At 37.8% G+C, this 144,179-nt stretch overlaps 1 protein-coding gene across 1 annotated transcript; it reads left to right on the top strand.

Moving 5' to 3' along the window:
• The first annotated feature begins 29,001 nt into the window (after nt 1–29,001).
• Nucleotides 29,002–93,913, top strand: LOC108280014 (xylosyl- and glucuronyltransferase LARGE1). The gene is made up of 15 exons (XM_053688182.1): nt 29,002–30,392; nt 56,045–56,237; nt 68,441–68,715; nt 69,897–69,979; nt 75,862–75,985; nt 76,428–76,599; nt 80,423–80,527; nt 81,021–81,133; nt 81,653–81,778; nt 82,556–82,711; nt 82,916–83,079; nt 85,526–85,804; nt 86,162–86,308; nt 91,580–91,775; nt 92,760–93,913. Exons 2-15 carry the CDS (start codon nt 56,132–56,134, stop codon nt 92,955–92,957), a joined length of 2,244 nt encoding a protein of 747 aa, XP_053544157.1. The 5' UTR covers nt 29,002–30,392; nt 56,045–56,131; the 3' UTR covers nt 92,958–93,913.
• The last annotated feature ends 50,266 nt before the right edge of the window (nt 93,914–144,179 follow it).

The following is a 144,179-nucleotide window of genomic DNA, read 5'->3' as shown; positions in this document are numbered from 1 at the left end:
ATGCCCTCTTCAGTAATAACACATTCCCTTTTCTGTGATCATTGAATGCTGAGTCACCCATTGCTTAAATAAGATGCTTTCTCCTTTGAGGCCTTTCCCAAAAGCTCTTAGTAAGTCTGCAGTTTTATATTCTAGAGAGAAAATATTTCTTTCTCTTTCACCTTTAATGAACCACTTTTAGCAGTCCTCTAGTCCTCACCAAAGACAATTTCTTAAAACAAATTTAATTAACAATTTTATTAACAGGTCTTCCATATACATTGCCCTCCAGTAATATTGGCACCCTTGGTAAATATGAGCAAAGAAGGCTATGAAAATGTAACTTTATTGTTTAACCATTTCATCTGTTGTTAAAATTTTTTTGCAAAAATACTCTGCTCTCATGGATATCAAACAATTGCAGGCACAACATAGGTTTACAAAAAAACAACAACAACAAGCTTTTTAAATATAGGTGTGCAACAATAATTGGTACCCTTTTAGTCAATACTTTGTGCTACCTCCCTTTGCCAAGATAACAGCTCTGAGTCTACAATGCCTGATGAGGTTGGAGAATACATGGCAAGGGACCTGAGACCATTCCTCCATACAGAATCTCTCCAGATCCTTCAAATTTCGAGGTCCACGCTGGTGGACTCTCCTCTTCAGGTTTTCTACGGATATCAAGTCAGGGGACTGGGTTGGCAGGACCTTGATTTTGTGGTCAGTAAACCATTTTTGTGTTGACTTTGATGTATATTTTGAATCATTTACTACATTTTCATGGACATCAGTAATCTAATTATTGACCTTATTCTGAATAAGACAACATTGTGATTAAGGTGTTTACATGAACTGCTTTTAGAATATTCCTTTCATGTTCCCATTTTACATGTTACAGAACATAGATTGATTAACGGCACACGTCATTATGTCACTGCACCACGCCGTCTGACGTTTCCTCCAGAATTTCACGTATCAGCATACAGTTCGTCTTTATGGTACCATATACAGTTTTGTGTGTTTCGTTTTTAATTTTACAAAAACTTCAAGTGCAGTTACATTTATGGCATTTGGCAGACGCCCTTATCCAGAGCGACTTACATTTATCTCATTTATACAAATGAGCAATGGAGGTTTAAGGGCCTTGTCCAAGGGCCCAACAGTGGTAGCTTGACAGTGCTGGGACATGAACTCCTTAGTTTCTGAACAGTAACCCAGAGCCTTTAGCCACCGAGCCACCACTGCCCAGTTAATTATCTGTCATACTATACGGGCAAACAGAAGACTATTTGAAGCCATGGGCGAAATACCTCTATTTCAGCTACGATATAGTAGGTAAGTATGCTGTTTCGGACGTAGCCATGCTCTTTTTTTTTGCAGTCAAATGGTTGAGCAGTGCCGTGTCTGTACATGTCCTGTCGTAAAATGCTGTGAAAACTCCCACACGACGTTAATAGCGTGATTAAGGTGTGTACATGTCTGTACTGCACTTCTATAATGCGACTAAAATAGGAATACTCCTCATGTCTTAATTCGATTTGTGTTTATTTTGAGTATAACTTTAGCCAGATTAAGGTAATCAGAAATCGCTGTTTACATGGTAGTTTCTTAATCAGAGTATTGTCTTAATCAGGTTAATATCAAATTATTGTTGTCCGTGTAAACATACTGATTGTCCTGCTAGCAGATCCAACCATGGCCCATTTTAAGCTTTCTGGCAGAGGCATTCAGGTTTTCATTTAATATCTGTTGATATTTGACAGTCCATGATGCCATGTATCCTAAAAAATGTCCAGGTCCTCTGGCAGAGGAACAGCCCCAGAACATTAAAGAGCCACCACTATATTTAACCGTGGGCATGAGGTACTTTTCCATATGGCGTCCTCTATGTGTGAGCCAGAACCACCTCTGGTGTTTATTGCTAAAAAGCTCTGTTTTGATTTCATCTGACCATAGAACTTGACCCCATTTGACGTTCCAGCCGGTCCAGATGCTTAGGTTTGTTTTTGGATGAGAGTAGAGGCTTTTTTCTTGAAACCATTCCAAACAACTTGTGGTGATGTAGGAGATTCCGGACCCAGAGATGCAACCAGCTTCTGCAATTTTCCATCTGTGATCCTTGGAGATTTTTTGGCCACTCTTCACAATACAGACACCCATCCAATTCCATATTGATTTATAACATTTCCAGTTGACTGGAACTTCTTAATTATTGCCCTCTTGGTGGAAATGGGCATTTCAATACTTGTGCTATTTTCTTATAGCTACTTCACATTTCTTGAAGCTCAACAACCTTTTGCTGCACATCACAGCAATATTTCTTGGTCTTACCCACTATTATGAATGACTAAGGGAATTTGGCCTAACTGTTACCTCATATTTATACCCCTGTGAAACAGGAAGTCATGGTTGAACAATTTCCTGTTCCTACTCATGCAGGTGTACTACAAATATTTTTAATAATAATAATTTATTAGATTTATATAGTGCTTTTCTAGGCAAGCAAAGCACTTTACATTGTATGGGGGAAATCTTTTCAACCACCACCAGTATGTAGCATCCACCTGGATGATGCGATGGCAGCCATAGTGCACCAGAACGCTCGCCACACACCAGCTATTGGTGGAAAGGAAAAGAGAGTGATGTAGCCAATTCACAGAATTATATTTTTAATGGGAATATACTTTAAATATATTTTTCTCATATGAATTCATATGGGTGCCAAAATTGTTGCACACCTATTTTTAAGAAAGATATATTTTTTGGTAAACCTGTGTTGTGTTTGCAATTGTTTGATATCCATGAGAGCAGAGTAAAGATCAAAAGGTTAAACAATAAAGACAATTTTTCAGTCTTCTTTGCTCATATTTAATAAGGGTGCCAATATTAGTGGCAGTCCTGTATACATTTTAAATATTTTCCTGTCATTCTAAATTTGAGTTAATGGAAAACCATGAAGGAAATAAAGAATAAAGAAACATTTATCAAACAGGGTCCTTTTATACTGAAATCCTCAATAAAAAAAGAAGACACAAGTGAATGAAAATGGAAATGAAACACCAGTTAAACTAAAGAGAAAATACATTAGGTGAACCTTAAAGTAAATGTTCTGATTTAAGTATTAAGATTTAATTATCATCCATGAGTAGCAGTAGTGAATTCTGATGGTAGAAAGGGTAGAATAATGTAGTAAAAAGCCCTTTAGGAAAGTTTTGTTTTAATTAGTGAGGTATTACAGCTATCAGACTGATAATAAATAATTTTCTAATGTTATGTGCTGTTACTCTAATTACCTTATTGGATTGGTTAATGCAAGATAAACTGAAAAAATGATTTCACTGAATTAAACACTTCATTCAAGTTGTTTGCAGTGTTTGTACAGACATAGTACATCTCTCATACACAATTTTTCTTCAGTGCAATACATTCACCATCACTGAGTCCAAACCCAAGTTTAGGATTGACCTTGGTACCCTGGAGCTGTGAGGCAACAACATTACATGCTGCAGAATTTGATTTGATTTTGATTTGATTGATTTTCTAGCATTTAATTGATAAATTCTTAAGTACAGGAGTACAAAATTGGAAACATATACCCTAAGCAGAAATCTGCCTTTGCTTATAAGTGGTATAAAATATATAAAATATATTATATATAAAATATTTGAATGTCTTGCATACCCATGATTTTATAGCAGTTAATTGTTGCTGCCAAAAACCTGACCCAATAAATGTGAAGTTTAATGATGACGATTAATAAATGTAACATTTGTTTAATTTCTAATTAAAATTTCAAGTGACTGAGGTGTAATTTTATAACTGATTATTTAGGCCTATTGCTCCTGCTGTGAGTCATTTGTAATAAAAATATAGCATATTGTAAATAGTGTAATTATAAATATTTATATATTTATAGCACATCAATGTAAAAAAAAAATCTGTTTACATTATAGTTATATGTCATTTACACAGATTACTGATTACTTTAACTGATACAATTAAATTATATTATACTATATCATATTATATAAAAATTATTTGCTAAATGCAGGCTTGACATCTGAAGTCTTAGTCACACAACAAAGATTGTTTATATAATCCTACCAGTAATCTAATTTCTCTGCAGTGATTCAGAAGACAACAAGTGATTTGATTGAAATGGACACTGTTCTTTGTAAAGGCGACCCACCCAGAGATGTTAACATAAGATTCAGGTCCAGGTTTAACCCCTGTTAACATAAGATAAGTTCATTTAGTGCCACAATTCACGGCTAACTAAATTGACAATTGTTTATCATGAATATTTATCATGCATTTTATATTCGAAAGCTGGAAAGCTAGTGCATTTAGAGATGGACCCAAGCACACATCGCATATTTACAATTTCTTTGAGCACATATTTTAATTTATGCTTTCCACTTGTATTGTAATTGTCTATAATCAAATTGGCTTTGTTGATTCCCAACAACATATATCTTTACTTGAATAGCCGTTTTATTAGAATAGAATAGTGCTACACCTGGCCAGATGGAATGAAGGTGGAGTGGCAGGACAGTCTTGGGTTGGGGTTAAAGTTTTAAAGACACTCAGCCTTTGAGACACTTCGAGACACTTTGAGCTCTTTAAATGTCAGTGGTCTGCTTATGTCCTAAACAAGACACTTTGCATATAGGGTAATGTAGCTGGGGTAAGCCAGCTGCAGCAGGAGAGAAACGTTAGTTTGGGTTTTCAAAGTATATTAAATTAGACTTACAAGAAGAGATGACTTTCATCAGATTTCTGTTAATATTTGAGGAATGCATAAGAGAACCAAACAGGACTGATAAATTCCTTCTGCAGGTTTATTTTTTATTAAGTAATTTGGTGATACATTAGGAGAGAAAAGGACACAAGTAGGGATTGGGTTTTAAATACACTGGTCTACAACATTAGACATACAAGAAGATATTTGACTTATTAATATGTGACACAGTACCTAAGCTTTACCTGGAAACACTTTACCTTAAGAGTGGGCAATAAAAAACAAAAAACAAACAAACAAAAAAAAACAGCATTAAAAAAAAAAACAATCAGTAGAGAAACAAAAATATTTATCAAGAGAATTACATTTGAATTATGTTTATATATATATATATATATATATATATATATATATATATACACACACATGGTATTGGTGCTCACACATATAAGGAAAAATGCTACGCTCAACTCAAAAATAAAAACTTATTTTTATGGTTATTATGTGCTATTGTTAGCGGCACTGTGTGGGATATTTTACAAATAGAAAGGTGCTCCATCATTTACATAGCTTTGCAATTTATTTGATAGCTTTGGTCTTCGAAAACATATCCATGATAATCATTTAAATAATAGACCCTAGTTCATATGCACATTTGGAAAATAGATTTTTTAATTGTCTAGTGTTTCTGTGTTAACAACCAGTCTCATAAAATGAAGAAATAAAAAAATCACATTTACATTGATGCTTCCAGCCAATACAGCTCAACAGCTCAAAATGGTTCAGATCTGCTGATTGAATTTGCCAAGCTATCACAGACAGTATTCTAGCTGACTGCATCTTCTCTAAATAGGTTTTGCATAATTTGGAGCAATGCTTTGGGTCATTGTCCTGTTGTAGGATGACAACAGGGTATGGCATGGCATTGAAAAATAAAATAATAACCTTCCTTGAATCATTTCCTCTGTACACATTTCCAACTTTACCAACACCAAAGCACCCCAGGACCATCACATTTCCTCTACCATAGCTTTACAAATGGCAGGCATTCCTCAAGCATCTTTTCATTTGTTCTGTGCCTTACAAATGTGTGTGTATACACCCACATACAGATGCAGCAATCAGTGCAAAAGAAGCCCCGACCAAGGATTGAGTGAATAAACGAACATACTTTTCAGAAGGTGGATATTTCTGTATTATGAATTCTTTATTGTAATAATTTGGATTACTGAATTTTTGATTTCCATGAGCTGTAAGCCGTAATCATTAAGATTAAAACAAAAAAAAATTCTTGATTCAAAAGATCCACTTTTTGAATTAAATTATGGAAAAAAATAACTTTTCCCTGATTTTTTACATATAAAGAAATCCAAACATTAAATTCCATAATTGAAGTTATGTGTAATAAAGAGGAATGACACAGGAAAAAAGTATTGAACACACTAACTGAAATGTATTTAATTAGTGTAGAAGCCTTTGTTTATAATGACAGCTTCAAGATGCTTCCTGTATGAACAAATTTATCGGCCGCAGTATTTAGGTGTGATTTTGGTCCATTCTTCTAAACATATTGTCTTTAAATCTTGTTCAATTGGATTGAAGTCAGGTGATTGACTGGGCCATTCTAACACCTTGTTTTTTTTTCTCTGACACCAATTGAGAGTTTCCTTTGCTGTGTGCTTTGGATTGTTGTCCTGCTGGAAGGTTCACCCACATCTCATTTTCATCATCCTGGTGGATGGCAGCAGATTCTTCTCAAGGATCTTCTGGTAAAGGGTTAGTGTTAGGGTTAGTTTTAGGCTAACCGTAACCCATTCATTGTTCCTTCAATTATACGACGTCTGCCAGTACTATACAATGAAAAACAGCCCCAAACCATGATGCTTCCACCTTCAAACTTCACTGTTGGTATAATGTTTTAAGGGTGATGTGCAGTGCCATTTCTTCTCCAAACATGGTGTGTAGTACAACGACTACACTCTCCCAGTATTTAATAGGCTTGTTCAAATTAGTTGTAGCAAACTTTAAATGAGCTTCGAAATGCCTTTTCTTTAGTAATGGAGTCTTGCAGGTGAGTGTGAGCAGTGGAGGTGACTATCGGACCTGCTGCCTCCAAGTGTTTCTGGAACTCTTTCCGAGTGGTCCTTGGCTCTTGGGCTACTCTTCTGACTATTCTTCTGACTCCCTGGTCAGAAATCTTGTGAGGAGCTCCTATGCATGGCTGGTTGATGATGGAGTGATGCTGCTTCCACTTGTGCAAAATTCAGAACTTTTGAAATACATCTGTATCCGATTCCACCAATATGTTTCGCAGCAATAAGGGTGCGCAGGTCTTGGGAGAGCTCTATGCTTTTACCCATCATGAGATTTCTTATGTGACACCTTGGTAATGAAAAGCCTTTTTATAGACTATCAATTTACTAACCCAGCTAATATTAATTTGCATAGATAGGAGGTATAATTACTTACAGATTTCAGCTGGTTCCTTACCTTACCTTGGGGAACTGCTTCTTCTTAGTGTGTTCAATTCTTCTTTCCTGTGATGTTCCACTTTATTACACATAACTTGACTTATGGACTATAATATTGTGAATCTTTATATTTCCAGATATCTTGAGTTAATACTGATGTCTGGTGAAAATTTCATGTGAATAGCCTCATTGGAAATATAATTACTGAAAAATATGTTGACGAGTTCAATACTTGATTCCCCCACTGCACGTTTTATATATATATATATATATATATATGTATATATATATATATATATATATATATATATATATATATATATATATATATATATATATATATATATATATATATATATCACTCTAAAGTAAATGCTTATGTTTATTTGTTGTTTTGTTGTTTTTTTTTGCAGCCACTTCAGATAATCAGACACATTTGACTGCCTAAAAGACCTGGGCAGTGATTCAGATTTTTAAATCGTGCCCTGAGGATAAGATGAAACAGCTGTCTCATAGACCTGCTGCATCTGAGACTGTAGGACCGTTCCAATGTTCAAGTGTGGGGTTTAATGGAGGGCTGATTATATGGCCAAAGCCCAGACCTCAGCTATTTGTCTGCAATGTCTAAGGGAGAACTTATTTGGTGTAACATAGGCTAAAACCTTGCATGGGACCAAACCTCAGAGACATGATCTTGAAAAAGCCTACTGTAAATAAAGCAAATTAGAAACTAATTAAAAATAGATCTAATGGAAAATAATTTGAGATAATTAATTGACAATAATCAATAACACTGTAATGAACTAGGTAGGCTAATAGTTTGGGAAAATACACTATATTGCCAAATGTATGTGTAGACCTGACCATCACACCCATGTAGTATGTGCTTTTTGAACATCTCACTCTAAAGTTGGTCTACTCTTTGCAGCTATAACATCCTCCACTCTTCTGCACTGAAAAAAATAAAGGAGTAAAAATGACTCAAGAAAAGTATGGTAACAATTTCCACAAAAAAAATCTTAAATTTAACAAAGCATGTTAAAATAAGGTTTACATGGCACCAAGGCCTATTCTCCTAAAAAATGTAAGTAAATTTAACTAGCAATGTTCTTGTTTTATAAGTACACTTTACTCAAATTTGAGTTAATAAACGCACAAATAACCAAATACACGTATACCTAGACTGAGAAACATAAAAAGAGTGAACCAAGAAAACTTTACTGAAATACTTAATCTTTCAAAACATATCATAATACAATAGCCTTAAAGCTGACACCAAGCAAGAAATAGTGAAAACAGCCCATCCATAATCAAAAGTTAAATCTGTTTAAAGTTCTGTGAACACATACAGTATGCATTATGCAAGAACCACTCCCCCACTTTACTATGCAATCGGTTCAAGTAAACATTATTTCTTTTTTTACTAGTTTTGTGAGCAATTGCAAAATAATATTAAATTTATCCTGGGGCTTTCCAGCAGATTTTTCCAATGTGGCTGTGGGATTTTCTGCACATTCAGCCACAAGAGCATTAGTGAGGTTGGGCACTGACGTCGGACAAGAAGCCATGGTGCCCAGTCAGCATTCCAATTCACCCCAAAGGTATTCAGTAGAGTTGAAGTCAGGGCCCTCTGCAGGCCACTCAAGTTCTTCCATGTCAACCTTGGAAAACCTTGGAATTTTTTTTTTTGGAGCTTGATTTGTACATGGAGCGTTATCATGCTGCAATAGGTTTGGGCTGTAGGATCCTTAATTCCAGTAAAGGGAAATCTTAAAGCTATACAGAATAAAAGACCTCCTAGACAATTGTGTGCTTTCAGTATTATGGGAACAGTTTGGGGTAGGCCCACATATGGGTGTGATGGTCAGATGTCCACATACCTTTGGCCATATAGTGTAGCACCCCATTGGTGTGTTAATGCAGAAAAAAGTCCCTTTAAATTTCATATGATATCATATGACATTTCATATGCCTTTTCATATGCCTTTGCCTCTATTTCTAAGTCTTAAATCTTTTAAATTGAGATACATTGGTGTGTACTGGATGATCTCTAAGGATTTCCTGTTTAAATATGTGTGTGATGAAACTGAGTATGTCCATTAAGTGCCCTTCTGAAACAACTAATACGATGGACTTGAAAAAATATCTCAATTTCACAGTGATTGGAAATCTTTTAGGTCCAAGGGTATAATCATAAAATGAATGGAGGTAATTTTTCACACTGATTGACTTTGAGGCAAGGAAAGTTAAAGAAAATACATCACTAGCCGTGTGTATCCATATTTTACATTTTAATTACATTAAAATTAATTATACCTAATACCTTATGGAAGAAAGCCAGAGATTTTCAGGTATCTTAGATATTTAAGTTGAAACTGTATGCCAGAAAAAAGAAAAACAGTCCTGTTATTAAAAGGAATCCTGCTATTGAGTTTGAATTTAAACATGTAATACATTACTGTATTGTTAAATCATCCTGTCAATCATCATGATAGATAAATAAATAGATGAAAATTTACACACAAATAACACCATTGTAATGCAATGGAACAGGGCCATAAATTTGAGGTAAGTCTTGTATTAGCTAGCTTCTGAACTTTGAAACCAAGTGCTAAATAAATATCTCTGCTCTTAACCCCAACTTATGTCTTACAATCTAGTTCATCATCCATTAATATTTCTGCTTAAATGATTGTCTGGTATATTGAAATACATTATGTCTAAGCAGCATAATTGAAGACCAGAGGGCAACATTAAAGAAGCAGGGCTGAATCGAGACTAACTGAAGAATTTGAATAGAACTGAATGTTGTTTCTGGTTTGTTTTGGACATGTCTTACACACAATATACTGACAGGAATATTCTGGTCCTCCGACAATTGCACAAAGTGCGTCAGTGGTGTTTATAAGCATAAGCTGTTGTATGTATTATGTGATGTACTCTGCCTCTTTCGAATGCTTTAGAAATGTTTCTCTCCTGACCTGTATTCATCATGCTTCTCAGAATTACTCATAATAATTATGGTGTTCTTATGACTAAACTTACTCCCAGCTCAGAGCAGGACCTCGGAGTTACTTTATAGTGTAGGATTGGATATACAGCACATACTGTAACTGTGTATAATATATCCTTATGATTTTTTTTTATTATGTTGATATTAATATTACACACTTTACTGCTTAATTCTCTACTGACTCATTAAGTGACTGAAGAATACACATTTAATGTAGTAATAAAGACAAAATTATCATTCCGATTAATGAACAAGTTGTGTGTGTGTGTGTGTGTGTGTGTGTGTGTGTGTGTGTGTGTGTGTGTGTGTGTGTGAGATCTTTCAGTTCACATGCTAACTGATTTTTACAGATTGATACCAAATCTGTCCCCATATCTAACAGATACAATAACTATAACTGACTACAAGCTCTACATCAAACTATGTCCTGCAATGAGACCAGTAACATGAATGATAATAGTCTCTAAATGGTCACTAAATCTGTATATTATTATTTACGCAGTGCAAACTATTTCTCCACTTTTGAAAGTTGCATGCTCTGTATCTCTCTAGATTCACGCCTAACTAAAATGACACCTTTTGACCTTTTCATGGAGTTATGTTCACTCATGTTTAAGAAATCTTGTTAAATTGCTTTTATTCATATTTATAAGACTAGAACCAGTCAAAATGATATTGGTCTCAGAATGCTTGAGCACATACCGACTTCCTACTCTTACAATCTTCAAGATTCACAAGTTAATAATGAATCTTATTCCAGGAACCCATGTTTAGCCTTAGAAAAAGCATTCCTAAAGTAACAGTGTTGAGCTTGTACTCAGAACCCAGATCTGTCATATCCTATTTTAGCAGCTGACTGCAATGCATAGAGGGTGCACTTTGCAGCCACCTATTGCCTCTTTCTGAGATTCTGCTTCACAAAGTAAGATTGGCTGTAAAATTCCCTGAACAAACAGTAACTGTGATCAGTGCAAAAAAAAAATGAAGCCGCTCCTAATGGAGTCTTCATTAAACACCTAATGGAACAACTAATGTCTAAAGGCACAATATACTGCTTTGATTTGAATATGTGAATCTCATTATAGCTAAGAGCAGACAAATAGCCAAACTACTGAACCATAATGCATACATGAAGAGCAACTAAAGCTTTTTGGTGTTTATTTGTGCACTGTTAATAGAACCCCATTCCACTCTTCATATATCCCTTTGTAGCCATTACTGATTATGTACACCACTAATGGTTGCCATGTTGAATGCACTTCCTGTTATGTTAGAAAGCAAATGAAGGACGTTAGTGACTTAGAGTTCTTTGTTAGCTATTTTCTTTTTCTTTCTTTACTGAGGAAGGCCATACTGCAGCATTGTAAGACTTTCAAGCATCTTTTATGTAATGCTTTACCCTCTAAATTGTTCATGTCAGGCTTCTCTGCCTCAAATACCACTAGGTTACATAAGCCTTAACCTTGAGGCTCAGATTTCCATTTGTGATTTTAGATTATTTCAGACAAGACTGAACTTTTAAACTTCTAACCTTTTAAACTCTAATCCTTATTAGCGCTCTAGTCTTCATTTATTACATCTTACTGCTCCATCCAAGTGACACAATAAGATCTACTGAAGTTAAATTCAGGATAAGGATGGTGAATTATACTGCACGGTTTGGTGTATATACTAGACACATGTTATAATGAAAATCGTCAGTATTTGGCATGGCAACCATTTGCTTGTAAAAACTGCTTCATTAGCTTGAAACATTACAGTTCATACTGTTTTATAAGAGCACTGGTTTGTTTTTCTAGGCATCTTGGTGAATCTGCCACAGTCCTTCTGGGGACCTGCTTCTGTTTTTGCAGATAATCTCTTAGAGCAAAGATTCATTTTTGTCTGAATTTATTGCGTAATATGTTACTTACTTTACTGACATATACTTGTTCTTCTGTAAAAATAAAAAAGTTCCTAAATTTAAACAACAAAGGGTGTGTAAGACTTTTGCACAGTACTTTATATTACAGCTATATTCCAGTTTTCTTAAACTGGGAAATATGTTCTGACTGATTCTGTCCATAAGATGTCAAATTAATGACCTTACGAAGATTGTACTTAGACTCTGGGCAGTGGGTTTGATTACTTCTGTTAACTCCAGTGACCTCCACTGCTCCACAAGATGCCCTGGGCTTGATGCCTGTCTCAGGGGTCAATAGGTGCATTTCTTTTTAGGCCAGGCATTTAACATCTGACATTTTTGGGCAAAGTATTTATCAGTTTTGTCAGTTCTTGAGTAATAGCAGCTCTACTTTGGAGGGGAAATTTATAGGCTGCCATACCTGTACTGCTATCCCTGCCCAAACAAAGATAGATATCTCCTCAGGGCAATATCAAACATATTATTTTTAGTGAAAGGGGGAAAAAAAGTTACTGACTTTGCTGATAAAACTGGATTCCGGCAAAGGCACTGGAACTGAAAACTGCTATATTGACTCCAAACTATTGTAAGACCCAGCTGTATGAAAAACACATGCTAGATGAATTTATGATATCACGTTCGCCTCACACCTCCAGGGTCGGGGGTTTGATTCCCACCATGTGCGTGCGGAGTTTGCATGTTCTCCCTGTGCTGCAGGGGTTTCCTCCTCGAGTCCAAAGACATGCATGGTAGGATGATTGGCATATCTAAAGTGTATGAATGAGTGTGTGAATTTGTATGTGATTGTGCCCTGCGATGGATTGGCACCCTGGGTGTACCCCGCCTTGTGCCCGATGCTCACTGGGATAGGCTCCAGGTTTCCCCGTGACCCTGAAAAGGAAAAAGTTTGATCTTCATCCCTGATTTAGAAGATGGATGGATGGATGGATGGATGGATGGATGGATGGATGGATGTAGGTCTTATAGAAAGCAAATATGTTCTATCTTTGTCTACCCTCTTGGTGTGATGACACCTCTGTGATTTCAACTTTTTTTTGGTAGAAATCATAGTCATCAAATATTTTTCCATAATATTTACATCAACCATTTACACCCCTTATTTAAGTGTCTCATGCCATGCCTAAATAAATAAACTTAATCTGAAATTTCCACACATTTGAATGAAGTCTATAATGCACAATAAGCAGAGATTAAATAGGATTATGAAAACAGCAACAGATTTGACCACAAAAACTATCATTACTTGATGGAAATATGAATATTTATGTAGTATAATGTGGCAACAATGGTTTTACACTATTTTATTGAGAAAGGGATTTCATTTGTAAGTACATCAAAAGGAAGATGTACAGATGTACTTTTATTATTTATATGGCACTAATTATTTATGGAATAATGTACACCAAAATATTGCTTAAACTTCAAAAAATATCAATCTTATTTAGAGATTTAGAAACGTTGTCTCACTACCTTGAAATTGCTTTATATTTACAGTTAAAATAGAACTGTCACATAGACTTTATACGTCCATCGCCTTGTGTTGTGAATATTCATTTCATCATTATGTTTATTTAGCTGGTTATTTAGCTGGTACATTTTAAAAAACACATTTCCTTGCTATCAGTGTTGAGATTTCCATATAATAACACATCATATTACTGTTCACACATTATTTGCACTCATAAAAATAGGACTTCCCACTTCCTAAACCCCAGTTTAACTTGACACTATTGATGATTGAGACCACTGTTACTCTACCATAGTGTTATGGCTACATTATAATCCAGTAATACCATAAAAAGGTATTAATTTTACTTTTAATTGAGCTGGATATTTTACTCTTTGCTTTGTTTACTACTTTTCTTCAAAGTGTGTCACTCACTTACCCTTGCTATTCATAACCACTTACTTACTTTTTACTTCACATCTACAAAGTTTTGCATAATAGTTCTAATCCACATTGCATTTGCAGATTCCTGATCAATTGTTGAAGTAAACCTACATGCTAATAATACATTTGAATTTTATGATCACTTGAATTTCTTTCAGAAACAACAGTACTGATTGAGAGTACGTATACAGTATACTGGATATAGAATGCTTAATATTCCAAAACCCTGCCCCAGTAACGCCACCAATACCAATACTAATTCCACCAGTGCCCACAGTTTAATGTGTTGTGTCTTGCTATCACAGACAGGAACCACCAACACAAGGCTCTACTATTATTTATTATAGCATTGTGCAGATTAGACTCCTGCAAAGTCAGTTTTTCATTTCTCTTGAGCAAGCCAGTTCTGTGGAGGCTCATACAATGTATTGAGGCGTATTACAGTGTGTCAGGATCAGTTTCCACTAGTGTAATAAGAATGGAAACTACATTTTCTTTATGCCCTAACAGAGTGTCAGTGCAGGAAGAAAGTTAATTCAGCATACAGCAGGTAAAAGCAGCTATGTTTCAGGAATCGGTTATTTTTAAATGCATATCTAAATGTTTGTTTTGATATTGCTGATATGACTGATTGTGTGTAGGTTCATCTTTTTTTTTCATGATTAAACTATGATGAAAACATATGTTTTGTTTTTTGTGAGATGACTCAGATACTACTTCTCTAGTATCTTGTGTTTCTGGTTGACTAGAAGTTAAATGCTAGTTTCCTTGAATATGCAGCTTATATTTTGTGGGTTATCACAGAGTTAGATTTAGAAAGGTACATTTACAGAACATCTACAGTTTTCTAAATACTATTTGTATGTTGCCATGTTGGAATTCAGTTATAAATGCAAAGTAATTGTCTAAGTAATAAATATAATATAGCATATCACAGTTAATATTAATTAACAGAGCATATACTCTTAGAAACTTCAGAACCCTTGGGCTTTCTTCGGTTGTCCCTCTAGAGGAAACCTTAAAGGATCTCTGTACAACCCTACAGCAGAGTGTTTCCTTATGAGAGGAGGTTGAGTTTGAGTTCTCAATGTATGATAAAAGCACTAGTCAATGTCTATTTTTATTAGTCTGCATATGCAGCCTGTTTAACATTATCATTAGCATGGTAATTGTCTGAGCATACATAAAACCATCCCATTAGCAATGGTTCATGGAGTCAGGACTGATTCTAGAGATAAATAGATGGTATAAAATAGACAAAGAATATCTAAAAGGCAGATTATCATACTCCAGGCAGATTATTGTGTGATGGCTGAAGCACTTTTCCCTACCATCTCTTTAATATTAAGGACAATAAGTTTCTTCTTAAGGAGCGAAAATGTCCACTTGATGCATGACATTACTTCACTGCAAGGGCTTAATTCAGAGTGCAGTGAATCAATAAATCAGTGAACAGTGGAATGGAATGCATCTAAACTGAATCCAAGATCTCTATATAAGCTACATTACAATCAGCCATCCATTGATTATTTTGTCTTAATTATTTGATTATGTCTTCTGTATTAGTGTGTCAGTGGGAAAACGCTAAATATACCCTCACAAGCACTTTATTAGGAACGCCTGTACACCTACTTTTTCATGCAATTATCTAATCAGCCAATCATGCGGTGTCACGTAATGAGGGTTTAGATGGAAGCAAGTACAGGTCTGGCAGTTTAATAAAATAACAAATCCAAAAGTACAGGCAAGAGTCGAAGTACATAAACAGGCAAGGGTCATGGGATCATGCAAACAATCTAGAACAGGCAAGGCAGAGAATCAAGGTCGAGGGAATAAACAAAGTTAAAACCAGTACACCAACACGAGATCAATGCTTGGTAAGGACAGAGATAAGATCTACTGAGTGTAAACTTATACACACAGCAATGGCTGTGTGTGTAAGCATCTCTTAAGTAGTGTGGTGTGATTGTCAATGTGAATGGGAACAGGTGTCTTAAATGAGAACTCCAGAGAAGGTGAAGGTGTGTAGCTTTGAGTTGTAGTTGTCGGCCATGTTTGTAGTTTGCGTTGATTTCTGGGAAATGGAGTCACTAGTGACATGACATGTGGCAGCAGTGGCACGCATAAAATCATGCAGATATGGGCCAGCAGGTTCGGGTTATGTTCAGGTCAACCATCAGAATGTGAGGGGGAAGGTCTACAACTGTAGAAGAACACGTCGGGTTCGACTTCTGTCATCCAAGAACAGAAAACTGAGGCGGCAGTGCACACAGGTTCACCAAAACTGGACAGTTGAAGACTGGAAAAATGTAGCCTAGTCTTATTAATCTCGATTTCTGCTGAAGCACACCAATGGTAGAGTCAGAATTTGGTGCTAACAGCATGAATCCAAGGACCCAACCTGCCTTGTGTCAACAGTCCACAGTCCAGGCTGGTGGAGGTGGTGTAATGGTGTGAGGAATGTTTTCTTGGCACACTTTTGGCCAGTTAATTCCAGCATAATAATGCATCATGTCACAAAGCAAAAGTCATCTCAAACTGGTTTCATGAACATGCCAGTGAGTTCAGTGCTCTTCAGTGGTCTTCCCAGTCACCAGATCTGAATAGAAAAAAACACCTTTGGGAGGAGGTATAATGGGAGATTCACAGAATGAACATGCACCTGAAAAATCTGCAGGAATTGCCTGATGCTATCATGTCAACATGGACCAGAATCTCAAAAGGAATGTTTCCAACATCTCGTGGAATCCATGCCACAAAGAATTTAAGCTGTTGAGAGCAAAGGGAGACCCTGCCCAGTATTAGTATAGTGTTCCTAATAAAGTGCTCAGTGAGTATATATGTCCAAACAGTATTCTCCCTCCATAATTTAATGTTACAGAGATCATTTGTGTCATTTAAGAAAATAGCAGAACACTTTTCACATGAAAACATTGTTAAGGCTGTCATTTGCAGAAACAGAAGCAAAATATAGCTGCAAGGGGCAGCTTACTACAACCCCAAGTCCAAAAAAGTTGGGACGCTGCGTAAAATGTTAATAAAAACAGAACGCGATGATTTGCAAATCTCATAAACACATATGTTATTAACAGTAGAACATAGAAAACATATCAAATGTTTAAACTGAGTAAATGTACCATTTTAAGAAAAAAATTAAGTAATTTTGAATTTGATGGCTGCAACACATTTCAAAAAAGTTGGGAGGGGGCAACAAATCATAGGGGTGCATTAGTTCTTTTGTTTGAGGTTGATAGTAAATTCAATTCAATTCAATTCAATTTGATTTGTATAGCGCTTTTTACAGTAGACATTGTCTCAAAGCAGCTTTACAGAAATATCAACATGGTATACAGATATTAAAGGTGCGAATTTATGCCAACTGAGCAAGCCACTGAGTGGTGACGGTGGCGAGGAAAAACTCCCTAAGATGTTTTAAGAGGAAGAAACCTTGAGAGGAACCAGACTCAGAAGGGAACCCATCCTCATCTGGGTAACAACAGATAGTGTGAAAAAGTTCATTATGGATTTATATGAAGTCTGTTTGGCCGTAGAAGCAGCCCTAGTCCCTGCAATCTGGAATTGGAGTAGATGAGCGCTCCATCCAGAGGTAGGACATCCAAAATGGATCAGGCAGGTCCGGAGAGCAGAAAGGATCAGGATCTCTATTATCTCCATAAAATTGTGTGTGGCTTGGCAGAAGGAGAGAGAGAAAAGATTCTCTATAAATGCACCACAGGTGCTATTGTAAGTAATTATAGTAAAAAGCAAATTATGAAACTAAAATGACAGAGGTTTAGCAAAAGTAAGCAAGCAGTGTATGCATGTTTCATTCAGATCTTGTACAGTACTCTAGTTTCTGACTCAGTACTACAGGGAACTTGAAACAAAGACAGACAAGCTGCTTATACTAGACAAAACAATCCAATTATTGTGCTTAATGGTTTGAATTTGAGGTTGAATTTTGCAAAATGTTGACATTGTCTATGGCATCATCTTTACAATATGTTAACAATTACTTTATTATTCTATATTGTCTTTTGAATGCCTTCAAAATGGCTTTGTCGATTAAAAAAATAATAAATCAATAAAGCCTAATGATTTTAAAACTCATATCACCTGAATGCCGTGCAAAAATAAAAAAAAAAAGCCAGAAATATTTTGGTTTACTGCAGACCATTGGTGTACAGTTTTACCTCTGGGCAAAATTTGGATTCAATTTGCAGCACTGCTGACATTTTGCATCAGTGCTGAGTATCTCTTCTCATTCTCAGGATATTCAAATCTCTTTGTTTCACTGAACCTATGGCAACCTAAAAACATTCTAACCAATACCTGTTTATCATAAGTTATCTACAAAAAACCCAACAGCAGAAAAAACAAAACAACAGTGTCAATAAAACGCATTGAAATGTTTGTACTTTAAAAGTTTGTACTTTATCTCTTGATCTTACTTAATCTGACCCAAAAATTTCACCAAAAACTTGCAAATTGTAAAAACAAATTGTAAAACAAACAAACAAACAAACAAACAAACAAACAAACAAACAAACAAGCAAACAAACAAAACCCCACTGCAACCAGTGGTTTCAAGAATCAGTGTTTAAAATTCAAAATTTAAGTTAATATTGATCCAACAAAGGGATATTGCATACATTAAGGGTGTGTTATGTTACAGTATGCAAAGGCACCTAGTGCGGTTTAGCAGGAAAATGGCTTGGGAATGTATAGAGTTGGGGGCATTTTCAACTGCCAGATCTGGATTTCTTATTGAGGGTAAAAGTGTAGGGCTTCTGTGTTTTTTCTGTCTGATAACATTTGTTGTGAAGCCACCTCATCAAGCAATAAATGATTTAATACAGAAAAAAATGTTATGGTCTTTTAACAGATTTTCTGTTACTTTAAGGCTCTCTCACTGCTTTTGCTTCTTCTTCCATATTGTACACTCTTAATAAGTGTTCATTATAGGTTCTTTGGGTAGATAAGTATTCTTACTTCCTCAAGGTGTACTACATAGAACCCTGTCTGAAAGGGACACACTCTGTTGTATTACTATTACTATACATATAATATTTAATGGACAAACCAAATGTTCTTGTAAGTTACATAGATTTAATAATTTTTTCTAAGATAATAAATGCAGCAAATGCCATGTTTTTCCTTTATAAGTGTATTACTGAGACATTCTATGATCATTTCTTTCCTCCTCTGTAACCACTTTATACTGGTCAGAGTCACAGTGGATCCAGGTCCTATCCCAGAAACATTGGGCATGAGAGGAATACACTCTGGATTGCAGAATTATGCAAACACATTTATACACTCAGTCACACCTTGGGCATATCAGCAACCACCTAGTAACATTTTTTAAGATGGAAACCCAAGAACATGGAGGAAACCCACATGGACACTGGGATAACATGTGAAACTACACTCAGCAACCTAAGCTTAGAGGACCCAGGAGCTGTGACGTGTCAACCCTACCCACTGCACCACCATGCCTCTCTGAAACATATGAAATTGACTCATATCTCCATTTTGCCAAAACTGTGTTACATTCGTTTAATCAATGTCAATTTTAAATTTTAAAAAATGGAAAAAGAAATTTTTATTTTATTTTCCAAATACTGAGAAGCATGAATTCTAAGCTTTTTCTCATTTTCTACTTCCCATTTTTCATTCTTAACAAAATGGGACATGCTTTTGAAAGTAATTTCTTCCACACATGAAGGTCACTAGCACAGGGAGATATGAGGAATAGCTAAAGGAATAGCTAAATAATGGAAAAATGGCATCATCATAGCCATATATGGATGACCTTATATAATCATTGTCAATAATGTTCGATGAGGAATGAGATACACCTATATATCTGGATCAAATCACTGTAGAGAAATGCTCAACCGTGAGCCTCTACAAGCTTTGTGAAGACCACAACATGAGAAAGAAAGTACAAGTGGATAACAACCTGCTAGAAATGGCAGTAGCCAGGTCGATAAATGAGGTAAATTGGTTGAGCCCACAATATCATTGTGTTTAATGTAATCTAAGTTAGACAATACTTTTTATTTACAACTAAATTACCAATTAAACACAACAACATTGTGGGCTTAACAAATTTACCTAATTTATCAACCTGGCCACTGCCATTTGTAATTGATTGTCCTCCACTTGTCTTTCCTTCTGGATGAACTGTAAAAATATACAGCTAAAATTCAATATACAAGCCAATATATTAAAAGATCTTATTCAGATAAGATAAAATAGAAAAATGCTGTTTTTAAATAAATTTTTATCCAAGGGAGGGGGCACGATGGCTTAGTGGTTAGCATGTTTGCCACGCACCTCTGGGGTTGTGTGAATGTGTGTGTGATTGTGCCATGTGATGGGTTGGCACCCGGTCCAGGGTGTCCCCCACCTTGTGCCCTGAGTACCCTGTGATAGGCTCCTAGTTCCCCATGACCCTGTGTAGGAAAACCAATACAAAAAATGGATGGATGGATATCCAAGGCGATAAATGGGTAAATTCAGGAAACAAGTCATTTTTGCTTGCCACTTATTGATTTCAAAACGGATATGGAAAGAATATCCCTATACATCCTTATACATCTTCTTAATTGTGAAACTGACATGTTCTTTCAGCTGCTTCACTGGGACCTGGTTACTGTGTTGTCTATTATTGGAAGCCTAATAGTATTTCTATGGCTTATTAGGTTTTCCTGTTCACATAATTTCTCTCTTCATACAAAGTACTCTTGGAAATGCTTGAATGTTCATTTACAGAATAATCTTTATAATTGATCACCCATTTAATAGCGAATGACATGTTAAATCAAGTGATTAATTAAATCAATTTGGTAGCCTATTGTAGCGGGCAAGTGATGATAAAACTGACCTCCCAAATGATTCCTACTTAAACTTACACAAGTTACACACTACTTCACTCTCACCTTTATTCTTTTAATGTAAGACCGTTTTCATCTTTCTTTTTGTCTCCACAGAAAAAGCTACATTAACCTTTAGCAAGTGTCACACCTCATAACATGAACTCTGACTGCTCACTTCATTTTAAAGGCACCAGTCATTATCTCTTGCTATTAGTTTGCATGTGCAGCTTCTATAACATGTACAGTAGCATGATGAAAAACTACGTGTGCACATTTGACGCCATTATTGCCGCTGTAGCCTCCCACACATGTTTTTCCTATTGAGGGCTGAATTGAACAACATGTTCTATTGTGCTGGTGAATGCTGGAGTGTCCAATGCGTTGGCCCCCTGTGTAATTATGAACCAGTGCCTATCAGCTTGAGTTTAATTTGTTATGCTAAACAGAGGTGCTCCATTTTCACAGCCATAAACAATAACCTGATTCTTCATTCTGTCACAGGGAACTGAGGAGAGCCCAGAAAGACCATCTGCTCTCACAAAACCAGCTACTGTGATGAATTTTTCAGCCATATGAACCAGCATGGATCTGAAAACTAAACAGTTTTTTGTAACAAAATAAAGTATGTGCTTTGGGGTAAATGATACTGTATAACAGTCAGCATAAACATACAGTATATGGCAAGAATATGTGGTATTGACTGTCAGTGTAAGAGTATGGAGAGTTTCTCGGTCAGAGAAAGCAACTTGCTATTTTTTTTAACAGTAACATACTGCCGGCAAAGTTACTGTAATGAGTCCATTATAGTAATCTTACTGCAATTGCTTAAATAATTTACAGATTAACATAAGTAGTCCTTCTGGTATGTTACTATAGATATGCATATTTACACTATATCTGTCATGAATTCTTCTGGTATATTACAGTCAGTGTGTAATTGTGTTGACAGTTTCCCAAAAAGTAGCATTAATATAACAAATACAACTGGAAACCAATTAAAACTGCAATTCAGTTAACTCTTACATCAAGTTTATATTTCATATTTAGATTTACTTCCATATTAAGATATAAAAGCATCTCAATACGAATTATACAATACAATACAATACCACTTCATACATTTCCATTCACTACAGATCTGGTATGTTTCAGTTCAGCAGCAGTAGTATGATTCAATTAATGTCTGATCAAATAATATTCAGTTTAGTTAATCTGAACATGCACTGATGTATCTTAGTTTTGACTCTGTAAGGAACAGCAATTTTGAAATATTTCTTTACTGTCTTTATATTTTTAATAAAAAATTTTTTTCATACAGCATGTAGACATGTGGGGTATAGCAAGGGTTTTGGTGCTGCCTGTGTATTTTAAGGCAGTTGTGCAAGTTTTGCACATAACAGAAATTTTGTGAAGACTTCCTGCTGAGTCTTTGTCAAATCCCAAGTAATTCCAAAGTTTTGATTTAATACTATCTCTCCACCTCCCCCCCCCCCCCAACCCCCCCTCACTCTGCCTGGCTCCCAATGTTCAATGGCAGTATTGGTTTATAAACATTTTCTATGCTTTATGACCTTTTTGATTTGAACCAGATCCAGACTTGTAAAACGATTTTCTGATTTGTTTTTACACCCATACAGCTTAGCCTTATTTATTAGATAAACGATCCATGTTTATTCAGTTGCCAGTGGTAAAAGTAAAGTAAGGCTATACTTTACTGTGGCAAAGAATGATCGCTTTAAAGCGATATTTTACCAAAAATAGTTAACCAGCATAATCAAGACTATTGATAATGATAAGTATATGATACCTGTAAGCACAGCAAATGAATTTCTATAGTTTAACCCTTAAAAAAGCTCAGCCCCTGATAAGAATATATGATGTGCAAACAATGAGGAAATAGAGACAATTCTGAATGCAAAAGGACACAAGCATTAGACATCAATTAATCAATTAATGCTCCCCAAAGTGGGGGGCGTGGTGGCTTAGTGGTTAGCATGTTTGCCTCGCACCTCCAGGGTTGGCGATTCAAATATCACCTCCTCCCTGTATACGCAGAGTTGCATGTTCTTTCCGTGGTTTGTGGGTTTTTTCCAAAAACATAAGTTGTGTGTGTGATTGTGGCCTGCAATGGGTTGACACCCCTTCCAGGGTATCCCCCTCTTTGTGCCTTGACTTCCCTGGGATAGGCTCCAGGCTCCCTATGACCCTGTGTAGGATAAGTGGTATGGAAAATATATGGATGGATGAATGTTCCCCAAAGTAAAAAAACAAATCACAAGGATAATTTCTCTGTAACTGGCAAACAACACTGACTCTCCATATGGAATGAAAATGTTCATGGATGTTGTTTTACTAAAGATAGCAAGCTTCAGACATTTTGCTAGCTCCCAATTAGAATGCAAAAAGGTGTGCCCTTGATTGTATTACACTAGTGACAAGGAAAAGTACAGTTTATTTCTCAGAGTATATTAATTAGTATAGTATACTAACTAGTATATTGGCTATTGATCTATTGTCTCTTGTGCCCTTGAAGACTGCTCCAGGTTGCTTCTGTTTGCCTGTGGTTTGTGGCTCTGAAGTTCTCAAGGTGCAGTGGAGCATATGAATTAGCCAAAGGTAGTTGGCATATGTTTGGTGGTTGAGCTCCCTTAATCTCCTCTGTGGAGACAGTCTTTGGCATTATTAAGACCTGCTGATATTCACCGCATGTTCTCTTTAGCGATTTTGTCTGCCTTCCTATTGAAAGTCAATTCATTGTAGTTGGCAAAGTATAAGATGTTGTCTCATTTGCTTGCAATGATTTCTTCTTAGCACAGGGCATCTTTTTTCTATGTGAGCCTCATTAACAAATAGATAGAGTGAAGCAGGAGAGAACGCCATTCAGATCCTCAACCTGGAGCGAGCTGTCAGGCTGGTCTCTGGGGAGGAACTCACACAGATGTGCTCTCTGTTCTGTCCTGTTGTTTCACACAGAGCAATTATTTATACGTTATAGGATGTGACAGGCAAAACAAATCATGCAACTACTCCAGGTACTCAGAGTAGCATGAAAACACAACCATGGATAAACGATGACTGTGGAAAAACATGCTCCGGGCAAATACTAAGTGTCATTATTATGTTATTCTCCATTGAGACTATCATGCTTTTACACTTTTTACAAAATGCTCCTTGATTGACTTTATTAATTAAAATTGCTTAGGGAACATCTATGATTATTATATTTGCTGTCAAAATAGTTATTGAGGTTAGCAGTGATGTGATAGATACTTCTGGGGTTTTTTCTCCCACTTTTACTTCCTGTCATTGATTACTGTGATACCTATTCAAACAGTGACATAGTGGAACTTTGACATGAAACCCAGACAGATCCTAAAACATAATAAACTTAAGAGCATAATGCTCCTGAGTAGTAGCGGCTCATGTCCATAGATATTGGTGGGGCAGGATGGCAAAAATAATGACATAGCCTCAAACAAAATTAAGTCAAGGAGCAATCAGCTAAGCTATTGACTTATGCTATAGAGTCACTCCATAATAGGCAGCTGAGAATCTACAACACTGTCATTCACCATCCAGTCTAGCAAGAAACAGGTAAATAACTTTCTTTCCCCAAGGATAACTAGTGACATCAGGAAGCTGATATTGCATTTGATAGTACAGCCATGGACTAACCATATCAAGTGTTAGCTCAGGAATGGGATTTCATGTCCCAGTTGAATCTCTTCTCATGTCTTCTCAAGCCTAGTCTATTCCTTCTGACTGTACCAGCCAAAAATGTCTACTGAGAGGCTTCCCAGTGTTTCTCAATTCTATTACTGATTTCTAATTATAGCCTATGAGTAAAGGGGGTTTTGCCGATAGTAAGAAAATTATTTTATGCTCGTTCACAATAGCAACAGATTCTATTTCAAGAACTTTTACTTGACCTTTTAACCTTTTCACTGTGACCATCGGGGAGTGCGTTTTATGTAATACTACTGTTGAATTCTCAAATATGAAGGTGTGGATTAATTTTCTATAACAGCATGTCCTTCTTCTAATATTACCATTTCTGTATTAACAGTTCATTTACAGGAACTTGTATGGTGGACACTTTGCATAATCCAAGCATAATAATAAACAGATTTATGGAAGAGTCTCCAGTGTCAGTGTTTTGTAACAGTTAGGTTTTCTGTCATGGGAGGGTCCTCAGGACACCGGAGTAATATGACAAGCTGCATTTTTGTCTGATTACCTTCAAGAGAGAGAGAGAGAGAGAGAGAGAGAGAGAGAGAGAGAAAATAGAGGCTGGTGAGAGAAGAAAAGTTAATACCTGCTATAACATAATTGATAACATGAACTAACTTATAAACAGTTAAAATGTGAGAAGTTCTTTTTTTAACACTAATTAATGTTCTTTAATAAATCAAAAAATTATATTGAAATAATCACTGTGGTTTAAGAGGAATAAAATACTTAAGGATGTGCTGTTATTGGAAAATAATCTACATCGAGGAGGTAACTCTGCTTTGTTCACACCACATCAGTGTGGCTTATTTTCCTATGTTTTTCAATAGCAAGGAAGTGAAAGTGAGTGTGACGTTAGTGACCTATTTTAGTAATTCTTTCAAATAATTTTTTTTATGCCAATACAAGTGGTCACTCATGGCAATATAGCCAGTGACAATATATACAAATGCACATTATTATCAGTCAGCAAGAAGAAATTGTGACACTGAGGATAGCATGCCAGTGCTTTATGGTGTTTACTAGTGACAACTGTGATGCATAGAACCCATAAAATGCAATAACTGACAAAACACTCATACTGATTATGATGTCTAGGTGCAAATACCACAGCACCTAGGAACCACAAGGACTATGTACTATATAGAAGCAGTAATTAAATGTCTAACAAGTCACAGAATTACATTAAGAGGTGGGAGACTGAAGCAGAGTAGTCACGACAAGCAAGAAAGACTATGTCCCTGCTGTTATGTCTACATTAATTTGACTACATTCAAGTACATTTCTTTATGTTTGCTCTGTCTCACAGCATCATAAATGATAACCTTCTCTCACGTGTGCACAACAGCAATGTGGTGCTTAAATGTAAATAATTTTCAATAACTGAATTAGTATGTGAACTCAAAGTCAGCAAATATTCTCTAGATTGAATTTCAGATTACATTTCATTGTGTGTGATTATGCCTAATGACGCACATTAAGTACCTACTTGAATATTTTCCCCCAAATGGTACCAATCATTTTAAAAACTGATTGCACTTGCTACTTGAATGTGGCATTATTTTTTCTGTAACTCAGAATCTATTTTGGGACCAAAAAGAAAATGTAGAAACACAGTAGCAGTTCATCACTGCCCTTGAATACTATATTAAGAAGTTCATAGAGGCAATATTTGCCCCATTAATAGTCATATTATATAATATACTGTACACTGATGTGTTCATTCCAACTTATACCAAATATTTCCACTGTATCAAATACCGTATATCAATTTTGTTCACTACAACAACAACAACAACAACAACAACAACAACAACAACGACCTCCAAACTCCAAAAAGTAGCACTGTTTTATTTTGAAGGAACAAATTATTGTGGTGAGTGAAAGGCCTGGTGCTGGTAGCTCTGCTGTTGGTGCTCTGTGTAGTGGTGACCTTACCCACAACCTCCCCACACCTTCATTAACCTCCATTACTGTTGGCTTCTGTCAGGACTGCAACCCTGTGGCTAAGCACACTCATGAGAACTCTGATCAATGTGTTCTACAGCAAAACTTACCATATCTTACACTCGCAAAACAGATTAAAATTAACACATGATGTGTTAATTTTAACACACTTGCATGTCTAGTTAAGGACAACACATTTTGTGTTGCTTTAAACACAATCGCACTCTAAAAAACACTTGGTTAAAAACAATTCTTGGTTATTTTTAGCCCAATGGCTGGGTAAATATAGGACAAAACACATTTTGGAGTAAACTAACACATCAAGTTGGGTTGTTAATTTTAACCCAGCAAATGGGTTGCTTTACAAAACTCAAGGTTAATTTTATTTAATAAATTTCATAATATTTTCAGGGTTATTTTTAAAATGTCAAATATACCACATTATGAACAAATATGTCAACATGGTATCTCCTTTATTTATACACAAGAAGGTGTATAAAAAATGTATTGCTAGAGCTGCTAAAGTAGTGTTTATATATAGACTTTGAAGTAAATGACTCAAATAAATTTAAAACCTCCACCTCAGGTGAATTCAAATAGTCTGAGCTCAGTTGATTTGACACAAGGAGCTGGGCTGAGGAGTTGGTGGGGGGGTGCATTGATTCAGCTGTCAGTGAAAATGACCTATTCACTAACCTATACAACTACCCCAAAACTTAGCAAGACTGAGAAAATAACCCAATTAAGTGACCCAAAAGGCTCCTAAAAAAGTAATGGGTATGTCTGACATTACTGCGAACTGTATGCTAAAGTAATGTTATCAACTCAGGTGAGTATCTATATTAGCATCACTCATCCCTACTGTGATTGGTGACAGCATCTAGCTAGCTAACCCTCAGAGCATCAGATAAGATACAGACCGAGAGAATTATAGAATAAACTCAGTCCATATTTCTCAGCCAACATTAACACATGACATAGCATAACGCCAACACTGAGGAAGTAGTACATGATATTCACTTTTGAAGCCGTCACGATCGGTAAAGTTAATTATCACTTGCTGAGTTAATGTTTTCCAATGAATACATTTTCAGGAGTTCCCTGCCTGAATATCACAAACTTGGCCAGGCATTTTCAGAAGCATTAACACTAAATAGTGATGAACGCTAACTTACCTGTGGTCATTTTGTTTCCTCGTCTCAGGACTCCTATCATAGAGATTTTGATCCTAGCAAAGAGAACCACCAGCAAATTGTAAATAAACCTCCCCTTGTCTAACATGACATTATTACGCAAGCGGATGACCGCTGCACTTTGCCAAACAAATGGAGGGCAAGTTTAGAGCAAAGGCAAATTCTGAGAAGGATTCAGGATGTGCAAAGTTCAGAGGTTATAGGAGTAACTATGTTATAGAGCTGTTGTAATGGAGTCTTTTCTAAAAGTTCCATACTTGCTTGATTGTAATACAGAATCATTTGTGTGCCACTGGGATTTGGATTTGAATCTTGTAAATGAGAAATTGTATGCCTAATTTTTAAATTATATATCAAGTCAAATAATAAAAAAAACTGATTATATTTCAATGCAATTCAGTTAAATTTTTAAATATTTTTAAAAAATCCAATTGAAAAAATCTGATTGACTGAAATGGCATCAACTGAGTCTTGTTTGTATCTCTGTTTCAAGCACTTTTAATGTAACTTGAAAGTTTAAATATGTTGTGCCATGAACAGATTTATTTATTTATTTATTTTACTTATTACATCTAACAATTATAAATAAATGAATTCTTAATTCAATAAGTTTAATTTAGTTTTAAAGTGTAATGTTGCTGCCTTACAGCTCCAGGGTCTCCAGTTTGATCCTGAGCTCAGATTACTGTCGTAAATTCTCCCTGTCATGCGAGTTCCCTCCACGTCTCTCCCATCTCTCAAAAATATGCCAGTAGTTGGATTGGTGACTCTAAATTACGGCTAGATGTGATTTTGTGTGCATGGTACCCTGCCTGCAATGAACTGTGTCATATTCAGGGCATATTCCCGCCTCGCTCCCAGTGCTCCTGGGATAGGCTATGGATCCACACGACCCTGACCAGAAGATACTGACGATGAATGCATGAATGAATGGATGTTTTAAAGGCTTACATACAAATTCAAGTTACTGAATTCCAAATCAATTTCATTTAAGGCACCTTTAACTTGATATGCAATTTCAAAATAAATAAACCACAAACATTCAGGTTTACAAAAATTTGAAACCGATTGCTAGTAAGAGAAATATAATTGAATAGGTTCACGTGTTGGGTGTGAGTGTGTAGGGGTTTGTGACTGCAGTCCGATCCGAACGGCTGTACCGTGTTTTACTGAGCGCGCAGTGGCGCGGTGAGGATTGGATCCTCCATGCTTTACATTGCCGGGAGGATACTGGGAGGATGAAGGCGTTGTTGTGTTCAGGCAAACAGCACATGCAGCCGGCGATTTCTGCCGGTCAGACCAAGACTCTGATGATGATCTATGAATAATCAGAAATCAGAAATATCGCACTTGACTCATTTCTGGCGCTGTGGACGAATCAGGATTGGACCTCAGTCTTTAAAATGAACACACACACACACACACACACACACACACGCACACGCTTTCTGTGTTGGGACTGTGAATGACAAGCGGAACGAGAGCGGAATTTCAATGATCGCGTTTCTTGCTTTAATGCGGAATTTGTGCAACTTTGCCGGCGGTGTGTGTTGATCTGTTAGCGTGTGTTTGAGAAAGACGCTCAGCGGTATGGAAAGCAGTATGGCACGGATTAGCTTTATTTAACGCCGCTGGTCATTGAAACAGTGTGTCCTGATGATCTAATGTGTAAAGGGAATAAAACTGTTAGGTTTAGGTTTGTTTATGTAGGCTAATCGAGTTCGTTATCCCGATAAACACGTCAGGAATGTCCGCCAGTGTGTGATACATGACTGAAGGGAAGTTAGCACAACTCTGTCATGTCTTTATTATTATTAGTAGTAGTATTATTATTAATATTATTATTATTTTGACTGTCCAGGATGGCGGATGTAGCTGATGTCTACTAAGACGTGCGTGGTTTTGAACGCGTCCTCTGAACTTGCTCGGATTTCGCCTCTTGTCGATGATCATTTCAAGCTGTAAATCGCTGTGGAAATCGATCAGGGTGGGACGAGATGATGTGGTAGTTTGAGACCTTTTTCCAAGGGTCAAGAGCGAGTCATAAAATCGGATCCGATTTCTTTACAATCCGGTTTAAATGTGAAGTCTGAGCCGATTCGGGGTCTCTATAGTGCCAGAGAGCTATCGGCTAAGTGTGAACACGGCCACATTTCTTCCCGATTACAGACCAAAGGACTTTTAAAATCTCGACAAGAAACATTTAACGACCCTGTGTCTTTTAAAGTGCACACACTTTGCGGGGCATCGCACACAGCATACAGGCAACACGCACAAGACCTGGATCGCACTTTCACACGGTGTAAAGGGTGACAAAGGCTCCCCTACGATCTTGGACATTTATCTGGGACTTGAGAACCATGCTGCTGGAATTTGGTGTGTGTTCAGCCCTATGAGAGGGGTTTTGTTTCCTAGACCTGTACCGTCGACGGAAACCCTGACGCGCCGCCTGTCCGCGCGCTGAACCGGAGCCTAAGTGGAGCTGTCCACCACCACGGGTCCTGACGCAGAGAGCTTCACCCGTTACTAACAACACACACACACACACACACACACACACACACACACAGTCCAACGGTTTGCCGAGACTGCCAAACGGAGTGCGCCAGCTCACAAGGTAAACAGAGATTTTCTATAGTCTATTGCTAAACAAGCAAGGCTTTACGCACACACACACACACACACACACACACACACACACACACACACACACACACACACATGTATACACAGTATATGCAGAGGATTGAGGCAATTTTATTAACACATTTCATACACAAGGCAATTCAAGATGCTTTATAAATAAAAGTGAACAAATAAATGGACACAAATTAAACAATGATAATATAATTGAGAAATAGAGTACTAAGGCAAAGCAAAGTTTAAAAGCACAGTAATAAATATAATACTGTTTAAGAAAGTAAAAAAAAAAAAGATAAACTGTGAGCTAGTTGAAACAAGAAAGTTTTTTGGTCTTGATTTAAAAATGTTGAATATTGGGGCATTTCTGAAGCTCTGTGACAGATCTGGATCCATCTAAGAGCAGCGTAAAAGATCAAAGCTGTTTCTTCAGTAATTTCAGTCTGCAGTATTGGACTATTATACCATATGATATTCTTTGCACTTATTTAAGCACAGATATGTGTACAGAACAACATACAATTATCCAGATATAGTGGATATTTATTTTTGTATGTAGACAAATTTTTTATTAATTTCTTTATTTTGTTTTATTTATTTATTTATTTATTTTGCTTAAATGCAATATATACATCTATATTATACATTATACATCTATCAAAAACAACATTTATGTCATTAAAATATCTATTGGGTTTAACAATAAACTAATGGATATCTTTAATTGGCAATACATTTTTACATAGTAATAAGTAGTGAAAAGTAATGGATAGGATTCGAAATCAATTAAAGTATATTAAAGTATATTATAATCTTACAATCATTTTTCAAACAGTATATACAGAACAGTCAACAATATACATGCTGTTAGGAAAGCAGTAGCATTCTGAGTGAAATACATTAAAAAGTTTTGAAATTGGTGATTAGGTTTATGTTTCTGTCTGCACTTTTCATGGATGACCTCTACTGAGGTAAGTTCCTTTCACTTTTTCTCTCACATGAACTTCTTTCTGTTGGTGTTTACGTTACATTTTTTTTACTGTTCTTTATATGGATCCGATCCATTACTACTTCTTTTTTATTTATTTTTTTTTATATATTTATTTTTTATTTATTGTTATGTCAGAATTTATTCTTAAAAACTCAATATAAGATTATTTTGTTCCTGAAGGAAATGTATATCATGTATCAATACATTTTGGCAAATAATATTCTTGTGCCGATATGCAAAAATATGTTAGCAATATATTTGCATGAATGCATTCATGAATATACACATGCCTGTATTTAAATATATTTGAAGTATATTATATGGAATAATGAGCCTAATTGCAAAAGTAGGCACACAACATTTTGAAAGTCTTCAAATAAATATGTGTGTGTGTGTGTGTGTGTGTGTGTGTGTGTGTGTGTGTGTGTGTGTGTGCATTCTGTGCTTGACAGTATACAAATATTTTCAAAAATAAAATTCTCACTGTTGTTATATACAGCTGAGTTCAAAAGTGGTAGGTCTGTCACTTTTAATCACTCTCCAACACTTAAAGAAACTGTAGCTCATTTCATCTATAATGGGAAAAAAGAAACTAAACAAAATTAGCCATAAGAAGATGGTCCAGTATGTTTCCAAAATGTTTTATGTATGATGTCTAATTATGTGCCACAGTGAAGGTCACATTTTGGCTTTTGAAATAATTGTTGAACGAGTCATATTTGAGGGAATCCAAACTGATGGTTTGTGTAAAATCTGTTGCATGTGAATGCTTTAAAACAGTCATAGACGTATGGCTTGCTATTCCTTTCATGTTCAAGATCAAAATTACCAGAACGAGGTCAGGCTCTTTGCATGGATAATTAGAGTGTTTAAGTAGACCGTTAAGATGAGCCAGTGCCTGTGTGCATGGTCAGACTGACATCCAAATGTCTAAACTTCCTTCTCTCTGCTCTTTACTCCCTCTCTCTGAAAATAAAAATAGGGAAGCATTATGCTCCCTAAAGACTCTATTTGTAGCTGAGGAATTTAATGAATGTTCTACTTCCATGACCTTATTTCCTTCCTCTGGTTTTCATGAGTGCCCTGAGCTATTTCCCATGACCTTTGATTGAGTAATAGGCTTCTTTTTGGTCATTAAGATTAATTTTTCTGGTGTTCTCACCTCACATCTCAAGGGGCTCCTGCTTGATTGTTTGCTGTCTCACATGTTCTAACCATGCTGTGTAGGTTTACTTCAGGTTCTCAGGTTTCAGCCCATTTTCCAAAAACTTGGGTTAGCTACTCTAAATTGCCCCTAGATGTGAATGAGAGAGAGACAGACAGAGGGAGAGAGAGAGAGAGAGAGAGAGAGAGAGAGAGTATGTGTGTGTGTGTGTGTGTGTGTGTGTGTGTGTGTGTGTGTGTGTGCATGGTGGTCTGTGATGGATTGACATCCCATCAAGGAATAGTGCTGCGAAAAAGTATTAAGAAATCCTGATGTCTTCTGCTTCTGTGTATATTTCATACTAAACAGTTTTAGATCTTCAAATAAATACAACATAAAACAAAGGCAACCTGAGTAAACACACAATACAGGTTTTTCCCATCCATCCACCCATTTTCTCTACCGCTTATCCTACAGGGTCGCAGGGAACCTGGTGGCTATCGCAGGGAGCATGGGGCACAAGGTGGGGTACACCCTGGATGGGGTGCCAATCACATACACATTCAAACACCCATTCATACACTACAGACACTTTGGACATGCCAAGCAGCATCAGTTTTTGTTTTTTTTTCTTTCATTTTTTTATTTTATTGAAACAAAAAGAAATTATTCAACACCAATCACAAATGTGAAAAACTAATTGCCCCCTTAAACTTAAAATTTGGTTCTGCCACCTTTAGCAGCGAAAACTGCTACCAAACGCTGCCGATAACTAGAGATGAGTCTTTCATTTACTTCTAGGACTAGGATTTACTCCTATGCTTTGGATCATTGTCTTGCTGCATAATCCAGTTGCGCTTGAGTTTCAATTTATGGACTGCAGACCGGACATTCTCCTTTAGGATTTTCTGATAGAGAGCAGAATTCATGTTTCCCAGGCCCTGAAGCAGCAAAGCATCCCCACACCATCACACCTCCACCACCATGCTTGACTGCAGGTATGATGTTCTTTTTGTGGAATTCTGTGTTTGGTTTGCGCCAGATGTAACGGGACCCCTGTCTTCCAAACAGTTCCACTTTCAACTCATCAGTCCACAGAACATTCTCCCAAAAGGTTTGAGGATCATAAAGGTGTGTTTTGGCTAAATTCAGACGAGCCTTAATGTTCTTCTGGGTTAGCAGTGGTTTTTGCCTCACTACTCTTCCATGGATGCCATTTTTTGCCCAGTGTCTTTCTGATAGTGGAGTCATGAACAGTGACCTTTATTGATGCAAGAGAGGCCTGTAGGTCCTTTGATGTTGCTCTTGGCTCTTTTGTGACCTGCTGGATGAGTCGTTGCTGTGGTCTTAGAGGAATTTGGATGTGATTTTTTTCTGGATGTGATTGATCTTGGAGGAATTTTAGAAGGTTGGCCACTAATGGGATGGTTCACTACTGTGCTGAGTTTTTCCATTTGGAGATAATGGCTCTCACTGTGGTCCTTTCGAGTCCCAGAGCCTTTGAAATAGCTTTGTAACTCTTCCCAGACTGATGTATTTCAATCATCTTCCTCCTCGTCATTTCTGGAATTTCTTTCAATTTTGACATAGTGTGTTACTTGGGTAAAACCTTTAACCTTAAACCTAAACCTTAAACCTTTGAAAAAGTTCTATTTAAGTGTTGATTTGATTGAGCAATGTTTATAGTAATCGGGCCTGGTTGTGTCTAGTCCAGCTGAACCCCATTATGGATGCAGTTTCAAAGATTTAGGGAATTAGTAACTGCGGGGGCAATTACATTTTCACACAGGACAGATTGTATTGGATAAGTTTTCTGCTTCAATAAATTACATTGTCATTTAAAAACTGTATTTTGTGTTTATTCGGGTTGCCTTTGTTTTATCTTAGATTTAGTTTTAATGTCTGAGATATGAGATATACAGCACACAAAACAGAAGAAATCAGGATGGGGCAAATACTTTTTCACAGCACTAAAGTATTCCCGCTTGTGCCTAGTTTATTGGGATGAGCTCCTTGACCCTGACCAGTAAGAAGCTGTTACTGAAGATGCCATTATGATTATTTATATAATTAATAATTATAAAATAATAAAGATAAATTGTGCAAGAGACTTTTGGGGAAACAGAAACAGATTAGATGTGAAATCATCTGTTCTAAGCTACTGAGTTTAGTTGTAATTTATTCAGATGAAGCAGCTGATAAAGTTGTTTTGTGTGGCTATGCAGGTTCATACCTCTTTCTCCTGATGGTATTTTGTATGTGCTGCATTTGAGTTTTTGCCTTAGTGTTGCATTTACACAGTGCTGACTCCACTGCACAAGAATAGACTCTCACATTCTTACTCTCAGACACATGGGCAAGCATTCAAATACTTCTGTCCCAGTTTTTTCTTCAGATGCACTGCATGATTGCCTGCTGTTTTACACTGTTATGCAGGCCTTGACTCCCCAAATGTGTGTTTTGGTTTCCCCATGCCTCATACCACAGTGACTCACAGAGTTGTTAACCTGTGAGCAGCAGGCAGTGAGTAGTGCTTTGTGTCTTGGCAGTGTGGTAAATAATCTCCCAACACCCAACTCCCAAAGATTTTAACTGTAACCCAAGAATGTGGTTTTCTTTATCCTAGTTTAACATGCACTAGGTCATTAACACTGACACTTGTTCACTTTCAGATACCATACAGAGTCTACACACCCTGTTAAAATTGGATTTTTTGTGATAATCCCTAACCCCATAAATCATGACAGATCTTGGGGGTTAAAATCCTTCCCTGTGTACCGTTGTGCAACGTTGAGTTCCCGTTGAACGCAAACCTGTAATTTGAACAAGGATGTGTAGGCATTTTATATCCAATGTATATACAGTATTCTGTATGATTTCTTCCTTACTAGCCTTTATTCCCCCCAGGTTTGTTCACTTCCATCTCTCCATCTCATTTATTCTGTGTGTTTACTTGTATTCAGTGCTGTGGAAAAGACCTTGAAGTCAGCATAGAGAAGAAGATATAAGCAATAAGTAAAGCAATTGTAGGTAAATAAATTCAGTGCAGGCGCAGTAGGCGCACACATTTTAATCTAGCTGTGACCCCACATGAGTCACTCAGAGAACTGAGGAGTCAAGGTACACACACTGCATGACTCAGTCTCAGCAGAACACTTACTTTCTTTGTGGCTTTTTCATAATGAATCTTTTCACAATTTGCATCACACAAGCTATTTCAGACAACGTGTCTTTCAAGTGTATCTTTGTACAATAATCTCCTCAGTATAGGAATTGAATACACTGAAAACTACATTCTTATCTCGATAATATGGACTTACATATGGATAAAATAAGACTTACATAACCTCCTCCTGCCATAAATGCAACAAGGTCTAGGCCTTCATGATAAGTTATAACAGAAAACAAATTCAATTCATGCTATTTTTTTCAAGTGATTGTGTTAAATTATGGGGGCATGGTGGCTTTGTGGTTTGCAGTTTGCCTCTCAACTCTAGGGGTGGGGGTTCAAATCCCACCTCTGCCCTGTGTATGCAGAGTTTGCATGTTCTCCCCAGGCTTCAGGGGTTTCCTCCCCCAGTCCAAAGACATGCACTGTAGACTTGCTGGCATTCCAAATTGTCTGCAGTGTGTGAATGTGTGTGTGCAATTGTGCCCTGTGATGGGTTGGCACCCTGTCCAGGGTGTCCCCACCTTGTGCTCCGAGTTCCCTGGGATAGGCTCCAGGCTCGATGTGACCCTGTGTCAGATAAGCATTATGGAAAATGGATGGATGGGTGTTAAATTAATTGTAATATAATAACAGTTTTTGATGTCATCAATTAATTAAATACTATTGACTGTACAGTTTTGAGAGCTTAATCCATTTCAGTTATCTGGATAACATTGGATATCAGTTTTTAGATTTCAGTTCATTAAATCACAATATTGTGATTGTGATAATCACAATAATTCCTGCATTTTCACATTTTAACTGGGTAACAATACCCCACCTTCCCAAACACAGATCGATCTCTCTATCTATCTATCTATCTATCTATCTATCTAATACATTATAATCCGATTAGGGTCCTTTTTTTCTGATATAAAGATTTATACATTCATAGGATTATAGGCTTATAACGTCCAATGTAAAAAAAAAGAGGCTGTTTTCTCTTGATTTAAATGCAGTACAACTATTATGTGCTGATCCTAATAAAGCATGATTGAAAATAATTGTGACTACAATATTGAGAAAAAACATAATTGTGTGAATCAAATGAATGAAAACTGTAACAAAACCACAAAGGCAGAATGAAGAATTGGTTCTGTTATTTTCCCCCTCTAGTTTGTCAAATGAGTCAGATATGTCTGATGTCATGTTGCCAGTGGGGCATTCAGTGTCACAAATGTAATTTCTCCATGCATGTGACCTTTAAACAAATCATAGTTCAGAGTACCTGGATGGTAGCAACAACTGTGAGTTCAGGCTTTGCCCATTTTCTCTTTCATTTGTAGGGGAAGAAAGAAGGATTCTATTTCTGTTGGGAATTTTCCTCTACTGTATAGTCACGATAGCACAAAGATACACATTTGTCTGAAGCCTGGAAAGCGAATCACTGCAAGCAACTCAGTATGTTTGGAGACTACTCGCTCACATTATGGCAAAATAGGTTAGTACTATGTGAGGTGAGCATGTGTGGGTTAGAACTGACCACTAATATATTACTGCTGTAAGCAGGGCTAGAGGAACATTTTCATCCTTTGTATCAAATTAGAGTCATTTTCACACAGGGAAACTTCAGCAATTTCTTCCAGAAATTTCTTTGATTGTGAATGGGTCTGTATTTACTGACAAGGCTTCTGCAATTTGTTCGAGCTGAAGCTGAATGATCTTGCATAGGTTAACTCCTCAGACCTTGGCATGTGTTCACACTGTCTCTGTGTAAATCCTCTCTGCGTCACTGGTCTTATAAAAATCTTTTGAAGAAGGATTTTATCACTTGTTTTTCAAGCTGATATCTAACTGAGCACAGATAGATACCTTCTTCAAATCAGGATATTTAGCTGTTCAGATGTTTCTCCTTTTCTCTCAAACTGATCTGTGTAATTCCTTTTGTCTTCTTACATGCTTTACTCAACTAGCTACCTTTCTTTGCATTTTTGTTCTTTTTCTACCATGACTAACTTACTGTTCTCACTCTGGTGGTCACATGGGTCATTGGTAAGCAGTTATTTATTGCTACAAGGACTGCTGCACTATTACATACCATATAAATACTGCAACATATCAAAGACTCTTATACACCATAATCTAATTTATTTAGTTCAGCAAAAAGTGTGGACTCATATTTCAGCCTGCATGTATAAGTGTACATTAGAAATATAGATGATCTAAAACGAGATGGGTCATTCACTGGTTGTAGGCTGCAGATATTTAATGTGCTAATTTTTCTTTTATTAAGGAGTCAAGTAGACTTATGTGTCATTTCCAAGTGAATGATTTGCATAAGTGGAATGAGTTTTAATGTGGCATTTGATAGCCTATAAATCATAATGGGCTCTGCTGTTGCTGTGGCTCAATGCACTGTAATATGACTACAAATTGATTAGTTTGTTCCATTACCACACTTGGTTTCCTTTTATCACTCAGGTACATATATGAGGAAATATACTTTGTAATCCCTGTACAGGAACTCAAAGTGAAAATCAAATTTTCATGCCGTGTAATTCAGTGAAATTCAAGAACCTTCTGAAGTAAATTTTAAACATTTCCCCAGCACTATCAAAAGGAATCCAACATACTAGAAATCTAAATTTTAGCCCATTGTAGATCACATTTTGTCATCAAAATTTCTCACTTGAAGCAACTATATAATGTATGTTTCTGAATGTGTTGAAATGCCATGAGGTAGTTAGCTAATTCATATTATTTTATTTCAATGCTCCAAATTGCTATATGTCACTCTGGACTCTTTTCTTGTAGAACCTCCTGAGATCTAGAGTCTGCTAACTGCTAACCTTATACAGTAGCTAACGCTATCAAGATAATGGTTTTGGCTGGACACATAATGCAAACTTAACAAGATGCAAAATTAGGAGACATATATATATATATATATATATATATATATATATATATATATATATATATATATATATATATATATATATATGAAATATATATATATATACACAGTGAGGGGAAAAAAGTATTTGATCCCCTGCTGATTTTGTACGTTTGCCCACTGACAAAGAAATGATCAGTCTATAATTTTAATGGTAGATTTATTTGAACAGTGAGTGACAGAATAACAACAAGAAAATCCAGAAAAACGTTATAAAGAAAAAATGTTATAAATTGATTTGCATTTTAATGAGGGAAATAAGTATTTGACCCCCTCTCAATCAGAAAGATTTCTGGCTCCCAGGTGACCTATACAGGTAACGAGCTGAGATTAGGAGCACACTCTTAAAGGGAGTGCTCCTAATCTCAGTTTGTTACCTGTATAAAAGACACCTGTCCACAGAAGCAATAAATCAATCAGATTCCAAACTCTCCACCATGGCCAAGACCAAAGAGCTCTCCAAGGATGTCAGGGACAAGATTGTAGACCTACACAAGTCTGGAATGGGCTACAAGACCATTGCCAAGCAGCTTGGTGAGAAGGTGACAACAGTTGGTGCGATTATTCGCAAATGGAAGAAACACAAAAGAACTGTCAATCTCCCTTGGCCTGGGGCTCCATGCAAGATCTCACCTTGTGGAGTTGCAATGATCATGAGAACAGTGAGGAATCAGCCCAGAACTGCACGGGAGGATCTTGTCAATGATCTCAAGGCAGCTGGGACCATAGTCACCAAGAAAACAATTGGTAACACACTATGCCGTGAAGGACTGAAATCCTGCAGCGTGCGCAAGGTCCGCTGCTCAAGAAAGCACATATACATGCCCGTCTGAAGTCTGCCAATGAACATCTGAATGATTCAGAGGCCAACTGGGTGAAAGTGTTGTGGTCAGATGAGACCAAAATGGAGCTCTTTAGCATCAACTCAACTCGCCGTGTTTGGAGGAGGAGGAATGCTGCCTATGACTCCAAGAACACCATCCCCACCGTCAAACATGGAGGTGGAAACATTATGCTTTGGCGGTGTTTTTCTGCTAAGGGGACAGGACAACTTCACCGCATCAAAGGGACGATGGACGGGGCCATGTACCGTCAAATCTTGGGTGAGAACCTCCTTCGCTCAGCCAGGGCATTGAAAATGGGTCGTGGATGGGTATTCCAGCATGACAATGACCCAAAACACACAGCCAAGGCAACAAAGGAGTGGCTCAAGAAGAAGCACATTAAGGTCCTGGAGTGGCCTAGCCAGTCTCCAGACCTTAATCCCATAGAAAATCTGTGGAGGGAGATGAAGGTTCGAGTTGCCAAACGTCAGCCTCGAAACCTTAATCGCTTGGAGAAGATCTGCAAAGAGGAGTGGGACAAAATCCCTCCTGAGATGTGTGCAAACCTTGTGGCCAACTACAAGAAACGTCTGACCTCTGTGATTGCCAACAAGGTTTTGCCTTATTTAAGTACTAAGTCATGTTTTGCAGTGGGGTCAAATACTTATTTCCCTCATTAAAATGCAAATCAATTTATAACATTTTTGACATGCGTTTTTCTGCATTTTCTTGTTGTTATTCTGTCTCTCACTGTTCAAATAAATCTACCATTAAAATTATAGACTGATCATTTCTTTGTCAGTGGGCAAACGTACAAAATCAGCAGGGGATCAAATACTTTTTTCCCTCACTGTATATATATATATATATTAGTGCCATTCTCACAGTCAGGTCAGTTTACAATTACAAAAAAACAACACAGAAAAAAAACATAAACATAAAGTCCTCAAAAAGCTGCCGGGATGTAATTTTATTGGTAAAGCTGCTCATAGTCCCACTGAAGGCCTAAACAGGTTTATCCCACACACTTTGAATGCCGTGTCATGGATCCACAAAGTGATCACAGACACATCGCCCCACAGAGCACTGAGCAGTGCAGAAACCACTCAAAATGATCACATAAACTCTCCACCATTGACGGGAGCAACAGGCACACTGTAGTCTATAGCAAATTGGTGGGCACAATCACACATGGTGGATCAAGGTTTGGGGAAACCCACCGCTCTAGATTGGCTCTGGAGCTCTGCCACAACTGGTAACCAGCAGATAAAGGGACAAAAACCGCAAAGCAAACATCAAACATACAAATGCAGAAAAAAAGAATGAAAAGAAAAAGCTCTGGCAAGAAGCGGCAGCCAAGTAGCTGGGTGTTCTGCTTTTTGGCTTGCATCACTGCAAAATATAATATTACTGGAAGAAACCATTGCTAAAATAAACAGAGCTAGTATCAGTACTACACGATCATGGCAGGATCTTTATGAAAAGATTAAAATAATTACTTACAACAAATGAGTAATTTGTGTAAATATGATGTCCTCTTAATTGTTTGTATGAATATGATCTGCCAGCGCCCCCCCTTCAGTTATTACCATACTGTCTCTTAGCATTTGTCTGTACACATGCTTTATGTTGAGAAAAGAAAACTGCAATGAAAATTATAATCACAAAAAAAGAAGCGGCAGTGAAAACATGCACAGCATTCTCTCAACCGCTTAATGGGTTTATTTTGTACTCACCAGGCTAGACAAGCCTCGTGTGTGTGTGTGCATGTGCATATGCGCGTATGTGTGTATGTGTGTGTGTGTGGGTGTGCATATATGTGTGTGTGTGTGGGTGATGTATTTGTTGTCACACTGTATGCTATGAGGGTGTTGCTAAGGCTTTGTAGACCTTGTTTATCAGTAGAGTGACTCTAGCTCTTTATGACTAACGGCTAATATTTGCTTATAGGAGGGTTCTATGGAGATTACAAATTTGACATACGTATCACTGCTCTAGCCTTGCTGTGACAGCACACTGGCTCAGGATCTATGATAAAGGAGCAGGATTTTCCCAATTTGTTATGGATATATATATATATAGCCCTCCGGCGGCTGTCGTAAATGGAGGGCGCAGCCCGCTAACCATGGCTTCGGAAGCGGCCGGGCAGGTTCCATCTCCGGCTCCGGTGTTGCACGATCGGGTGATCTCCGGCGAGTCCTCCAGGTGCTGGGACGGGGTTGGTTGGCGGGCCGGGGCCCAGGGGCACCAAAGGGCATGTCGGGGAGCCGCTGTTCCCCTTGGCCGAGCTCAAGGGTGGCCGTGGTTCGCTCAAGGGCGGTTAGGAGCTCCTGGGGCGTTGTCGGTGCTTGCGCCCCTACGGCCTGGTGCTCTGTGCGGGGTAATGCCCTCAGGAAACGGTCTGTGGCCACTTTTTCCGCCACCTCCGCGGCGGTATGCCGGTCCGGCCGGAGCCACCTTTTGGTTATCCGAACGAGGGTGTTCAGCTGTCCGCGTGGTCGGGCCCCCGGTCGATAAGCCCAGTGATGGAACTCTGTTGCTGCCTGGTAGGGGGTTCGCCCACACCATGCCAGGACTCCCTCCTTCATCGCCGCGTAGTCGGCAGCCTCCTCCGGCTCGAGGGCATAGTAGGCCATGCGTGCATCTCCCGTGAGCAGTGGGCCGAGGGCGCGAGGCCAGTCGTCCCGGTCCCATCCCTCTTGGCGGGCAATACCCTCAAAGGCCTCGAAGTATGCCTCGAGATCTTCTTCGGGGGCGAGGGGGGGAAGCAGGCGGCGGATCTCGCGTCCCGGGTTGGGGAGGGGTATGGAGGCAGCGGGAGTCTCGGTCCTCAGGTCAATCAGCGTCTGTGTTGCAACCTGAAGGCTTTTGGCGAGCTGCTGTGTCACTGCTTGCTGCTGTATGCTAGTCTCCAGCAGGTGTTTCAGTGCGGGGTCCATGGTTTTATTTATTTACTTTCTCTCTCTCGTGTTTTTTTTTTTCCCCCTCTCGTGTTTTTTTTTTTTTTTTTTTGGCTGTTGTTGTTGTTGGCGAGTCTCTGCTCTATGCCTGCATCCTCCACCAGTGTAAGGGAATTAGCCCGGGGAAGGGCATAGCACAGACCCACAAGAGAGGTTTTAGTCAATACGGGGGTTTTATTTGTCTGTGTGGGAGCTGTCTGTAGTGAGGAGGCGAGTTTGTGTGAGTGTGAGGGGTTTTGTGGGAGTGTGGCTGGCGTTGTGACGTTCTCGAGGGAGTGTCGGGGTTCCCAAGAAGTGTGTGTGGGTTTCCCGTGCCGTCATCCACCGTCGAACGCGATCTCACCATCCGGCGGTCTCGTCCGCACTCGAACCTTAGGGGAGAGAAGGAGAGAGAGAAAGAGATTAGCGAGAGGATACCGTCGTGCTAAAGGTTGGAATGCCTCTATGCTGCTGAAGAGCGCGCACGTAGTCTGTCTCTTAGCTGTTCTCCTCGCAGGGGCGGAAGAGCGTCCTTTTATACTCTTCCGCCATCACCTGAGTGGTGGAATTTTCCCGCCGTATTCCCCAATCGCCGGCCAGTGTAGCGTCGACGGTCCCGCCCCACCATGACGGTACTTCCGGCTGATGGTGTGTTTGGCACGAGGCTGTCTGCTTCGTGCCTGCGCGGCAGTCGGGGAAGGAGCGACTTTTCTTATCATGCACGCCGGCTGTCGGTCCGTCGCAACAGTACCCCCCCCAGGTCCGAGCCTACTGCCGCTCGGTGGCGGACCCAGGGTGTGTCTCACCGCTAGAGCCCGTCTACATTACCATGTTGGGCCCCCGACCGGTGTTGGAACTGGTATGAGAAGTCCTGCAAGGCGAGGAACCAGCGGGTTACCCTGGCGTTCGTGTCTTTGGCCTTGGCCATCTACTGTAGGGGGGCGTGGTCCGTTACGAGGACGAACTGCTGGCCAGCCAGATAGAACGGCAGCTCCTCGATGGCCCATTTTATTGCCAGGGCCTCTCGCTTGATGGCTGCGTATTTCCTCTCAGCGGGGGACAACTTCCGGCTGATATAGAGGACCGGGTGTTCTTCTCCGTCGAAGGTTTGTGAGAGAACTGCGCCAAGCCTGGTCTTGGATGCATCGGTGTGTACTGTGAATGGGAGGGGAAAGTCCGGGTTGCGCAGTACCGGCGCGCTGGTGAGGGCACATTTCAGGGCTTGGAAGGCCCTCTCCACTTCGGCTGACCACTTAACCCGGTCTGGCTGGCCCTTCTTTGTGAGATCTGAGAGGGGGGATGCTACAGCAGAGAAATTAGGCACGAACCTCCGGTAGTACGCCGCCAACCCCAAGAAGGCACGTACCTGTTTCTTTGACATGGGTCGAGGGTAGCCCTTTACGGCATCGATTTTCTTTGTTTGTGGCTTCAGCATCCCCCGGCCAATGCGATATCCCAGGTATTGGGCCTCAGTCAGCCCTAGATGGCATTTCTTGGGGTTGGCTGTCAGGGCGGCCTCCCGGAGCGCCTTCAGGACCTCCCCTAGATGAAACAGGTGGTCTGCCCACGTGGCGGCTGTCTGCTTCGTGCCTGCGAGGCAGTCGGGGAAGGAGCGATTTTCTTATCATGCGCGCCGGCTGTTGGTCCGTCGCGACAATATATATATATATATATATATTGTTTTAACAATCGGAACTTGATTAAAGTTTTGATAAATTCAGACATTATTATTTGATAATCAGTCTGTCTCATTTACAGCCTTCTCCATAACAGGGGTAGCTGAGATCCACCAGAATTTGTTCTCTCTGTGCTTTTAATCTGTTGTCTGAAGCAGAAGCAGGGGAAATGCAGACTGTTCAACAGATGGCTGAAGGATTTTAAATTGATTTGAATTTGGATGGTGGTTTTTAATCCATTATTTGTTCTGTTTATATGGATTATGTGGTTCATGTTTATATTTTTAATAGCTACAGTTCTTACAATTCTGTTTGTAGAATCCTCAATGCAACTCAGTGCTACAATTTTTTTGTTTGTTTGTTTTATGAAGGAGAAGGAAGTAGATGCTAGAGAGGGGAGTAGAAAGAGGCAGATGGATTATTTTTCCTCTTCATGCTTATGATATTTACTGTATAATATAACTACTCTAGGGCAGTTTTCACACCTTTTTAATTTGCGCTGTACCAGAGTTTAGTATATTGTTACATTTTTTATTAAGTTGAGATGTTTCACATTGCATAAATATTCAAGGCCACTAAATTGTTATTGATGGACAATTGATGGACACTTCATATCGGTTGCATTGAGGGTTGTTTTTGCTGTCAGGCTGGTGCATTTTTAATAGAGAAAAAACAGAATACTATAGTTAATTTCCAAATAATTACTGTATGTACCAATATTGCTAATAATTCTATTTGCACATGTAAAACTATTTTAGAGCTATTTCTAAAATGCCAAAAGGAAAATATTAGGGCATTAACATTTCTACACGCAATTATGGAGCGATTCTATGAAACCAGTTTATTATCAATTTAAGGAATTTAAAGGATAACAAATGCATGTGGTTTGATACATGTGGTCTAGAAATAAATTATTTTCTGCAGAAGTGTTATTTATTTTAACATTAACACAAAGAGTCATGTACAGTTTTATGGATCATTGTCTGTGGTCGTACTAATGAAAATTGTGTAAATAGTACTGGAGGCCTGGATTTGTAAGTGGCAGCTTCCACAACACATTATATGTTAGACCTGAAAAGATTAATGTTGAAAATGAAATGTAATTTTACTATAGTGCTAAACGCGTACTCCCTTTAACATGCTTTTGGGGCAGAGACACGACTCTCTTGCTCTTGTTCCTTCTGTTTACATTTTACCCTCATGCAGATAGACACCTGTGATTGTTAAATCAATTTGCTTCCATTCTGTTGCCCATTAAAAGGAAAAACTTCATTAAAGGGTTGCAATCTTGCAGTCTAATTTAATGGACTATCATAATGACAGCCCCATTGTTATATGCTACAATATGATGATTGTGTGTTCCAATGAATAATTTTGTAATCCAATAATGGGATTATATCACCATGTGTTACACAAACATACAGGTTCGTCAAAAAAGAAAACAGCTAGAAACTCACTCATTAATTCCCTAGCCATCTGGATGCATGAATTTTAATGCAGAGGAGACTTGCAAATATTTTATTACAGATGCCACATTGGAAAATGAATGCCATCCAAAAAAAGGCTATAGTGACTTTTTTGGAAAGTGTTTAAATTGCTTACTGTGGTCGCAATATTATAAAAGCATGTTTTTGCATGAACTACATTTTCACATAAGTGATGTGAACACAATTAGAGATTTCACAAAGTGGGGAAGACATGACCCCAGTGTCCCCAATGTAGATGATGTTTATATAGTTAAACCCTGTTTTGGTTTCATTTTCCTCATTCTCATTGAGTTTGTGGTGTTGCCTTGTTGTCTATAAATAGACTTGCCTGTCAGTTTATAATATGTAGATGTTTTTCATCAATTTATCATGTGCATGTTGCTAATGTTGCTCTTAAATATATATATTTTTTGCCTCATCCTGATTTCTTCTGTTTTTGTGTGTATATCGTATACTAAATAGTTTTAAACTTCAAACAAAATACAACATAAAACAAAGGGTATATATGAGTATACACACATTAAAATGTAAAATACATCTAAAAATACTGTTTGTATTTATTTATTCATTTATTTATTATTGAAGCAAAAAAAAGTTATCCACATATCACCAATGTGAAAAACTAATTGCCCCCTTAAACTTAAAATCTGGTTATGCCACCTTTAGCAGCAATAACTGCAACCAAACACTTCTGATAACTGGAGATCAATCTTTCACTTACTTCTAGGACTAGCTTACTCCTATGCTTTGGATCATTGTCTTGCTGCGTAATCCAGTTTTGCTTGAGTTTCAACTTACAGACTGAAGACCGGACATTCTTTTTTTTTAGGATTTTCTGGTAGAGAGCAGAATTCATGTTTCCCTCAATTATATCATGTTTCCCAGGCCCTGAGGCAGCAAAGCATCTCCACAACATCACACTTCCACCACCATGCTTCACTGCAGGTATGATGTTCTTTTTGTGGAATTCTGTGTTTGGTTTACACCAGATGGAACGGGACTCCTGTCTACAAAACAGTTCTACTTTCAACTCATCAGTTCACAGAACATTCTCCCAAAAGGTTTGAGGATCACCAGGAGGTGTTCTGGCAAAATTCAGGTGGAGTCAGTGACCTTTATTGATGCAAGAGAGGCCTGTAGTTCCTTTGATGTTGTCCTTGGCTCGTTTGTGACTTGCTGGATGATTACCCTTGGAGGAATTTGGATGTGATTTTTCTTGGATGTGATTGCTCTTGGAGGAATTGTGGAAGGTCGGCCACTTCTGGGAAGGTTCACTACTATGCTGGGTTCTTTCCAAATAATGGCCTTTGAAATAGCTTTGTAACCCTTCCCAGACTGATGTATTTCAACCACCTTCTTCCACATCATTTCTGGAATTTCTTTCAACTTTTACATAGCGTGTTACTGAGTAAGACCTTTTATCCAACTTCACGCTGTTGAAAAAGTTCTATTTAAGTGTTGATTTGATTGAACAGGGTTTGCAGTAATCGGGTCTGGATGTGTCTAGTCCAGCTGAACCCCATTATGAATGCAGTTTCATAGATTTAGGGAATTAGTAACTACAAGGGCAAATACATTTTCACACAGGCCCAGTTGGTACTAGATAACTTTTATGCTTCAATAAATAACATTATCATTTAAAAACTGTATTTTGTGTTTATTCAGGTTGCCTTTGTTTTATCTTAGATTTATTTTTTTTTAAATTTCTGAAACAATTTAGTATGAAATATACAGTATTCCCACTTGTTCCTAGTTTATTGGGATGAGCTCCTTGACCCTGACCAGGAAGAAGCTGTTACTGAAGATGTCATTATAATTATTTATATAATTAATAATTATATAAATAATAAAGACAGATACTTTTTCACACTACTGTATATGAATTTAATTAAAATCATACACTAGGGAGAAATAATGGAGTGTTGTTGAATTTGGGTATATAAACGCATGCTGGTCAGAAGGGATAACTTTTGCCATTTCAGTCAACTGTTTGCCATATAACAGTCTTAGTATTGTACAACTTAATACACAATGGCTTACATTTGTATTCATCACCTGAAGATATTTTATACTGACACAGACCATTTTTTTGTGAAGTCCTATTTTAATTTCCTACATTTTATTGTTTTTGGTGGATAAGTACCCTAATGTCATTTATGCCAAAAGGATGGTAGTTAAAAACATCCTATAGCATGTTAATGAAAACCTAAGTAAGAAAATGTATGGAAAATGAAGCACTTTACATCTCTAATCAATATGTTTTCTCTGCATGAGCCAGGCTCCATTTTCCCCCAGCTTAGCATCAGGGTGCTCTTCTCCACATAATTGGCTCCACTTGATGAAGAGAGAGATGAAGATGAGGAGTGGGGTGATTCATAGAATAGGGGCCAGAGAGAGAGAGACATCGAGAAAGAGAGCCAGGGTGAGATTGAGGGAGAGGAATCACCCTCAGTTGCTGGAGAAGATCTTGAGAGGAGGCTCTTCATCTCTGAGATTATCTTTCTGGCCACCTGACAGAAATGCACTCTGAAGCCAGGAAAACCACACAGTCTTTCCTTCCATCTACTGTGAAAGAGATTAATAGACTTCTCCAATTACCTTAGACAGTGGAAGTGTTGTATTGGAGTAAATGTGACAGGCTTAATATGCTGGTTAGGACACAACAGCACAGCATGACCTACTTATACATTCTGTGCTGTTTCCATGTGGCCTTGTTTTAGGAGTTAATTAAACAAAAGGGAGAACCATTCAGTACTCTTAAGAAAGAGATCAGGCTTATAAAGTGACTTGCAAAACACATTGAATTTACTGGATTGCTAATAAGGGTCATGATGTTTTTTCTACTAGACTAGAATCCTTGATCATTAGAATGATTTTTCAGTGGTTTCAAGACTGTATAGATCCTGGTCTTTTTTTTTTTACAGGCAGGGATGGACATTAATTCTTATACACTGTATGTATTTCACATGGTTGTTGGCATACTATGACATCATACTATACTAACACAGTAACATCATGTAAACTGCAGTGTTGGGGTGGATACTTTGCAATTGCATCTTTTCGAACTACAAAATACTACAGCTAAAGTACTTGATAAATTATCTACCTACACTAAGAAAAAGTAGTTAACTACATTGAAGCTACATTGTTGTTATTTTCACTGCAGCTACAGGGTATGCTGTTTGGTTTTCTATTTGCAAACCACTCTTAGTAACAGGCAATTAACCTTACTTAACTGTAAAAACAAAAAAGAAAACAGTTAGCAGTTTTGCTAATTTACTGCTTCAATGTATTAATTTAGCATAAAATTCCCACTGTCTAATGCAATCACTCCTGATCATCCTCTAAATTAGCTAGGTAAACAACAACAATAACCAAAAGCAGAACAAGCCACCCACCTTTATGTGTGTCCTTAAATTGATAATGAAAGTTTTGGATGCCAATGGTATTGTCATTTCCAATTTGCATATGTTACAAACATGTATCTGTGGCCACGTTAAACTTTCATGCATATAAATGTTGAAAATATAACCAGGGGTGGTGGTGTGGTCTGGGCCTGGATATTCAGCTCCCCTAGGAAAATGATGCATCTCATAAAGCCTCTCCCTTCCAGATGTACAGTGCTGTGAAAAATTATTTGATTTCTTCTGTTTTTATGTACTGTATATCTCATACCATATAGTTTTAGATCGTCAAACGAAATACAGCATAAAACAAAGACAACCCGAGTAAACACACAATACAGTTTTTATTTACTTTTATTTATTTAATTGAAGCAAAAAAAATAATAAAAGTATTCCAACACCTGTCACCCATGGGAAAAACTAATTGCCCCCTGAAATTTTAAATCTGGTTGTACCACCTTCAGCAGCAATAAATGCAACCAAACGCAGTTTGGATTCACAGCACTGTGGTGGAATTTTGGCCCACTCTTCTTTGCAGAATTGCTTTAGTTCAGCCACACTGGAGGGTTTTCAAACATGAACTGCCCGTTTAAGGTCCTGCCACATCATCTCAATTGGTTCAAGTCAGGATTTTTACTAGGCCACTCCAAAACTTTTATTTGAGCTATTTATTTTTAACTTTTTTTGAGCCATTCCTACGCGTTTGAGTTTCAACTTACAGAATGAAAACTGGACATTCTCTTTTAAGATTTTCTGGTAGAATGCAGAATTCATGAATTCCTTCAATTATTGCAAGGTGCCCAGACCCTGAAGCAGCAAAGAATCCCCACACCATCACACCACACCAGCCTCACCGTGCTCACCGTGGTCCTTTGGCATCACAAAACTTTTGTAATAGCTTTGTAACCCTTCCCAGATTGATGTATTTCAATCACGTTCTTCCTCATCATTTCTGGAATTTCTTTCAAAAGGTTGGCCACTTTTGGGAAGATTTACTACTGTTCACTAAGGTACACTACTAAGACCATTTTAACTAACTTCATGCAGTTGAAAAAGTTATATTTAAGTGTTGAACTCCTGATTTCGTCTAGTCCAGCTGAAACTCATTATGAATGCAGTTTCATAGATTGTTTGGGGAATTAGTAACTATGGGGGGAAAATACATTTTCACACAGGCCCAGTTGGTATTGGATAACTTTTTTGCTTCAATAAAAAATAGTATCATTTAAAAATTGTATTTTGTGCTTGAGGGGCACACAGTGGTGTAGTGGTTAGCATGTTTGCCTCACACCTCCAGGGTTGGGGGTTCAATTCCCACTGTAGCCCTGTATGTGTGGAGTTTGCATGTTCTCCCCATGCTGTGGGGGTTTCTTCTGGGTACTCCAGTTTTCTCCCCCAGTCCAAAGACATGCATGGTAGGCTGATTGGCATGTCCAAAGTGTCTGTAGTGTGTGAACTTGTGCCTGATGCTCCTTGGGATAGGCTCCAGGTTTCCCCGTGGCCCTGAAAAGGATAAAGCAGTATAGAAAATGGATGGATGGATTTTGTGTTTGGTCAGATTGCCTTTTTTATCTTAGTAGGTAGTGCCACTGGCACGGTTTGCTTTACAAGGCAGGAAGTCACTAGCATAGGGGCTCTAATACTGTACATTACTGTGACCACAGCAACATCTTCACATGGTACCCCTGTTCTCACAGAGTTTGCTATGTCTAGCCACAATCAAGTGCTTGACGGTACAACTGGTCAAAGGGCAGACTGGGTTCTCTAACCTTGGTTGGCCGTCAGTCTAGGAGAAGGACAACACTGACTCTAAACTCAGTCAGATGGAGCTTGTTAACCTTGTCATGCAGCCCATCTAGTAGAAGGCAAACTATGATTTCAAACTGCCTGGAGAGGTCACTCCAGCAATGTTGCATGACACCAGCACAACACAGTAAGTGGCAGATATTGATACTGATACTGGCAGGTAGAGATTATTGCATCTCACTGGAAAGCTACCCCCACCTCAAGCTGGGCAGCCCCCAGCCAATATGATGCTGTACTCCCACGATATGCCTTCTCCACTAGGTGTGTGGAGTTTATATATCACAGGCTGATACTTTACAGCAGCCAAACCAAAGAAAAGAAAGAAGACTTCAGCTCTTTGCATTGCAAGCTGGAACATTAGGACCATGATTCCTGGGCTCACTGACAACATTGAACAGGTTTACAGTACTCACAAGACACAGTGGTTCTACATATTCTATATTCTATACATACTTCATATTCTTGTGGGAAGGCCCCTGTTGCAATGTCATTCTACCTGAAATCCTGAAAGGTGGGGAAAATGCACTACTTCCACACATCCACCAGCTCCTCTGCCTCTGCTAGGAGAAATACTATGTCCTACAAGACATGAAATAAAACCAATATAGTCAGTATAGCAGAAATAATGACTGCTACAACTACCATGGCATTTTCCATCTCAGCATAGTGTGAAAGGTCTTTGCACGAGTCACCCTGAGTTGGCTCCCATGTCTATTCAGAGATGCAGAGTGTTTTTAGTGCTGGTCAATCCACTGTGGACATGATCTTATCACTATACCAGTTACAGAAGTAGTCCTGGGAGCAAAGGAAACCACTCTACACTGTATTCATTGACCTGACAATGGCATTTGACCTGGTCAGTAGAAGTGGACTCTTCAAGCTTCTACAGAAGATTGTCTGTCTAGTGAGTAGCACAGTGAATCATCCGCAGCATTCACCACCATCAATTGTCACACTCTGAACAGACAGAACAGCTATAATCTCTGCTGTCACAGGAGGATCTTCCAGTTACCAGGGCAGTGCTCAGTACCCAAAAGTCCTACAGCATGCACTCATCCCCAGGATGTTCACCATTCTCAGCCAGAGTGAGCTCAGGTGACAAGGCCATGTCAGGAACATATACCTTAGTTAGGTCCCAAAAGCCTGGTTTTACAGTGAGCCTGCCAAGGGTGCAAGACCAATTGGCAGATCACACCTCTGTTTTAAAGATGTCTGCAAGAAAAGCATGAAGCTTGCAACATTGCCATAAACTCCTGGGAAAGTGTGGCTGATGACAGGAATGCCTGGAGTCTGGCTGGATAGAAAGCAGCCCAAGCAGCTGAGAACACCCAGAATGACATGTAGGCCACTAAGAGGACCACACAGAAGGAGAGGGCAGCCTCATCACAAACTCACTCATCATTCATCTGCAACAACTGCAATAAAGACTGTCACTCTGAAGTTGGTCTCATCAGCCACTCTAGGAAGTGTTTTAAACCATTGTTTTATCCAGTGTTTGACAGCATCTTCTCCCTAGATGGATGGACAGCACCGCCATAGCCATGAATGTTTTATAGTCGTGTTTTCATCACTAGTAGAATGCATCATTTGTAGCTGCCTCACAGTGCTGTTATTCATGGACATGCAAGTGGCACCCACACTAATGCACCTTCAGCAGTAATTAGAAGTATTGAACTCAGTACCCAATGGACAACAGTTTTCACAATACAATTTGTTTTATTTGAAAATAATGTTGAGCTGGTTATGTAAAAACAGAAAAGGTAGCAGTGTAGCATGAAAAAAGTGACACACAGTACTTACTGAAAATGTAGCTTGTTACTGGAAAAGCTCCATTATTTTGAAAATGGTTCTTCCAAACTTAGCTTCTACTACTTAGCTTCCAAACACCTGACTGACTCAGCAATGTGTCAACTACCTCTATGATATAAAACTTTAGTAGTAATATATCTTTAATATATCTTTAAAATATTTCAAATGATCTGAAATGTTTTTATTACTCATCACTACCAAGCTAGTGAACTGAATGCTAAATAGCCGTGAAAATGGCAATGAACTTGTAGTCATGTTATGTCCTCTCTAAAACACAAGAGAGAACATAACAACAGGTTATTATTGTATAATAATAATACTTTAGGAACCAAAGTATAATTTATTGATTCCTTTGTAATTTAATGCAAAACACCAATGTGGCTTCTGAAGGATAGGCTATAAAGCATTAGCATTAGTTCTCCAGAGTGCTACCTTTAATCAGGTGAATTGGCACTACTGACTTCATGCCTCTAATACCAAATTGTTTTTATTTTTCATATCAAAATACAGTATCCTTTAATTGAGTTTTGCCAGTCCCTGTATGTAGACTAAGAGCTATGCTACTTTTATACGCTGCTCATGATGCTCTGGGCTCTGACTGCACTTCTTAATTTATCTCCCTACATTCCCTGAGCACCTGTTTCTGGGTCAGCCTAGTTTCTGCCATCAATCTCATCATTTACTCTAAAATTAATAGCTATGTCATTCACTTTTATAGCCCTCCACTATCTTTCCAATGCACCTTGGTCAGCTGAATTACTTCTTCCAGATAAAAATGATACAGGTGATATGGCTGATGATTCTCTAGGAGACTCTGAATAAATGCCTGAACCTTAGGAACACAGCAGCAGCACCCATATACTTGTTTGTCATTTTGTCAGGTCACAGTAGTTTGCCTGGGGCTGAGGGTAAATGTGGGTCCCTTCACTTGGAGGTTAAAGGATGAAAACAATAGCTGTCTGCCAGGCAGTTTGGGTTGTCTCAGATTACTTCAGGTACCTTTTGCAGGGTTACAAACCTATTCAGCAATACTGTGGTAATAAGCTGTGAAGATACAGTATCTACTTGTTTCAATGGGTGTTTTCTATGCAGAAGCAATAATCCTATCCCTAACCCTAACCCATTTTAAAAACTTTACTTACATGTCTGCCAGGCAAATGGATTTTGCTGTTTTATCTTAGGGGAAAGGCATTTTGTAATCGCTTGAATGAATTGTACACTTTGATTTTAGTGCACTTGCCTCTCTTAGCTCAGAGGTATTAGTGGTGATGGCCTGAAAACTCTTCTATTATATGAGTCAGGGATTTCATTCTTCATTCTTGAATCAAGGAGTGCATTCTTTGTTCATAGTCTGTATGTGTTCTGCTGAGTGTGTGTTTACTCTTGGTACAACTGGCTTCAGACATTGATATACTTTTTATGCAATGTGTCTTGTTCTCACAGAAGGGGCTAAGGTCTAGGGTGAGATTGAGAACAATTAAAATATAAAGGTTGAGGCATGGAAGGATTGTATGAAATGGTGGAGGTTAAAAGTGTGGTAGGAGATTGCAAGAATGGCTGAATACAAAAACTGAAGAAGAAAAAAAAAGACAGAAGCTGAAAATAGACCAAAAAGAAACTAATAACAGGTAAACTTATCACTGATGAAAACACTAAGCACACTAAAGCCCTATTTGGATGGGATTGGTTTTATATGGGGAGATGGGGTAATGTAATAATTTCCAGAGCTTCTCTGTGATTTTAATCCTGTGCTTTTTTTGTGTGATTTTTCTGGACTTTTTCCAGACTGCACATGTTCCCGTGCTGTCTTTTACCTTTTATAAAACAGCCTGTAAAAATAACACCAGGTTAAACGTGTCCCATGCAAATTAATTTCTGGGTAAAAGATGATGAAGTACAGAAAAAAGGTCAATAAAGTCCCATTATCCTTGTATTTATACTTGCTAACATTTATGATAAGCTGTTTAGTTTACTAATGTCATGTCAGGTATAGTGTATTTAAAAGTACACGTCATTAGATATTTAGGAACAGATAAAGTAAATTATGCATACCCAACACAGCATCCAGTGCCTTGAAGTGCAGACACTGCACACAGTCTGAGCCACTTCTTCTGTTGCGTTTAATGTACTCTATATTTTCTTTTTAAGTAGTAGATTCTTTTTTGACATTTAGTCCAGTCAGCAAACTATACTTTGACAGACGTACATTTATCGTAAATTTTCCGAAATATCTCCCAATCTGAACGATTACGTGCCATTTGTTCAAACAGTGTTTGATAACGTTGCTCTCACCAAACTGAAATTAAACATAAAGTTTCCAGTTGTGGCTTTTCTTTTGTTTCGTCAGTGCCATGTTGTATTATCAAACACTGAGGTTCAGCACCATGTTACGTATGAAGCACAGGGCTGCTGTGATGGGCCATCAGCACGTAAACTACGATGACCCGGCTATCTCAGCAGTTTTTACAGAACTTGCTTATTCCACACGAATTGACAATAAATATCACAGACGTCTGCAGTAACAATTATTTTACATACATATATCCTCAAAATTAATCCCAATCGAATAGGGCTTAAGACTTAGTGAACACTACCTGACTTTCAAAATCTCATAATCACTACATGACTTAAATGATTGTGATCAGTTGTTTGATGGATGCAGTGGTTTGCATATTGCATGAGCGATTGCAGATGAAGTATACACACTACACAATGTGTGTGTGTGCCAGATCCCTACATCCTACTTTCTCATGAAAATAAATGCAAGAGCTCTCTGTCATGTGATTTTGTGTCTATTTTGTACAGAAACAAGAAAAAAAAGAGAGAATTATGATCAATTGTAGAGGAAGGATTAATTTGGGGAAATGCAGGCAACAAGAATGGTCTGTTCTGCAAAGAGAACCGTGCATTACCAGGAATGTCCTGTTTGTTTTTATTTTGGATGTTCCTAACAATAATTTGGGTATGACATGCCAAATCATTTCTTATAGAAAAAATATATTGGTACTTACAGTTTACCCTCACCCTCCTACACAAATAAATAGATTATAAACTGGGATCTGCTGTGTATTTCTGATTTCTTCTCACACTTTCACTGGCTGTTTCTCATCGCTGCATTTGCAACTAGTCACAGAGAGTTTCACACTATAAGAAAATGTTAAAAATACTTGAAAATATCGGAACCTCTATCATCAAATGCAGACTGACAAAACTGCATTGCTAAACTAGTCACTCTATGTGAGTGGTTACTGTGGGAGTGCACAGTGTGTAGTCACCAAGCTGGGGGGTAGTCGATGAGTTGCTGTATAATGTGCACTAGTTGGTGCCTCTTATCTAAGGAGTCACTTTAATCCAGGAACAGGAAACTTGATCCCTTATACCTCCAGTACACTTCATCTAATATTTGCTCATCCTCTCTCCTTTTTCCCTTTTTTTTATTCAGTCAATGCCATGCACTCCCTGGCTAACACCGGCTGTCCCAGTAGAGGTCTCTCAGCCTCCTGAACGCCCCCTCTCTTAATCGCAGAGGATGCTGGGAATGTGTCGTGGGCGCAGGAAGTTCCTGGCTGCCTCCTTCGTCTTGCTCTTTATCCCAGCCCTCACATGGCTCTATCTGTCTGCTAGCAACTTCACAGGTAGGAAGTCTGTGATTGTTTCCAAGAAAATATCTTTCTCTCTGCTTTACTCGGTTTGTCTCTCATGCTCTGCTCCTTAATATGTTCATCTGAATTAACCTTATATGATATGATTCCTGAAAAATAGCACATTAAAAATTACTGTAAAACCTTATAAAGAATGATCAGTGTTTGTTTGTCTTTGTGCTATTTGGCAGTTTGACCTTTGTTGTTTTTGCACTGTTAGCTAAATACAAAGAAAAGTGCATTTACGTAACCAAAGGCTCGACATTAATCAGAGTGACCCAGAAAGCAAACCTATTAGAGTCAGCAGAAAGACAGGACAAAATACTTTTAAGTTGAATAATTAGAAGAATTAGAGAATGTCTTCTGAGCATGTTCTTTCCCAATGCGCATTTTATAGCAGCTGATTCTTAAACTTTTACAGATCTTAGCAAAAACAGTTTTGTGCAATAAGATGATCAAATACCAAGATTTCTACAACTCCAGCTGCTTACTTCTACTCTCTCTCTCTCCTATATATATAGATATATATACACGTAAATGCACTTTTTAAACATGTATTATTTATCACTGATTGGTGAAATACATACAGTTGTCAAGAAAGTCTGTGAATCATTCAAAATTATTTGTATTTCTTTGACAATATACAGTACAATATGATTTAATCTTTAGCTACAGTAAGTTATAACGTCTTTTAAAATTATGAATGAGGACATTTAGGAGCCATTCCTGTAGAAACTGAGATAAATACAAACAGTTCACAAAAAAGTATGTGATCTTTGGTAATGCTAATACACTAATAGATTAATTTCTAGAGTCAACAATGCTCTAATTTAATGGGATGCCTTATGAGTAGGGAGAAGTGACATAATATTAAAAGAACTCATTTTGCTATACCAGATCATGTGCACATATAGGCATGTAAAAACTGTTTTGGAGCAGATGGAATGATTTGCTTTACATGCTGAAAATACACTTCTTTAAGAAAGCTTTTGTGGGCTCTATTTTTGTGCAGGTGTAAGTGGTATACCACTGCAGTTTTTTATTTATGTGTTTGGGCATAAGCCAATGCTTTTCTGTTCTTGCCTAGCTGCTATTTCCAGAAATCTAAGGCTGAAATCTGAAATCTGAGTCTAAATATCCCTACTACTCTACTACACCGTAGGCAAAAAGCAGTACATCAAATGAGTAGTATGTCTGAATTCTCAGTATTTATAGAACAGTAGGCAAGAATGACCTACTGCTATCGCCAATATTTTGCAGTATGAAACCAATGCGCACTGCACTATCCCATAATGCAATGGGGACTGGCACGGAATAGCTGTCAGAACAAAAAATGGTGGAAGGCAGCGCATTTGTTCTTTTTAAGTGTAAGGTATTATGTTGTACCTTAAAGGTATTAAAAGTTGTTCCTTGTTCCTTGTGGTTAAACCATACTTGTTTAACAACACCTGAAGAAATTGTTAACTTGTTGAAGGTGTAAACAGCAATAAACAGTTGCTCTAATCTGGCAGGCTCTTTTGGTTTTTGCAGTTATGATGATGTCGTAGGTCACATGACAATGCAAACATGGCGGTTGTAGTATGTTCGGATTGCATTCATACTATACACATATACTAATCAGTACGTACTGTATCAACGGCCAAGCAGTAGGTACTGAATCGAATGCGGTATGTACTGTCACAGTACACAATTTTAACTTAAGTGCATGTGCTAATGTGGATGGAGCAAAATGTGCCAAGATTGTGGTATCTTTTAATTCACTTTGGTCCTAAATTACACTTATGATACCACCTCTTGGAATCCCTTGAACAGCAGACACAAGAGTGTCCACTGCACTACAGGAACAATTTTTTCCTGATTTCAAGAGAAGTCTCTATCCCCATTTCCCATCAGATTTCAGTAATACTACTACCACTATTACTACTGCTACTACTACTGCTACTACTACTACTACTACTACTACTACTGCTACTACTGCTACTACAACTACTACTACTATTACTACTACTACAGCTACTACTACTACTACTACTACTACTACTGCTACTACAACTACTACTACTATTACTACTACTACAGCTACTACTACTACTACTACTACTACTACTGCTGCTACTACTACTGCTGCTACTAATACTACTACTACTACTGCTACTACAACTGCTACTACTACAACTACTACTACTACTGCTACTACTACTACTCTTACTACTCTTACTACTACTACTACTGCTGCTACTACTACTCTTACTACTACTACCACTGCTACTACTACTACTACTACTGCTGCTACTACTACTACTACTAGTATTTCTACTACTACTGCTGCTACTACTACTCTTACTACTACTACCACTGCTACTACTACTACTACTAGTATTACTACTACTGCTGCTGCTACTACTACTCTTACCCTTTGTGCTTACTCTTACTACTACTACTACTACTATTCTTACTACTACTACTGCTAGTACTATTCTTACTACTCTTACTACTACTACTACTACAACTAATAATAATAATTATTATCATTCAAAACTCTGAGTTTGAGCTAGCATGTTTAGAGGTAAGCAGAACATCTTCCATCAGGTGAGAAGTGACTGATCCACAAATTAACAGCCTCTCTTTCTTAGCTAAGCAAAGTGGTCAGAATGAGCTGTACTGTTTCAGGAGATCAGCAAGATATGCTGTAGCTAAACTATTTTGAGCTTTAAACGAGCTTAAAAAAATCAGGCTTTTTTAATTAAAATGGAACTTTATAGGCAGCCAGTGTAGACTGAATTATACAGGTGTAAAATGTTCTTACTGTATGTTACTTGTAATGACACCGATACTGTATTCTGAACTCTTGTTGCTCATTAAAATACATAATTGACAAACACGGTTGGGAGGGTTACTTTAAAAATGTATCCCATTACAGTTACAAATTACTTCATATTTTTTTTATCAGTACGTAACCCAAGTATAACAATATGAAAGTAATGTAATATGATTATTTTTGGATTACTTCAAGGTCACATATGTAAATAAATAAGTCAAGAGAAATGCAACATGGTCTAAAATACTTTTATTTAGAGCTTATTTTAGAGCTTAAAAACATGTTCATGTTCATGTTCAATTTTTGACACAATGACTTACACAACATTATCTACTCACCATCAAGCTGTTCCAGACCTGTATGCTGTGTTCAGTGTAACACAAAAGGAGAATTTTGAAGAATGCTTACACAGATATGCAGAAAAGCAGTCCATATGACACAAAGCTCTCGTATGGCCACTTGGACTGTAGTTTTTATGGCTGCTTTATAGTGCACCTTTAAAGCTCATGATCGTCTGCCATTTTATGGTATAGAGCCGTAATAGAGAGGAAAAGAGTGAGGGGGAAATAATCTTTTATGTGATGAAAAGTAACAGTATTTGAGTTTGGAATGACAAGAGGGAAAGTAAATGATAACATAATTGAAATTTTTAGGTGAACTACCCCTTTAACTTTTTGAGCACAGGCCTGACAAAGACATACAGACTAGTATCAAAATACAATGTTTGTGTACACTTGGGGAGGGTTTATTGTCCAGAAAATAGAATTAAATGAATTTTTTTTTTTTAAATAGCTAAACAACTAGATTTGCAAATAATACATTTTTATTTTAATAAATGACTTTGTCCTAACCACAACCTAAAAACACACGAGTCAAATCCACACGTTTTACAATGTACTAATTTAAGTCTGTGGATGATATGAACTTTTATGAATCATTTTGTTAGAAAAGTAAATATACTGAAAGGCTGTCAGTAAATCCAGGTAACCATGTTCATTACATTCATTCACAATATACACACATTCATTCCCCATCTTCTGCCTAATCTATGAAAACGACTCCGTTAATGTTTCTCATCTCCTCACATTGACAATAACACATTACATTTCATGAATCACGTAAATGTTTGTAGCCCTGCATATTACTGTCAGTCATTTAACGTTACTCTCATAAAACAGTTGTAAAATATTCAACTTTAGCTACTTAGCTTACATTTGACCTCACAGTCTTTCATCGTTAATACTGAAGGGTCGTTGATTGTCCGTTTCAAACATTTTGACATTGATGAGGGTTATTGATAGACCGCAGAGGCAGACCAGCCCACATTTATCCATTTATTTATTTATTTATTTTTTAAATTTTTGATGCTCCTCTGAATTCTTTATGACTACAAGTTAGGTAGCTACCTGAATCTGAGGGTGAGAGTTTACCATAGAAATGTATTATAAGTGGTTTGCCGTTGACTGGTGTTGTGACACTTGCGCACAGTACTGCATACGTGCACTGGCTGGAACAACTTGAAATATATTATTGTAAACTGACTTTTCATTAATTTCAGCAGCTGTACAACAAAGGAATTGTAATTGACTTAGCAATTCTGCAGGAAACTGAACGCTAGTGATGAGTCTAAGTTTTTAATGATGATATGTTGGTAAAGGGTGAGACACCTGGTGAGCCACATGATTTTTGTCGAAGAGCCGCAGATTCCTGACCACTGGTTGCTTATTTAGCTATCATAAAAAATTGAAAATGAGATCAGCATTTAAAGAAAAATATATTGTATATTACGTCTAAAGGTACAAAATGTAATGTTTGAGTGAAATGCCTCACTATTTTATCTTCTGTTGTAAGACTGGACACAGGTCAGAATGCACCTATCTCTTTGTGTTTTGACACATAACTCAATTTATTTATGTCTTTTTCTGTCATCGGGCCCATTTGCTTAGTCAGTTTACCCTCTGGCAGCATGACAAGAATGCAAAATAATTTCCCCTGCCCTTTTCCGAGACATTTGAATCTTGGCTTGCAGCCAAAAAGTAATTGCTTTACCCTTCCATGAAGGAGCATTGACTCGATATTGAAATAATATTGAGATAACAGTGATGTATTGCTATGCCAAGGTCATGGCTCTTTTCCTTCTGTCCCCTCCTCATAGCACAGGGTACATATGTCTGAATACAAATGAACACGTATTGAAAGGACCTGAAATGGTATTATGTTTTCCCTCATTTAACTAAAGATAAACATAACCATGTTTAAAAAAAAAAAAAAAAAAAACTTGTCTGTAAATCTAGTGTAATTGAAAATGAATTGAAAACATTAGTATAGTTTAAATGTCTGCTGCAATTATGTCTCAAAATATAAACCACTTTACCCACCTTGGATAACCCCAGTGGTCTACTACAATTAATGAGTATTAATGTCCATACATTAATAATAAATGGCACCTTTCTTTACTGGATTGAACTAAATGTCTAACTTCTATCAGAAAACTGAATATTGCAGTTTTGGAGTGAGCAACACTTCAGTTCCACATTGCTTATTTATAAGAACTTATTTAACCCTTATGTACCAGTTATTTATCTTTGTCACTGAAAAAAACACCCACAAATCTATTAATAATTGATTATTCATGTGAATTAAGTGACAAATAATCCATTTATCACTATTAGGCTAAATTAATGTGGCTTATAGGACTGGTTGTAATATCATTAGGCTTATTTATTTATTTATTTATTCATTTTTATTCAACTGATTTTCTCTCATGTAAGGCTAATCTATTGATTATTTTGTAACAATACCAATAACTAAATTAAATTACAAATAAGGAATTTGATAAGGAATTTAAAAAACAAGAACCTTTAAATTTGTGAATTTAAATGGATCTTTCCCTTTTACCATTTTATCTAAACTCTACAAAATCACATAAATATTTATCATCATTAATTTTAATGAGACAAAATTAAACAAGCTAAACTTAACTGGCCTCATTAAACTATGTAATTGCTACACATATTTTACTACTACATCAAAAAGTATCAAACCCCTTCCAGGAAATGTAATATGAAGATATTACATTAACCATTTAGTGTAGTTTACTTACCAGTTGGATTTTGATATTAGACTAGATTCCAGTATACTTTCAAGCTTTAGTCCACTGACAAATGGTATGTTCCATGTTATTATATTGGTGCTATAGAGGATTCCAACAAACATTATGTATGTTTGTTCCCTGTTGTGTTCATTTGGTCATTATTTTATTTTACTTTACAAAGTCTCATTTATTCCATAAATATCCAGTCCTTATGTCTACAAGTTATAAATCCTGTTATTCACTCTGTACCCCCACCACTATGAGTGATAAAGATTTGTGGATTTCCTTCAAAATAAAAAGGCCATGATCAAGATCATAGTATTACTGTGAAATATCATTAGCCATTAGGACAATTGCTTATACACTGAAAACCCTAATAAGTTGACTGAACTCAATTGATTGAGTAAACTCGTGCCCTCAATGTTCTTGAGTAATGGGGTCTCCCAAAACTTGTATATTTAAGTTCACTTAACTTGGCACTCATGTAGGCTGTACTTAAATTGTTAAGTTCACCGTACTTGGTGTTTATATAGTGTACTTAAACAATTAAGTTCATTTAACTTGGTGTTAATTTCAAGTGTACTTACATATTTAAGTGAACTCAACTTGAAAATTCAATTAAATTAAAAATATAATTATAAATTAAATCTAATTGACTATGCTTTTATTAATTTTGACTGTTTAAGCTTTGTGCAAGCATACCAAACTGAAATATAACATACTAAACATCATATTGAATGTCTTTATTGACCAATATTCACAATATTGATGAAATTACAGTACACACCCTACTATAATGGAAATGGAATTTGGTCACAACCACACTGTACAGGTGGTAACAATGTCCCACATTAACTAGTGCACTACAATGGAAGAACTCTGTGCACTTAAGCCATTCAAACATTATACTTTTTATTCTTTGTTAATGGATAATGGAGTAAATTGAGAAAAAAAATGGTCTCACAATTATGTTAATAGGTACTGAGCATGTAAATGTAACAATACTGACTCAAAATCTGCAACAGTGAGACCTAAAAAATGTTATCAAACAAAAATCTGGTTTGCCAAAGACTGTACTTTAGGCTTGAGGGTGTTCTGCCCCGTTGACATCAGTACACGCTGTATGAAATCAAACGTGTTTGCGAGAGATTTTGGGTAATTCAGGTCTAATGCATAAATAAGACCAAAGAGAAGACACATTGCTTGTGGGAGGTCCTGCATTTTGTCTATCACCACCTGGCCTTCAAGTATTATCCCAATAGAGGACGGCAAATACAAGGAGCTGGGGGGCTGATGAGTAGTGTCTTCAAATAAGGTCCCCACTGGCACATCAAGGATAGAGTTGCGATTATCAGACACCTAGTGAAGAAACGGGTATAAATAGAGTATTGTGATCATGTATCATCATGACCATCAATGCATGTTGATCAGAATGCTCACTAAATATATCAAAAACACAAATCAATTGTATTGATGAAAAATATGTGATATTTAACAAGATTTATAACAATATAAAAATATTGTTAATTAATGGCTACGTTAGCAAAGTTCGACCGGGAAACATGTGTAATTATGGCTGTGTTGTCCTTTATTATAAAATGTACCATTAGGAATTTAACAAACATATTTCACTATTAAAAATAACACAAAATAATTTTATATCAACATAATAAGTTTACTTACTTAAAATGGCGCACGATGAAAAACTCCCTTCTTTAACTTTACACTGAAATCGGTCTCAGCAGCAACCAACAGACGAGAAGAGGACCACCTTTTGTAATTATCTACCAATCAGTGAATTAGTTCTCTTGTTGCCAGGCAGAACTCCTTGCATGGCCAATCAAATCAAAGGAAGACCAGAGTGAGCTATTTTAATGAATCATGATTTTGAGTTCATAACACTTTAAATATTAAGTTTATGTATTTTGTAGGTAAATAAGTTAAACTAACTTATATTTTTGAGTTACAGGTCCAAAATGAAAAATGTTAAATAATGTTTAGTCAAGATTACTTGATTGTTTAAGTAAAGACAACATTAGGGTTTACAGTGTAGAGTTGTTTATATCAATTTGTATAAGTATTAGGAATGTAACCTAATATGAATACATTATTCAGATTGAACAGATAAAGTGTTAAATGAATATGAATACAGATGTGAACAATAGGTGGAGTATTGATTTTATGTTGTTCTTTTAAGAAACCTTGGCAGAAAGCTTCAGAATAGGTGTGCGCATCACGCAGGACAAAACAAAACATAAAAAAGGTCACATAAGCTACTGGAGACAAGACAAGATCCTCTGGCACATAAGTAGGAGGATCCCACAGTCTGGAGATTCAGGATTTAGGTTCTTGGACTCAGGCCAGTCGGAAAGAATGAAATCGAACCTGTTAAAGAACAGGGATCACCTGGCCTGTCGAGTATTAAGATGTTGGGCATTCTTGATATATGCCAAGTTCAAAGGTCAGTCCAAGCCACAAACTGGAAACAGCCCCCTGCAAAATGTGCCTCCATTCTTCCAGTGTCAACTAGGCTGATCGTACCTTGCGATTCCATCCATCTATCCATCCATCCATCCATCCATCTTCAACCACTTACTCCTTTTCAGGGTCACGGGGAACCTGGAACCTATCCCAGGGAGCATCGGGCACAAGGCGGAGAACACCCTGGACAGGGTGCCAATCCATCGCAGGGCTCAATCACATACACACTCACACACCCATTCATACACTACGGACACTTTAGACATGCCAATCAGCCTACCATGCATGTCTTTGGACTGGGGGAGGAAACTGGAGTACCCTGAGGAAACCCCCGCAGCAAGGGGAGAACATGCCCTTGCGATTCCCAACATCATTAATATGTTCTGTAGGGGTGATAGATAGAGATAGAAGATAGAGATTCTGGTCCATTGAAACCCCAATGGCAGCATCAACCTCTACTATGAAAGTTGGATCAGGCAAGTGGAGCACTGGGCATTTGTGAGGCAAAGTTTAAGTTCCAAGAATGGCTTCTGGGCCTTGGTTGTTGACTGGGCCTTCTTACTAAGAGCTTTCAGGGGGTCATGACCGAATTGAAATTCTGGACAAAGCATCAGAAGAAATTAGTAAAACCCAGGAAGTACAGAAGATGCGTGACCAAAGTAGGATGTGAATTAATTCATTAATTTATTCATTTTATAAGTATAAACATTATAAATACTTTTGTGCTGAGAGCTTAGTGAGCTCCAGAGTTGGCTAAAGAAGCCTACAGAAATGACCAGGATGTTCCTAGGAGAATTATGAGAGTTTACCCCCAGAAAATTGCTGAGAATTGAGCACCAGCTCAAGACTGAGCACTGAGTGAGTGGAGAGTGCTCCTTAAATAGACAGAGGTTATTGGTCTTATTTGCTTGTTTGGTTTTAATCTGACCTATACATTATGTCAGGGTTATGCTGAAATTGGCACTGTTTCCCATCAGCCACTGCAGCTCACTGATCATGTCAAATGACTGCCTGAACCTGTGTCACATTTTTGTTAATGAGCATCAGTATATGTCACATCTTGCACCTCATTTCTTGTCTAGCTATTGTCTTCTGTTTCTCTTCATTGCTCTTGTCATGTTCTTTATTCCATGTATGTTTTTGCCTTGATAACCTAGTTCATGTTTTTGTGTTTTTAAGCTATGTTATTTGTATTGTTTGTTTTATCATTAAACGACAATCTGCACTTGCATTCATCTTTAACGCTGTTACATGACACATTGCTATATTGAGCTCAAAAATGAAACTATATGTATCCATCCATCCATTTTCTATACCACTTATCCTATAGGGTCACGGGGAACCTGGAGCCTATCCCAGGGAGCATGGGGCACAAGGCGGGGTGCCAGTCCATCGCAGGGCACAATTACATACACATTCACACACTTATTCATACACTACAGACACGCCAATCAATCTACCATGCATGTCTTTGGACTAGGGGAGGAAACCGGAGTACCCGGAGGAAACCCCCGCAGCACATGGGGAACATGTAAACTCCGCACACGCAGGGCCGGGGCGAGAATGTAACCCCCAATCCTGGAGGTGTGACACGAATGTGCTAAACACTAAGCTACTCTGCGCCCTAAAATGAAACCATATTTTTACCATAATTCTGTACAAACACATATAGCATATATACAGTACATATAGCTCAAGCATACTGTGTGCTGTGCACTGAGCAGCATATCTCTGCTATGTCTCCAAAAAATATAAAAATAAAACTAATTAATTAAAAAATATTGTAAAATCTGTACGTACATTGCTTGTGTTTTTCATCATTATTAAATGATTATTGTCCATCATTATTAAAAGAAAACCTTATCAGAAAATTATTATAATGAAATGCCACTTAAAGGTCCCATTTTGACTCACAGAATCACTGCATCCCAACTTTATAGTAGATTCTGATCGCATGTCTTTTTCTGATCTTTCTAGAATACAACCCCAATTCCAAACAAGTTGTAACGCTGTGTAAAATGTAAATAAAAACAGAATGCAATGCTTTGTAAATCTCATAAACCCATATGTTATTAACAATAGACCATATAAAACATATCAAATGCTTAAACTGAGTAAATGTACCATTTGCACAAAAAAATAAGCTAATTTTGAATTTGCACCGCGTCTCAAAAAATTTGGGACGAGAGCACCAAAAGGATGGAAAAGTAAGTGTTACTAAAAAGAATAACATATATAACAAACCCAAAAACTAATGTAAATCTGGTGAAATACTGTATTATTAGATCCAAATGCAAGCACAGATACAAATATGTTGTGCACTACACAGATACAGCTACAAAAACAGATAATGGTATTGCATTACACCCCTAATAAGTATGTATGACGTATGACACATTTCATTGTGACTGGACATAAGCCACAGACTCAATCCTTCAGCAAACTGATTAGAGCCTCTAAAAGTGATAAAGGACATAGTAGCAAGGATCATTTAGCCAATGCATTGCTCCAAAGCAATTTACTGCTGCCTCCACTTCACCTCTCATGACATGGCCACAGTTAAAATTCTTCCTCTCTTGTTGTTATGTGAAATTAATAGTGTGAATCAAAAAACAAACCAACAGTAATCTGTTTTTAATTGAAAGTGGGTGTCCGAGGCCAAGTGGGTAAGAGCTGTTCAGAATGGATCGTCCAGTTGGTGACTAAAGGGACTGCGATTATCAATATAGCTACTCTAAGACCCTTAACTGCCTTGAGTTCAAACTCAACCACAAAAGAAGGAGAGATAAAAGTCAATCAAATGTCACTTATTGCATGCATTTGTCCAGTGAGCAGACTTCTAATGGCTCTATCCTGCCCAGATTATCTCTGGTGTCAGATTTATAAATAAACGTAATTTATGCTTTGCATTACAACCAAAGTAGCCTCCTGATATCCTGTTATGCTGCTTACATGCAGTATCTATTAAGAATTTCTACTAGGGAAGCCTGAGAAAGAGAGTTTTCTTTAGGTATTCCTCAGGTTAAAGAATGGTAGATTAGGAGTTTATTGAAAATGTTCTTAGAGTAATAAATGGATTTAGCCACAGTATCCCTTTTTTTTTTTTTCTATTTTCTGTATTTGTGTTCAATCCCTGAGGAAGTCTACACATGGGAGTTAGTGCTGAGTTGAGTGATGATGCCATACTGTAAAGCTATCTGTCTTTTGACCATGATCAATAAGAGCAATAACAGCTTACACCCCCATTTACTTTGCTGCTGTATGAATGCAATTGCTTGTGTGGGTGTGTTTTAGTGTGAAAGTGGAAGACAAGAACATGGGTCCTCTGTCCTGTATTTACCATTGCAGTGTGAGTGAATTTTCAGGTTCATTGCAGCAGCATGTAGACTGGCCTTTGATTTTTGAATACTTTATTGTCATTTACATTGTACAGAACATTCCTTTTATTCCTTTCTTAGTTTGTGCATCTTGGGAAACTGTACATATCCTAGATAAAAACAAAAACAAAGCTTTCTCTTCCAATAACAAACGGTCTCTCTTCAGTCAATTGTACCTGCACATACCTTATGATTTGCATTTAAAAGAAAAATTGTAGACTTCTCTTCTTGCTGGATGTTAAGCTGATTTATGGTTTAGGAAAATATAAACAGGAGCCTGAAACTACAGAGATGCATTGAAGGACAATACTGTAAATCGCAGTTTTTCTAAAGCATTTTGTAAAATGATATGATTATAACAGTTTGAGAATTATGTTTAAAAAACACAAACTGCAAATTGAATCGATTTTTTTTTTCTTGCCCTCAGTGAAGCCGCTGCCTCTGTCTCCACTGGAGCCTCAGTCCTATACGCTCGCCCTGGAACTCCGGGTACGGGAAGTGGAAGAGGAAAACCGAGCACTCAGGAAAGAGCTGAGTCAGCCACCCAGAAGCCCCACCCATGGCAACCAGTATGGCAATGGACGTCATGGCAACCAGTCCCACGCTGGCAGAGAGGGTTTGAGGCATGCAGAGGCTCATAGAGCCATCACACTAGGAAATAGTTCTGACTGTGTGTCTCAGCCTGTGGTGGACAAGTGTGAGGTAAGGCATGGTTAAGACCTTCAGGACTGAACACTTAACCCACATGTTCTGTTCACAGTGTATATAAGGGATGTAGAGATTTTTAGTGGTTCACACGTTTGCCTCACACCTCCAGGGTTGGGGGTTCCATCCTCACCTCCTCCCTGTGTGTGTAGAGGGCACATGTTTTCCCTGTGCTTCTGGGGTTTTCTCCAGCTACTTGAGTTTCCTTCCCAGTCCAAAGACATGCGTTATAGGCTGACTGGCATCTCTAAATTGTCCCTAGTTTGTGCCCCAAGTTCCCTGGGAGGGGCTCCATGTTCCCTCTTGACCCTGTGTAGGATAAGTGGTACAGAAAACAGATGGATGTATATACGAATTAGGGCTGACCAGGCTGAAACATGACAATCTAACAATGAATTAATTATGTCCAATAATCTTTATCAACTCACATATTAAATTACTATTTAGCATTGATACAAGCATAGTCCTCACATGTAATACTTGGTACATAAAATCTTAAGTTCATAATAACTGCCACACTATATTATCAATATCCATTTGCTTTCAGGTAAGTGGTGAATACTTATGTAATGTTATAGACATTATTACACATTTGTTACCTCATATTTTTTGTCAGATTTATTAAAGTACTACTGTATACTTTGTACTTACAGTTCAATTTGTCAAATGTTTATTGTTAACTATTAAATTCAGAATTATGGTTGCATTGTGGCAACAGGCACTGCTGTACAAATCTGGTAGTTTTAACATAAGTTATTGTGTTTTTTTTAAATCTAAGTATTTGAAATTACTTAGTTACACAGTAAATACTCAGTAAATATTAGTGACTTACAGTATTGTATGTGAAATAATGTTGAAGCAGGATTTGGCATGTAATTTCATCATAGCTGTAATTATCTATCAGCAATGTAATGCAATGAGAGTTGAGATATACTGTATACACTTAAGAAGCGTTCAAGAGGAGGATTAAAACCAAAAAATCTTGTTGAGATTTAGATAAAGAGTCATCAGTGTTCCCTTAGCGGAGCTTTGCAGAAACAAATTGGTGCTTAGTGTTGTGAGATCTCCTATAATGCAGTGCTGATTTAGAGAAACCATTTTACCTACTTTTACTTATGCAACCATGAAATCTTTCTCTTTTCCATTTTTGTAATCATTCTTGTTCTTGCTCTCTCCAGACAATTCATATGGCCATTGTTTGTGCTGGGTATAATGCCAGTAGAGACGTGGTGACACTGGTGAAGTCTGTCCTGTTCCACAGGTAAGGATTTCATCATGCTTTTGGTACAGTATACACTGCACCTTCCTAGCCTTATATAGAAGTATCCTTTGGCTTATTTTTAACTCCTGTAGCCAAAACCAATGTGGTGTCATGCAATAAGCTGTGGACAACTCCAGTATCTCAGCCTTTTCTGTCAGGTCAGCAAGTTATCATTTCCAACGTACACACCCACCCACCCACAGACATACACACATGCACAGTCTCTATCTCCTGCTCTTTTCTATCATTCTCTGTCTCTCTCTTTGCCGGCCTTGTTGTTGTCCTTTGCTTACAAATCTGAATATGCTTCTCTCACGACGGCAGCCTGTTGCCTGGCAACGTAACCTCTGTGAACTTCAGCTCTCATCCAATTTCTCCTCATCTTCTCCCAAACAAAGTCTCACAGTGTAATGAGACACACAGTATCTCACAAAAGTGAGTACACCCCTCACATTTTTGTAAATATTTGATTATGTCTTTTCATGTGACAACACTGAAGAAATGACACTTAGCTACAATGTAAAGTAGTGAGTGTACAGCTTGTGTAACAGTGTACATTTGCTGTCCCCTCAAAGTAACTCAACACACAGCCATTAATGTCTAAACCGCTGGCAACAAAAGTGAGTACACCCCTAAGTGAAAATGTCCAAATTGGGTCCAATTAGCTATTTTCACTTCCTGGTGTCATGTGACTGGTTAGTGTTACAGGGTCTCAGGTGTGAATGGGGAGCAGGTGTGTTAAATTTGGTGTCATCACTCTCACACGCTCTCATAACTGGTTACTGGAAGTTCAACATGGCACCTCATGGCAAAGAACTCTCTGAGGCTCTACATAAAGATGGCCTAGGCTATAAGAAGATTGCCAAGACCCTGACACTGAGCTGCAGCACGGTGGCAAAGACCATACAGCAGTTTAACAGGACAGATTCCTCTCAGAACAGGCCTCGCCATGGTCGACCAAAGAAGTCGAGTGCACGTGCTCAGCGTCATATCCAGAGGTTGTCTTTGGGAAATATGATATCTATGATATAAATATGATAAAAATATGATAAAAATAAAGATATATATGATATAAATATGACATAAATACCAAATAGACGTATGAGTGCTGCCAGCATTGCTGCAGAGGTTGAAGGGGTGGGGAGTCAGTCTGTCAGTGCTCAGACCATACGCCGCACACTGCATCAAATTGATTATATATATAAAATTATATATATATGGTGTGTAATTAAACTGTGTAGGGTTTGAATGTAAAAATGCTCTTTCTGTGGAATCTGTAGGATGCTGGCAATTATCATTTCAAACAACATGATTGTGTGGTAAGGTTGCTTAATGTGCCATAGCATATGTCCGGCTTACAAACCCAATTCCAAAAAACTCCAGAATTCATTGATTTGCAAATCTCATAAACCCATATGTTATTCAAAATAGAACATTGAAAGCATATCAAATGTTTAAACTGAGGAAATGTACCATTTTAAGAAAAAAATAAGGTAATTTTTAATTTGATGGCTGCAACTCGTCTAAAAAAAAGTTGAGACAGGGGCAACAGAAGGCTGGAAAAGTAAGTGTTACTGAAAAGAAACAGCTGGAGGAATATTTTGCAACTAATTAGGTTAATTGGCAACAGGTCAGTAGCATGATTGTCTATAAAAAGAATATCTTATAGAGTCTCTCAGAAGTAAAGATGGGATGGAATCTGGATGGAAGCATATGTTGCTCTAGTACCTGTATACACCATTTAGCACTGATGATGCCTTTCCAGATGTGCAAGCCACCCATTCCATAGGCACTTATGCACCCCATAACCAATAGAGATGCAGGTTTCTGAACTGTGCTGATAAAAATGGTCCGGATGGTCCCTCTCCTCTTTAGTCCTCATTAGTTTAGAGGACACGGCGTCCATGGTTTCCTAAAGAATTTAAAATTTCGATTCATCTGACCACAGAATCGAACAGAACAGTTTTCCACTTTGCCTCAGTCCTTTTTAAATGAGCTTTGGCCCAGAGAAGACATCGGCGCTTTTGGATCATGTTCACATATGGCTTCTTCTTAGCATGATAGAGCTTTAACCAGCATTTGTGTAAGATACTCTTTTTATACCCAGTCATGTTACTGACTTGTTGCTAATTAACCTCCAGATGTTTCTTTTTAGTAGCACTTACTTTTCCAGCCTTTTGTTGCCCCGTCCCAACTTTTTTGAGACGTGTTGCAGCCATCAAATTCAAAATTACTTTTTTTTTTTCCTTAAAATGGTACATTTACTCAGTTTAAATGTTTGATATGTTTTCTATGTTCTATTGTGAATAACATGGGTTTATGAGATTTGCAAATCATTGCATTCTGTTTTTATTTACCTTTTACACAGCGTCACAACTTTTTTGGAATTGGGGTTGGGATAATATCTGAAGATTGCAACTGCACATAACCCATTTAGTTTAAAGCAGAAATCTGCTGGTACAGTTTAAGAGCTTATCTTTGCCATTGCCCTCTTGAGGAGCTTTCACCTTTTTTTATAAGCTAGCAGTTATGGAATCACCTTTCCTGCACACTTCCTACACTCTGTTGTTCATGTTCTCTGAATTTAAATTTTGCTTATTGGTGGCTTTAAATGTGTGAAATTGTGGTGGAAAAGGCTGTCCCTCTGTATGTTGTCTGTGTTGTGGCCCCTCTGTGCAACTTATTGTTTCTGTCCATTCTGTCACTCTTCAGTTCACAGATGATTAATCATAATTGTTATGTTTGCACTGTCTACAGAGGGAGAGAGAGCTAATGCTAATATAAAACTGTCAACCAGCATCACTCATTTGGATTACCACTTAGAATGTACTGTATATAATGACGTAACTACTAATGTTTCTGCAGTGTTTAAACTCATTCATCTTTAGTAACCACTTGTCAGGCTTGTTAGTCAGGTTTGCAGTAGATCGAGAGACTCTTCCAGGAACACTGTGCACAAAGCAGGCATATAGGCTAGATGAGACACTAGTCCATGGCAGCCCACCATGCACACACACCCTTTCATACACTCATTCATACCCTGGGGCAATTTAGAATACCCAGTCCACATACTGGCAGGGTTTTGAAACATGAGAGAAAACCTGAGAACCTGGTGGAAACCTATGGATAACATGTAAAACTGTACACAGACAGTTACACAAGCTCAAAATCAAACTGGGGACGATAGAGCTGTGAAGACAGTTACCAGTAAAATACTGTATGTTTACTGTACATGTAATAAACATTACAGCAAACAGTGATTTACTATAACATTACTATCACAGCAGTATGGTAGCAACTACTCACAACTACCACAAATGGAAAAATATACAGTAAATTTAATGTACTGTGAAATGTATAGTTAAATTTTCCTTACCTCACATGTATTTTTAATTTCATTTACATTGATAGTGATTACTACAAAATTATTAACATAATACTTTGATTTTGAATGACAAGACTTTCACTTGTTACAGAACTAAGACTTAATCACATTTTATCTAATACATCATAATGACTATTTCACCATAAGCGTTAACGATATTTAAAACTCATAGTCAAAACCAGGGCTTTTCCCTTATAATAGAAGTTAAAATAGAAAATTGTCCTAACATCTGCCATTAGCTCAAAAGGTCTTTAAAATTCGGACTGCACAATACCTCTTATCTAAATACCCCTTCTTATCTTCTTATCTTAACTAACAGAAATTCTGAATTAGTATTTAGCCAATTAGGTTTATCAATGAACCTACTCACATGACACTTACATAAGAGTCTTGAGGTCACTGTACAACTGCTTCTGATTGAAATCTTACTGTAATTTACTGTTAGCACTCTCAAAGCTACATACAGTATTTTCTCACAATGAATTATATATAAGTGTAAAATGCTGTGAAGAAATACAGCATAGCTTTACTATTAAAATAGTAATGAAATTATCGCAATTTTTATAGGATATGTTTCATACTTTAATATAGGACAGGTAGCTTGAATTCCAGTAAAATAATAGTGTATGCACTCTAATACCCACAAAATATTTCTAAAACATATGGTGTATTAATCTGTGTTCAGTGATGAAGAATTTGCAGATAACTTGACCTCTTCTTCCAGATTCTTGCATCCTTCTACTTATGACTACTTTATGACATAACATTAATGCGATAAGCCTCTGGTTTTTCTACATCAGAATGTAAAGCACTGAAGGCGTACAGTATTTCAGTATGTGTAAGTATTATATGATTGCATATTCTAAAATCAGTTCACACTTAAAAGCATTTTCCTTTGCCTAAGGTTTTCTGACTAGTGCCGCAAAGCATTGGAATTTAATTAGCATGTGCTGGGTCCTTCTTAAAGTCTGTATTTATGTGGTTTCTTACTAATAGAGGAAAAAACTAAAGTGCTAAAATAATTTTGTAAAAAAAGCTTTAGGTAGTTTCCTAGTTTTCAGTCCATTAAGTTGTTATGTGTAATTATGTGTAACACCAGCTCCGGACCTTACCTGCCAGTAGAGCTCAGGCTCTCCTGAGTTCTGTTGTTACCTGCATGGTTTTCAGTATCACTGTGAAGTCTTGCCAATTCTTTAGTTGCTCTGTATGTTGCTTTAATATGTTCTGAACTTTGTTGATCCCAGTTAGACATAAATTAAATGTGTCTAGACCCTTTACCTGTTCTTTTGACTACTTTTTGGATCACCCACTGGTTCTGTCCTTTGATGCCTGTTTGTGTTTGGTATTTTGTGTATTAATACTGACAGTAAAGCCTTCCTGCATTCAAAATCCTAAATCTAGTGTGTTTGATTGCTGTTGAACCCTAGCTGAAGTAATTTTTAACTGGTTAGCATGCTCTGTGGTAAAAACCCTGCCCTGGTGCCCTCTCTCTTACTGCATCAGTGAGACAGCATGAGTCCTGTTCTTTAGCCTGGGGTTGCAATATAATGACAGTAGCATAATACTTCAATCCAAATCATGACCTTCCACTGGCTTCCATGTCTTCACAGCATCATGTGCACTCTGTTGGTTTAAAATATTGCACTGGAGGCTTGTAGAGGCTTTTTCTAGTTTGCATCAAGGTTCCCATTCAAAAGGTTTTGCACTGAGCAGCAAAAAAATTTCTAGTGCCATCAAACACTAAGCTATGTTTGTCATATTTATGGTCCATATATATGGCAAACTTATATAGTCAAAGGGGGAAAAACAAACTAATTCTGCCCCCTTACTGGAGGGTATTTCATTTCACATAAACAAACACCCCTCAGGTTAAAATGCACTGGATCTGACTGGCAGTCCTTCAGCATTGGCCTTTAAAAAAGCAAAGTTTATAACTGTGCTGGTTATGGTTGCTCATAACACTGAAAGTTTACTTCCATTTGCAGTGAAACAAAAGTGTAAAGAAAAACAAGATTTGTGAACACACACACACACACACACACACACACACACACACACACACACACACACACACACACACACACACACACACACACACACACCTCAATATCTTCAAATGCTCATATAAATTAGTTCCATGCATACTAACTGTTCATCATAGTGCATGAATCATCATGGCCATTGCACAAATAGAGACATTTGATTGAATGGAAATTGGAGGGGTACATCAACATTTTACAGGTTTCCCAGAAATGATAAATTACTTGTCATAATTCCAAGAGACTCATACATCGCCCTAAAACACCATTTCTGATTTTAGGGGCATTTTATGAGTGAATTATATTAGGAAATTCAGACTGTAGTAGTGCTCTATTTCAGTATTTCAGAGTGTAATTAACTCTGTGTGTGTGTGTGTGTGTGTGTGTGTGTGTGTGTGTGTGTGTGTGTGTGTGTGTGTGTGTGTGTGTGTGTGTGTGTGTGTGTGTGTGTGAGACAGACGGAACCCGCTCCACTTCCACTTCATTACAGACTCCATCGCCCAGCAAATCCTGGCCTCCCTCTTCCACACCTGGATGGTGCCGGCTGTCCAAGTGGACTTTTATGATGCTGATGAATTGAAGGTGAGTCTGTCCATTGACAATTTTTTTTTAAAATAAACTTTACAGGAATATATTTTATCAGTGATTGATAACATGGTAGGGTTGCAGGTAGTGGTTCTGCTGCCTCACAGATCCAAGGTTCAATCCTCCAATAACTGTCTGTGTGGAGTTTTTCATGTTCTTGTCATGTCTGTATCTTTTCTTATGGTACTACAGTTGGATTACCTACAGGGGTATACAGTATATGTGCAAGATGCCCTATGTTTTATTACTCCCACCGTGCACCCTGAGTTTCCAAGATCCCCAGCATTAATTAGAAAAATTAATTAAATGACAATGCTTTATTAATTCTAAAAATGTGTAAAAACTTGGTATGCTTGGAGTGCTTTTATTTTACGATTGTTAAATATTTTAAATATGTACTGTATGAAGGATAAACATTTTCTCTCTGTATCTGTGTAAGTCTGAGGTGTCGTGGATTCCCAACAAGCATTACTCAGGGATCTACGGCCTGATGAAGCTGGTTCTGACTAAGACACTGCCATCAGACCTGCAGAAAGTCATCGTTCTAGATACCGACATCACCTTCGCCACAGACATCGCTGAGCTGTGGGCTGTCTTTCACAAATTCAAAGGTATTTTCCACTTTTATCTGTTCATCTAGATTTGTGTTCTACGCTCATTAGCTGCATCATTAGACCTATTCTGTGTATAATTGGATTTAAAAATAAAGAAGAAGATGGTCTGTTTCTTATCACTGAGCTTATTTTGAAGTCCCCTTCCCCTAAATGTATGATGCATTCAAAACATGAATAAATTTTTTTATTTTTTGTCCCCTAAACACTGTTGGGAAAAGTGGTAGTGCACTTCATGCCAAGCAACTTACAGGGTTAAGCTGGCATTCAGGAAACCATGTAGAGCCTGGCAGGATTATGGAGAAAAATCATGGAGAGAACTGGGATCAGCCTGGCAGTTCTTCAAACACTTCTCTAATACTATTACTCCCTTGGTCATTTGCATGTACATCCTCATACACATGTAGGAACCTTACAGCACTTAATTCTGCAAAATCTTCTTTCCTACTGCTGAGGAAAGATTGACAGGTCAGTGTATTAATAAAAGAAAATGAAGATGGTGGAAATTAAGGAAAGGAAAAGAAAAAAGTTATGCATGAGGCATTGTTTAAGAGCAATATTGTTTCCTGGAATCTGGTCTTTATTAACCTCTTAATGTCTCAGCTTATTATTTAGTAATTCTTATTACAGTATATTATCAGTAACTATTATTAATTATTCAGTATCTACAGTGAACATAACAGGAAATATATGTAGCTACACTCTCAGGAAAAAGGGCACTAAAATGTACTTTTCCTTGCTACTGGGGTGTTTGTTTTGCTTTTCATTAACTAAAAAATATGCAGATAATATACCTTAAACTTTACTCAAAAAGGTATTTATGGTACAATTCTGTACCTCAATTCTTTCTTAAAGGTACACTATATCCACATTTACTGGTGAAGGATACATATTAAATGTACAAAAAATATGATCCTGACAAAGACAGGTACAGTTTAGTACCCTTTTATTCTGAGAGTGTATGAGAATGTGGAATGTAAGCCTTGATCCAACAAAGGAACCTGGGAATTTAGTGGTTAAGCAGTCATTCCACGAACCAACAACGATCCGCTCCTGCTCTTTTTACCCGCTGACAGAGTAACCAGCTTGTGTGTATATGGGTATTTCTCCAGAGGACCCATTAACACAATCACTGGGGGACTAGAGGAATTTTAGGCCATATTTCTCCCTATTTTAGCCCATTAATAACCTAATGAAACTGAACCTAGTGAACTGCTGTGTTGAGAGTGAATAGCTTGCATCTTCATTTGAAATAAATGGTTAAGTGACATTCAAAGGCTTGCTTTTTACTTTTGTAAAACAGCTTGGTTAAAGTATGCTATCATGTATCCTCCTGCATGGCAAGTAGCACATGACCCACCAGCTAAGTGATATTCTATTATGACAACTAGACAGACATGTAAATTTTGTGAAAAATAATTTTGTATGCCTCATTAGCGAGAAAAAAAATGCTACAAAATGTACAAAAACAATAAATGCAGCATATTTGTAACGGCCCACTATGCAGTACATGGAGCCTTTACTCGCACTGACACAGTAATTCTAATAAAAATAGACTGTCAAGGAATTTTCATAATAGTACAGCTATGCTCTGTGTAGTGAACCTTTCAATGTTTTTGTTTCATATGAGGCCATGTCTTTCAGAATTCATAATTTGTTGGAAAGCCACACTAACATTATATGAAATGTATGCTTTTCGGTCTATTCAAACCAAACTCAGAGTCACTTATTCTGCCTCAAACAGTAACTTCCCTGGCCTTGAAATGGCGAATTAACTTTCTCTGTTAGCTTCTCTGCTTATTGATCCTCAAATCAACGCTGTATCCACTAGAGGTCTGGCCCCTCAGACAAAAGCCAATACAGGCAATTTAGAGATTTATAACAGTTACAAAACAGTAAAACTTTCCACGCACCATTGACACTGTCTCACAGGCACATAAAAACTGAAGCCATAGTTAGGTTTCTGCCTGTTATGTTTATATCTGTATGTAGAAATGCAACATATTTCATCACATGAATATAATTATCAGAGCCTAAGTCTGAGGAGACATTTATCAGTCTGCCACTGTAATACAGAACATCTGCCATTGACACGCATTAATGATCAATGACAAGGTCATCACAGACAGGTCACACACTTCCATCCAACTTTCACTGAAGAGTTCCTTTTAGGACTTATATAGTCAGCTGGTTTGTCTCATCTTATAAGGATATATTCTGGCCATGCATTGAAAAATTAAAGGGAGACAGATGTCTAGCTTTGCACTTAACAATTGAAATTCATCCTTGCTGTGAAAAATGAAGCAGAAAGAACATAATAGTGATGTCTAAAATATATTTTATGAGATTGACAACCCTGCCTTGTGTCCTTAAAAACACTGAAAAATTTAATCAAAAAAAAAAAAAAAAGACAATTCTCCAACCCTGGGATGTCCACCCCCTAATACACACGGCCTGTACAAATACAGTAGATGTCTCACTCGCCAGATGGTGGTAGGCTGATCAGTGAGTCACAGTCGTACACATGAAGATAAAAAAAACAAAATAGTTAAACATTTTAGAAAAGGCCCTGAGAAACACTATCAAGAAAGAGTATGTTTCTCTGCTAGCCAGAGGTATGAAATCTGTGCTTGGAGACCTTAAAACTCCTGTAGATCTTTGTGTAACAGCTATGGATTTTTGATTGTCTCAGCATATCTTCTGTCCTAGGGCAATTACAGATATACAGATCTCTTCAGTGCATGAGTGCTTTAACAAACGCATATGGAAATAAATAAATCTACAGAGTACACAGTAAGGTCATTGATGTGAATAATGGAACCTAGTAAATAATCCATTTAAAATTTTGTGAGCAAACACTTTCCCATTCCTCAGACTATCAAACATGTCTGTCCATATGAGCATTGCCTTTGAGCAAGTTATTTTTTCAAGCTCTTGTCAAACACAGTAGAAGAAGAAAAAAAAAAAAAATATATATATATATATTTTTTTTTTCTTCTACTGTGTTTGACAAGAGCTTATATATATATATATATATATATATATATATATATATATATATATATATATATATATATATATATATTATTCATTGAATAATGCCTTCAAAGTAGATCAAAACAAAGAGTTGCAGTTTTTATTCAGTTATGCCTTCTAGTTAATAGTAGCATTAATGCTAATCTCAAGAAGCAATAGTTATATACCTTTACACATTTTGTGGTCTGCATTTTGACATCAGAGTACTCTGCTATAAGTTATCACTCAAAAATACACAAAAGAGCAGTCTTCGCTTTTCCCTCAACAAAAAAAAAATACATCTAGATGTAAATTTGGAATGACTGACAGTTGCGCAAGAGGTTTGAACTGTCCCTCTCCTCTCAATTTCACTGCTTGAAAGATGCGCAGATATGGCATCCTCACTTTCTGTCAAGGTAAATGGAGAATGTGAAATGAAATATATCAAAATGTATTAAAGTTGGTAGAAATATATTTTAAAAATATTTTTTATTCTTGGACTATTTTCAAAAAGGTAATATATATATATATATATATATATATATATATATATATATATATATATATATATATATACACACACACACACATATACACACACGTGTGTGTGTGTGTGTATATATATATATATATATATATATATATATGTATATATATATATATATATATATATATATATATATATATATATATATATATATATATATATATATATAAATTATCAAAATATACTCATTAGGTTTCAATTACTAAAATGCCATTAGAGCTTTTGAGATTTCAGTTTCTCTCTTGGTGTAATATTTCTCAGGTCAGCAGGTGCTTGGGCTGGTAGAGAATCAGAGTGACTGGTATTTAGGGAACTTGTGGAAGAACCATCGACCATGGCCAGCTCTAGGCAGAGGCTTCAACACTGGTAAGTGTAAACACTTTGTTGCACTGATTTAATCATTTCAAGGGGAAAATAAACTTTTAAATGCAGTGACAACAATTAGTGTTACACAAACAAGTTCTACACTAGATATGACTTCTACACTAGATACGGAAAAGGTTTTAGTTTCACAGCATCCTAGTCTCAATCTTAGAGGTCTGGATTACAAGACTATGCTAAACCACAGCCTTTCTATGTTGTTGCACATGTGTCAGTTTTTTTATTTTTTATTGTAGTGTCCTTTTCACAAACTCATACCCCTTCAAAAACAATGATCTGAGGTCAATCAAATGACCTCTTCCTGTTGATTAATTGTTGGTCAATCAAGCAAAGGAACATGCCTACATATAAATAAAAAAGCCTGGGTCAATATGAATTTTTAATGTATATGGACTTATAATGAAATATTGTATGTAATGAAACATTTTATTCACATTTAGAATTCATGATACAGTTTGCATGTTTATGTGTGTTACAGGTGTGATTCTCTTGTTGTTGGATCGTTTGAGGAAGCTCAGATGGGAGCAGATGTGGAGACTGACAGCAGAGAGGGAGCTGATGAGCATGCTGTCTACATCGCTAGCAGATCAGGTACACACACATACTCAGATACTTAGTGCTGCTAAACATATCATTTACATCATGAATTCAACTGGTACTTAGAGTCTTTTTCCCGTTGTCCCTCATTTCCATTTAAAGCATGTTTACAATGCCAAAACGCATCAGTTAAGTACTTACTAATAAAGCATTAAAATGAGATAAAAATTCACGAGATAAAAAGAAGAAATGCATTACTGTTTAATACTATAAAGATGTTAATAGCCTATATTCTGTTCTGTCAGTCTTCTGCTATGTTTCTTCTATCTACAAAGTTTCATCTGATTGCCATTTACTAGCCCCATTCATCACTCTTTTATCACTTTCTACATTATCTGGATTCTAGCCTTTAACGTAGCCAATTGAGTCTTAAGTGATATGGTGTCTGGGAAGCCTTTTGTACAGTGGCTTTTCATATTCAAAGAGATATTTGAGTCCAATTCAGCAGTGTCCACAGAAGTCTGGGGCTGTTTGTAGCTGATGGAATGTTAAGTGTACATTTGTGCTTTGTAGGATATCTTCAATGCTGTGATCAAACAAAACCCTTTCCTGGTGCACCAGCTGCCCTGCTTCTGGAATGTTCAGCTATCTGATCATACACGCTCCGAGAAGTGCTACAGAGATGTGTCTGACCTCAAGGTGAGGGGAAAGTGAGATCAAAAATGTGTTTGTGAAAATGAAGGCTTGTGTAGGAAATGCATAAATGCAGCACTTAGCCTTCTCCACTGGTTCCTTTGTTTACAGTTCATTTCACTATTATTTTTATAATGCTTTTAAAAAGAAACATGTCAAAGCAGCTTTCTAGAAATCCTACTGTAGCATTAGATCTTTAATGAGCAAGCCAGAGGCAACAGTGGCAGGGAAAAACGCCTTGCCAAAACATGAGGCAGAAACCTTGTTCAAAAACCTTAACTCAAAAGGTCCTTCACCCAAATCCTCTTCTGGGTGAATAGGATCGTAAGATTATGTATCATTACAGTATATGGTTGTAGATGAATCAAGGCAAACAATACTATGTGTGTTGAAAGGATAATGCCTACTGGTTATAAGATTGTGGGATGAGCTTGATAATTATATCAGCAGTTCCTAAAATGTACAAATCTTTAATATCCAGGTGAGAAAATCCACTGGAGCAAGTATGAAACCTGAGCATGAACTGTTTTAGGGAAGTGCAAATCGTTAGGGTATCCATGTAGGACGATCTACAACAGCAGGCAGTGAGTCACAAGTGCAGAAGCTCCAAGCAGTAGAAGTATCAGGATGAATCAGGCAGGTCCAGAGGGTGAGAGGATCCACAGGAGTAGAAATGTATCAGGATCAAGAACTGGTATAATTTCAGGCAGCAAAAAAATCTAAAGTCTATGCCTAAGAAAGTTGGCTACTGAATAATAAATATGTCACTGTCTGAATGTTCAGGTGATCCATTGGAACTCTCCTAAGAAGCTGCGGGTGAAGAACAAGCATGTGGAGTTTTTCAGGAACCTTTATCTGACCTTCCTGGAGTACGATGGCAACCTGCTGAGGAGGGAGCTCTTTGGCTGTCCAAGTGAAACTGACCACAATAGTGAGAATGTAGGTACATATAGAACTAACCACAAGAGTGAGAGATACACACAAAAAAGGCACAGCAGTAAAAATAGAAACTCACAAGAAAAGAAAGTGAATGACATATATATATATGATTGATTGATCGATTGATTGATTGAACAAGATGTGGAATATTTTAAGAGGATCTTAAGTGTTTTATAACATATTAATGTGTTTGTGGTGTTTCAGCTCCAGAAGACTTTACTGGAGCTTGATGAAGATGATCCATGTTACGAGTTCCGGAGAGAGCGTTTCACTGTGCATCGCACACACCTGTACTTCCTGCACTACGAGTACGAGCCCAGTGCTGACCAGACTGATGTTACGCTCGTGGCCCAGCTCTCCATGGACAGGCATGAGCAAGCTATTCATATTTTGAACATCTGAGGAGTTTTTATTTTCTGAACTTCTAATATTTCTGGTAGTTAGTTGAATAATTCCTTGCCTATGACAAATATAATTAAAACTTTTCAAATGTTCAGCTTAGAACATGAAACTGTAATAATATTGGTGGATGGATAGAGTATAACATAGACTTTAGTAACTGAACCACCTTATGACTCACCTGAAAGGTGAAAGACTCAAAGATACAAGGCAGCTGCCAAAGCATGCAGTTCTCCCACTCTTTTTGCTGATGTGTTCATGGAATATCCATTTGAGATAGCAGATTCCACTTTGGAAGGAAACAACAGGGTGTACCACCCACTAGTGAAAGTAGCAGTGGGAACAAAGGCCTTGCTGGCCTTCTCAGAACATTAAGTGTGAGGGAGGTCTTGCATGAGCGGCAAATAAGTGCCTGTGCCCTTCTTACAGAGACAAGAATTTGTCTCTTCCTTTGGTACAGTATTTGCAGTCCAGCTGCAGGCTGATAACACACTTCTGACAGTCTCTTACTTTCAGCAAGCCCTAGGGAATTACCTATGTGGTTGCCATCAACAGTCCTAGAATCTGCAGCCTGAGATGGTCTCATACATATTGGCTTGTTGAATCTGACTGATGAGTGAAATAATGTCCACCGCATGTTGGGATGTGAGAATAGCTAACATTTGCAATAAATCAAGCTCTTTTCAGAGTTTACCATGACACAGAGAGCAGTAATATGGGACAGAAAGGTGGACATGTCCTGAATGGCTGGCTGCTTGGTGGGGGTGCATAGGAGTCAGTTTTAAAAAAAAATGGCAGTAACCTGACACTGCTGGCCATCAGAAGAGACAGGGCCATCTGCATACATCTTGAAAACACCCATGGCACTAGAGAGTGGTTGAAGGGTATAACCTTGTACTGGAATGACTGCCTTTGGCACATCTCAAAAAGCAGTAGGAAATTATGAAATAATAAGCATCATTATAAATAATAATAATTAAATAAATAAGCATTGTACAAATCCACAGACATGAACTAGCCCTGTGGTTACATGGCATGAATTACATGTGACAATTGTAACATATTGAGGGTGATGGCTTTTAGGAACCTGTTCAGCCCTCTGAAATGAACCCTGCCTCACTCAAAGTGGGAACAAACTGGGTCAAAGCAGCAATCTTGTTAGGGTCTGATACTGACAGGTCCCTGAACCCCAAGAATGTTAAAAGCTGATGGCAGAACTGGAGCTGTTAACTCCAGCAAAATTATTAGGACCTACTAATCTGATGTAGTCTCTGGCCAATGTTTTTGCCTGGTAAAATGCCCTTAGGTGCACTTAAAATGCACTTAGGTGTGGAGGGGCCCTTTGCTGGTGGGGGTGCTGCTTAGGGCACACCCTCCAGAGTGAATCGGAAGCACTCAGGTGCTCTGAGGGTATGATGCTCTCTGGCTAGGGCTTGCAAGAGATAGACGGGGCCTCATGCGAGCCAGGTTGGAGCACAGAACCTGTTTGCGGTAACCTAAAGCCATGTATTTATTTGGTTTATTTGGTCCTGCTGGTTTTATGATTTTGAAGAATACGCTCTCTGTTCCAGGCCTTTTTGGCACACATCTGTGGCACACATCAAACACTTTTGGACTGCTAGGCATTGTGTATAAAGGTGTTCAGTTAGGATATTGTGATTAAATGTATGTAACTAGGGGCATCCATGAACATGATTAGCTGTGAAGAAAATAAAACAATACTAATAGCAGATGGTCTGAGCTGCAGAGGTTGCTAATATGCATGTAAATCCAATAACAAAAGATGCCAGAAAACACACATAGGCACTATGTTATATTTAAGTGAAATATCATATTAATACTGTGAAGGTCATAGTGATTTTTATTTAAAGTATTCCTTTAGGTAATAAGTGGCTTCATTAATTTATTGAATTTTCAGTCCTCTAAACTTACTGTTGTACAATGGCTCTTGTTGTTCATATAGGGGACAGTGGTGGCTTGGCGTTTAAGGCTCTGGGTTACTGATCGGAAGGTCGGGGGTTCAAGCCCCAGAACTGCCAGGCTGCCACTTTTGGGCCCCTGAGCAAGGGCCTTAAGCCTCTCAGGGGTGCTGTATCATGGCTGACCCTGTGCTCTGACCCCAACTTCCTGACATGCAGGGGTAGGCAATGAAAAGAATTCCACTGTGCTGTAATGTATACGTGACCAATAAAGACTCATTATTATATATACTGTTTCAAGAATTTGTAGCGGGTTTACATAAAAAAAAATTGTGTTACCTCAGGAAAACTGAAACCTGCTGAAAACCCAAATAACAATATATTTGTAATGTAATGTTGTTTAAATCTTGGTTGAAGAAACCCTTCAGTGGCAGAGTAGTTCGTTTACACCTTAACACAAGTATTTTTTTTTTTTTTTGCTATTTGCATGCCTCAGGCTGCAGATGCTTGAGGCCATCTGTAAACACTGGGAAGGACCAATCAGTCTGGCTCTCTACCTGTCTGATGCTGAGGCACAGCAATTCCTGCGCTATGCTCAGGGTTCTGAGGTGCTTATGAGCAGAAGCAATGTGGGATACCATATCGTCTACAAAGAGGGCCAATTCTACCCCGTCAACCTGCTGCGCAATGTTGCCATGAAACAAGTCAACACACCGTACATGTTCCTGTCTGACATTGACTTCCTGCCCATGTATGGACTCTATGAATACCTCAGGTAAGATCCTCCTTACAATGAGAGTTCTCAGTACACTGCGGTTAAATCTCCACCCATGAAATTGTTCATTATGTTCCAGCTCCCCATTCACCTTAGCTAAGTACCTGTGTGATATGAGTTAGAACAAAACTAAAACTTGTACTAGTTAGGGATTCCAGATTTAGAACCTACCAAAAGAAAACATGAATTGGATAGTAGGGTTAAGAATAACTACAAACTCTGAATATTCTTTATGTTTCTTATAGTTTAAGCTTTCTCAAATCCAAGAAATGCAATATTATGGACATACAATGATATGACCTAGACTCTTTTGTGGGCTTTATAGAATCTGAGCCAAGTATGATGTTTGTCTTGCAGGAAATCTGTAGTACAGCTTGACATGGCACACACCAAAAAGGCTCTGGTAGTGCCAGCATTTGAAACACTGCGTTACCGGCTGTCATTTCCCAAATCCAAGGCTGAGCTTCTGTCCCAGCTGGACATGGGCACGCTCTTCACCTTCAGGTAAAAACTTCTTCTTCTTCTTATTCTGCTTATTATTATTATTATTATTATTATTATTATTATTATTATTATTATTATTATTTTACGAAAGAATGTGAGTAATGTTTGAGTATTTATGGTGATATTAAGAGTTGACAGCATAAATCAAAGTATGGTATATCAATACTTGATTGATTCAGAGTTAGCTTAATTAGATTTTTTGTGCAGCCTGTTCAGATTACAAAAAATGTCTGTTCATGTCTCCAAAGTTACCAGATTTTAATGCACAGAGGTGGGTGAGATTAGTTTTTTCAATAGTGTTTAGACCACTGCCCTTAAAGACAAGCACTTGCCTCAAATGTAGAATAGATTAAAAGAAAATACCTTCTGATCTGGTTGCTTTTTTCTTTGCTATCAACTGGAGTATAATATAACATAAAAGCAAGAGACAATTTACAAATAAGCAAATAAAAAAAAAGACTATTACGATAAACACTATATTTGCAAAAGTTTGTGGACACCATCACACCCATATGTGCTTTCTGAACATCCCATACCAGTCCCCCTTTTCTGTTATAATGACCTCCACTTTACTAGGAAGGCTTTCCACTAGATTTTGGAGCATAGCTGTGCAGATTTGCCCATTCATCCACAAGAGGATTAGTGATGGCAAGCAATAATGTTGGGAAAGAAGGCCTGTGGTGCAGTTAGTGTTACAGTTTATCCCAAAGGCTAGTTCAGCGCATATCCATGACAGAACCACCACTTAACGCGCAGCTCTTGAAGCACATAATAAGTTTGGGAGGGGGTCCTGGATACCCAGAGCAGAGGTCCCTAAGCATTACAAAGTTCAATTGAGTGTCATCCCTCACGGGGCTGGAAAGAGGACATTTGACATGTTCTCTGGGGTACAGATGAGAGATGACACGATATCCCTGGCCTGGCTTGGGCACAGAGTGACCGCTACTGCATAGTCAATGGAGGGAATGAAGCTCCAGGCAGAGCTGGGGGGGGGGGGGGGGGGGGGGCGACATTCACCATGGAGCTAGAGGGAGGAGAGATTCTCTCCATGAGGCCAGATGGGGGAGCGATGCTCTCTACAAAGTATAAGGGGGGAGTGGTGTCCTCCGTGGAGCAAGAAGGGGGAGCAACATGCAGCGTGAAGCACAGAAATGGAGTGACATCTTCAGCAGAACAAGGAGGCAGAACGATGTCCTCAGCAGAGCTGGATGGTGGACCGATGTCCTCAGCCGAGCAGGAAGGTGGAATGGCATCCTCAGCAGAGCAACGTCCAAAGAGAAGCCTGGCGTAGTGACGTCCAAGGCTGAGCAGGGAGGCAAAGCAAAGCTTTCAGTTGAACCGGGAGATGGAGCAATGTCCTCAGCTGAAGAGGAAGGCTGAGCAGCGTCCTCAGCTGAACAGGGAGATTGGCCGGCATCCTCAGTCGAGCAGGGAGGCTGAGCAACATTCTCCGTTGACTCGGCAGGCTGAGCGAGAACCGCAGTAGGGGACGGAGGCTGGGGAAAGATCTTACGCATGGCTTTTAGCCATGCTTCTGTGGCTCTGATCCAAGATTCCTTCCCTTCTGATTCCAACCTCAGGAACTCCAAGATTTTCTCTTAGGTGGAAAAAAATCTTCTGCATCCATTTTGACGGTCTTGCAAACAAAACAAGAGTACAAACACAAACGATAAACACATAAAACATGAACTATGGAATCTAGACAGAGAAAACCAGGAACAAAGAAATGAGACAACATTAAACAAACACAAGACAAACTGTGCAGTGCAAAATATGAGTTATATAGTGAAGCTGATCAACCAAGAACATAAATCAGGTGTGTCATGTGACATAGCAGTGGCTGCTGGGAATCATAGTCCCAGGCTAGTTCCCGCATATCCATGACAGCTAGATTAGAATCAGATTAGAGGTGCATGCCAGAGGTTTTCAGACACGACTGAGGACACAATTGTAAGAATTGGTACTTGCTTAAATAGTGAAACATGAAACACAGATTTATTGTTTTGTACATTTATTGAACCAATTTATTTGTTTACATAGCAATGTAGCCTAAAAAGAGCAATGAAGCTGGAAATGTAATTTGTTGCCTGTGCATAATTGTTAACTGAAATGGAGTTTGGCACAATATATAGCAATACTGAAACACTTTATGCTTAAAAAACACAACACTTTTTGCTTTGAAGTCAGGCATGAGATATAGACTATTTTACCATGCTTTTATTTCACTAATTTAGTTTGTTGAATTAGTAAAATAATGCTAATATCATTGTTAATACAATGTGCTTTCCTGTAAAGAATATGTGCCCACAGTTTTCAAGCTTTCTAGTTTAAAGGACCAAGCATTCATCTGCTATGGTGCCAGCTCACTTTAAATAACATTTACATTTTACATTTACATTCATGGCATTTGGCAGACACCCTTATACAGAGTGACTTGCAAAAGACTTTGAGGTCTCCATCTTTGAGGTCTCTAAATATATCCTCATACTAGTTCACTAGGTCATTGAGTACATTGTCAACAAGTCTAAAATCTTATTGGGGAGATTAGTATAGTAAGAAAAAACATTAAAAATGCTAATTTAAGTAGAGGTAGGTGAGGTAGGTGTCATTTGAAGAGAGCCAGTGACTCTCCACTGAAGCTCTTCAGACATGTAGGGGATGTTTATTTAAGCACCTAGACACCAGAACAGAGAATAGCATTGATACCTGGCTTCCTTATATGTTGAGAGATGGTGTGTCCAAACAAGCAATGAGTCAAAAGACTATAGATTCAAAAGGAGCAGGATGCAGTGCAGGGTGTGATAAGTGCTTTAAGGTACTGTAGATGGGTGCTGGTCCATTTTTGGCTTTGCAGGCAAGCATCTATGTTCTAAATTGATGTGGGCAGCTAGAGGAAACCAGTAGAGGACGTGATGTGGTAGTGTGGGATAACTTGGGATGGTTGAAAACACATCATGCACTTACATTCTGGATCAGTTGCAGAGGTTGAATCTAGTGTTGCCAGGAGCAAGTTGCACTAGTACCGTCTTGAAATGACAAAACACTTGAGTGACCTCTGTGAATAGAAATGGATGAATCCTTCTGAAGTTTCATGTGTCAATTTAGCAATTTAGATGAGAAGAATAGTTGATTGTCCATGGTTACCCCAAGGTGGTCTGCAGTGACAGAAGGTGAAATCTGAGAGTTGTCCAAGGATATCATGTGAAACCAAAATCCTGATGTGGGCATTTATCTCCTGGTATGAACAGCAGTTCAGTTTTTTTGGGATTAAGTTTCAGCTGATGAGCTGCCATGCATGATGAGATGTCTGCCAGACATACTGAGTTCAGAGCAGAAACATAAGTGTCTGAGGGAGGAAAGGAGAGGATATGATAATAGTGGTATGAAAAGCCATGTGAGGATATGACCTCACCAAGTGATTGGGTATAAAGTGAGAACAGAAGAGGACCAAGCATTGAGCCTTGTGGGACAACAGTGGAGAGAGGTGGATTCCTACGATGTCACCTGATATGTCCCTCCAGGTAGGAAGCAAGTTATTTCTATGCTGTGCCATCAATTCCAAGACTCATGAGGATGGACGAGAGAGCCTTGTGGTCGATTGTTTTGAACACTGCTGAAAGGTAAAGATGGATGAGGACTAGTGATAGTTTGGCTGATTTAGTGGCATGGAGTTTGTCAGTGATGACCACAAGTGCAGTTTTTGTAGAATGTGCTGCTTTGAAGCCAAAGTGGTTAGGATCTTGGAGATTGTTCTAGGTGAGATAGAGAGACAGTAGGTTATAGATGGTGTGTTTGAAGATTTTGGAAAGGAATTAGACATGATAACTGTTGGTAGTTGCTGATGTCTGAGGGATCCTGAGTGGATTTCTTCAGGGTGGGAATAATCCTTGCTGTCTTGAATGCAGTTGGTACATGATCAGATGTTAAGGAATAATTAATGATAGTAGAGATGAAAGTGAGGAGGTCTTGAAAGTGAGGAAGGGGTGGCATCCAACTGGCAGGTGGTGGGATTGCAGGACAAGATGACTTGCAGGATTGCTTCTGTTGATAGAGGAGAAAAAATGTGTCAGACAAAGAGAAGGGTAATCCTGTGTAGTACAGGAGCCAAGGTAGGAGAGAAGGTCTGGGAGATTTTTCTGGGAGATCTTTAATTTAAAAAATGGTGGCAAAGTCATCAGCAGCCAGGGAGGATGGTTAAGAAGTAGGTTAACAAGTGAAGTAAAGGTGATGTGGAGCTTGCAAGGATCTTGTGCAGAAGCTTCCTGCTTTCCTTGGCAGAAGGAATCTTCCTTGTAAAATTCACATTGCTATACTTATAATTTATATATACACTTAAATATGTGTAGTTCATAATTTTATCCATATAAAATTCAGTCTTTATATAGTCCAGAGATATACAATGTCCCTGAAAAAGATACAGTATCTCATCTGATCTCCTATGAGGACAAAAAAAACTTTCTGTGGACTTTACAGGCAAGGTACAATTAATCAATTATGTCATATTCATGTATTTAAGATTGCTCTTAAATGGTATGTAATAGTTTTTGAGTGTATTTACAGCCCAAAACATTTAACAGTTACATATTGTAGTAACCACAATCTATCAAACAGTGGCTCTAGAATTTATACTAAATCCTGCTTGAGCCGATGAAAAATCTATTTAAGTTCAAGGTCAAAATGGCATGTACATGAGACAGTACTTCGGTTGACTGCAAACTCCGCACTGCAAATGCAACTCCCACACAAATATCCAAGTAGCACATAAGTTTGTGGTTATGTCTGAGGTCTGCAATTTCTATATTAACTAGTTGCCAATGGTGTTTTGACAGCAGGTCTAGAAGAATGAATTAAAAATATTAAATATGACACTTGCATATGTCACAATATTAAAGTTTGAGTTGAGTCAATAGCTCAGTTGTGGACTACTGTAAATTTATCACTATTCATTACTCTCGATGCTTGACTAGAGACTCTCCAAATAGTCTATATGTGCCCTGTTTCCTGATCTAAGAATAACATGGATGCATGAGGAATTTAGTAGCCATCTATAGTTTTGTAATTAGGGCAAGTCCTTAAAGGCTCAGGAGCAGAACATCATCTCTTATGAGCACAGTGTGATTTATGGTCTCTGCTTTTATATTAAAGACAACTTAGCTGAGTTAGTCTATTTTTAAATCTGTTGAACTTTAAAAGGTTAACTCTGCCTGAGTTCTGTTTTTATTAATGACTTATCAAGTCTGTTTTACAACTTGAAGTTTTACAATTCTTCAGATATCATGTATGGACAAAAGGCCACGCTCCAACCAACTTTGCGAAATGGCGGACAGCCACAACGCCGTACAGAGTGCAGTGGGAGGCTGACTTTGAGCCTTATGTGATGGTGAGGAGGGACAGTCCAGAATATGACCGCAGATTTGTGGGATTCGGCTGGAACAAAGTGGCTCACATTATGGAGCTTGATGCACAGGTAAACTGACTAATATGAACTGTCTGGTCCCTCTGCTCCCATACTGTATATTTAGATGACAAAGAAATTTCCCTACAGATTTAATGCTCATGAAGAAGCCACCTAGCTTGAATTTTATCTATTAATGTATTAAATTAACTGAAGGAGTGTCAAAAAGAGATGACCGTGTGATGGGTTAATGTAATGTAATACAGCACACACTGATTTTAAGGTTTTAATCTTTTACTGGTTTCACTCACATCTAATATTGTGCTTAAGAAAACATTAAATATCAATAAACCAGTTGTATTCCTGTATATAAATCCCACATAATATTAATTACTAAAAAAAAAAGAGGCTTCTCCATTAATGAAATGACTTGTATGAGAATGCATGTGGGATAATGAAGTGGGGTAAAATTATTTATATATTTAATTGAAAATAGATCAATAAATAATGAATGTGACAAATGAGACAAAAATCCCCTCAGTGTTCAATACATTTTTGTTTTTATGCTTCTACATTCAGTATATTATTATTATTATTATTATTATTATTATTATTATTATTATTATTATTATTATTATTAAGGATTCTTTTTTTAAGGACCCAGAACTACACTGTGCTCATAGAATTGATTTCAGACCTACCTGTGTTTAAATCACTGTTCCAAATTAAGCAGATGGCTAAGATAAAAATTAAGATATGGTATCCCATCTATGTATTTATTAATGCCTGTCTCCACCATTTCACATCAGCTTTCATTTATATTTTGAATTCAAATGTATTGATTAGTTTGTTTATTTGTTTTTAATAGTACTTCTTCAGAAATTCTCAAACCAGAGCTAAGAAAAAAAAACAGGATGTGTAAAAGATATTTTACATTTCATTTTACTTTCTTACATAAAACCTATATTTATATGTTGTATGATAGTTTACTGTCTTCTACGGCTTATATGGTTTTATTTTTAACATTTTTTTATTGCACTTATGTTTCCTTTGCAGGAATACGAGTTTGTGGTTCTACCCAATGCTTACATGATCCACATGCCTCATGCGCCAAGCTTTGACATCACCAAGTTCCGCTCAAATGAGCAGTACCGTGTTTGCCTCAAGACGCTTAAAGAGGAGTTTCAGCAAAACATGTCCCGCCGCTATGGATTCGCAGCGCTTAAATACATGACTGCAGAAAATAACAGCTAGCACCTCTGCCATACTGAAATTCTGCATGTGAGATGGACAGAACTGCTTTAGAGTAACATAAAATAATGGCAGAAATGGACAGTAGTAAGTGATGGACTCTTAAAAATCTTCAAAACACAGAGCGGCTGGTACGCTCATAAAAAAAGGGACTTTAGACAGACAAGTAAATTAATTTTATGTCCATAACTCCCTACAGACCTCTGGCAAGATGGATGTTTATTCCAGTACCTAATTTCAAACTGCAAATTTAAACCTTTGAATTGTATTTTTTTTTTCTAGGGTCTTCCTATTTTTGCCTCAGCACGAATTATGGTAACAAAAAACAACAAAAACTGTTTTGTTTGGTTTTACTTTTAGGGAGTCATCTTTTAGATTGTTTTGAATACAGTAATGCTTTCAAAATTTCACCTTAATAGATAAATAAATATTTTCCAAGGTATTAAAAAATACAATTATATACAATTATATGAACTAGACTGGAATAGGTAAAAAGTTATAAGTTCCATATATTAGCTATGTTTATTAAAGCTGAAAAGTAAAGTGTAAAAGAAAAGGCCCAAATATACAGTTATAGATTCAACATCCCAACTTCCAAGAGATCGAAATACATTACATCAAAGACAGCAAAGGTCTTAAAGGAAATTTAGATTGAAACCAAAATGGAAAATTCATTACTTCATTGAAAAATGTTACTGAAGAAAGTTAACCACAAAATAAAGCCAGTGTTCATACATGCAACAAACAGGACAGAAACAGACAAATATTTCTATTCCTTTTGATAGTTAAGGTTATTCAAGATAATCAAATCTTTTCTCCATAATATCATGTTGTACTGTTGTATACTATGATGAAAACAATGTTATGGCAATAGCGAAGAGCTGCAAGCGGTTCTTCCGAGTCAGTGAAATCCCCAGAACAATGTTGTTAAAATGAATATGTCTATTTTGATAATAAAATAATCTTAATAATTTGTTTTTATGCACTTGATCTAATGGTGATACAATAATGAAAGTTGATCCACAGCTATACTTCTTTATGTACTGACCGTATGAATTTGAGTCATATTGCAATTAAGACAGTGGTCTGTGGTTTAAGTGACTGACACAAAATGGGAAACTCATTGACTACCTGTCTTTCTTTGAAGAAACTAAACACAGTGGGGAAAAACTACTACCTCAAATCTCAACCTCTGAATTTCAATCAACGCTTATGTCACAGTGCATAACTCTGTAAACTGTAAAGAAAACACGTACATCCCTTTTATGATTAATGCCTTTTATAACAGGCATGGTTGAAGAGAGCTATTCTGTGCATGGGCTTAATGACTAATATTTGAATTTAAATATAAAGGACTTTATATTTTGTGTCATCCAATAAGGTCAGGGGCTATGGGTTTGAGCAGTGAAAAGTGAAAGCTAAATGACAGTATGTATTTAATTATAAAGCACGATTCATGGAGTGTTGTGTCTTCCATATTGGTTCTTGGGTTGGCAGAATGTAAGTTGCAAAATGCTTTTCCATTCTAAGAATGGAAAATTTCCAGGCCAAGAGGTTGTCAACTTAAAACAGGAGAAGAATAACACCCATCTAGCTTGAGAAGACATGAGACAGTTTGCTGATTTCAAATCCTCTATGTTTTTATGATGGTGTCACTCTTGTAAAGGTAGCTTGATGGTCAACAATTGCAGGTTGCAAGTGTCATAGTTCCTCTCTTTCTGCATGTTTTTTTTTTCCGAAATGAGTGCAATGGAATGCATCTTTACTGAAGAGCCATAATGTTGATATAGAATAGCCGCCACCACTTCTTATACATAGACTACATAGGGGCATCTACATAGATTATAATGATTAAGTTTGGGTTAGGATGTTTTATAATGTATGCCATAGTGAACCACGTCTCTGGACATATGATTTTGCATGGTTCTCTAGAGAATTGGAATATATCAGGATTTGTCTATATAGGCTGTAATGAATTTACCTAGCATGTCCTAGAGAACATAATTTGCAATTGCCTTGAACACTGAAGGGGCATTGACCAAGCCTCGTGCCATTATCAAATAGTCACAGTGGCCAGAAGTGATAATGAATGCTGTCTTCTTCTCTGATCCTGATAAGATTATATGCACTATGGAACAGCAGATCTGAGCTGAGGGCATAGGAGAGAGTGAATAATGATACTTGACTGTGATTTGGTTACAGCCACAAAAATCAATACATTGTCTGAGGCCTTATCCTTTACTTGTAAACCAAGTAGAATACTGCAGGAAATCATGCAGGAGATGTGGAATGCCTACTGTGATTTTGTTTTGGTACTGTATCAATGTATTCTTCCATTGCTTTGCCCTTACTTGTTTGTCCTTACTGATAGTAACACTGGAGGGGTGGCCTCACTGAAAGCCTCCCAAAACCTCTCATAACACCCTGGGATGTTAACTCTCACACCCACTGTGAGTGTTCACGAGATGTGGAGGCAACACTTATAGCAAAATAGACATATCAAGGTAGACAGAGGACCAGACTTTGTAGTGTCTGAATGGTGAAGTAGAACTTGTTTGCAGAAGGATTGTTCTAAAGGACACCATCTTCCATTACAAGTCTGTAGCTATTGGTTCCATTAGCTTCTTTTGTCTTCTCTGACTTTTTTATATATCAGGACAGAAGTGGGTATTGTATAAATCCACAACAAACAGAGATTCTGTGATCATGATTGCTTGTCAGGTCTGATATGGGTTTCTTAATGTTATTGCCATTCACACAATGACAATGACATCACTTAACATCACTCCATTCATCTATTGTCAAATTCATCAAATACAACAGTGTTCTTATGCACAACCATTTTTGTTTGCTTCACTTCCTCATTGTATCATCACTTCCAGCCACAGCTGAAAACAGAAAGTCAGTTTCCTAGTGTCCTCAGCAAACACCCATTGATGAGGTTATTTTGACTATGAATAGCCATAATCAGCATTGGTCAAGACTCCACTTCCCGAGATCCTCAGCCAGCTAAAAATGTGCAGACCACACCTTTATCTGTTCACAATAACTGGATTTTTGATTATGTACACCTGTTCACAATCATGCATACATTTCAAATAACCGACTATTAAGAGATCTTCCTAAATTCTCAGTCATACCTTCTGCCAGTGACAGACTTTTATTCTGATTTACATATTTTGAATTAGTTCTGTACAGCTTACAAGTTTGCCCAAGCCTAGTGTGATTTGCAGTCTGTGTGTTTACATACAATATGTGTGTATGAGCGAGTCCCATTTTTCCTTTAATTTCATACTCACTGAGAGTTAAGATGGAACAGAGGTCAGAATGAAAATTTGTACTATGGATTGTGCCTGTGCATGTCTCTGAAGAACAGGAGATTATTTTTAATTGCTGGGAAAGGAATTGCAAAGCTTTATTGCAAATGCTTCTTATTTCATACAAATTGTAGGAAGCTATTCCTCCTGTTCAAGTGTCTTTTGGCCTAAAATAACTGGTCTATTCAGCATTAAATGGTCTGCACTTACCTGTATATAATGCTATTATCCAAAGCGCTTTACACTGTGTCCCATTCACTCAAACATGCACACACTCTCACACCAATGGTAGCAGAGATGCCATGCAAGGTGCTAGCTTGCCATTGGGCGCTTCAGTGTCTTGCCCAAGGACACTTCGGTATGTGGAGTCACGAGGGCCAGGAATCGAACCGCCAACCCTACGATTAGTGGACAACCTGCTCTACCACCTGAGCCACCGCCGCCCCATTAATGATTGCATAAAGAATATACACTGATTAATTATGATCTAAATATCTACCCATAGGCTGTGTGGCCCATATGCATGTGGCATGAAAAAACATGTGTATTAAACCCCACCCCCTAGGGTCTTACTCAGTGTATTGTTCCTGATGATTAGCCACTATCCTCTTTTGACAATGAGGTAAGGTTTCTGACAGAATGAAAGCAATGATACTTATTTTATTTACAGCTGTACAGAAGCACTTTTCTGAAGTGAAACAAAACCTGCCATTCACCACTGCAACCCTACTCAATCCAAAGTAACTATTGCACATAATTTAAAATCATATAGCTAATTACAAATGACAAGTCTAGTAATACCATAAACAGAGCCAAATAACATTTTCCATGATACCCCCAGATTTCCCTAATTAATGTTAAGTTATTCATTTCTACAAATAAAGGAATAGATGAGTACCAAAAAAACATACATAAAGTACAATACTTCATTCACTCATTCTGACTGATGCCTCCCTAGTGTAAAGTATATGTGTTCAATATAGGTTACAGTTTTAAGAGTATAGAATACAAAGTCAGAGTTATGCACTAACGTGTGCATATTAGTTTCAGATAAGAGCTGATGGAGGGAGTTCAAGAAGATACCAGGTATCAGACTCATTATGTGTTTTTGTTCAGTTCAGTCCACAAATTATTTTTTTTTTTTGTACTTTCATCAGGAAACAAACCAATTAAATGTAACAATTACTAAAGTTGAGCTATTGCATGTATGTAGTTAAAGTTGAAGGTCCATTATAGGCAAAGATTGTGCTACAGTATGTGAGTAACTGAAAATAAAAAACAGTACTACTACTAATTAGATGACAGAAGTATAGTTTAGGACATATCAGCTACAACAGACAACTGAAATAATAATAATAATAATAATAATAATAATAATAATAATAATAATAATAATAATAATAATAATAATAATAATAATAATGTGTATATGTATATAAAATAATACACTGTTTGAATGAATTTAGTACAGCTGTGTTTCAGATGTGTTTTGATTGCTTTACTGACACATTCTTTGCTGTTTAGGCAGTCAGGTTTATTTGGGCCTGGGTTTCTCTCTAGTCAGTTGGTGTTGTCTGAGTCTGTACTTCATCATTGTGATTCTCAGTGTTCTATCAGTCACCATACAGATAATCTGCTTATACTGGTATATTACTGGTGTACTCTCTGTTAAGGGGGTAATATCACTGCAGGGAGATTTTTGCAAGAGTTAAAGTATGTTGGTGTTTGTTGATGAACCTAAATCATGGCTTGATAAATCACGCAGTTAGCGGATCTCTGTTACCTTGCCTGCATTTAGTAACATCACTAATAATTATGCATTAAATTAAGCTCATATGTACAAGAACACAAAGCCTCTGACCACCCTTTGGAGTTGCTACTGCCTCTCAAATACATTTGATTATATCCATCTACAGGCTGAGGAATCAAAGGATAAAAATGGTTACTTTCGCTGCTGATTTTAATTTTACCTTTAAACTCCTGTTTTGTAATTAAGAGGTCTAATGGTTTTTGGTTGTGTTTAAAAGTTACTTCTAATTCTTCTAGCTTTTTATTTATGTCAAAAACAAGTGGTCTGACCAAGACTGACATAAAAGAAGTAGAACCCTGTATTTAGTCTCAAGTACAACTATGCAAATTACATTCATGTTAAATATACTAAGCCGTTACTAAGCAAGCAAGAATGGGGTGTGCTTAAGATTATTAGCAATTTATTTAATCTCACAGTAAACAGGTTTCCAGAGCAGCAAGGTAGCTAGTGACTGAGGAATTAGCCTAGTGCAGTGATTTGTAAATCCTGATTGGGGAATGTTTTAAAGCATGCAGTCTATAAAGCCATTAAAAGACAATATACAGTATACAGTACACCAAACTCAACTAAACACTGACAAAAAGAGCACTGTGAAATCCCAGCTCTCAGCTCAGTTAGGCAGGGCTGCCAAATTTGTTCCAACCTTGTGCATCACCAGTTTGACTAATGATCTCCTTAACAACAGAGAAACTTTAATTAGTAAAAGTGGTTGCTGGGGAGCACAGTTGAAATGAAGATCCATAGCCACTGCAGCCCACAATGTTTAATACGCTCATCTAACACTACTAATTAATACATACAATTCATTCCATATCGGTGAGTACTTTTTTGTTTACTTGTCAAAGTAACAACCACATTCTCACTTGCCTACCTGTCATTCACATCTTTAAATCCGATGTTGCTTAATTCAGGCAGTCAATAGTTCCAGACACAAAGTTTGTACAGTTTAAGTGTATTATAATAGCAACCAAATCAGATGGCTGTTTCTGTTGCTTGGTAATGTGGTTTTGACAGCATAATTACCACCTTGTGTTATTCCAGCTGAAATTTTTACCCCTTCAGTAAAAAAATGAAAGTCTGGATATTATGTTGAATGAATAGCAAAATTCAGAAATTATAGTATATGGAAATTTTCACATTTGAATCATTAATATTTCAGTGGACCAAAATTCATGACAGACCAACTTAGAAAAAAACACACCAAAAAAAAACAAGCAAAAAAAACCAACAACAACATGTGACCAGTAAAGGTGACTGATTTGCAAAAGGTTTGAGAGAATAAAACATAAAAAGCCACCCTCAAAATGTGAAGCTATTTTACGAACATGCTCCATGGAGGATTATGTCTTTCACATTAGCCAGATACCATGCCATGTTCCATATTTACCTTAATGAATATTCAATTTGTGTCAATTCAAACAAATGTTTATAATAAAAGACAGCATCAGTGCAAGTAGAATAATTTATTACCTGCAGAGAGATTTATTGCACCCTGAAAGTCACTACTGTGAAAGAGATTGCATCTGCAAATTAATACATCTTAAGAACAGATACACTTGCAGAAGAGTCATTTGTAGACAAACATATCTCAAAACAATGAGATATTAATCTTAATTGTTACTTAATATATTTGTAGTCAAGTTGGTTTAATATTAGAAATTCACTGCATATTTGCACCTCAGATGCCACAGCATTTAATAATCTCAATAGAAATAGGTTTCTTTCAATATTGTTGTGCACTCACAACCTCTCCCATCTGTGTTTGAAGTACACTTAGTTCTAACACACTTAGCATAATCACATCACATCTTACACTGACATACTGTAGGTTATCCAGGTGATTCTCACTGTCCCTGGCAGTTAGGAGGGGTGAAATAAAACACTATTTATTTAGTGTTTACCACAGTGTAAATGCTGGATGGATTTCCTCTTGTGTGAATGCAGGTACATGTTGAGACCTTTCAACAAAATCAATCTGACCACAAGACATCATTTTTATATAGATTAATGTTCATCCTTATACAGTGCAGGGTCATTCAGTTGGATACAATATTGGGTGATATGAGGGTGGGTATTTTGAGTTTAGTCACAAGGTCACCCTTGGCTCATCTCTCCATCAGCAAATGCAATGCATGTTTGATACTAAGGCATGCACTTCTCCCACTCTTTTTTTTGTGGATGTGATCATTAGATTTGTTTTGTTTTGTTTCGTTTTTAGAGACACCCATTTTCAGTTTAGTGTGGCAGATGAAGCTGCTGAGCTCCTTTCAGATAGTTTGCAATAAGGTTATGAGCCCCCAGTCAGATGCTATCTGTGGTGGTATGGTGTGTTTGTGTTGCAATGGCCACTGTTACGGCCCAGTCTAGGTTGGGCCGCACAGAGTAACCAGCTCGGGATTCAAGTTGATTGATATTTAAATAATGGAATAACAACGCAAACAAGGTTGTGCGAAAAAGGTTGTGGTATATTGTAAGAGACAATATATAACTATACAAATTAACCAAAACAGGCATATCTTCAGAGTGGGCCAAGGCCAAAATAATAAACAAAAGGATTCTATGATTAGGTAGCTAGCTTACCTAAAAGGAAAGAAAAGAAAATACAAATATTCTTCCCTAACTACCTAAGCAAGAAACAGAGACAAAAGGAACCCTCTCCCAAAAGAAATGGCAGCCACACCCCTACTGCCAGTGAACCAAGTGAACATATATATATATATATATATATATATATATATATATATTAACAATATAGGGATAACCAAACTCAAAGTCGAAAACCAGGCAAAAGTCAAAACCAGAACAGCACTCAAAATACAGAATTTAGCCACAAGGGCAAGCACACAGGGCAAGCACACAGGGCAAGCACACAGGGCAAGCACACAGGGCAAGCACACAGGGCAAGCACACAGGGCAAGCACACAGGGCAAGCACACAGGGCAAGCACACAGGGCAAGCACACAGGGCAAGCACACAGGGACACCTCCAACATCCCACACATTCTCACACCGGCTTCCTCTTTAAGTATGGCCGCCAATCAGTGAGGTCATCCTGGAGGCAGGAGCAGGGCAGGCTAGGGCAGGATGGAAAGTCTGGGAGGGAGTTCGGACTTGCACACAAAATGTCACAGCATGAAAACTTCCCTTCCCAAGATAGCGGGTTGTAACAGCCACCATATACACCTTTAATTCAGGTAAGGACTTGCCCACCCAGTAGATGGAGAGGCCAGTTATGAGCCAGTGCATCCTATCCTGTCCCAGGCAGTTTCACTCCACTAGGGAGTTGATTTGGCTTCGACTAAAGAATCCACTTGTTTTTTGCCAAACTTTTCCTAGATCTGGGTCCAGATGTCACTCTCTTGGGCATATGCTTATGCCTTAAAAGAATGCCTGCTGCACAGGTGAGTTGTTCTCAAACTCGCAAACTAATAACCCTCTGCAACTGATAGAGTAACTCACCAGAAACTGATTACTTATTTCAGTGTCAATAGATCCACAGCAGTTAGTGGTCCTAGCCTCCTCTAAAGGACCACACACTGTGACCTGACAGAGTTCAGTTGGGGAGTAATGTCTGCTACAGTAGGTTGGAGTAGCAAGGCAGTTATTAAGATTTTAAGGCAGTTATTATTATGGGGTGGCTGTGGCTCAGATGGTAGAGTGGGCTGTCCACTAATCGTAGGGTTGGCGGCTCGATTCACGGCCCACATGACTCCACATTCCGAAGTGTCCATGGGCAAGACACTGAACCCCAAGTTGCTCCTGATGGCAAGTTAGCACCTTGCATGGCAGTTCTGCTACCATTGGTGTGTGAGTGTATGTGTGTGAATGGGTGAACGAGACACAGCATAAAGCGCTTTGGATAAAAGCGTTATATAAGTGCAGACCATTTACCATCAGGTAGGCAAATGTACACATATTCAATTTGATTAAGCCTCTTTTTAAATAAATGTTCATCAGATGCACACAATTTGTTAGCTAGGTTTCAAACATTAAAGTTTTCTGAAGGAGCATGCTCTAAAATAAAGTAAACTTGCACTGTAAAGCATGATTTGGAGACTTTCCTTTTATATACTTAAGACTCTGTTCCAAGACTGATTCATAGCATCTATGCTTATGGCACAAAGGTATTTTTATTATGATCCCTTTCATGTACCCTGAGACAGCGGAGCCTTTGCTGTAGTAAATCCATATTTTAGAGGGGCCAAGGCCTCTCTCTCTCTATTACCACTGATGCTCTTGGAACACAAGCTGTCCTAATGCCCAGAGTAATAAATCATACCGTTCCATATATCCTATTCCTAACAGCTTTCTCTGACTTATGATCATGTGGTGTTGGGCCTCTGACGGCCAGTGCAGGGCTCGGTTCTCAGGCGAATTGTAGTGTAGGTCACAGTCCCAGTATAAACAGATCGACTGGCTCTTCCATCTGTACTACATCTTCTCTCAGATGTCACCTTTTGTGACTTTACAAATAAAAGAATAAAACTATACAAATAAAATTCAATTGAATATTCAAAATGTCAGAATTTTAATTTGCAGGGTATATATCAGGGGTGTCCAATCTTATCCGCACAGGGCCAGTGTGGGTGCAGGTTTTCATGCCAACCAAGCAGGAGCCACACTTGATTCCACCTGTTTAATCAGTTGATCTTGGCTTTCAATAGACTCAGGTGTGGCTTCTGCTTGGTTGGAATGAAACCGTGCACCCACACTCACCTTTTCCATATAAGATTGGACACCCCTGGTATATATGACTGTAGCAGCCATTTTAATGCATTCTTGAGTAGGTGGAAGAAACGTGTCTCAAATGTCAACCATCATTTTTTACTTCAAAACCTACAAGGATGCTAATGATAGCGGCTGTGGCTCAGGTGGTAGAGTGGGTTGTCCACTAATCATAGGGTTGGCGGTTCAATTCCCAGCCCATGTGACTCCACATGCCAAAGTGTCCTTTGGCAAGACACTGAACCCCAGGTTGCTCCTGATGGCAAGTTATCACCTTGCATGGCAGCTCTGCTACCATTGGTGTGAATGGGTGAATGAGACACAGTGTAAAGCACTTTGGATAAAAGTGCTATATAAGTGTGCCATTTACCATTTAACCCACTGTGCATGTTTTTGAAACTATTCCTGTAACTCGATAGTCATAGAGGGATTCTATAATTTTTTTTATTTCTTTTTCTCTATATTCAACACTTGTTTTCACACAGCCCCAAGCTTCAATTAAATCTTTTATCTCAAACCATGTTTTTTGACTGGTTCACTATATTTTTGGTCGACAGAATAGCAGATGTCTCACAGCTTCAGGACCCAGAGTTTGACTCAAAGATCCAGGTACAGTCTGTGTAGAGTTTCACATGTTCCTCACGGGTCCCCATGTGGGTTGTCTCCAGGTACTCCATTTTCCTCCACCTCCCAAAAACAGGACTGGCATGCACACACACACAGTTGTATATCATAAATATGGCTGTAATAAAAACAGCTGTATTTACAAAATGTATTGTGTTTATATGTGTCTATTGCATACTACAATTGTTTTTGTACAACACTAGACAATTTGCAGTAAAATGGTTTGCAGTGTGTGCTAATTCTGCTAATATGCAATACCAAAGGATTTTTTGCAATGCCAAAAGTTCAGTTAACATTTCCTTTTGCATAAACTGTTCTACAAATCACAGAAATGCATATTTGCATATTTGATCTATTTTCTGCATAGCAGGCTGAGTGATTAAATTTAAAAAGATGCATTTTAGTGACATGAGCTGTTTGGTGACAGTAGGGCAGCAGGGTGACCTTGCAGATCAGCAGGATGATCTGAGTCCTGCCATGCTATTGGTAACTAGCATCTTGTTGATTAATTGCAGGGATAGAAAGAGACTTGAACACAGATGTCCTTGCACTTTTCTTTGGAATTCGTATTGGCTGTGTGAATGTATTCCTTTTCCAATTAATTTCTGACCTAGCCCTCTTCCTTGGACACGTAAATGCACTTAAGGGGTGCAACTAACACAGATGGCTCCCCAAAACATTTGGCAACCTGCAATGTCTCATTTATTCATTTATTCATTTAGCAGACACTTTTATCCAAGCGACTTACTAATTAGAAAATTGTTTCCCTAGTTCAGTCTCACCTAATCTACAATTCAACCTGTTTTAGTTACAGAATGCGACTACAGTAGTACCCACACCTGAAGCCCTAAGTTTGTACTGATAATGAATGAACCTTAGAAATATTACAGTTGAAATAAAGTCTATCTTAATATTCCTACACTTCTTTGGTAGTCACAATAGATGGGGAACAGTTGGATGTGAAATATTGGCTGTTTTTCCAATCTAAATTGCTATACAGTGATTTTTTCTGCACCAGAGGCCCCTTATAGGATAAAATGTTCAACCAAGCACACTAGAGAGGCTTCAGAGTCATACTAAAGCAAATGCATGGCAGATGTCAACACACCAGAGAAGTAAAGGGAGAAACAGATGAAAGAAAGGAACAGATTTTCATGCCATAACTTATCAACTTCCAAGGCCACCCACTCACATGCTTGAAAAAAATTGCTTATTCTTTCCTTATAACAGAGATCTGTCTTTCCTCACTGAGCTCGCTTTAGCTTGGTTGGCATTGATATGTTTTATTCTGTAATGTCCCTGGCTTAAGCATAAAAGCTGTTTGCCAGGTTGTGAGTAACGAGTATAATTCATGGTAATAATGTGCTTGTCATGTTTTACCATTCCAAAACAATTTGGTAAAGGTTTTATTGCCTCAAGCACTCACTCCATGAAAACATTCATTAATTCTTTCTTTCTTTCTTTCTTTCTTTCTTTCTTTCTTTCTTTCTTTCTTTCTTTCTTTCTTTATCAGGGTCAGGTCTTGGTGGATCTGAAGCCTATTTCAGGAACATTGGCCTTAGGCAGGATTACACTCTAGATGGGATGCCAGTCCATAGCAAGGCACCATGAACACAGATTCACATATTCATTCACACCCAGGGGCAATTTAGTGAAGTATGACCAATTACTGGTTTTGGGGAGGTGGAAAGAAACCAGAGTACCTACAGGAAACTCACTTGGACACACAGAGAACATGCACAGAAACTTCACAGATGGTAACCTGAGCTCAAGATCTATGGACCTGGGATGGGGCAACATGTCATGCATGAATAGAACATGCCGTTCCAAATACATCTCCTTACATGCATACTGTATGCTTATAGGCAGCTGGTATTGCACCAAGGGGGGCATGAAAGAGCAATAAAATACTTGCAATCCTAGCAATCTTAATGAACTTAACCCACTTGGCTATATTTCAAAGGATTAGCTGCCCAAACTGAGCCAGTAGTAGATTGGGGATGTTCACAATTGCACTCAAGACACATATCCTGTCCTGTGAGAGCCACTCTGAGGCCAGATAAAATGTAATTGTTGTATATTTATTAAGCACCTATAGAGTTTGGAGTCAGTTTGTCAGAGGATCTAGGGAGAGGAGGTCCATCTGTGCATAACAGCTTACACTGTCATCAGTACAGTACATTGTTATAAAGAAAGGCCTGCTGAAAAAGTTTGGTCTGACCAGTTACCACCAGCCAAAACTCTGAAATGGTCAAATTTGTAGGAACATCTTTGCTGATAAGTGCTGGTAGAAAGGAAAATAACATAAAAATAAGGCAATAATCTAGATTTAATCTAGATGTCTAGCCGAGATATTTATCTTAGATTCAATTTAGCAGTATTGTTTTTGTTACTGTGTGAGCCACAAAAAAAAAAAAAAAAAAAAAAAAACATCTAGGATGCAGTCACAAAAAATAAACAGGGAATCTGAGCCAGAAATGTGTGCCGACACTATATATATTTTTGCAACTTACAGTCAAATTTTGATTCCTTTGAAGAACCAACCCAGTCTGAATCAATCATGTTTCAGCCTCAGTTTCCTAGTGAAATTATAGAACTGTCTTTGCTAAGATCAAGACTGGAACTGAGACTTGAATTGGCTGGAAATGAGACTACCACTCCCCTCAATATTTGATTCTGAACGATAGCATGTAAACTCTTCAGATAAAGTCATTCTCTGGGGCAACTCATACCAACTAAGAGTTGTGCAATGATTCAGATGTGTACATTGCATCCTAAAAAAAGACAGGACACAGCTGCTGCACAATCTTGCTTTAGTCCAGTGATGACTGCCATTCCACTGTGGATTCCATACCCTTCACATCATTATTTCATACATTGCTTTCCATACCGTGCCTAAATGTAAAATAGTACTAGATGTTATCTGCATAAAATCAAAGACATTATCAAGTAATAACAACATCACAATTTTATTACATTATTGTTTTCCATTGTGCTGAGCTAGCAGTTGTATTAAAGAAAATATGATAAGCAATTAATCAAATGCTGATTAAAAATGATGGGCCTTGGTCACAAAATTACTCTGCTCTAATGGATATCAAACAACTGCAAACACAGCACAGGTTTATAAAAAAAAAAATCTCTCTTAAATTATTGGCACCCCTATAAATTCCTATGAGAAAAATATATTTGAAGTAAAATTCCCACTGATATTTAAAATTTTATTAGTACACCTGGGTGACTAGGAACAGTGAATTATTCAACCATGACTTCTTGTTTCACAGTGGTATAAATATGAGGTAACACAGGCCAAATTCCCTTACTCATTCATAATAATGGGTAAGAGCAAGGGATATAGCTGTGATGTGTGACAAAAGGTTGTTGAGCTTCACAATATGGGAAGTGACTATAAGAAAATAGCACAAGCATTGAAAATGCCCAGAAGATGGTTCAAGTGGCCAAAAAATCTCCAAGGATCACAGCTGGAGAATTGCAGAAGTTAGTTGTGTCTTGAGGTCAGAAAGTCTCCAAAACTACAATCCGAAGTCACCTACATCACCAGAAGTTATTTGGAAGGGTTGCAAGAAAAAATCCTCTATTCTGATCCAAAAACAAGCTCAAGCATCTTCAGTTTGCCAGACATTACTGGAACTTCAAATGAGATCGCGTTCTATGTTCAGATGAAACCAAAATAGAGCTTTTTGGTAATAAACACCAGAGGTAGTTTTGGCACACACAGAGAGGTAGCCATATGGAAAAGTACCTCATGCCCACGGTTAAATATGGTCGTGGCTCTTTAATGTTTTGGGGCTGTTTCTCTGCCAGAGGACCTGGACATTTTTTCATTGACATTTTACCATGGCATCATGGATATTAAATGAAAACCTGACGGCCTCTGCCAGAAAGCTTAAAATGGGCTGTCGTTGGATCTTCCAGCAGGACAATGATCCAAAACATACAGCAAAATCAACACAAAAATGGTTTACTGACCACAAAATCAAGATCCTGCCATGGCCATCCCAGTAACCCTGACTTGAAACCCATAGAAAACCTGTGGGGTGAACTGAAGAGGTGAGTCCACCAGAGTGGACCTCAAAATGTGAAGGATCTGGAGAGATTCTGTATGGAGGAATGGTCTCAGATCCCTTGCCATGTATTCTCCAACCTCATCTGGCATTATAGGAGAAGACTCAATGCTGTTATTTTGGCAAAGGGAGGTAGCACAAAGTATTGACTAAAACGGTGCCAATAATTGTTGCACACCCATATTTAACAAAGATATTTTTAAAAACGTGTGTTTTGGTTGCAACTGTTTGATGTCCATGAGAGCAGAGTATTTTTGTGATTTTTTAATCACTTTTTAAAACAAAAGTTAAAAAGGTAACAATAAACATTAAAGACAAATTTTCACAGCATTCTCTGCTCATATTTACCAAGGGTGCCAATATTAGTGGAGAGCACTGTATAAGCTAGACTCATGACCACTGCTGTGTACACTTACTTTCTTCCTTGCCTTGCACATACAAAAGTGATTTCAATGGTTTGAGGTTTAAAAAAAAAAGTTTATGTTTTGATTACATCAGCAGGAAACAATGTGGAACCAGTGGCACTGAGCATGCATTTACAGTGCCAGTGGGGCTTGCTACCTCCGTAGTCACTTTGTAGGCATGTAAGGTTTTGAATGTGGTAGGCATTGTGGCAAGGTTAAAGAAAGAATGATAATCCTATGGGCAGCAGAGAGGGTGTGATAGGCAGTAATGCCATAGCAGGTCAACATTAACCTGTGTAATTATTTTTTTTTAAATCCATGATAATCTCACACCAACATGTATAACAAATAGAAACATAATGGTTGACAGGGGTTGGATAGTTTGACACACAAAAAAGGTGTTACAACTAATCACCAATAAAGACTTTTTTTTCTTTCTTTTATTTTACATTTCATACTTAATTGCTGTCCATTAACTTTACAGGAACCAGACGATTAATTAAACTCAGTCTAGCTCTAAATCCATAAATTAAAAAAAAAATAAATAAATAAAACAATTTCACACAGTTATAGTTTAATATCTGCAGGTGTACGTAGAGTACGGCTTTGAGATAATCTTTTCAGAGGTGATATAATGTAAGGCATCACAGTGAGGTAATGCGATAGAAAGTGAAAATACCAGAGAATTCACTTGATATCCTAACAGCCTTGGTACTGTTGACTGTTATGTCAATATATTGTATGTTTTAACAGAGTAACTTCTTTCTTTCTTTTCTTTCTCTCCCTAAATTAGTCATTGTCAATTCCCACACTCCAGTTAGGGCTTGCCTGTCACCCGACAGCTACCAAAAAAGAAAGGCTTCCTCCGAGACACTTGAAGCCAGCCGACCACATCTCTTCAAACTGCTGCTCATGCAACTCACTTGTAGGGAAGTGCTTATCCACCCACTTCCACATGCATGAGCTCCCATGATTTGCTAGTGTCGCTGTGATTGATCGGGGAGAGAGTAATTTTATCCCTTAATGGATCTTACACATTCACATTACAAAATGCAACACATTAGATAACATGTATATTTTATAATGCTAATCATATTCCTTCCACAAATTAAATTCTATTTTTACACTTAAATACAATAAATAAGCAAAGATAAGAAAATTAAGAAACTTTCTCTAGAAAAGTGACTACATTTATAATCCATGCTCATTTATAATGCATTAAACCAATATCTACATTCATGTCTAGGGTTCCTTGCTTGTATTGCATGTGTGCACTGCTGTAGAACTGCTGAAAGTACACATGGAAGAAACTAAGAGCTCAAAAGGGTAGAAATCCTATACTATGCTGTTTTTTGATAGTACAAGTATTATTTATTGACTTCCTATTTACTCTAACACTGTGTGTCAGAGTATGTATAAGATTGATAATATGCTCTCATATTATCTATCCATTTTCTATGCCACTTATCATACAGGGTCATGGGGAACCTGGAGACTATCCCAGGGAGCATCGAGCACAAGGACGGCCCTGGACGGGGTGCCAATCCATCACATATAAATTCACACACCCATTCATACACTACAGACACTTTGGACATGCCAATCAGCCTACCATGCATGTCTTTGGACTGGGGGAGGAAACCAGAGTACCTTGAGGAAACCCCCACAGCATGGGGAGAACATGCAAACTCTGCACACACAGGGCAGTGGCGGGAATCAAACCCCCAAACCTGGAGGTGTGATGTGAATGTCATTTTATACTACATACTACTACATCAAACTCATGTAACCATATAAAGTTATTTGAATTAGAGATGGAACCAAACTTTAGATGAGTCCATACTTCTCTCCAGCACTATGGTTGAGCATGACTGCTTTACACTATGAGAAAGATTTTCAAAGAAGTCCCTTTGTCAGTGCTAGTGCAGTTTCAATTTAAAAAAAAAAGATTGGTTTACAAGACAGAGAATGTCTACTTTTAAACTGGATATTGATTAATGGTGTCTAATAAACTATTGAAAGTGCTTGTTATACAGTATGTCAATATTGAATAAGTAAAAAAAAAAAAAGAAGAACAAACAGATAAAAAAAAAACAGATAAATCCACACTGGCAGAATCCCAGTGAGAGTCATTAATCATAGGTGATGTGAGTGGTGGAATCACTTTCAGCATCAGAGGTAGAGGTACAAGACAATCTGGAAAGTAACTGCCACAAGCTCCAATGTCAACAGCAAGAAGATAAACAGATCACAGTGATGGATGAGAGAGAAAGGTAGAGAAATACATGAAAAGAGAAATGTGTGGAGGACACAGAAATGCTGAAACTTGAGTTTTAGTTATTGATGGAAAACTCTGAATCCCACATTTACAGATTAGGGAACAGTATCCCCTTCAGTTTTATTAAACCTATTTTATCTTATGAGAAATTTGTGCTTAGTTAAACATACTGTAGTTAGAATATTTTAGATTTCAATGAAATTATATATAACAAATGATATGTTAACCCTGCCTCAACCCTAACATTAACTTTGGTATGTTCCCATATGACTTGAGTCAATCTGTGTGAGACAATGTTGTATGATGTTGCATGGTGGGATATTTATTTTCAGGCTTTATTTTACAAAAAAAACAACAACAACACATACTTTCTAGGAAACAATTCCAGAAAATACAATATTCTGAGAAATAAACTGCCATTTGACATTTCAAAAATAATTGTAAAGGTTGGGCAAACAGCGCAACACGCATGGATGCAAAGTGTTTCTAAAGCAATTTCATGAACTGGCTTTATCTCCTACAGCTTTATAAGTACTTTGCCTGCATAATTGATGATGGACCACTGTATGAAACAGCCTGTTTCTCACTATGAAACATTAGAGAAGGTGTCAGTTGCCATCTTATTACTTGACATTTAAGAAATACACAGATGTGTCCAGAAACCTGGGTAAAAATTGATGCTGGATATTGTTGCCTGAAAAAAGCTACACATGTAGCTGCTGCTTGAAGTGAGTAATGTGAAATATACTGGAAGCTATATCTGGTTCAAGACATTCAGTGCTTCTTTTATTAGCCTCAGTGTGTCACAGATTATTCTGGCACTGCTTTTGTGTCTATGTTGTGAGGGTTGGGAGTTTATGAGGCTCAGAAATGTTTTGTTGAAAAAAAAAGTCTGCATTGTCCTTCCCATGTCCCTGTGAGAGTTGTAAGAGTTTAGGAGTTTATTCAGTGAGAGCTTATTCTCCTCTCTCAAGCGTTTTCTCATGGTTTCAGACATTTGTAGAGCTCAGGGCAAACCGCCTTTCCTTCAGATTAGTGCTTCAGTTGGGATAAACAGTCTGAGCCTTTCAGGGCTCAAGGAAATTGATTGAATAACATTTGTGTTCTTCAAGGCATGCAGTGCACTACCACGCTGTACTGACTGCTAATTGGAAATCACTCGCCAGCCACGTTGGCCTTGACAACTTACCACAATTATGTTGAAGAGGCTCTCAGAGTGGAAATAAAAATGGCTGGCTATTAATCTGCTTAGTTTTGTACATACTACAGTATGTATCAAGCTATAGAGTCGAATAAGATGATAAATTTCCCCCCAAGCAAACATAGACCAAAAATACATTTTTACATTATAGATAAGAGCAAATATACAGTAGCCAAATTGTGCATATTATCCTGCCAAGAACTTGGTGTCAGCACCACTCTTGGATGCGGGCAAAGGTCTATACAAACAATACAGCAGCCTGTAAGCATGTTCATATTAATTAGAGGCCAACAAGGGAGAATGACTTCTGCCCTAGGGTCTTTGGGGACTACCAGCCACTTAAGGCAAATAGCATAGCTGGGTCTTTAGCAATCCCAGCTGTAGGGTAGATTAGTGGACTGCTAGTGACCTGCCTGGATGTGTCTGTCAGGGAGAAATGCTGTTTCTCCTGCAAGGTATTTCCCATTTACTTAAAAGCAGATGTGTTGTGATGGAGAGTTTCATTTTGTTGAGTGTTGGGTGTACATTTGTGGTCATTACTCTTCACTGACCACTCAGTCAGGCAGGAGAGCAACTATCCATATACTTTTCTGAGTAAGATCAAATAAATGCACTGCATTTTGAGTTGGTTAAGGAATGCTGGGGTGGTTTAAACCCTAGTCTTATTTTGAAATGAAATTACAGCACATTGCAGAAAGCAGTGTTGGATGACTTATGAAATGTCAAAGCTTATGATGGGGTTGTAGAGATTTCTATGTAGTATTCAAGAAGAGAGAAGTACACACAATAATCAATGGGTAGATTGTTCAAGATTTTGTACAGTAAATGTTTAATTGCTATCATGCAAGTTGGTTTAATTTTTTAAAATGAAGCCTTGAATCAATTCCATTCCATTTATATTCATTTAGTTAATCTATGGGCTTCTTATACAGTATAAGTTGTAGAAGGTGCACATTAGTGCTAAATAAATAAATAAATGTTGTAGTTTTAGGGGTATTAATGTTATTCCTTTCATCTGCCATATGGGATGATATATCAGATGTTAGCTATGGGATATAAATAAACTTGTACTCAAATGTTACTTCATAATAATTTTTCATTAAAATCTACCATCACAGTTTCAGTTAAGAGACATCCAATTCTAGCTCATTTATTAAATTATATATTAAGCACTTCAAAAAAGGAAAGATTACCGGTGAATTTAACATTCAGACCAGACATTCCCCTCCAGACCTCCAGGGGGCACCTTTACTTGAGTTTTGATACTCTTCTTTGGTTGTGTCTCTCACTTCCTGTCAAATCACTATAAAAAAGCATGTGGACATTGAAATAATTGATGATACCAATGGCTTATAAATATAATTTTACAGTGATAATGCATAGCTGTAATTGCACCTAGTGTCATTATAAAAGACTTTATGAGAAGATTTTATGCAATAAGTAGCTTCCTAGGGGCAATATTATTATAATAATAACCTTGGGAAACTGAATACAATTTGCCAAGAGGATTGGGACAGAATTGAACCACAGTACTGCAAAAAACCTAATTACTTCTTATAGTAGATGTCTCAATGCTGTAAATGTCAACAACAGCTTTGCAACAAATTACTAATGTCATTAACTTATGGTGTCTGAATACTTTTTCCCTATCAAGGTTATTTTTTTATGCTTATGAATACATTATTTTTGTTCATATTTATAAGTAAAAGTGAAAAAATATATGTGCAGTATATTAAATAACAAAAGTATATTAAATAACAAAAACAAGTGTCCAAATAATTATTTCCTCTCACTGTTAATGCTGTACATACAAAGGGTTTTCACAGACCAATACTTATAACTAAACCTAGAAAATAAAATCTGCCAACAAACTAGACCTTGGCTTATCACAGCCCATACAGTACATGGGCATGAAAAATTATTTGCCTTATAAATGTATGATGTTCGCCTATTGCAGCACTGTGGGCGGATGGAGTAGGGTTGGTTTTCAGAGTGAGGTCAATATATAGTTCAGGTATGATTTTTGACACCACCACCAAGGAAACAGTTAAACAGAAGTGAATATACTTAAGAAAGTAGAAAAGATTTTTTGGTATATGCCAGCTGTGGTGACTAACTTGTAAGCTATAGAAGGCACTGAAGCAAGAAGGTACTGAAATATTAATTTAAAAATGTGATAAAGGGAGTGGGGGTGGTGATGCAGGTACAGCAGCAGTATTTGATACTTTTAGCTTGAAAGCTGTCTGTCCCCCGCAGAGAAAGGAGGGAGGTGTAAAAAAATGTATTCGTTTTTGCTAAGTTTAGTGTTTCTATATTGAAAAGCGTAGAGGAAAATACATATAGAACATGAAACTCATAAGAAAACCAAATGAATTATAGAAACTCTGACGAATTAAATGTTATACTTTCATTTCAGGCATACAAGACCTGACTTTTAACAAATGCCCCTAACACACAAAGGAGGAAACCTCACGTTCCACTGACCTTCCTCAGCTTTAGACATCAATGTAACTCTGCCCCACCCACCTGCCAGATGTGTTACACAACAAAAGTAAAGGCTGCTGAGAGAACGACGTATGATGTCTCATATCAGTTCTTTTATCAAATTCCTCCCCTGACTGCTGCCAAAACATTCTTCTAATACTGAAAGCTAATAACATCTGTATCTGATGCAAGCTCCATAATATTATTTCTACACTTCTAAACTTCTCCTTCTCCTCACCCAAACTCCTCCCTAACTGATGGCCTGATGACTTTGCCACGTTCCTTGAAGAGGGACTTAATAAGATTAATGGTGGTGGTTTGCATTATACTGTACCTGGAGTGATGTTCCTGTCAGGTGACACAGAGGGCATCCATATCTGCTCCATGCAGATTCTCCCCTGTAGTCTCACAAGTGCTTGGTCCTCTTCTATTACCTCTATACCTAGTCTGTCAGTGAGATCATACCTGCAGTATACTGATGACACACAACTCATCCTCACCTTTCAGCATGTCTAATGGATCTTAGACATGTCATGCAATCTTGTCATGTACAGAAGCCCATAACCTGATAGTATATCCCAGCAAGACCTATCTCCTGTATATCCCTGGACATGCATCCCCCTCTCAACTAAACAGCATGGTCAGTTATGCTCTGTTAAACTCTGGGCAAGTGTTCATTGCATGAATTATTTGCATGATTCAGTATTAAATGTATTTAGTGTAGGGCTATATATAGGTTATTTACCTGTTAGTGTAATCATTTATATTAAATAAAAGTCATTCTAGCAGGGAAACAATAATAATAACCATCAAATAATGTAAAAATGGACCCAGCATTCAAACTCTGAATTGAATGATTAACCTAACACAATGGGTTAAATGAATAACCCATTTTGTTGGGTTAGATCCGATGTCTTCAGTCTTATCCAAAAATGGCCGGTGTGGCTACAGGCTTTAATTTCACCCAGTTAGGAGGCAAAATTGATAGTTGATTGGAGAACAGACATACTTATTGAACAAGTGGAATCAGGTATGGCTCCTGTTTGGTTGAAAAAAAAAACCTGTAGCTACACAAGCCCTTTTAGGAAAGAATAAAGATCCCTGCCTTAGATTAATCCATTATGTGTTGTTACTCAGCTGTGTGGATTCTCCTTTTTTAAATCAACAGGATCTTTTTCTTAACAGGATCTTTTTCTTTTGGCCATTCAGGCTTGTTCAGTCCCTTGTCATCTCAAGATTGCACTACTGTATGCTGAAAGAAAATTATTAACTGGTTCAGTAAATGTGACACAAAAAAAAAAAAAAAAGATTTTCACACACACACAAAAAAGAAAATTATTAGAATTATTTAATTCCTTTAAGCTGTATTAAACTGCATTAATTCATTTATGTGGCTAAAACCCAAAGTGTATATTTTACTTACTTTACTGGATTAAATGTTTACTTGAACTGATTGCAATACTAAAGTGGGGGCATGGTTTTTTGAATTTGATTTGCATATGCATTTGCAGATCTTTAACCATTATGCACGGTGGCTTAGTGGTTAGCATGTTTGCCTCACACTGCCAGGGTCGGGGGTTCGACTCTCACGGCTCTGTGCATGTGGTGTTTGCATGTTCTCCCCGTGCTGTGGGGGTTTCCTCTGGGTTCTCTGGTTTCCTCCCCCAGTCCAAAGACATGCATGGTAGGTTGATTGGTGTGTCTAAAGTGTCCTGTATGAATGTGTGTGTGATTGTGTGCCCTGCGATGGACTGGCACCCTGTCCAGGGTGTACCCTGCCTTGTTCCCGATAGGCTCCAAGTTTCACCGTGACCCTGAAAAGGAGTAAGCGGTTGAAGATGGATGGATGGGTTGTTTTGTATTGGCTTTAAGGCCTTAAACTATTGTATTAATAAACGTTTTGAAAGATCAGTTGTTGTTTTGGTAAAGTTTTCTTGGTTCACACTCTTTGTGTTTTTCAGTCAGGTGTATGTTTTTTTTGTGTGTGTGTGCATAAAGGCAGTTAAGTAGTTGTTATGGGTTCTGATAGTTTAGTTTTTATGAAGGCTGATGTAAGTGCATTTACCCATTGGAGTGCACTCAACAATTTGAGGTGTTAGGGGTATCAATGTATTAATGGTAACTTTTAGATGTGTACTTTGTAGTGTTGAGATTTATGTAGTTCATTTGTACTCTCTTGCAGGAAATAAACAGGTAAGATCTTCTGAAAACAAAGAAAGAAAAAAGGACCAATTCTACCTAACTCAATACACTTACCATACCCCACTCTGCACCAAGTATTTTTCCAGTCACAATCCCATGACACAAGGAAGGCATGCATCAAGACGCTTCTCTACCCGGCTCTTTCCCTTGCTGTCCAATCCTTTGAGTCACTGGCTGTATTCAAAAGAAGACTGAGGACCATACAATTAAGCAATATTCACAACACTATACAATTAAGCAAGCACTAACTCGCCACATTTAAAAGCGTTTTACTCTGCTTTGTTGTACTAACTCCTCTCTAATAGGGCTTCAGTTTTATGGTATTCTTATACACTGTACAAATTTTGTCACCTGACCTCTGCTCACACTGCATAACTCTCGACTCAACAGTAAATAATGCATCACAGAAGTCCTCACAATACATGATACCTTCTTATACAGTGCAATTCATGTAAACTTCACCATCCAATTCACATGCAATTAAAAAAAAATCAAAAAAGCAAAATCATATCTAAATTGCGCAAGAATCGGACAGTGTAATCCTAACTTATATCACTCTGGATAAAGGCATCTGCTAAATAGTGTAAGTGTATCCATCTGGTTTTGCATATGGATGATAAAGCTGTTTGAGTGTTCAAACAAAGTCACAGCTTTAAATTTATTCAGAATTTTAACAGCTCTACTTGAGAAGGAGGCTCATTATGGGCAATAATCTTTCAAGAATTTCCTTATCTTCATCTGAATTGCTGAAAATTGTTCATTTGTTCACTTTGAATAGTGCATAATGGTTGACTCTGTGTACTTAAGAACTGTGAACATAATTCATTTAAAACTTTATGTAACAATCTATGACTAGACGCAGTTTATATCAGTCTAAATGAGGTACTGTGGTATGTCTCAGATGTCACTGGATGAATGGCCATATCAGTGGCAATAGCAGTGTTATTATATTTGAAGCGATCTGCTGTTGCATTCCTGGGGGATATAACAGTAAATAGAGCTGGAGGTGACAGTAATATGGCATTAGATTGGTAAACATTGTGGTTATGGTGACATGAAAGTGAAAGAGGATCAATCCTAACCCTAATCTGCCTCAGATGCCATGATCAGCAATAACCAGACATATCCCACCTCACAGACACAGACCACAGCACTGAATGGCAGTCAGAAAGTCCTCTTCTGCCTTTTTAGCCCTTAAATAGAGCAACAAAAGGATACCATATTTCAATGGTATTTTAATTTGAATGGACGATTAGTCATTTTGAGCAAAGTCTTTGTCTGTAAATGACAACCCAGTATCACGATATTCAAAATACAATATTCAACAAGAAACTGGCAGGCAAAATGGAACATGTTTGCTTATGTCACATAAATGGCACATCTTGCACTGTTTCACCTTAACATCTCCTTATTTGAAATCCATATTGTTACTGTTACCTCTCCCATTAATATTAATATTGCTGTTATTGGCCACCAGGCCCCATGGGAAACTTCATAGAAGAGATGGACATTCTCCTAAGAATTCCTTTGTCCCTTCTGATGGGACCTCACTCACTCTTCAACAGCTGAGAAAAAATAGAGATAATCACAACTAAATGCTGATCTCCACTGATATCACTCTCATCTATCGAAGTTCCCTGATGTCACCAATGCCAAGACATCCTTCTACAAGAGAAAGCTGGAAGCATCTGCACCGGATCAATGCAAGCTCCATAACATTTTCCCTTGAATTCTTAGTTCCCCTTGTAGTACATTAATAAATTGTGGCATTAATTTGATCAGGACTGTGTCTCAGAGATACCATGTGAACTTAACCTGGTCATCTAAACTGTGTTTAATTACAGTATTCCTCAAGGGAAGTTTGGTATCAATTTAATCCATAGTTCATGTTGAACAATGTGGTGACATCATAAATATCTTATAGGTTTAATTAACAACATTTACAGTATATGCTGCAATGTGTGTTCTTTCTTCCCATACACACGCCTACACCCACACATATACATACTGGCAGCACCTGGTCTGCATGGGTGACCTTTTGCCTTTGTTCCTACCAACTCATTCTCAGGAACCTAATTAATATACAGTTGTTTTCCATCCATCTTCATAGTATGCATTTCACCTCTTTCTACAGAAGACATTCTGCAGCTTCATTCATCCAGTAATTGTACCACCCTTCCAGACAATCTCTCAAGACCACCACTCCCATCATAAATGACTTCTTATATAACAGTTAGTTCTGGTCCACTAATTTGATTGGTCAAACGGTGTTTCAAGAGTGGCTTTATTTCCTATAATGGCACTGGCACTGCCTGGTTGACATATTTTTAATTTTCTGAAATATTATTTAATAGTTACTATCGTTTTAATACATTAATAAAAGTATAATTTAATAAATTTTGATCGTTAGACCTGATGTTTGTGTTAGTTTTGATGGTTGTGCATGAAAACATCAATGTGTGCTTTGGTATGAAAGCACTATGCATTGTTCTGATGATGAAGGAATAAATAGCTTATTAAATATTAATTTATCACAAATTAATGTGCAGGCAGAAAAGTACTGGAACACTGTCATGCACACAAGATATGTGAACTCATAAAATCACACTAATATGATGCAAATATTTCAAATATTTTCCATCATCTTGGGGCTTCCTATAACTTTGATTACATTTTTTAAATTGAATTCTGCTTTAGTAGAAGAAACGGGATTAAAGGGGAAATTTGGTATTACATTGCAAAATATGATCAAATTTGTTGTCATCTGAATTACTAACCAAACGGAACTCAATGAACTGAACTTAGTTCATCACTGCTTATTCTATGTCTGTAAGCACAACATGGAATAAGCCTATATTCTTTTGACTCAACAGAAACAGATGACTAGGGCATGCTATTGGAAATTTCACAGAATGTGTTAAATACTCTAGATTTAGCCTGGGTTTGGTCTGCTTAGAAGCTTTGTGCTCTTTATATTAGAGGCCAAAGGTACCAAAGGTAGACATACATGATAAATAATATCTAAAATGCACAATACTACACCATTTTCTGGAGGGATTTGATTTGTCTATGCTGTGTTAATAAGACATTTTAATGACAAAAAAAACATACAGAAAAGAGATAAATCAGTGAATTGATACTGCACTGTCAAATATACAAAAGGGGAAAATGAATAGTATCATTGCTTATTTTTAATGGACTTTTAATGGATTTTATTGATGAGTATGAAGCAGTTGGGATTAAAATCGTCTAACCCTGTTCCCTGAGAAGGGAATGAGATGTTGTGTTAGCTTCACGCTGTGGAAAGCGCCTGCCTTGGTCAGGTGACGTGGCATTTCACACGGCACGTAGTTATAAAATGGCGCCTGTAAACCACGTCATCAGCCTCTATTATCTGAAGTGAAGACGCAATTCACAATCATGCCCCAGTATGACAAAGCCACGCAACGTTTTGTTCTCTTCACAGGGAACAGGATTACATGCGTAACCCAGATGTTCCCTTTCAAAGGGAACTCAACGTTGTGTGAGCTTCACACTGTGGGAACGAGAATACCCAACCTGTCATACTGAGGGTATGGTCCGTTCAAAATGGTCCGAGCCCGAGGGTCACTGCAAGACACTAGAGCCCGGGTGGAACGCAAACTTTAATATCGAATATATTTAATATCGAATGAATGTGTGTGGCATAGGCCACCCCGCTGCTACACACACTTTCTGTAAGGGTACCCCTTTGGAAGGGTATCCCAGTGGAATGAGCCCTTATGCCCAGAGGTGTAGTGAGACCACGTGCCTTATAAGCGATAGAGATCGCTTCCACTATCCAATTAACCCTCTTAACCCTTAGTTCCCACAGTATTATGTCCCACAACCCTATATTCACCATAGAAACAGCATGCCAACCCTGAGTTCCTGGGCCAAAATTGGCCCCAAAATCAACATTTTAATTTTAACATTTTTAGATTCAACTTGAAACAAGTTATAATGTATTTGTGTAATATTACTTTGAAAATGAAGCAGTTCATGTCACGTATCGTGACGGAGCAGAGATAGAACGGATGCAAGTGCAGTATGAACAGTTGTTTATTTAAAAGAGAGACAGGCAGACAAATCCACGTAATCCATAAACATGCAAGAGGTCAGGCGATTGGCAAACAGGCATGCACTGGGCAAGGCGGGAATCAAGGTCGTGGTCACGGAAAACAGGGTCGATAAACAAAACGAGAAACGAACTATGACGAGGAACTGGAAGCGGATAATCCAGCGCGAACTAACGCTAAACATGGACCGTGACTATGACTACTACACGAACTAAACTAACTCTAAGATAATCTTCCGCCTTGTGTGCTGGGAGGCGAGCGGTATATAAGCGGACATGATCAGCGTCTAAACCGCTAGCAGCTGAGAGCAATACAGACACACGTGAAATCCCAGCCAATGACAGAACAGGGAGGAGACATGACAGAAACATAAACAAAACACACGTGTCCAGATGTCACTACGGTCAACAATGGAAAAGCAGGCGCTCGCGCATTCGCGCTTAGAGCACGCTGCTTCAAGGGGGAATCGTGACAGTTCAGTGTTTTTACTCCACTTAGAGCACAATTCTTAACTAGAGAAATTACGAAAAATGCTCGCTAAAATCCTTATACTCATTTAGAAGTATCATACGAGCATCAGCGTGGTCAATGCCTTTGAATAAATGCATTTTAGCTCCAAAAGTCAACTTTTTGGTGATAATCAGACCAGCAGGTACTGTTTTCACGAATGCACAGAAATTGGTCACATTCCCGACAACGAAAAACAGTTTTTGATTCCTTGTGGGGGTTGTTCTTCTTTTCAACAGAAGGATTTGTCACTATCAGTTTCGGTTTCAGCATCGCCTGAACTTTCACTGCTGTCACTATCTAGAATTCTTGCTCTCGCCTGTGTAACTGTGTATGTTTTCTTTTTTTTCACTGTTTTAGATGTACCTGTGTTCAATGTAGGTGTAACTTTAGCTGGAACACGATTAGCTTTTCGCTTTGGCATTTTTAATTAACTTCTACTATTACACCATAAATTTATCAACAACATTCACGCTTGGATCATCTTCATGGTAATGACGGCGTAATGACGTAATCACGTCGTGACGTCAAAACGTAATCAACCTTCCGGGTCAAAAAATAATAATTAAATAAGTAAGGAACCATAGCAGAATAATGCCGGTATACCGGCCTTACGGGGATAACGTTTACACTGTAAAGCCTATATCGGCCTTACGGGTATTTTGCATAGACGGCCAAGCCGGTATATCGTCCTTACGGGAATAGGTGAAAGATGGGCAAGCCAGTTTTTCGGCCTTACGGGGTTAGAGGGTTAAAGATGTACAGCTTTGACACAACATCACCTCTAGTGTCGCCACCAGCAACTGCTCAAACTTATGCCACTGACCGGAGTGATGGACGTAAGTACAGAGAGCCCTTACTGGACACAGTAGGTGGAATTTCTGTTGTTCTGGTGTGAGGAACGGAGGAGGGCAGAAAGCCTGCAACACTACCAGCTGGGCAGCAAATATAGGCACTTTAGGAATATAATCTGGCCTAGGATACAGGAAAGCCTTGGCTAATCCGGGGCAAAGTCAAAGCAGGAAAGGGCAACAGGGTGAGCTTGTAGATCTCCTACTCACTTGAGAGAGGGCCAGCAGAAGAGCTACTTTTAGAGTCAGAAGCTTCTCAGAGGCTGACTCTAAGGGCTCAAATGGGGCACCTTCCAGACCTTCCAGGACCACAGACAGGTCCCAGGAAGGTATCCGTGGTCTGCAGATGGGCCTCAGCTGCCTGACACCACACATAAACCTCAATGTTAGAGGATGCTGCCCCACAGAGTCTTCGTCAATAGGGGTGTGGCTGGCCAAAATGGTGGTAGAAGGAGCCAACCCTGCTTAGAAATGTCCCCGTAAGACCTCCAGAACTGTAGCTATTGCGCAAAAAGATACCATACAATATTAACACCCAGCGCATACAGTTTTCTCATGGATGATGCTCTAGTGTTCAACATGGTCTCTACCCACAGACCGACCGAACCTCTAGTGTTCAACATGGTCTCTACCAACAGACCCACAGTATCCATAGCTCCGGCCGAGGGTGATAAATCAACCCTCTGGCTTGAGACAGTTGATCCCTGTGAATGGGAATCTCCCAGGGAGTGTTGTCTAGCAGGAATATTATATCTGAGAACCATATTCAAGCTGGCCAATAAGGCGACCAGTAGGAGAAGAGGTAGACAGGGGGTGTGAATGTAACCCTCCCTGATGGTTGATATATGAGACCACCACTGTATTGTCTGTTACAACTAACACATGGTGACCGGGGCGCACAGTGGCTTAGTGGTTAGCACATTTGCCTCACCCCTCCAGGTGTTCGATTCCTGCCGGGGCCATGTGTGTGCGGAGTTTGCATGTTCTCCCCGTGCTGTGGGGGTTTCCTCCGGGTACTCCGGTTTCCTCCCCCAGTCCAAAGACATGCATGGTAGGCTGATTGGCGTGTCTAAAGTGTCTGTAGTGTATGAATGGGTGTGTGAGTGTATATGTGATTGTGCCCTGCGATGGACTGGCACCCTGTCCAGGGTGTACCCCGCCTTGTGCCCGATGCTCCCTGGGATTGGCTCCAGGTTCCCCCGCGACCCTGAAGAAGGAGTAAGCGGTAGAAGATGGATGGATGGATGGAAATAGGACCACATTGCTAGGCAATTTATATGCCACTTAGAGATGAAACGGTTACTAGTTTCATGATAAACCACGATAAAATTCCCCAATGGTTAGTATTACCATGTCACATTAAATTATCATTAAAGCTGTGTGCAATTATTGTGATTTGTAAAACTTTGAGTCTGATTGCAGGCGCAGCATGCAACATTGTTTTTTGAGTCTGAAAACAGGCGCTATAATTAAAAACCGAACGCGTCTGCTCAATTCATCTCAAATGCACAGGGCCGTATGGGCATTCGTAAGCAATTTAAAAGTGAGGGAGGAAAGACTGGCATAAAATTGGCTTGACTGCCATAAGTCCCAACAGTCTCTCATAGAGACTGGAAGGGATGCCAAGATACAGCTTTATCTTGCTCAATGTTGATAGGATTGACCATACACTTGTTGGGGATAGAAATGTCCTCATCACAGTAGAATCCCAAAACCCCTAGAAAAGTTGTCCTTTGCACTGGAGAAAGCATACTTTTCTTGGGGTTCTACCTGAGCCCCAAGCTCCTCATGTGTGCAAGAACAACATCTCCATGTTGAATCGACAACTTCCTGGAACTTCCACTAGAATTAATGTCCGAAGTGTACTGTTCAGATGGCACAGATCTTTTTCAGATGCTGCATACTCACATCTTTTTTGTGGACCAGGAAATAACGGCTGAAAAAACCTCCCTCCCTAATAGAAAGGGGTACATCTTCTATGGGTCTATGGGTGGGGGTCAAGCTCTGAACTGGACCCGGTAATCCTTTTCTATGGTGGACAGAACCAATGGAGACACATTTGGCAGTCTTTCCACACTGCCAGATGGTCTTTTAATGACGTTCACTCCTCCACATTCTATTGGCAGGAAATTGGCATCCGATTTTCATTGCCCTGTGACAGTTCGCTGACCAGAGAAGACTGAAAACTTGGGACGACATTGGCTAGGAGAGGCCCTACAGTAATAATGGGGGATAACTGCCAAAACAACCTCACATCCCGATACTTCCCTTTGCAGCTCATCAGGACCGCTCCTGCTTTGCCTGCTTGGCATTAATGATCATTCTCAGATCAAGCCTAATAGCTGGCAGCGACTGTGGCCGCCTGGTCCCGCTGGCTCTCTGTGGGGGGGAAGCGGGCTGCCACACTCACCTTCTGTGCCGCCCTCTCACTAGTGCTGGTGATCTCGACACAGCGGGGAAGGAACTGTCTGAATGCCGCCGTTTGCTGTTTTGCTGAAAAGTTCAACATGGGCATCCAGCAGGGAGACCTTATCCTTCTCCCCTATCCCTAAGAGTTTGAGCCATAGGTGCCTCTCCACCACAACCAAGCTACCCATTGAACAGCTGATATGATGGGCCTTTTGCTTGGTCACCTGAAGAGACAAATCCGTGGCTCTGCAAAGCTCTACCACTGCATCAGACCCAATTCCCTCCCCACTGTCAAGCTCACTTAGCAGGTCTGCTTGATAGGATTGCAACAGTGCCATTGTATGCAGTGACCCACAAGCAAGACCCGCTGCCACCTAGGCTTTGCCAACCAACACGAGGTGGTCTTACATGGCTTGGATGGCAAAGCTGGCCTCCCTAAATTCTCTGCCTTCGATGGAGAGAGGTAGCTCGCAAGTGCCTCCTCCCCATTTCGTAAAGCCAAATACCCATAATGTTAATTCCCCACGATGACCGAATAATCTGACATCGCAGGGTTATAAACACGGTTGTTGTACAGTTTTCCCCAGAAGTGCAATATTTCATCATGCACTTCCTCTTCCCTGGGCCAGACTAAATTCAGTTACTCTACAGCCCTTATAATCACTTCAGGCAGTTCTTTATATGCTCTCTCCATTTTTAATGCAATGGCTCCCCCCTCTGGCTCCTTGGAGTCAGAGAGGGTGGGTTGACTCTCCATACTGGAAGGAGGAGTCACAACGCGAGCTCCAAAAGCTCCTGAAGCTGCACTTCAGTCAGTTTGTGTGTTGGCCCTGTACATCTTTCCAGATGGTGAGCGGACAAATATTCTGTGTCCTGGGTGAATGGAGTCTTTAATGATGCTGCTGACTTTTGTTTGCAGTTGGCTAGCATATACAGTGTCCAGGTTCGAGAGCTCAGTGCCTATGATGTGCTGTGCTGATTTAACTACCCGACACAAGTATTTGCTATTTTCCGTAGTGCAGCTAGCATACCACACTGTGATACCATATGTGAGTATGCTCTCTATGGTGCTGCGGTAGAAATTTACAAGGAGCTGTGTAGGTAGTCTGGCCTGTTGTCTGGCCAGATGACTTCATTTTTAAAAGAGTGATATTTTGACAAATCCCATATATGTAAGGGCTCCTGGAAATTAAACAGCCAACGGAAATTTGGTTATACCGAAGTAGTTCATAAAGCTAAGTGACTGATGCACATTATCCAGAGTTGATATTTGGCCTGTCAAATTACACAGTCATCTTGAATTGATTCATAAATATGCTGAAATGAAGACTTGACTACTACTTGACCCATTCTGTTTAGATTCACTGAATGTGATTTATATTTATATTTATTTATAATATTTATAGAATATTTCTGCAGTGATACATTGTGTCTTTTGGCCACATTTTCATTTACTCATTTTGGCAAAAGTTTTTATCCAAAGTGAGGCAACATGCAAACCAAGCATCATGGTGTTCAATAAAATCAACAACAGTACAAGAACTGCTGAACTGCATATTCCCCAGTTGATGAGAAGCAAGTGCAAGATAGTTACAGAAACAGAGGGAACTCCAGCAATAAATTAAGGACTAGGTGTTAGTCTACATGAGTGCTACAAACAATGGGCACAAAGCAATGGGTCAAGATACAAAAAAAAGTCAACGTATTACATTAAAAGGTAATCACATGGCCGAAACATGCTGTGAGTGGTAAAGACAGATGCAAGTGCAAGCCTTTTATTTTATAACAGGCAAAGAAAACAGGCAAAAAAAGATTTACTAAATAAGCAAAACACAAACATGGAGAACAAGGCATGAAGCACACAACAGACAACATAGAATTAGAAAGCAAACAAAGAGCAAGCAGGATTTAAATAGAAGCACTAATCTAAGGGAAACACAGAAATACAGTGAAAAACAGTTTTGACACTCATTCAAAATAAAGCAGTTTACTGACCAAAGTCAAACACCCAAGACTATTCAGGTGTCAAATGCTTAGTCAGTGGCTGCAGTGTCTGAGACAGTGTAAACAGATGAGTATCTCTGGCTCAATTTATCATGTATTTTTAGTTTGTATTGGTCTGCCAGAATTCATATATGGAGCATCAGTCACCGATGGTCCCTTCATAGTGTCCAATTGGCTAATTGTGCAGCCGGATTCATCCACTTAGACTCCATCAATGAATTTCCTGTTGGGTTCCTTTACTTATTGGCTTTTTGATGCAATGATCATTCAACATAGTTAGTGTCTGCTTACCTACAAATATAGTTTACTGTCATGCTTTCTGGATATATTGCTTTCTTTTTTATCTTTACTGTGGTAGAAAATTCTACATGTGCTATTCTTACGTATGCAGGATAAAGCTATAAGGAAATAGATACTGCATATACAGTATCTCACAAAACTGAGTACACCCCTCACATTTTTATAAATATTTGATTATATCTTTTCATGTGACAACACTGAAGAAATTACACTTTGCTACAATGTAAAGTAGTGAGTGTACAGCTTGTGTAACAGTGTAAATTTGCTGTCCCCTCAAAGTAACTCAACACACAGCCATTAATGTCTAAACCGCTGGCAACAAAAGTCAGTACACCTCTAAGTGAAAATGTCCAAACTGGGCGCAATTAGCCATTTTCCCTCTTGACTGGTTACTGTTACAGGGTCTCAGGTGTGAATGGGGAGCAGGTGTGGTAAATTTGGTGTCATCGCTCTCACACTCCCTCATACTGGTCACTGGAAGTTCAACATGCCACCTCATGGCAAAAAAGAATTGTTGCTCTACATAAAGATGGCCTAGGCTATAAGAAGATTGCCAAGACCCTGACACTGAGCTGCAGCACGGTGGCCAAGACCATACAGCAGTTTAACAGGACAGGTTCCACTCAGAACAGGCCTCACCATGGTCGACCAAAGAAGCTCAGCATATTATCCAGAGGTTGTCTTTGGGAAATAGATGTATGAGTGCTGCCAGAATTGCTGCAGAGGTTGAAGGAGTAGGGGGTCAGCCTGTCAGTGCTCAGACCATAACGCCGCACACTGCATCAAATTGGTCTGCATGGCTGTCGTCCCATAAGGAAGCCTCTTCTAAAGATGATGCACAAGGAAGCCGGCAAACAGTTTCCCGAAGATAAGCAGACTAAGGACATGGATTACTGGGACCATGTCCTGTGGTCTGATGAGACCAAGATAAACTTATTTGGTTCAGATGGTGTCAAGCATGTGTGGCGTCAACCAGGTGAGGAGTACAAAGACAAGTGTGTCTTGCCTACAGTCAAGCATGGTGGTGGGAGTGTCGTGGTCTGGGGATGCATGAGTGCTGCTGGCACTTGGGAGCTACAGTTCATTGAGGGAACCATGATTGCCAACATGTACTATGACATATTGAAGCAGAGCATGATCCCCTCCCTTCGGAGACTGGGCAGTATTCCAGCATGATAACGACCCCAAAACACACCTCCAAGACGACCACTGCCTTGCTAAAGAAGCTGAGGGTGAAGGTGATGGACTGGCCAAGCATGTCTCCAGACCTAAACCCTATTGAGCATCTGTGGAGCATCCTCAAACAGAAGGTGGAGGAGCACAAGGTCTCTACCATCCACCAGCTCCGTGATGTTGTCATGGAGGAGAGGAAGAGGACTCCAGTGGCAAACTGTGAAGCTCTGGTGAACTCCATGTCCAAGAGGGTTAAGGCAGTGTTGGAAAATAATGGTGGCCACACAAAATATTGACACTTAGGGCCCAATTTGGACATTTTTACAGGGGTGTACTCACTTTTGTTGCCAGAGGTTTAGACATTAATGGCTGTGTGTTGAACTATTTTGAGGGGACAGCAAATTTACACTGTTAAACAAGCTGTACACTCACTACTTTACATTGTAGCAAAGTGTAATTTCTTCAGTATTGTCACATTAAAAGATATAATCAAATATTTACAAAAATGTGAGGGGTGTACTCAGTTTTGTGAGAAACTGTAGTATGCTTTAAGTGTGAAAATCAGTGCCACTATCTGTGTCTGATTCCATGTGTTTACTTCTACAAATTTTTGTATCTGTTACTCTATTCTGATTTGGAGCAGAAATGGACATGGCTTAAACCAGATTTAAAAGGAAAAAAAATATATTTGTTAAATTAAATGTGAACTCTATCACTATGTCTGTAAAACAGGGCTGATGGAAAATGCCTCTTTTTTTAAATTAATATAATATATACCATCAAATTAATTATAGTGAGCACATGATTTTCTGCAAGATTTTCAGTTTTTAACTCCTATTCATATCTATATTTGTATCTCTTAAGGAAACATTATTTATTCGATCTGAATAATGTATGTATATTTGGTTACATCCCTGATATGCTGATTGTAAAATGAGATTGTAGTCATTTTCTGTTTTCTTCTTTCCTTCCACCTGTGAGCTTTGGTGTAAATTCACCAACTGTCTTTGACTGAAGCACATCTCATGACACTCTAGCAATGATTCACTCCATCAGCTGCATATTTGGCCACTGATGAAGAGCAGGATTGGATCATCCAGCATGAATGAATCAGTTATCTGCTATATCACGATGCTGTGTGTGGTAGCTTGTCTTTGAGGAAGCTGCAGAATATTTCTTCATACCAGACTGTAAAAAAAAAAAAAAAAGACCAAAAATCATGATAATCACCCCTCATTATTGCTGTTTTTCATCTAATTGCATTTTAATGCAGGGCCCTCATCACTTCATCATCATCCTTGGAAAGAATTTATAAAAGATAAAGAAATATAATAAGAATGTAGAATGTACCGTGTCTTTCATTAAAGCACCTATTTTGTAAATGTGTTTTAGACCAATCTGTACACTGCACCAAACCAAAGCTACATGCTTGCTACTTCAGACCCTTTATGTAATGTCCTTCATAAAGTGGACAAGGACACCTGTGAACATGAGCCAGGTTTTATGTCCCCACTAAAAAGGCTCAGTTGGGGCAATATATTTGACTCTAGCCCATCTCTGTCTGATGATAACAGCTCCAAGGCATCAGCACAGCTGTGCACAGAAAACCATGTTTTACTCCTTGGTGTCCTGCCAGAAACATACATTAGGCTTTCTGATTTTCCCTTTGTATCTATAAAAGAAATACCTGCACTCAACATAGGCATTATTGCACAGTAAAAGCAACTCAGTTCTTATTCATAGTTCAGTAGTTTTCTAATATTAAAAAAGAGTGATCTGTAATTTAATCAGTGCCAGAGGTACATTCTCTGTGAGATAGCCTGAGTTCCTAAATGACTCCTACATTTTAAATCTACCTTCGGCTGTAAAAAGGGTTTTAATAGTCAGTAAATCAGTGCTAGGGTCCCTGGCTCTTCCTGCAGTACGTGCCACAGAGCAGAAATGTTTCTTATTTTGGACATTAGTCTGAGGTTTCACTCCCCAGGAGGTGCACTATAAAAATAAATGTGTGAATTCATGTTGACCTGGTGCCAAAACACATGCTGCAGACATCTTAATAGCCTCTAGACCTGAACAGAGACTGAATTATGTTTAGGGGAGACTGGTATAAATGTGCTAGCAGGGCTAAGCCCCACTGTCTTTAAAAAATAAAGAGGCATTAACATGAAGTTTAATTTTTTGGCACCCACATCAGATTATTTGCGCTTAACAATTATTTTAAAGTGGTATATTTTGGATTTTTTTTTTTACATAACCATGCACAACAACACCATTAATGGTCGTAAGAAAAACACATACTATGGTATGAATAAATGAGTGAAACATACCATAAATTTTTATTTCAATTTGGGCTTATACAGTACAGTATATTTACATCCCACTTTGTTGATATATCAGTAATATATCATCAGTTGTGATCAAGAAGTGAGGAATGCAGTCTCAGGTGTAATGAAAATGAACAAGGTGGATTTTTTACTCTAGCATCATTTTTCCCCAAAATGCATTTGTAGGAGAAACTAAAAGTATATCAACTAAGCACAAACTGTCCAAGTTATCCAAAAGAACAGGGAACAGAACCATGCTTCTGTTTTTTTATTTTAATGAAAAGGTTACAACTTTCCTTTTTAACATGTTTGGTTGCCCAGGACCACAAAAACCATGAATGTAGCTCAGTCTTTATGGGATTATATGCAATAGTTTTCCCCATTTAGTTATTTCATTGATGAGACATCATGATATAATGTTTTACTCAACTCTAATAGTTTCCTTGTTGAGCTATTGAGAGATATTGGACTGGAGCCCTTCCATCTAATATAACGGCCAGCCTTCACTGTATTATACAACATGAACAGTGAGCATGACGTCACTTAATTGTGTAAATTGCTAGAAATATTTATGTAAGACTTTGGTTGAAGTAATAAAGAGTTTTTTTGTCAAGTCATGTAGAGATCTGAACACACAAGCAGCAATTTATTTTCATTTTCTGAATTATTTATTTATTTATTTATTTATTTTCAAGATTTTGAAAGTACACACAAGTAAAGTTAATCCTTTTCTGACTGGAAGGCCTGCAGTTTGTTCCTCCAGGGCATACTTCCAGGTTTCTAAGGTCAACATAAGCTTTAAACATTCTCCTCACTGTTCACTAAGAGTCTTATCAACTTCTGGTCCTATTTTTACATATTCAGTATATGATAAAACTTTCAGCAGCCTAGTCATACTGAACACTCTGTGCGTTTCAGTGACCTGAACAGTATTTATACCTCTGATGTGCTCATATTCATTTCATAACCATGAGCAAACTAATTCCTTGGATGATTCATACAGAAGTAACAGACAAGCTTCCTCATAGACACCCTCCGTATTAGTGTCCTCCAGCTGTCCACTACAATAAGGTGAAGCCAGTCCATCTTTTCTATTACCTCTGAATCTTAATTTCCAGTGGAGTGAGTCATAATAATTAATTTCTAATATCTTTTGTTCCCAATGACTCTACTAATCAGAAAGTGATATTAAAATTTTGAGTGTGCAGAGAGAGAGAATGTAGTCCTGCAGTCATTGTGTATACCACAGCAAGCAAGGAAGGCTGTATTTCAGTGCTGAATAAACCTGATGGGCACAATCAGTCACAATAGTAGCTGTGATTTTATATGAAGAGATACAGTCCTTTTTCATACTGCACACTTCAGAAATCAGTGATTCTGCACTGATACATAAATGCGCAACAAATCAAGGGCATATTCACAAAAATTTAGTACAAAAAACTCTAAAGCTGCAAGGTGATGTACTGTTGTCTTTTAATGAAGAGGCTTGAATATTAGCACTTCTAGCTGTGTTAGAGTTTGGCTTATTGTGTTTTTGCAAAGTGTGAAAATGTGACAGCCTATACTTGTCAATATAAGTGCCCTTCTTGGTCCCTCCTGCTTAATGTAGTAGGGTGACCTTGTAGATCAGCAGGTGAGTGTGAGTCTGGCTGTGCTGCAGTTCCACAACTGGTGTATGATTAATGGCAGCAATGGACCACTTGGACAGGACATGGGAAAATTTCCACAGCACCTATACTTTAGACATTTAAAAAATGGCTTGATAATAATGGGTACTTTTGAAAACTCCAGATTAACTCATTGTGAGACTTTAGCTGTCATAACTGTCTTTCTCTTTGTTTAACATTGTTTATCTGCAACAGTCCTCTGTGTGTTTTGCTTAATTGTTTGGACAGATTGATTTTCCTGGAAATGAGTGTTCCATTTGGTTTGGGAGAAAGTTAAAGGCCCCTTGCTTCTAAGAACAATAATATCTAACAGCATCATTGCTATTATAGCTTTGTTTTTGTTTTTGTTTTTTTTTGCTATTTGGTATTAATTGACTGAAATCAACACAGTATCATTGAAGCTAAGCTTTGGGTGTCTGGGGCTATTTTGGCTGTTTTTGTATGCTTTTCATTGTGTCCATGTTTAAAGCCTTTAACAGTGCTTTATCTAGCCTAGTGTGAATACATTCCATCAGATGGAAAATGTAAAGAGAGCAATGTAACAAAAGAAATACACAAAGTCACAGTTAACACTTAAACATAATAACATTAGTTTAAACTTTACAGTAGCAGACTCAAATATACACTTTAGCAACCAGAGATATGACGACACTGGAACTAAAACACACAGATAAAGTGTGTTCTTTATCTGTGTGTTCCAGCAGATAAAGTGACAGATGACATCAGCATTGTGCTTTTGTAAGTTCTCATACGTTTTCAATTCCATGCATAGATCATGAGACCAATACATGATTACATTCATTACCAAAAACAATATATCATCCTGAATTTTAACAGGTAACAGATACAAATACAGATATGAATAGGATGCTTCCCTGATTTGGGAAAGAATTTTTTTTTTTTTGAAAGATAGCTAGCTCAGTCACATTTGATAGATATCTTGCCATCAAGTTCCTGAGGACATTTGGTTGAGACCAGTTATGAATTCAAGTGATACAGCTGAGTATGAAGAAGTGTAGATGTTTTTGGTTTTGTCCAAGTGTTTTCCCCAGTGTTTCAGGGGGCATCATGGTAGAGTTCACAACAACAACAAAAAATGTTTACCTGTTTATTCTGCACTTCCAGTACAAATATGAATACAGATAAAGTAGTGGCATTGTATGCCACCCCTACTACCTACATAATATCTGTATACAAATATACATATTATATGGTTTGTTACAATAATGTTATCTAAGTATTGCATATTGTGCTGCTAAATATAGAATGTAGCTCAGATATGCATTTAAGCGTTAAAGCACATTATAGAGTTACTACTATGAATTATTCGGTAACTACATTGCAACTAATAGGAAAGGGTATGACATTACAAGAGTGAGGAATTTAAGCCTGAACTTACTTTTACTCCAGACTTAATTTAATACAGACTTAATTTAAGCACAGATCCTCTCCTGGTTAAATTACAGTAGGTTACTTACAGGTAACTAGTTACGTTAAGAACAACAGGAATGTTTTCAAATTTCCATGTATCCATTTTGTTTTTTGATTATTGAATCTTAACATACAATATTCTTCTATAATAATAAATGAGCATTTTAGTTCAAGCTCACACAATTTGAGTTGTCACTGCAGAGAGGCTTCACACATACAAATCTCACATTTTGATCTTTTTAAATCTCGAGAAATTATCTCTATTTCAAAATTAGCACCTATCCTCCAGTTCCTACAGTTTGAATGAAATATATTGGAATAAGTGCAGGAATTTACAGCCACAGTCTGGTTTAATCAAAGCACAGTGAACAGCCCTACAGCAACTCAAGAATGCTCTATGATTAGACACTTATAACAAGTGTCTGTGTTCTTATGGACAGCAGTCAAATGCCAGATATAAAAATCTGAGCCAGAAAGGGGCCCTTTTGGATGAATTTGTGACAAAGAAGTAATTTTGGGAATTGTTGAGTGGAGGATTATCAGCCCATTATCTGAGCTACAGCCTGGATGTGCTATCATCAATCTCCTAATGTCTTTGCTGTCCTTCTCCTCTCCAAAATTCTTCTGCTTCAGAAATGGCCTCATTTATCTTGGAAGTGTTAGAATGGCCATGGCAAAATTATCAGGCCCTTGATAGCCAGATGCATAGGAGTGGATATGTAATATGAAATCCTTATTCTTATGGAGAAATCCTTATTCTTATTCTTGTTGGCTTTGTGTCTAGAGATCAGTTGTAGTTTTCTACAGTATTCTAGTTAATTAATTACTGTACTTATTTTCATCACTACATTTCTTTACCTTGCATCACTAAGTAGTGTACATTACAGCACTCTACTTCTTCTTCATAATGATGATAGGACATTAAGCCAAATACACATAAATATAACAAAAATGTAACTCTAACTTGTTATATTGAAGTGTATTTGGCTTTAAAAAATTGATTTATCAACTTAAAAATTTTGAGGTAATTAGTTTCATTTGTTAAATGAAGTTATCCAGTTTTACAGTGTGGGATAACAGTTCAGAGTGTCCTCTATCGGTGTGCAAAATTTCACAACTGTTTACCATATGGTCCTATGGGCTGCCATAGACTTTCATGGGGAAGAAGAAGAAGAAGAAGAAGAAGAAGAAGAAGAAGAAGAAGAAGAAGAAGAAGAAGAAGAAGAAGGAGAAACTTACAAAAACATAGGGGCCATCGCCCATTCTGGGCTTGTTCCCTAACGAGAACCTTATCATCAAAAAATCAGCTTATGTGAATATAGTGATTAATGGGAGCAGTTTTTGAGTTTCTCTGTATTTTTATATTTCAACCTTGGGTATATTAGAAGAGCTCACCTGATCCGTGTATTTGTGTCTTCTGGTGTAGGTTTTAGTTAATGCTCTAACACTATGGTTTGTGCCAAACTTTTTTTGTTAGGCTGGAAAGCAAAATACATGATGAATGAGAATATAGGCATTTTAGCTATCAAACTAAAGTTCATCAACTTGCTGTGTCTAACAGCCCCAAATATTGTGTTGTATGTGTGCTTTTCTTACCATATTACCTCCCCAACAGAGTTTTTCGACAGATGGTATTCTAAGTATATGACCTAATGAACCAATATCAGGATGTATTTATTTATCTAAAGCACTTGTGTAATTTGCTCTGGATAAAGGCCTCTACCATATGCCATAAATGTAAATGTAAATGCACGGGGCATGTACTAGGTTCTGAGTTTTCAGCAGGAAAATTTTTTTCCCTTTAATCAGAGCTTTATTTTAGCTAAATGGCTAACATTAGGTCACTAGTTCATTCTATACAATATATGCCCTTTATGAGTGGAAGAAGGGCATTTTAAGAAACGTCTTCCACAAGTTGCTTGCAACAGTATTTTTCTAACAGAACGGGTGAAATCCCAAAATGTTATGTCCGGTAGCTTTAGGGGAAAAGCTTAACATTTGTTTTTACCTCCAATTTGGCATGTCATTTTGGGGAATTTGAGGAAATTACAAATGTTACCTGTAAGAACATAAAGATTATATCCCTTAACATGAGTAAAATTTCCTTCCATGGATGTAAATCTTTTTTATATACAGGTATCTGCAAATATTCCAGTTGTTAATGCTGATGTGGAACAGCTGAGATAAAAACTGAATTGTTACAGAAATTTAACAAAGGTTTGACTCTTTAATTTCATTATTAGTTTCTCACAGACTGAATAAAACCCCAGAATGCCTATTACAGGGCATATTTCTATTGGTAAAATGAAAATGTGAAAATAATAAAGCAGCTTTTGGTGTCAGAAATAATATATCTGAAGCATAAATGTATTCATGTCCCCAGGGCTGTGAAATGTGTGGGGGAAACTTCAGTGTGATTCTGTTTTGAAAATGCAGGAAAAAATGCTCATATTTGGAAAAAATATATTTCATAGTTTTGTATTTCTATTTTCAACACAAACTTAAATTATTTCCTTCACTACATCCTTATTTCTATGTGTTAATTCGTAGTACTTATGAATAACCTGAAGATCCTGCTCATTGTCTGTTTACATTGATTATCCCATATCATTTTATTCTAATTCTTTGTTATCTCTGGAACTGAGTGGATGCTTGCAGCTTCAGGGTTTTTCATCAGGTGTTATCCTTTTCTAATTAACATTATAGTCACCCATTTGACAAACGCCCCAGTTTAACAGCCGTAAAATTTTGACTGAGATTGCAGGTGATCGTTTTTAAATTTAGATCATGCCCAGCATGGTGTAATCCACAGCTTATGTCAGGTGACTCTGGAAATATATGATATACACTACAGCTAGTAGCAGATCACTAAATGCAAAACACTCAATTTTGCTCTACTGCTCAAAGGGGCTCATCCACCTGATGCACTGCATCCATTTAGCTGCAATAAGGTCTATGACTGAGAGCTATTTCGTTTCAGTTATTCAATATACTGTCCGTTGTCCAAATTTCTAAAGATGAATATGAAGAACAGTGCTTTAGCCAGAAATTAATTTCAGGGGGATGAGGAAATGTGCTAAATAAAATTACAGCATGATCTGTACAATTATATTCATAAGTGCAACACACACATTTTACATGGATGACAGACAGTAGTAGAAGCAGTCATGGCACAAATTTATTATTTAATTAGTTAAGGCACAAACCACCATCAACCAATCTTGCCATTTAATAATGTTGCCAAAACACCTTTTCAGTTCCAATGAAAATTATTCAAACAACATGTTAGTAATAAAGGGGAATTACATTTTGTTTCTTATAAACCAGATCTACCCTTCCTTTTCTCCTCTTGCAGTAAACCTTCAGTATTTTATCACATCTCAGCTTGATATGAGTGTAGCTACCCACATCAGAATGCAACGCAAATATGTATAACTGTTAAACGTTAAAGCAAGCATCACCTTATGTTCTCTCTCTAACAGTATGTGATCTTAGTTGAAGAATACTCTTGGAAAATTAGTTAAGCTGAGTTAAGCTGACTCTAATACACAACTCACAGCTCAACTGCGTATGGAAGAAATAAATCTGTTAGCTATACCAACACTAAAAAAAAAAAGGTGTGTGGCAGCATCCTTTCTTGCAGACTGCTTCACAGGGAAAAGGCTACAACAGTGCATATTATCTACATAAAAGGAAATAAAACTAATCTAAATGAATAACAGCACAGAAAAAGATTGTTTCCCTTTTTACAGTTAAATTATAGCACTATTTCTCAAACGCATAACAGACGTAAAAGAGCATATTTATCCATCACTGGGAACTATGCAGTCTGGTCTGGAGAGATTTTTCTGCACAGCTACCATCTGTCTATTTCTGATGATGCGTGGTTTGTTGGGGAATTGTCCTCCTCCATAGCTGAATGTGAAGACTGAGCCAGTCCATTAGAGCTCTGCAGACCCACTCTGCTCATAAAGGCAGCCATTTAATTAAGGCTTCAGTCTCAGGATGATAGGACCCTGCAACGTTGGGCAGAGGGAGATGTCAGGTAATCTAGGTATCTCAGGCATGCATCACAGCTCTTTTATTTCTGTGAGACAGACACAATGTGATTATTTGGACCAAGACACTGTTTTTTGTTGTTTTGAGACTGTACTCCATTTATAATACATAACCACTGCTCTACTAAGGTTTTTGTTAGTAATGTCTGTGTTCCAGGTGTCAAAATGTGAAAGATATATAGTACTGAACACCATCTTTACTTAATAGTTTTTTGTGTACAGAAGAAGATAGAAATAATATTTTGTTAGTTAAACATTTAGAAATAAAATGTTTGCAACATTGCAATTTAATATTTTTGTCTCTGACAGTTATGATATAGTTTTGTACCAAAAAGTAAAGGCAAATTGATTTAGGCTGTTTCAACTAGAATGGTAGAAAGGTGGAAAGGTGAGGCCATTAGGGCAACTCCCTGACAACTTGCAACAACAGCTCCTCACCATAGACTGCGGAGGATGAGGGCGAGACTGCCAGGATGACTCTGATGGCTTCCTCTGTCAGTTCCTGTTTTCATAACATTTGTCAGGAGATTGTCACCTGTGTCAGCATTTAAATTAAGATTTTTTTTTATTGTGGTTTTTTTTTATTATTATTATTTTATTTTATTTTTATTGTGATTTGTTTCTGCTCTTTTATTTCCATCTGTTCTATGGCTTCTAAAAGGTATTGTTATTAGTTAATGGCTGCTAACACCTCAAACAGTTCCAACCAGAAGTAGCACTCCAATGGGAAAATGCACTTACATCAGCTTTCATAAAGACTGAACTGGCAGAACCCAAAAAGACTACTTAACTGACTGTGCCCACACAAAAAATCCCCAAACACCTGACTGAGAAACACAAAGAGGGTGAACCAAGAAACTTGATCTTTCAAAACATTTTATAGCCTTAAAACTGACTGAAATAAAACTAAAATAGTGAAAACAACCCATCCATAATGTTCAATCAAATTAAATCAGTTTCAAGCTCTGTGAATGCATATGCAGCTCGAGTTCAAAAACCACACACCTACTTTAGTATACAATCAGTTCAACTAAACATGACTTCTTTTCTATTTTCTAAATAGTTAATAAATTTTTATTAAACTGTTTATAACTGACAGTTCATGTCTTTGTTAATGAGTGTATACAACATTAACCACTATTTAATAGTGGTCCAAAAATTATTTATTGGTCTGAATTGAAAGATAGTAATGTATAATTGTTTGTACATAATGATTTCATGTGTTATTAATATGATTTAGTGTCTGGAGATGCATTTTTACGGAGCATTTAGGAGAATATTGCTCGTTTATGAACATTTAATGAACGTTTAAATTCTAAATTACTAATGATTTGTTAAGTGAAATGAAATTATGAAAGTATCACTGATTTTAAAAAGACACCCAAAGTTTTTAAAACTAGATGCCTTTGGAAAATAATCGAGTCACTGCATTAAAGGCTTTAGAGTTGCCTCAAGGAAAGACACTTATAATGGTTAGTCTGGTGTTGGATATTAGAATTTCAAGAATTCATGAAACATGAGTGTCTTTGAAATGATTGCAGAACTGTGACACACTGATTTTTTTTAAATTATTATTATTGTTTCAGTTTTCTGAGTTAATGTGGCAGCTCAAGCACATGAAAGCAGTATGTATGGTAAGCATCAAAGATCAGATGTATCATTGATGTTTGAAAAGTTTTTGCTCAGGGTCTTCCAATAACTATTGCTGTCACTGAAAATCATGACTCACTCAATGCTGCTATTGTTGATTTATAACATAGTTCAATGCAGTATGCTTTTAATCAGCATACATTTCACCTAGATACCATTTAACACCTCCTATTAGAGCAATGTCATACACCCAAAATCTTTCTTGTGGACAGGCTATTGTAGACATGCCACAAGCTCCCATTTCAGACACATGCAATTTCTCCTGCCCACTTCAAAGAGGTTCATGAGAATAGGCAAAAGGTCTTCAGAAGCAGCATCAAGAGCAAAATAAAAAGATAAGACACATACATATTCAGAAAGAAGATGCTGCCCAAAGAGAGGGAGATATGAGAGATAAAAGATTCTCTTTGAACCCATTTCACTGAATTCCAACAGCTCCCAAAGCATCTGTTAGATGTCAATAGATGCAGAATGCAAGACCTGTAACCCAATGGTGCAATTCAGTAAACTGATATTTATGTACACATAGATACATGGCTGTGCTTAGATATAAAACAACAATCATGACACCATAATATTTACCATAATATTTGCATTTCACTCTTTTTGAAAGATAACCTTTAGGTTATTTACTTTACTAGACTAGTATGTATACACTTATTTGTCAAGGTGTAGATGAGCTAAAAGTTTTGCAAATATGTGAATAGAGAAAGGACTTGATCTCGTGAAATATTGCATGAATTAGAACATGCAAGACGTTTAAAAAGACAATGTTAAAAACAACATTTTGGAACTGGAATACTAGCTAAAACTGCTTTATCATTACATTTCATGAACACACATACTGTCCATATTTTAGGTTTTAACTCTGCTCGGTGGTTTTAATTGATATATTTTAATGGGTGGACTTTAATATACTCTGGTGTTTGTAGGCATGAGCAGCTGCGCCTCTTCATTTCCTTGCCGAATACCCTGTTGGCTCCCCAACTGTCTGGCAGACGTCTTTCTCTGCTTTTAACAGCAGCAGCAGCACTTAAACGGCCCAGTCACACACTTCATCTTGCCTGCACTCTGCTGATAAGTTTTCTAAATCCATCCGTTACTCCATCAAATGGCACCATCCCAGATGGCTTGAGAGAAGAGATATTACTTATTGTTTACCACGTGGGAGGCTGCAGGGAAGCCATTTTTCACTTGCATTAAAGTGGAAGCTGCTCATAGCAGCATGTTATAGCTTTAGCATCAGGGTCTTTTGCAGATGAGCCCTGCTATGCTAGTTTAAATCTTTTGTGTCAATATGAGGATGGGCTGCACCAGTCTATGGAATCATGTTTTATGGGTCAGTAAATACACTAAATACGTACCTCCCTCCTTTCAGAAAATAAAAACCCAGTTGCAGGATAGTATTGTAATGATGATGCAAAGCTGGGAATAATGCAACAAATATGCATGTAAAAGCAAAAATATTGCAAAATATTAATGGTAGGTAACATCAATTATACATCATTGGATGAATTTCCTTCTGAACTAGTGGAGTATTTTTGTTTGCTTGTTTCTTTGCTAATTACTAATATCAAAGTCATTACCTCATGGGTGTGATGTCACATGTATAGTCTTTAAAACACCCCTGCCATCATACGCTCATCTTCTAGTTTTTGTTGTCAATGTGAGTGACCCAGGTGTCCCTGGTGGTCTTCGACTTGGTCATAGGACCACGGTACGTATGTAACCATGACATATGTAGATTACAAAAAAAACCCTGCTATGTCATGCTCATCCATCTGGCCATTCTTGTAAACCCGACTGACCCATATGATCATTCTACTTCCTTTTCTTTAATATTGCAATGGTGTTTTCTTTAGAATTAGTGAAAGCCATACATCAAAGTCATCACAAGGATCCATAACAGATATTGCACATGAATAGTTCAAGTTCCGTACTTTAATGCTGTTTCCTACTGAGGATGAAAATCAGTCAAGTTGCTTAATATGGTGACATCAAGACTTGTTTCTTTTTATGCACAATTCTCCAGCCTTGCTGGGAGGCATCTGTCATTAGAATTTCTTTCTTTGCAGGGAAAAACGTGTGCTGAACCAACGCTTCAGGGTGCACTTCAGGGCCCAGTTTGTTTGGACAGAAAATGTAGACAATCTAGGGCCTTCCAAGCCTGAGACCTGCCAGATAATAGCAGCAGGTGGTGTACTGTGTTTGCACCAGGCTTCCGGCAATGGCATCTCTGCCAGCTTGTCTTCTCATCTTGCCTTCTTATCGCATATCTCCCAACAATAAGTTATAATCTGGTAGCATAGTGTCTCAAGAGAGCTAAACATAATGAGAGATTAAGTCTATGGGTAAACCTACAGTGTCCTCCTCAGCTGCTCTGAGGTCAGTTATGTTCAACTAATCATGTTGGAATTGGTTTTGGGATGCAAGATTTTCCGCATAGTCATCTGCATTTTGCCACTACATTCTGAAAATATCGTTGTTCCCAATACTGAATTTGACAACTGGAGATGCCATGTGGGAGCCATGCTTTTGAATGCATAAAATAATTGGTAAGCATAGAGGACCATGCTGAAATTGTTACTCATTGTGACTGGATTATATTTTGATCATTCAATTTAATCGTCAAAGGTACAAAAATAAAGTTTGAAATAATATTAAAGTGAATGTGAATACACGTGTGTATACTGAGTAGAAATCTATTAAATTATTTTGAAATTGCATATATATGATTTAAGTGGAGTGCACCTTCAGATAATATGACTTCCTGTGTAGACCTTAACCTGGTAGATAAAGGAGTACATTAGCAGTGCTTTTATTTTAAGTAGTCTTATGAAGACATGGAAGCTCTAAGTGACATTCTGTGACATAAGATCCACTTTTGATGTGTAGCGATTACAAGGCATGAAGGAAAGAGTGCAATTAGAGAGGATAATACATAATCTCTTTTCAAATTGGAAAGTGTTTATGCCATTAGCCCACTGAACCCAGTCAATTTCCTATTTACAATCCTTCAGTAATGCAAATAGTGTAGAACCATGTTAACACAGAAACAAGAAGTGAAGTCCTTGAGCACAGAGGAAAAAGAGCGTGAGATAATTAATCTTCATACGTATACAGATAAGGGAAAGTTTGTTTGGATCTGGTCAATCTAGGCCATGTTTTAATGGTGATTTCAGTTTAACATGAATATAAATTGCTCTGACAGTTTGGGAAACTTTAAACTGCCTTCTGAAAAAACAAACATCTAAGGTAAGCTTACAGTGGTTTGTGGGAATTTCTGTTTGATCGACTGGTTAACTACACCTGCCCTGCTCTTCCTGCACTTTTGTCTTGGAGATATCATCTTCCAGCTTCAGGATGTGTTCCCTTACGTGTCATTTGAGTCTTCTCAATGTGTATTAAAACTTCACACAGAAACAACAGAATAGCAAAACTAGAATAATAAAATAAAATATACATAAAGAGTGATTTTCAAGTGGTGATTTTACTTGGAGTGCAGAATGAAGCTCTGTTGATGGGCAATATGTTAATCTTTGAAGTGACGTTTAATGATACAAAAATATCATATGCTTCAAAGTATTTATAACTTAAGTCTGAGGAATTATGACTAAGCAAACAATGTGAAATTTTGCATTATCATGCATTATTACTCTATTTCTACTGGGGTTTGTTTTATATTTGAAAAATAATATTTGAAATATATTCTCCTAAGTAAATACAAAGACTAAATATAAAAACAAAAATATTTGGATTATGAATACATGACACTGTCATTTTTTTCCCCCAACAACCCAACCCTGTTTTTGGTTAATTTAACATTAGGGCAAAAAAAAAAAAAAAAACCTTTAAATACATATTGAAATATTGTACAGATATCACGTTTTTATTTGTTTGATTTAAGAAAGGTCATGCTTGTATGGTTTAAACGTGATGTTCACTCAGCAATTCACTCTACCCCCATGAACTTGGACAGAAAAGTTTACCACAGAAGTGGATGGAAGTGATTTGCAGACTCTTATCCATGATTGTTTTTGTTGACTATTCTACCCAGTGTGAGAACAATTCATGAGAGCTGGTATCAAGTTCTGGATGCTGAGACAAAGAAATGAACAGCAAATAGATTTGGCCTAAAGTGCATATCAGTGTAGTCATTTATCATGGCCAGTGTTTATTCGTTTATAGCATATTGCCTTTGGTCTCTCGTCTCTGGTGCCTCCATCTTCTGAAATAATTGGAGGAGTCTATTAATCTTTCTTTGTCTGAGAAGAGCTAAAGATTTCCTCATCTTCTGAGTATAACTTCCTGTCAGACAAACAGATGTTAAGAATTAAAGAAGTACAATTTGTCTATTTTTCAAATAAATGGCTTATAGGAGTAAAATTACATAGAAAACCATTTATTAACCTTTAAACCTTTAAGTCTTTAAATCAATGTCAAATTCTATGACTGTGATTTTCCAACATTTACTGATCATTTACAATGAAAAAAAGCAAATAAATAAATAAATAAATAAATAAATAAATAAATAAATAAATAAAAATAAAATTAAATTTAAAAAAAACGTTTATTTAACAAAATTAACAAACTATTTTAACTTAGTTCAGATAGTGACATTAGACATTAGGTTCCATAGGCTCTTCCACATGTTTTGTCTTATTTCTCCCAAAGTTAATTAGTTCATTAACAGTTTGTAAAATAACTAGTTATGATTACATATTTGTTGGGAAATAAGTTCTAGTTATTTAGGTTTTGGACCAGTTTGCTAATCTTGCTAATACCTAGTTAAAACTCATCTCAGAGAATCACATTTTGAATTATCAATGGCTTACAATCATTTCATAGGATTAACATTTTTGCAGCTAATAAATGACTATTAATTTATTGTTCTTGATGTATTCCCTTTTCAGTGTTTTTATATGTAATTTAATAAGAGGTGAAGTATTCGAAATTTACTCTCCTAAACATCATGTAATGTCCATTTTGACACACCCTCATTACTCCGCTTCCCCTCTGATTACATGTGCTTCTGTTTTTATTTTTGTTTTCTTTTTCTCTTCTTTTTTTGTATCCTTATCACCTGTTTCTAGTCAATACTTGTGTATATATTTCTGCTTTTGTTTAGTTTATTTGTTCTTGGTTTATTTGGTTTGTTTTCTCAGTCATATTTGTCATGTGTCTCGTTACGTCAATAATTTGGTTCCCTTGATCTACTAACCCTGGCAAAAATTATAGAATCTCCACAATTAGTGGGTGTTCACCCGGCATTTTTACTTCTTAACAAATAAACAAATCATAGATATGACACAAAACAAATCTGTGATTTGCTTATTTGCCCAGAAGTAAAAATAAATAAATAAATAAATAAATCTGTGTGAACATCCTCTTAGTGTGGTGATCCCATAAATTTTCAGCAGTTGTAGTTAAAACAGGAGTCACTTATGCTGACGAGTGTTGCACTCAATCTTCACAAAACCGCGCACCTACTAAACAGTGAAGCTGATTAATCTGTTATCTTCCGCCTTCCATTAACATACTATGGGAAAGTGCAGCCACTTGACACATCCTGTTCGCAAAGGAATAAAGGAATTGCTGATTGAATAGTTTCAAAATGCAGTTGTG

The sequence above is a fragment of the Ictalurus punctatus genome, chromosome 19 (genome assembly GCF_001660625.3).
Source record: "Ictalurus punctatus breed USDA103 chromosome 19, Coco_2.0, whole genome shotgun sequence".
Taxonomy (NCBI): Eukaryota; Metazoa; Chordata; class Actinopteri; order Siluriformes; family Ictaluridae; genus Ictalurus; species Ictalurus punctatus.
Note: the sequence above shows the minus strand (reverse complement) of the source record. Positions and strands in the feature narration are given on the sequence as shown.

Excerpts from the sequence above, each read along its gene's own strand:
- LOC108280014 (XM_053688182.1), top strand. The coding sequence starts at position 56,132 with ATGCTGGGAATGTGTCGTGGGCGCAGGAAGTTCCTGGCTGCCTCCTTC. Across the intron at positions 75,986-76,427 it reads ATGATGCTGATGAATTGAAG|TCTGAGGTGTCGTGGATTCC; the intron begins GTGAGTCTGTCC and ends TATCTGTGTAAG. Across the intron at positions 81,134-81,652 it reads CTACATCGCTAGCAGATCAG|GATATCTTCAATGCTGTGAT; the intron begins GTACACACACAT and ends TGTGCTTTGTAG.